The 109,367-nt window shown below is 43.4% G+C and overlaps 2 protein-coding genes across 2 annotated transcripts in view; one reads left to right on the forward strand and one right to left on the reverse strand.

Moving 5' to 3' along the window:
* Positions 1 to 13,844, forward strand: part of LOC119946726 (muellerian-inhibiting factor-like) — an 18,558-nt gene extending 4,714 nt beyond the window's left edge. Inside the window, exons 2-5 of the mRNA XM_038768144.1 lie at positions 8,994 to 9,169; positions 11,668 to 11,782; positions 12,016 to 12,187; positions 12,892 to 13,844. Coding sequence (XP_038624072.1) covers positions 8,994 to 9,169; positions 11,668 to 11,782; positions 12,016 to 12,187; positions 12,892 to 13,768 — 1,340 coding nt within the window. The 3' untranslated portion in view covers positions 13,769 to 13,844. The remainder of the gene's footprint in view (positions 1 to 8,993; positions 9,170 to 11,667; positions 11,783 to 12,015; positions 12,188 to 12,891) is intronic.
* Positions 13,845 to 18,121: 4,277 nt separating this feature from the next.
* LOC119946727 (E3 SUMO-protein ligase PIAS4-like) lies at positions 18,122 to 83,084 on the reverse strand. Its single transcript, XM_038768145.1, has 11 exons — positions 83,040 to 83,084; positions 66,092 to 66,506; positions 44,225 to 44,309; positions 38,107 to 38,148; positions 37,683 to 37,773; positions 37,315 to 37,443; positions 37,117 to 37,222; positions 26,180 to 26,253; positions 25,801 to 25,961; positions 20,854 to 20,984; positions 18,122 to 19,015 (listed from the first exon to the last, which is right to left on the reverse strand). Exons 1-11 carry the CDS (start codon positions 83,079 to 83,081, stop codon positions 18,873 to 18,875), a joined length of 1,419 nt encoding a protein of 472 aa, XP_038624073.1. The 5' UTR covers positions 83,082 to 83,084; the 3' UTR covers positions 18,122 to 18,872.
* Positions 83,085 to 109,367: the final 26,283 nt, after the last annotated feature.

Raw genomic sequence — 109,367 nt, forward strand, 5'->3', positions numbered from 1 at the left:
ATGGGGACTAAGACTGTGAGCCCCACGTGGGATAACCTGATCACCTTGTAACCTCCCCAGCGCTTAGAACAGTACTTTGCACATAGTAAGCGCTTAATAAATGCCATTATTATTATTATTATTGTTATTATTATCTACCCCAGCACTTAGTACAGTGCCTGGCATTTAGTAAACATTTTAACAAATACCTTTTTTTTTTAAAGAAGATGTATACTAGAGAGGGAAACACATTAAAATAAATTACAGATTTATATACACATAAATGTATAATCCTGGCTTTGCCACTTGTCTGCTGTAGGACCTTGGGCAAATCCCTGAACATCTCTCTCCCTCAGTTATCTCATCTGTAAAATGGGAAATAAGATTATGAGCCCCATTTGGGCCAGGAATTATATTTAACCTTATTATTGTGTAGCCCCAGCGCCTACTGCAGTTCTTACCACACTTTTGCACTTTTGCAAGTGCTTATGTCCTCCTTGACTAGACCAACCTTTTCATTGTACCTCAGTCTCATGTGCCTCACCTCTGACCTCTCACACACGCCCTTCCTCTGCCCTGGCATGTCCTCTGTCTTCATATCTGGCGGACAATTACTCTCCCTCACTTCAAAGCCTTATTGAAAGCACATCTCTTCCAGGAGGCCTTCCCTAACTAAGCCACCATTCCTCTTCTCCCCCTCCCTTCTGTGCTGCCTAGACTTGCTTCCTGTAGTCATCCCCCCTCCCATCCCCACAGCATTTCTGAACATATCTGTAATTTTATTTATTTATATTAATATCTGTGTCCCCCTCTAGATTGTAAGCTCACTATGATTAGGGAATGTGTCTATTATATTGTTGTTTTGTACCAAGTGCTTTTTACGGTGCTCTGTATACAGTAAGCACTGAATAAATATGATGGACTGACTGATTGACTGCTGTATTAACCTCCTCTCTGAATGACTTGCCTACAGTCTCCTCCCACTAATGATTGCCCACCCACCTCCACTTCATACAGAAATAAATGACTTTAAGACATTCAGTCAGCTCCCTCCTGTTACCTCGCTGATCTTTGAAACCCAACCTACACACTTTACACCACTAACACCAACCTACCTGATCAGTCAGTTATTTTTTGAGTGCTTACTGTGTGCAGAGCACTGAACGTAGGAGAGTTCAGTGTAACAGTAGAAAGACAAGTTCCCAACCCATAACAAGCTTTTAGTGTAGAGAAAGAGGCAGACATTAAAATAAATTGTGGATATGTGGACATTAAAAAGCCTCTGGGGCTGAGGGTAGGGTGAATAAAGGGGACCGATATAAGTGCAAGAGCAATGTAGAAGAGAGAGAGAGTAGGGTAAGTGAGAGTTTACTGGGGGAAGGCCTCTTGGAAATGTGCTTTTAATAAGACTTTGAAGGCGGGGAAGAGAGATCATCTGTCAGATATTTTAAGGAAGGGAGTTTCTGGCCAGAAGTAGGATATGGGCAAGGGGTTCGCAGAGAGATAGATGAGGTTGGGGTACAGTGAGTAGACTGGTGTTATATGAGTAAATTGAGCAAGCTGGATTGTAATAGGAAGTAGGAACTTCCCACTTTCCCATCCAAACTTAGTTCTCCTCCTTTCTATTTTCGTATCATAGACAACACCATTACACTCCCTGTCTCACAAATGGGCATTATCCTTGACTCATCTCTTATTTCATTCATTCATTCATTCAATTCAATTGTATTTATTGAGCACTTACTGTGTGCAGAGCACTGTACTAAGCACTTGGGAAGTACAAGTTGGCAACATATAGAGACGGTCCTTACCCAACAGTGGGCTCACAGTAAACGCAAACAGTGGGGATAGATTTTTTAGAACACGGGGCCTGCTACAATAGTGAACCTGCCTGAGCCCATAGATAACAGGATTTGCTAGAATAAGAAAAAACAAATAGAATCCCTTTAGTGGACCAGCTGTCTACTTAACAGTTCTGTGAATTATCTGGGTAAAGACATGATTAGCTGCAGCTGACTAAGTAACTTTACAAATTAAAAAGTGTCGATACAGATATGATTTATAGCTGCTAGACTTGTATAAAAGAGGCAGATTGTAGACCGACATTGCTGCAAATTTCCTTATGTTAATTTTTTTTAAAAAGACAATGCAGTAGAACCTGATTTTTCCCCCCCCCTCTAATCAACACAGAAATTATTCATTATGTGCTCAGTGCTGGGGTAGATAAAAGATAACCAGACTGTACCTCACCAAAACAGAAATAGAATTTCAAATTTATTTTTTAGAGCACGGTAGCTGGCCTGCTGCCAAGCATATATTTTCAAAGAAAATATGCAAAGACTGGAGTCAAAGAAGAAGCTGTATATATTTTGCTCAGGCAGTTTATCACCACTTTGCCGGAGGAGAACTAGAGTGGAGTTAAATCCCTTCATAATCTCTTATTTATTTATTATTTATTTATTTCCTTATTCTGCACATTTAATCTGTCAGTGAAATTCTACTGGTTGTACCTTCACACCTTCACACCTTCCCTAGAATCTGCCCTTTCCCCTCCATCCAAACTGCTTCCATATTGTTCCAAGTACCTATCTTTTTGCTCCTTAACTAATAATAATGGTGGTATTTGTTAAGCCCTTACTATGTGCCAAACAATGTTCTAAGCTCTGGGGTAGATGCAAGGTAGTCAGGTTGTCCCACATGGGGCTTACAGTCTTAATCCCCATTTTACAGATGAGATAACTGAAGCCCAGATAACAATAATAATGATGGTATTTGTTAAGTGAAGTGACTTGCTCAAAGTCACACAGTAGTCAAGTGTCAGAGTCGGAATTAGAACCCATGACCTTTTGACTCCCGGGCCCATGCTCTATCCACTACATCATGGTCCTCCAGCTTCCTCCCTGATCTCACCATTGATTTTAGAGTATTCAGTCACCTTGCCCCCTCCTACCTCACCTAGCTACTCTCCTACTACAACCCTGGCTGCAAGCTTGATTCCTCTAATGCTAGTCTTCTTATTTTAACTTGATTTTGTCTTTTTCTGTGACAACTTCTTGCCCACATCCTGACTGTGACCTGGAACTCCCTTTCTCCTAATATCAAACAGATAATTGCTCTCCCCAACTTCAACTTATTGAAGGCCCCAACTTATTGAAGGCCCATCTCCTCCAAGAAGCCTTCTTTGATGAAGCCCTCCTCTCCCATTCACTTCTGCATCACCTTGACTTGCTCCTTCATTCATCTTCTCAGTCCCACAGCACATACGTATATAGGTCCATCCCCCAATCTTACCTCCTTCCCTTCCCCACAGCACCTGTATATATGTATATATATTTGTACATATCTATTAGTCTATTTACTTATTTATTTATTTATTTTACTTGTACATATCTATTCTATTTATTTTATTTTGTTAATATGTTTGGTTTTGTTCTCTGCCTCCCCCTTTTAGACTGTGAGCCCACTGTTGGGTAGGGACTGTCTCTATGTTTTGCCAACTTGTACTTCCCAAGCACTTAGTACAGTGCCGTGCACACAGTAAGCGCTCAATAAATACAATTGATGATGATGATGATGATGATGATAGCTGTAATTTTTAAGTGTATGTATATGAGTGTATATATGTACATATGTATGTATGTACATATGTATGTATATTAATGTCTGTCTCACCCTCTATACTGTGAGCTTGTAGGCAAGGAATGTGCCTGTTTGTTGTTGCATTGTACTTTCCCAAGTGCTTAGTACAGTGCTTTGCACACAGTAAGTGCTCAATAAATACTATTGAATAAATGAATGACAGGCAGTGAGGTGAGGAGTGGGTAAGATTATTAAGTGCTTTAATTTACATCCTGTAGTATGGAGTTTCTCTTTATGGAGGTGGATGGGCACTCACTGGGGGTGACTGAGAAGTGGGGATATGTGGAGTGAACTTTTTTCAGAAATATGGTCTTGTCTGTTTTGTTGCCAGTCCCTTGCCCATGCCTTTCCTTTGGCCTGTAGCTCCCTTCCCGTTCTGTAGTTTTGTATCAGTCAGTCAATCATTCGTATATTTATAGAGCTCTGTGTGCAGAGCACTGTACTAAGGACTTTGGAGTGTACAGAATAACAGAGATGGTAGCCCTCAGTGAATTTATAGTCCAGAGGGGGATAATAATAAAAAGAAGGAGGAGAAGAAGTAGCAATAAATATCACTGTTGTATTTGTTAAGCACTTAGCCAACACTGTGCTATGTGCTGAGTAGATAAAGGATAATCAGATTGGATGCAGCTCCCATTTCATATGAGCCTTATAGCTTAAGTGGGCTGGTATGCAGGTATTTTTAATGCTAAAGTCATCAAAGTTAGCCCTTTGAGGTTAAGGACTGTAGTTAGGGCTTGACAGCTACAACGATGGGAGTCCCTCTGCAGCTGTATCTGTCTATATTAATGCCTGTCTTCCCTTGCAGACTTAAAGCTTGTGATGATCAGGGAACATGTCCAACAATTCTACTATACTACACTCTTCTAAAAGCCCATTACAGTACCCTGCACACAGATTAATTGATTGACTCAAAATGGAATTTATGGTATTCGTTAAGCGCTTAGTATGTGCACACAGTCCATTTACAGCATGGGGCTCACCGCCTTAAGTCCCAATTTACAGATGTGGTAACTGAGGCACAGAGAAGGTGTGACTTGATCAAGGTCATAGAGTAGACAAATGGCAGAGCCAGGTTTAGAACCCCAGGCCCTCTGACTCCCAGGCCTGGGCTCTTGTGAAAGTGAATGAGTGAGTGAGTGAGTGAGTGAGTGAGTGAGTGAGTGAGTGAGTGAGTGAGTGAGTGAGTGAGTGAGTGAGTGAGTGAGTGAGAGTGAGAGTGAGAGTGAGAGTGAGTGAGCATGCGAGCAAGTGGATTTTGGAAAGATCACACCTGATGGCTTCAATTTCGTTGATGAAGTGTGTGACCAGGCCCTTAAGGGACAATGATCCGTTGTCCTATGGGACAGGAGGCTTGAGGAAGGACTTAAATGTCTAGAACAACTTGTGGGCAGTGGGTATGGGAGTGAATTAAGAATAGGTATTATTGTTGGGTAGAAGAAAGGGCTGAATTGAAGCAGATAAGAATGAGTTTGTGGTGGGTAAGGTTAGAGAGATGTGTGCATTTCTGCCTGCAGTTCTCTGCATCTTGGGCACAGTTTATTGTTGTACTCTCCAAAGAGCTTAGTAAAGTGCTCTGCACACAGTAAGTGCTTAATAAGTAGTTTTGAATGAATGAATTGAGGAAGTGTTCTGTGAAGGTGATCCAGGGTTGTGGGTTAAGAGGTGTGAGATCGGCAAATGGATAGTAGTGCAAGAGAGATCAGTGGAGAGGGTGATGATGCTTTGTGCATTAAGAGAAAGTAATTCGGTTATGGTGACCAAATGGTCTATTTTGGTTGTAGAATATTGAAGGGTTAAAAAGAAGTTCTGCAGTCTTGGGCCTTTTCTTATCACACTTTCCAACTAAAGCCCTTGCTTTCCCTTTATCTGCTTTTCCCATTATCCTTTCTCTTTCCTAATTTTTCTTTATCTCAAATCTCCTTTTGTCCCTGCGGACCTCTACCTTTTCCTGAAAACAATATCAATCTTGGTTTCTCTCATGTTGACTCTTCTAAGTTCCTTGCACCTCTCTGGCTGCTCCTTCTCAGTATTTTTTTTTTGCCAGCCCTTACTCAATCTCTGCTGCTTAGTTGTGGGTGCCCCTAAAAGCTTTGTTTTGATTCTCCTTTATTTTCAGGTTCTACACACCCCCATAGGGAGCTCATTCACTCCCATTGCTTCAACTACTCCTTTATCTGCTGATGATTTCCAGATCTACCTCACTAAATCAAATCTATCTCATTTCTCTGCAAGCTCACATTTCCTTCTGCTTCCAGGATCTTCTCTAAAACGGGTGTACTGTCATCATTCCAAGTTGTACAGGCCCAAAATTGAACCCGTCATCTTCCCTTTCAAACCGTCCCCTCCACCTAGCTTTCCCATTCCAAATGACATCACCAATCAATCAGTCAATCAATCAATTGTATTTATTGAGCGTTTACTGTGTGCAGAGCACTGTACTAAGCGCTTGGGAACTACAAGTTGGCAACATATACAGTCCCTACCCAACAGTGGGCTCACAGTCTAAAAAGGGGGAGACAGAGAACAAAACCAAACATACTAACAAAATAAAATAAATAGAATAGATATGTACAGGTAAAATAAATAAATAAATAAATAGAGTAATAAATATGTACAAACATATATACATATATACAGGTGCTGTGGGGAAGGGAAGGTAAGATGGGGGGATGGAGAGGGGGACGAGGGGGAGAGGAAGGAAGGGGCTCAGTCTGGGAAGGCCTCCTGGAGGAGGTGAGCTCTCAGTAGGGCCTTGAAATGAGGAAGAGAGCTAGCTTGGCGGATGGGCAGAGGGAGGGCATTCCAGGCCAGGGGGATGACGTGGGCTGGGGGTCGATGGCAGGACAGGCGAGAACGAGGTACGGTGAGGAGATTAGCGGCAGAGGCACGGAGGGTGCTGGGTGGGCTGTAGAAGGAGAGAAAGGAGGTGAGGTAGGAGGGGGCGAGGTGATGGAGAGCCTTGAAGCCCAGGGTGAGGAGTTTCTGCCTGATGCGCAGATTGATTGGTAGCCATTGGAGATTTTTGAGGAGGGGAGTAACATGCCCAGAGCGTTTCTGGACAGAGACAGTCCGGGCAGCAGCATGAAGTATGGATTGAAGTGGGGAGAGACACGAGGATGGGAGATCAGAGAGAAGGCTGATGCCAGACGGGATAGGATGAGAGCTTGAACGAGCAGGGTAGCGGTATGGATGGAGAGGAAAGGGTGGATCTTGGCAATGTATGCCACCTCACCATCACCCTCCTCATCTCATCTCACCCTCCTCTCTACACTATCTTAAATTCTTCTGCTTCTCCCAACTCCCATAATTCAATCTGAAAACCACATTCTTTCGATTCTTTGTCCACAACATATCCAGACTCCACTCCTGCCTCTAAATCCAAACTGCCATCATGTTTGTCCAAGTGTATCCTGGTGCTTTTTTTTAAGATATCTGTTAAAGACTTACTATGTGTCAACACTGTTAGAAGTGCTGGAGTAGGTAAAAGTTATTAGGTCAGACACAGTCCTGTCCCTCAGTTTCTCAGTTTAAGAATGAAGGAGAACAGGTACAGAATCCCCATTTTAAAGTTTGAGGAGCTGTGGCTCAGAGAAGTTAAGTGACTTGTCCATCGCATAGTAGATAAGTGGCAGACCTGGAATTAGAACCCAAGGCTCTCTGATTCCCAGGCCTGTGCTTTTTCCACTAGATCACACTGCTCCACTATTGCATGACTTGACTATTGCATCATCCTCTTCACGGATCAATCAATCAATCGTATTTATTGAACACTTACTCAATCTCCCTGCCTCTACTCTTTCTCCTTTGCAATCCATATTTTGCTCCTCTTGTCTGGAGTATTTTTATAAAATATTGTTTTGCACAGCTTGTCCACTTTTCTAAAACCTCCAGGTAGCTCTTCACATCCCTCTCTATAACAAGCAAAAACTCCTATGTTTTTCAGTCACTCTCTTAGCCATCTCCAACCTACTTATCCTTGCCTCCTTGCATTACAACACAACTAGCAACTTCACTTCTCTTATGTTGGTGTCTCATTCTCATTTTTCTCTCCATTGACCTCTTGCTCATATCCTCCCTTCTTTATGGAACTCCATCAAATCCTGCATGCTGCTGCCCTGTTCTCAAAGCCCTTCCTGAAGCCACATTTCTAGGAGATATTCCCTGACTAGTCTCTCATTTTCTATACTATTTTTCCCTTTAATCCCACTTCAGCACTAACCTAAACACTTTGGGATTCGTTCCTCACCCAGCACTTGTTTATACACTTATATTTAAATTTAATTGCTGCTTCCTACCTGTGATTTATTTACAGTGTTTTTCTTCCTTTCTATATTGTAAATTCCTTGAAGGCAGGAATCGTGGCTGCTAACTCTTTAATGCTCTATCAACTGCTTAGTGCTTAGCAGAGAGTTAGCAGTCAATGCTATTAATTTATTAATTGATTTCTGCATTCCTCTGAGCAAGTGGCAAGCTATCACCTAGCCTAGGCTAGCTCTTTAACCTAGGTCCAAGGAAGGTGGTATTTCCCTTCTAAACAAGGTGTACAAAAAATCTTACAGCAGGTCTCTGTTTTACATTGTTAGGGTTTTCATATTAAGAGATCTTAATCCATTTTCCTCAGGTTTCACAAATTCTGTTCCAGCTGAACCCATCAGTTCTTTATTTTGAGTTTGAGACAACCAGGCTCTTGGTCTTCTGTCCTTGATAGTTTCAGTTCTATCACCTGTGCAGCTTAACTGGAGATGGGGAGGGCCACAGAGGTGGGATTTGCTTTCTTTTGGCTATTACAGCTCAGTATATTTTAGGGAAAGGGAATGTGAGAAGCTAAGACATTTGTACCCAGCATCTCAGGGATTTGTACCCAAAGGCGTCATTGCTCAGAAAAAGCAAAGTACTTGCTAGGTCTTTTCAGAGATTCATTAAACTTAGGATCACATGGAGTAGCATTAGCAAGCTTTGGCACAAGATATTCAAATTAAGTTGTAATTTTAAGTCGGGCAATGGTGATAAAAAGTTGGGAGCTATCAGAAGGAAAGGACTCGATTAACCCTAGGAAATGTTTTGGGTTTTACCTTATCCTTCTTCCTAGTTATGAAGACTTTTTAAGCCAAAGTAGTCATTTTGACTTCTGCTTTTATTGACTCAACCAATTACCCAGTGCAAAGTGGAACTCACAATAGGCAAGAAATAAATATTAAAATTGATGATATGGACAGTGATGAACATGATGATGGGGACGTTGAAGATGAAGACTGGAAACTTCTGTCTTTGGGGTTAAGAAGCTCCCTTTTTGCAGATGAAACTAATAAGGAATGGAATTGAGAGCATTTTGAGTGATATAAGAATAATTATATTCAATGGTATTTCAACAGCAATATGGAAGTTGGACCTGGAGTTAAGGTTCTGGGAGCCACAAGATGCAGGTGGTTCTGCACTGTTAGGTGACCTGAAGCTGGCATTGCTGGTATTTTATCCAGGACCGAGGAGTCAAAGGTTCAAATCTGGTCAAGAGTTCACAGTCACTGGAGATGGGCTGCAACAGGAGCAGGTATGGAAGCTGCCTGTGATCTGAATGTTCAGAGACTGTCTGGAAAAGTATCCAGGTCAATACAGACAGTCAAGATATTCAGTAAGACACCCTTATTTTCATATGCCCTAATAAATGCATAAAAACATTTCCTTTAGTACATACCTTTATGTGAGATTTCAGTTAAAACATTTATTTTCTAAAATTCACTTTAATTCTGTGGTCCAGTGGAAAGATTCAGTGGTACAGCATTTGTGTGTATGTAGTACATATTTATAATTCTATTTATTTTATTAATGATGTGCATATTTTATAGAACTATAATTCTGTTTATTTAAATTGATGTTATTGATGCATGTTTACTTGTTTTGATATCGGTGTCCCCGCTTCTAAACTGTGAGCCTGTTGTGGGCAGGGACTGTCTCTATTTGTTGCTGAATAGTACTATCTAAGCACTTAGTACAGTCCTCTGAACACAGTAAGTGCTCAATAAATATGATTGAATGAATGAGCGAAAGAAGGATCATGAGCCAGGGAGTCAGGAAACCTTAGTTTTCATTCCATACTTCACGCTGCTGCCCAGATCGTCTTTGTGCAGAAACGCTCCGGGCATGTTACTCCCCTCCTCAAAAATCTCCAGTGGCTACCAATCAACCTACGCCTCAGGCAAAAACTCCTCACCCTCGGCTTCAAGGCTCTCCATCACCTCGCCCCCTCCTAACTCTCCTCCCTTCTCTCCTTCTGCAGCCCAGCCCGCACCCTCCTCTCCTCTGCCACTAACCTCCTCACCGTGCCTCGTTCTTGCCTGTCCCTCTGTCGACCCCTGGCCCATGTCCTCCCCCTGGCCTGGAATGCCCTCCCTCTGCACATCCGCCAAGCTATCTCTCTTCCTCCCTTCAAAGCCCTACTGAGAGCTCACATCCTCCAGGAGGCCTTCCAAGACTGAGTATCCTACTTCCTCTCCCCCTCCTCCCCCTCCCTATCTGCCCCTTTACCTCCTTCCCCTCCCCACAGCACCTGTATATATGTATATATGTTTGTACGTATTTATTACTCTATTTATTTATTTTATTTGTACATATTTATTGTATTTACTTTATTTTGTTAATATGTTTTGTTCTCTGTCTCCCCCTTGTAGACTATGAGCCCACTGTTGGGTAGGGACCGTCTCTATATGTTGCCAACTTGTACTTCCCAAGCACTTAGTACAGTGCTCTGCACACAGCACTCAATAAATACGATTGAATGAATGAATGAATTCCAGGTTCACCACTTGCCTGCTGTGTGATATTGGGTAAGGAAGAGGAGGAGGAGGAAGACAAGGAAAAATTACATAGGTGGGAATTAGACATGGTCCATGTCTCTCAGGGGCTCACACTCTAAGAGTTTAGATTATTATTATTATTTTGTTGTTATTACTCTTATTAATTCTGTATTGTTAAATGATTACTCTGTCCCAAGCACTGTACTTAACGCTGGGATAGATACAAGTTAATGAGTTTGGATACAATCCTTATCCCACAGTCTTAATCCCCATTTTGCAAATGAGTTAACTGAGGCCCAGAGAAGTGAAGTGACCTCCCCAAGGTCACTCAGCAGAGTAGTGGCAGAGCAGGGATTAAAACCCATAGCCTTCTGACCCCAGGCCCATGCTGTATCCACTAAGCAACACTGCTTCTCTGGATGGGGAAAAAGGATTGAAGACCCACATGTCTGGAGTGAAACATAAACCAATATCCAAAATAGGCTCAAAGTCTTGGTAAGGATGGAGGAGTCCGAGAGAGTATGGGAGTAGCTTTTATCCTCTGCCTGGTGGTCGTGAAGCATGCTGGGAATGCATGCTTGGTGGTGGGAAGGAAGGTGGCAATTACCCTGGTGTTTTTCTGGATGTTGATGGAGGAGTTAACGTTCTTCTTCCCCGCTGAAGGACAGGGAGAATTGTATATAAATCCCATTTTAAAGATGAGAAAACAGGCGCAGAGAAATTCAGTGACTTATCCTGAGTGACAGATTTATCTAGCAGCAGATTTGGGACTAGAACTTAGATCCTCTGAGTAGTCCAGCCAGAAGTAGCAGCCTCACTATTGGCCAATGGAGCTAGAATGAGATCAGGCCAAAGGACAAATAGAGGGTGAAATAAGATTAGGCACTAGGAAGGGAATAGAAAAACACTGTGACCAGAATGACTTCAGGATTTTACTAGTTCCTGTCCATTTGTTCGTTCGTTCATTCATTCATTCATTCAGTTGTATTTATTGAGGGCTTACTGTGTGCAGAGCACTGTAGTAAGCATTGGAAGAGTATAGTACAACAATAAACAGACACATTCCCTGCCTACAACAAGCTTACAGTCCAGGAGAGTAATTTCCATTTGTCATCTGTCCTGGACACCCTTTCTGCTGTCCTAAAGAAATATAATTTTCTGAAGAGGGCATGGTATCTAATTGCTTGCAAATAATGTCCATAGTATGAGATTGCTTGCTTTGGACCTTTAATATATGCTTTATCCATTTTTGTAGAGCCTTTGCCTTTCCAGCAACACTCGCTTCCTAGTCCTTGGTGTGGAAGGGAAATTTGGGGGCTGGCAACTCCGATCCAGACTTTCTTTGACACTTTGGCCCCTCGGCAATGATGGTATGTATAGTGAAGGAGTTATGTAATCTGTTCTGTGCTTGCAACCCAATCAGCTTCTTACCTATTAGGAACTCTGGGTGGACATTGTGGAACCCTATGAAGGGAGGAGGACTTGGGGTCAGAATACCAGAGTTCAGAACACACTTCTGCCTTTTGACATCTTCACCCTGTTACACTCTGAAATTATTTTTGGGTTCAGTTTCCATCACCTCCCTGACTGCTTCTTTCTTCAGGGCTGCGTCTGTCTACTTTGGAGCTCCAACCTCTACTATTTGGTTCTGATGACAAATGCTTCACAAGGATGACTCCTGTGCTGTTTCTGCTTCAGCAGCAGAAGCCACTTAGAGAATTGCAGCCCACACCCACTAAGGAGTGGCTACAAATAACACCAAATCCTCCACCCAGGTATGCAGGGCTTCCTGGGGCTGGAGAGAAAGAGTAGAGAGTAGAGGTGGAACTTGAGGGAGAGGATTCTTATTGGGAGATTATCCTGAAGTTTGTTGAAAGGTTTGGCTACATCTGTCCAGCAAATCTAGAGTCTAAGAAAGGAATAGTTTCCAGATCCACTGCTTGGGAGTTCTGAGCGAAATCATTAATCAAAGTGCTGCAAGGAGGAAAATAAAATTGATAATGGGAGAAAAAGATTTGGGAGCAGCTATGATAGTTGGCAGTTGCTAGGTTTTGGTACCACAATTTCTAATTTCAGCTACTATAGGATCCTGGGAAGAAAGCAGAATAATGAAGGAAGAAGGAGTCTTTCTGAAAAGGAGGGAAAAACATTTTTATCTTACATAGATTTTCATTGGTGGGCCGGTTATACATGCTGTCCTAAGAACCTAATTACTTCCCTGAGAACCAGTCAGTTGATCCAGTCAGTTTATTGAGCAGTTACTATGCGCAGAGCATTGAATTAAAAACTTGGCAGAGTACAGCATAACAAAATAACAGAGTTGGTAAACACAGTCCCTTCCCACAGTGGGCTTCTCCATTTTCTCTATCTGATTGGAGAGGGTACTTGCAGAAAATATGAGAGATCTAAACTCTCTCTGCTAAGACAGAAACATCCAGGCCTTGAAAACCCCACTGAGCAACCTCCATTTCCTTCCCAGCAGGCCAACTCCAGACCCCAAAGAGGTATATGGTACAACTATGTCCCCTTCAAGCCTCTCAGACCATTTTCTGAACACCCTGATGTATTTGGTCCGCACTGTTCTGAACTCTCCATCTGTCCTGCATAGCCCAACCCACCTGCATCTAGATCTGGATCCCAAAGCCCTGAAGGGCTATCCTCAGCAATTCTTCAATTTCTCAGAGCCAGATGCTCTAGAACAACTGGTGAAATCAGAGGAACCACTCTTATTGCAGCTCCCAGCTGATAGTCAGGCTCTGCTGGAAAAACAAGCAGAGCAGTGGCAGCCTAAGCAGGAACTAGTTCAGCTTCTCTCATCCAGACTACAAGCAGTTGTAGCAGATCTTTTGGAACTGCCTGCCTTGCAGCCCCACATAATGCTTCTCCAGAGATTGTTAGACTTCTGTCAGATACCCAAAAGCAGCAGCAGGTCCCAGGATCCTCCCTCCCAACTATATGCACTGTTGCTTCTCAAAGTCCTGCAAAGCTTACGGGCTGAGTGGCAGGAGCGCTGGAAACTGTCTCGGGTACAACGCAGTGTTGAGAATGAGGATCGGTGTCAGCTGCAAGAACTGACTGTGGACTTAAGCTTAGAGCATTCAGTGCTAATCCCTGAAACGTATGTGGCCAATAACTGTCAAGGCCTCTGCAGTTGGCCTCAATCTGACCTCAACCCCAACTACAATAATCATGTGGTGTTATTGCTCAAGATGCAAGCACGAGGAGCAGAACTGACCCGGGGACCCTGTTGTGTACCCATCACCTATGCAGAGAAGACTCTCATCAGCCTCTCTGAAGAGGGACTTAGTGCTCGCCTCATGCCTAATATGGTGGCTATTCAATGTGGCTGCCGTTAGGCCCCCCATCTCCTAATTACCCATTTTATACTACCTTGATTTTTTTAGACTCATATCTCAACTAATGTCTCCTCAACTGGGGTTTCTTGTTTCCAGCAATCATGGGATTTACTCAAAAAGAAGTGGTAGATCTTTCATCAGCATAAGCAGAAATTTTTGTCAGCTGTCTGACTTCTTCATATTTGTCTTTAGATCTGGAAGTGTAAACCAAACCTGAAAAATTTTAAGGGCTCAGTCCCCAGAGCTATTTTTTTGAGTCTCATCAATTAGGAAGAGAACTTCAGGTTCTTGTTTTATTCGTCTAGAGCATCAAATAGAGGACCTGAACTGCCTTTGGTGAGCACTACTGCTGAGAAAGCAGTCAGTTATTGATTTTGTTTGTTTCTTGTCTTTCCCTCCCTCCTCCTTTCCTCCCTCGCTCCCTTCCCTCCATCCCTTTCCCTTCTTTCCTTTCTTGCCTTCTTCCATATTTATTGAGTACTTACTGTGTGCAGAACACTGAACGAAATGCTTGGGAGAGTACAGTACAACTATAAGCAGATACATTCCCTGCCCACAATGAGCTTACAGTTTGAGGGTGGGGGGATGGGACAGACATGAATACAAACAAATTACAGATATATACGTAAGTGCTTTGGGACTAGGATGTGGGGAAAGCAAGGAGTGTAAGTCAGGGTGACTCAGAAGGGAGTGAGAGATGAGGCAAGGTGGGACTTGGTCTGCGAATGCCTCATGGTTAGAGACATGCCTTCAATAAGGCTTTGAAAGGTGGGGGGAGTAATTGTAGGATTTGAAGAGGTAGGTTGTTCCTGGCCAGATGCAAGACATGGCTACGGGTCGGTGGCAAAATAGGTGAGATGGAGGCACAGAGAGAAGGTGAGCACTAGAAGAGCAAAGTGCAGTTTAAGGTGTAGAAGGAGAGCAGCGAGGTGAGGTAGGAGGGGGCAAGGTGATGGAGAGTTTTGAAGCCAATAGTGATAAGTTTTGTTTGATGTGAAGGTGGATGGGCAACCACTGGAGTTTCTTAGGAGTGGGATGACATGTTCTAAACATTTTTGTAGAAAAATGATCCAGGCAGTGAAGGGAAATATGGACTGGAGTGGGGAGAGATTCATTCATTCATTCAATCGTATTTACTGGGTGCTTACTGTGTGCAGAGCACTGTACTAAGCGCTTGGGAAGTACAAGTTGGCAACACATAGAGACAGTCCCTACCCAACAGTGGGCTCACTGTCAAATTTCAGGTAATCGATGTTAGAGAAACTCCAGGCTATTTCCCATTCCTAGAGGATTCTATGCAGCAGGCATCTTTCCCGAGTAATACCATTGCTCCATTCTCTCCCATACTTGCCAAGGCTATAGAAAGGGAGACCCTGAGGGAGCCAGAGGGGAATTAAAGAAGCAGAACTTTAATCACGTAATAAATGCAGATTGGAAAGCTTACTGTTATTTTTACAAATAGGCCAACTTTGCAAAGAATAATTATTTGACAGACGTCTGTGTTTGGGGATTTCAGACCTTACTATTGCTTAATTTGTGAAACTTCAGATTCTCTGAATTATACATTTTCACACAGAAAGCAAGGAAATCACAAGCCACCGTAAAAGAATCAAAATCAGCAAGTTATGCAGTTATTAAACTCTGCCATCTCATCTCCAAATGAAACTACTGTGATCTATTTTATGAATCATAGACCCTTAACAATTTCACTACCATGAGCTTTAATTGATTAGACCAATGGTAAAATGTTTACTGGTTGTACTGAACTGATTATGTGATTTATGAGAACTTGGCTTAATATGTTCTGTTTTCCAACTGTGATGATTGATTGGGAGAATCCCAATTAGAAATGCAAATACTTCAAAATCACTTCCCCAGGGAGCCTATGCTTTAAAGAAAGATGTGGTAAACCTTGGCAGGGTTCATCCAATTTGCTGAAATGGTCTAGTGAGGGTATGCTATGATCTCAATATTGGCAGTGTAGGTCATCATAATACAGTGGGAGGGCTTTTTGTTGGAGACAGACCATGTTAATCATGGAGAATACTTGGAAGATGACAACAAAAACGTTGAGACTACAAACTGTCTTTATTCAAATTACTGGGAAAATCAGCCAACAACCTAATTCCTGACATCTTCTGAAAAATGGGTCACTGATTCAGTAGCAGCACTGGAACATGGAAAAAAAAAAAAAGCACTCTAGCCTCAAACTAGCTCTAGGTGAAATTAAGATATTAGTGTAAATGAAGTGTATTGGAGGCAGGAAACAACAGGAAGATGACTCCCCTTTTAGGCATGTTGGGGTCCACACAAGGATTTAATGAATAGATGATATAATCATCCTGGGTCACTCACTGGAAGGATGGGGCATTCAGCCAAAATTGTTTACAAAATCACACAAGCTCAGAAACAAGAAAGACAAAAGTTTATTAACTGTACATTTTTCTTTTTTTTAGCAAACTTTTTAACTTTGAAGAATGGGTATTAAGGAAAAGAAATAATTTAACCAGTATATAACAAAATGTAAGAAAATTTAACCAAAAAATAAACTGAAAGAGAAGCTCAATGTCTATAAGCAATGGCTTGAACCAAACCATGTATATTTACCATCTTAAAAAGTAATTAAATAAAATATTTTTCAAATTATGAGTTACCAGTGCTGCTAAGGATGGCTTAAATGAGCACAATATTTTATGCAGTGAAACTGAGTTCTATCTGATTTTTCATTTTTACCTAAAACAATAAGGAATCCCTGCTGTGATATTTCAAATTCTAAAAATAAACCGAAAGACAAGCTCAATGTCTATAAACAATGGCTTGAGCCAAACCATTTATATTTAATATCTTAAAAAGTAATTCAGTATTTTTCAAATTATGAGTTACCAGTGCTAAGGATCGCTTAAATGAGCTCGATATTTTATGCAGTGAAACTGAATTCTGATTTTTCATTTTTACCTAAAACAATAAAGAACCCCTGTTGAGAGATTTCAAATTCTATAATGATAGATTATTTTAGTTTTTGAAAGGGAAACCAAACTAAAGAATAAAGATAAGGAATAAAAGACAATTTAAAAATACAGTCCAGATCCAATTTTCTCCTTCCTTTCTTCCAGACTTTAAAGGGCACTGTTTTCTTGGGTTTCAGGCTGCTGTTGCCAGTAAGATTCAGAGCCAGAAATTTTGACTCCAGTATGCAGCCTTCTTTGAAGATAGCTAGATTCCCCCTTCTTTCTTCCCAAGCCGGGGATTTCCTGAGTGTCATTTGGTGGAACTTCAGAAAAATTATCCCATTTAAAAATATTTAATGAAAGGAGGAGTGGATCAGATATTAATTTCCCTATTCCTCTCACCCCTATCTGGAATTCATCCCCTGAATAGGAAGGACAGCAGATCCATAAGACGAGATACTAGGAGTGATTAGCTCCAAATCAAAAATTCAAAGATTTTGCCCAAGCCAAGTAGCTTAAATATGGATTTTCCCTTTCCCCCCTCCCCACTCCAAATTGCAGATTTCTTCACAAAGACTAGAAATTGAATAGCTTTAACTTTCCTAAGACATTTTAAACACATTGCTTCAACATTTTAATGACATTCCAAGTTCTACCCTATGCATAGGGCCTTTGGTTCTGGGGATTCTGAAAGTCAGTTGGGACAGTGTCAAATTTGTCTCATTCAGCAACATCTGATAATCTCCTGTAGGAAAATATATGTTTTACACTGTCTCTGCCTGACTGGTTACTCTACCACACAGCAGATGAAGTTGCCTTAAGATGGAGTACGAACAGCCCAATGAAAGAGTAGGCATCATCAAAAAACTCTGGGTCTAGTACTAAGAGGTCCGCTGCCTCGAGTGTTTTCAGGGTCCTTCTTGGGTTCGTACCTATACCAGAAAAACAGGATGGTCATATAGTCCTGAACTAATTTTCAAATTTGCTCTTATGCAGGGCAGCCAGCACTCAGATAAAACTGAAGTCAGATTCTAGTAAGGTAAGTTGAAAAACAAAATCAGTGACAGATTTTCAGAGAAGACAACCAAAATCATGGTTAGGGAAAATGCAACCATTTGGAAACTCAAAAGCAATAATCCTCTGTTCTGGAAAGTGAATTGTAAGCTTTTGGTTTGTGGCAACATTCTGAACTGCAGTGAGACACATGGAAGAATCTAGAAGCCAGAAAAACACAGCAAGACTCCTGAAACCCATCTGATCACCAATATTATGCATTGGAGACTCTTTAGCATTTAAAATGAAGGGCAGCTGCCTTATTTATAATTTCTCTGTTCTGAGTAGTTTCTTTAGCCTAAAGGAGTTGCTTACCCCAAGGTATTACTATCAGCTTTCATATTCAAATTGCCAAGTAGTAGCACTGCCAGAAACAAACTGTTCAGTGGCTTTCCTCCTAACACTTTCCTCTTTTTGCAGTAATACTTCTCCCTTATCCCATCTCAGTGGTTCACTTCATTAACTGGAATCACTGAATTCACTGAATCCAGATTTACTTTAAAAGGAATTACAATGGGTACATCTCCATGATGTGCAGTGCTGTAGACCTTCCTATTTAAAATAGTAGGTTCCTAAAATTTAGATGTTGTTTGCTTCAACCTCACCTCCAACCCCATAAAGAATGTACCTACCTTGTGGGGTTAAATCTCCCTCATTGCCTACCCTAACCCCTTTCATTTCTAGATCCAGAAAGACTCGAACAAAGTCAGGAATGAAGATTTTTGGCAAGACAAAAATAAGCTTAGCTGAGAAGAGAGGAAACAGAGGATCAAAATATAGAGCTGGTCTGTATTTTGACTGAGCAAATGGCAAAAATCAACCCTTCTGGGAAAAGAATAGGTATTTCAAGAACCTGACTATCATTATTTGGTACCACCTGTCTTCTCCAGGCACTAGGATCTGGAAACAGATTTTTTTTGGTGACTTGTTTTGATTAGGCCAGCCCAGAGAAATGGAAGAGAAAGGATTATTCCTTCTAAATTCCCTTGTTCTCTCATATTTCCTCCAATACTACCTCCCTAAATTTAGTTAGCACCAGAATATTTAAGTCCGTGATGAATGAAGTAACACTGGACAAGTCAGCATGCTGTCATTAAACCTTTTTAGTACATGCGAGGGCGTTTTGTCTGGGGAGCATCCTCTTCATTATTATTATCCTCTTCTTCCTCATTCTCCTCTTCCAAGGATGAACTGTCCAGTGTAAGATCCACCACATCAGTACTGGGTTTTCCATTCTCACTATTCCCTTTGGGAATAAATAAGGAGCTGTTTACATAACAGAAGCCAGCAAAGGGCCCAAAGAGATGGTTACAATCCCTCACCAGAACTATAAACTTCCTCTAGTTTGCCAAGGCATATCTCCTCCAAAAAGGACTTCCCTGACTAAGCCCTCCTTTCTCTTCTCCTACTTCCTTCTGCATCACACTAATTTGCTCCCTTTATTCACTTCTACCTCTGCCCCACAGCACTTAGGTACATATCCGTAATTTACTTATTCATATTAATGTGTGTCTCCCCCTCTAGACTGTAAGCTCATTATGGGAAGGGAATGAGTCTACCATCTCTCCCAAAGGTTAGTACAGTGTTCTGCACAGTAAGCACTCAATAAATATGATTGTTTGACTAATAGGCTATCCAGCAATGGCATTTTTTCCCCTATTAAAAAAATGCAGTCTCTATCCCTTTTTCCCACTCTTCACCAGTGGCTATTGACCCAGAAAAGCCTGACATTTGAGAATTACTGGTCTAGATTAGCGTATGCATGCAAATACCAATGGACCAGTAACTTATTTCTGAGGAAGAGGGTACGAGAAAAGTGGGATGGTGTCCTATCTTTTCAGATCCCTGATTCAGTATTCACCTACATTTATATAACCTCTTTCATTCATTCAATTGGATTTACTGAATGCTTACTGTGTTCAGAGCATTCATTCATTCATTCACCTATTTATAGAGCGCTTACTGTGTGCAGAGCACTGTACTAAGCGCTTGGGAAGTACAAATCGGCAACTATATATAGAGACAGTCCCTACCCAATAATGGACTCACAGTCTAGAAGGGGGAGACATACAACAACATAAAACAAGTAGACAGGTGTCAATTCCATCAGAAAATAGAATTTTAGCTATATACACATCATTAATAAAATAGAGTAATAAATATGTATAAACATACACAAGTGCTATGGGGAGGGGAAAGGGATAGGGTAGAGGTAGGGAGGGAGGCAATGAGGAAGGGAGGAGAGAAAAAAAGTTGGGGGCTCAGTCTGGAAAGGCCTCCTGGAGGAGGTGAGAGTAAGCTTTGAAGGGAGGAAGAGAGCTAGTTTGGTGGATGTTTGGAAGGAGGGTATTCCAGGCCAGAGTTAGAACGTGGGCCAGGGATCGAAAGTGGGACAGGCAAGAATGAGAGCACTATACTAAGCACATGGGAGAGTTCAAGACAACAATAAGCAGACACATTCCCTGCCCACAACAATCTTAATTCTGACTGCTGGTTAAGATATTTCATAAATGATTCTGTTGATGAATATAAATGTATGTGTGTGTGTGTGTGTATATATGTATGTATGTATAAATGTATGTACATTTTTAGGAATATATATAATTTTTATTGCTAAAAAATGAATCTGAAGGATCTCTCAGCAGGTCCAGAAACTTTTCATAATTGGAATTTCTCTTTATTCACATACTGCCACTACCATATTGGCATATTAAGAAAACAGATACTGTAGCTTCAGGCCTATAAATCCTGTCACTTCCAGCTCTTAAATTCCTCAGGGTGTTTAAGGGACCTCTGAAGAAAGTTAAGGTCATGGCATACACCATATCCTCAACACTGGTAAGGGAGGTTGGGTCATTAAAGTTGACCCTTTGCTTCTTAACATTTGGCCTCATCTAAGCACTTTGTATAGTGTTTTGTACACAGTAAGCACTCAGTAAGTATGATTGAATGAATTATGCCTATTTATAGTACTAATAATATTTGTTAAATCTTACAATGTGTCAAGCACTGTTCTAAGTACTGGGTAGATATAAATTTACCATATTGGACCAAGTCATCTAATTTACGATGTACTTCACTCACCATGGGTCAGAATGGGGCACAGAGAGCTGCAACTTCTCTCTGTATCAGCTCTAATTGGACGCCAGGAGCCATCCACCATGTATTCTATTTCATTAGTGTCTTCACATTCTGACAGGATCTTTGATAGGAGCCTGGGAGAGAAATAGGAGGAAATATACTCCCACCCATTACCTCTTTTAAAGTAAGGTTACTGTACTAATCAAAAGTAACAAAAAAAGCATCATTTAAAATACTTAGGGTTAAGTGGCTTTCTCCAGTTGATCTTGCTGGGTCACTGCTCGATGAGAATGTGCCTGACAAAGTGTAGCTGAAATATTACTTTATAAAGATATTTTCCTCAACTCTTAGTCATGATTTTCTGTCACCAACAATTTGATCCATAGTCTAGACATTGAAGGAAGATAATCTTTTCCAGGATGACTTTAATTCAATTCTGACAAGTCTAAGGTACAGTACTACTCTAAGTTTAAAGTGACTTCCATTTAAAATTAGAGAATGACCAGTGATTTAGGAGTTAAGGAAAAAGAAGCTTCCTTTCTATTGTGTAAGGAAAGAATGAGGGCTAAGGAAGGCCACTTATATTCATCAATGTCTGAACACTGCTGTCTTGATTAAAGAGAGTAACTAGTCCAAGGAAACAGAAAAGCAATTAACTGTTTTGGGCCTTTTCACCTAAAATGAGGAAGCTAATGTAGTCACTTTTTATTGTCAGAAGGGTGAAGAATGCTCTGCTATTTGTTTGTGCACTCAGACTCAATGAGAGATTCTATAAAATTTATCCTGCTTTGTAGTCCATTTCAACTCTGGGTTTTCACCACCAAAAAGAAAGTTTGGAGACACAAGTTCCTTTTGTTCATTCACTCATTCAACTGTATTTATTGAGCACTTACTATGTGCAGAGTACTGTACTGAGTGCTTGGGAAGTACAATATACCAAATAAAGACAATCCCTGCCCAGTGGGCTCTCAGTCTACAGAGGAGATAGAGACATCAATACTAGTAAATAGGCATCAGTATAAGTAAATAGAATTATAAATATATACATATATATCCTGAGAAGGTAATAGTGAGAACCCTGGTCTTTCAAAACTTACTCTTTCCAAACATATTTGCACTCAGTTGAAATAGTTCACCTATTTGAACCTTTATAACTATTCTCCTGTTGTGGGACACAATTGTATTATTTGCTTCTAAATTCTCTGCTTTGGAATAAAGGTTACAAAATTTTCTTAAGTACCTTTCCTTCAATCAATGAGATATTTTGATCTGAGTAGAGTAATTAAAATCCTTTTCATTCAGTCATTCATAAAATTGTATTTACTGAGCACTTACTGTTTGTACAGCAGTGTACTAAACTCTTGGGAAAGTACGATACAACAATAAATAGTCATTTCCTGCCCACAATGAGCTCATAGTCTAGAGTGGGGGAGACATATCAATACAAATAAATAAAATTACAGATGTGGACATAAGTGTTTTGGGACTGGGGAAGAGCAAAGGGATTCATTCATCATTCAATTGTATTTATTGAGCACTTACTGTGTGCAGAGCACTGTACTAAGCGCTTGGGAAGTACAAGTTGGCAACATATAGAGACAGTCTCTACCCAACAGCAAGGGATAAATAAAATTACTGATGTACGTAAGTGCTTTGGGGGCTGGGATGAGGGAAAGAAAAAAGGGAGCAAGTCAAGGCAGTGCAGAAGAGAATGTAAGATAGGCAAAGTGGAGCTTAGTCTGGGAAGGCCCCTTAGAGGAAATGGGCCTTCAATAAGGCTTTGAAGCAGGGGAGTGGCTGTCTGTAGGATTAGAGGAGGGAGGATGTTGCAGGCCAGAGGCAGGACAAGGGCTAAGGGTCAGCAGCGATACAGGTGATGTCAAGGCACATGAAGTAATACAGTTAGCACTAGAGGAACCAAGTGTACAGACTGGGGTTAGTAGGAGGAGAGAAGCAAAGTGAGGCAGGAGGGGGCAAGGTGATGGAGTGCTTTAAAACCAATGGAGAGGAGTTTTTGTGTGATATTACTATGATGGTATTTGTTAAGCGCTTACTATGTGTCAAGCACTGTTCTAAGTTCTGGGGTAGATTCAGGGCAATTAGGACATGGGGCTCACAGTCTTAATCCCCACTCTTCATAGATGAGGTAACAGGGAAGTTAAGTAGCTTCCTGTGGTGACATAGTAGACAAGTGGTAGGGCTGGGATTAGAACCAATGTCTTCTGACTCCAAAGCCCATGCTCTTTCCATTGAGCCATGCTGCTTCTAACAGATTCTCTAATCTCTAATTAGAGCTTCTCTAATCTAACAGAGAAACAGATCAGCATGTTAGTAGTTTGGATGGAGAGAAAAGGGCAGTGTTTAGCAGTGTTGCGAAGGCTGAACCAAGATGATTTGGTGACAGACCAAATCTCATTCGACCTACAAATTCAGTGTATTACTAAATTCTGTCAGCTTTTCCTTCACAACATCATTAAAACCCATACTTTCCTATCCAAGATGGCACTACAATGATCCAGGCATTTATCCTGCCCTGCCTTGACTACTGCATCTGCCTCCTCACTTATGGCCCCACCTCCTGTCATCCTACTCAAATCCATACTTCATTCTGCTGCAAGGAATATTTTTTCTAAAAAGTGTTTAGTCCACATGTCCCCACCCCTAGAAGCTTGAGTTGTTACCCATCCACTTCAGCATCAAACAGAAATTCCTAACCATCTGTTTCCCTCTCTGAACTGTATTTGATGTGGGCAGGGAATTTATCTACCAACTCTGCTAAATTATCCTATCCCAAACACTTGTATAGTGGTCTAAACACTCTAAGCATTCAATAAATACCATCAATAATTCATTCACTCATTCAGTTGTATTTATGGAGTGCTTACTGTGTGCAGAATACTGTACTAAGCACTTGGAAAATGCAATTTAGCAATAAGGAAAGACAGTCCCTGCCCACAGTGGGCTTACAGTTTAGAATGGGGGGAGACACATCAAAACAAGTAAACAGGCATCAATATAAATACATAGAATTACAGAAATATATATATATATATATGCATAAGTGCTGTGGGGCAGAGAGGAGAAGTTGAGGAAAAGGGGACTTAGTCTGGGAAGGCCTTTTGGAGGAGGTGAGCCTTCAGTAGGGCTTTCTTTGAAGGGGGGAAAAGTGATTGGTGGATTGAAGAGGGAGGGCATTCCAGGCCAGAGGTAGGACGTGGGCCAGAGATCAACAGTGGGACAGGTGAAATCAAGGCACAGTGAGAAGGTTAGCACCAGAGGAGCGGAGTGTGTGCGATGTATTCTACATGTACATTCTCTTTCTATGTACATTCTCCTACATTCATTCATTCAGTTGTGAGTGGGCACCTGTCTACCTGTTTTGTTTTGTTTTCTGTTTCCCCCTTCTAGACTGTGAGACCGTAATTGGGTAGGGACCATCTCTATATGTTGCCAGCTTGTACTTCCCAAGAGCTTAGTACAGTACTCTGCACACAGTAAGTACTCAATAAATTCATTCATTCAGTTGTATTTATTGAGCGCTTACTGTGTAAGAGGAGAAATGTGGAAGGAGAAAAGAGAGGTGAGGTAGGAAGGGGCAAGGTGATGGAGAGCTCTGAAGCCAATAGTGATGAATTTTTGCTTGATGCAGGTATGAATATGGTTGACTGATGATGTATTAAAATGAAAACACATATGAAAGGCCAAATTAATAGCTAATTGTAGAATTAAGAGTCTGCAACTCTTGTGCATGGCTGTTCTTGCTATAGAGAGGATAGCTGCTTTAAGTTCCTGAAAGACCCTGATAGAGATCTAAATTCTTATCTTTTCCATTGATTTATAATGTTGATACAGTACCACGAATAAGACTATCAATATATAATTTCCCTGTTAGGAACCTATAAGAGACATCAGACTTGAAATTATTTGATGTAATGTGTTTTTTCACAACATTTTTGGGAAAGAACACTGTTGGGAAATTAGAGAAACTTTCTCCCAGAACCCTGTTCTGACTGACTAGAACAGGAAGCAGGTTTGGAAGAAAGAGTTTTTGTATGTGTTCATGGTATTGCTTCTTAATATGAACTACTTCAACACTACAAGTCTGGTAATTTAGGAGGAAAAATTACAGCACAAAATGGATTAAATGAAATAGGAGCTAATCCCACTTCCATATAAAAGGTAACAAAGGGCTGAGTAAGTAGACTATAGGAGCATAACACAGTCATGGCCTGGGAGTCAGAATGTCATGTGCTCTAATCCTAGTTCCACCATTTGTCAGCTGTGTGACTTTGAGCAAGTTACTTAACTCCTTTGTGTCTCAGTTACCTCATCTGTAAAATGGGAATTACCCACGTGGGACAACCTGATTACCCTGTATCCCCCTGCCCCCAGTGCTTAGAACAGTGCTTGGCACATAGTAAGTACTTAACAAATGCCATCATCATCATTATTATTATTATGTGTTCTAATCCCAGCTCCTCCACTTGTCTGTTATGTCACCTTGGGCAAGTAACTTCAATTCTCTGTGCCTCAGTTACCTCATGTGTAAAATGGGGATTGAAACTGTGAGTGCCATGTGGGACAGGGACTGTGTCCAACCTGATTTGCTTGTATCCTCTCCAGTGCTTAGTACAGTCCCTGGCATATATTAAGCGCTTAACAAATACCACAGTTATTATTATTAAAGTGCAAGAAGTCAACCTAAATATTCTAAAAACTGTCTCCATAGGTGGGCAAGAAATACACACAAAGGAACAGGTATGAAATGAATTTGATGATAAGCACTCCAAGGGAGTCTCTTTTGGAAACTAGTTTCTAGAGAATAGGAGGAATCACTAAAGGTTATGATGCGGCCATCAGAATGTACATGAAATCCTTAAAAATAGTCAAGAGAGAAGAAATTTCCACCACACTGGAGGTAATGCAAAAGGAAAAGTGCAGTGGATTTACCCATCTATTATAAGCTGATCAAAGGGTGCAGGCTTATCACACACAGGGCATGTCCAAGTTGGCTTCTTCTCATTCATCTGGATGTAAAATACAGCATCAAAGCACTGCAGATGGGCACAGGTCTGTGCACGACAAGGCATGGACAACCGCATCTTCACCAGCTGCAGGAACATCACAAAGTTAATGAACAGGAGAATAAGCAAGGAAATATATCCTGGTCCAAAGATCAGTGGACAACTTAACAGGAAACTTAACAGGAAAGAATCTAAAAGCAAGAGACATGGCTTGAGACTTTAGTTTGGTAACAGTTCAAGTATTCTGAAAATCATTCTTCATCCTTCTGTTCAATTGGAATCATGAGGGATTTCGAGAAACTCACGGGGCAGATGAGAGACACGCGTACGTGGATGGTAGCAATTTCACTGTCAGGATCCAAGCGCAGTTTCTCTTTTACTGAAGAAACAAAAAATAGCATTAAAAGAGGAAGTGTTTGCCTCTGGAAAAAAACGAAGTATAGACATCTCTCTATTTCATGAAACTCACTCATTCATTCATTTTTATTAAGTGCTTACTATGGGCAAAGCATTTAACTAGGCACTTGGAAAAGTAAAATACAAATATAAACAGTGAAATCCCTGTCCACTATGAGCTCACAATCTAGAGTGGGATTTGTTTTATTCCAAGAAACCAAGTGGTGTTAGTTCAATTTCTTGCCATTTTTACTTTTTCCAAGATTGGTCATGCCGTTGTTTCTTCCAAGAAGTGAAAAGTAATAGTAGTAGTAGGAAGAGGAGGAGTAATAGAATTGGTAGGAAGAGCAGAGGTAGGAATACTTGTGCCCAAATGGGGAGTAGTATACAACGACTTTCCAAGGTACAGGAAAAAAGAAGTGACACATCCCTGCCCAGAAGGACCTTACAAGCTAGCAGGGGAGACATACATCACAAGATGTATAACTGCAGTGGCCAAAATCAAAATATACATGGATTCATAGAAGACTAGAAATAAGTTCATAAACACCTGATTTTGTTTCTTTCCTTAATCGTACTTCTTAAGCACTTCCTGTGTGCCAGGAACTGTAATAAGGGCTGGGGTAGATATGAGATAATCAGGTTGGATATGGTTCCTGTTTGACAGGAGGCTCACAGTCTAAGAAGGAGGAAGTCAAGGAACCTGAGGCACAGCGGAGTTAAATGATTTACTCAAGGTCACACCAAGTGGCAGAGTCAGAATTAAAACCCAGGTCATCTGACTCCCGGGCCTGTGCTCTTTCCACTAGAATACAATGCTTTTCAGAGAAGATTCAAGGGACTACATGGCTCAGAATGATTTAAATTGGTTGCTGTAGAACTCCTTCAATTATAAAATATAACTTTTAGCCAAATCATTTATATCATTTTGATGCATTCCTTCTCAAGTTCCTTCTCTCATTCTCCATCCCTTCACTGATACTTGGATATTTCAATATCCATGTGGATGTCCCTGATGATCCTTCCACTGTCCACTTCATCTCACGCCTCTATTACAGTGACCCCACATAGACCCACTCACGAATCTGAGCACACACTTGATTTTATAATCTCTAGTCGCTGTTTAATCTCTATCCTCCCCAATTCTGAAATTCCTCTCGAGACCACAACCTCTTCACCTACTTTCCCACACTAATTGTCCATTTATCTATCCTGTTCCCCAACACAGACCTGTTTTCTTTTGAACCCCTCCATGATTCAAAAGCCTACTTCCTCCATTTGGTCTCCACACCCAAACTATCTTCTCTCGACACACAAAATGACACCCTCAACAGCACCCTCTCCACAGAACTCAACTACCTTGCTCCCCTATCCCTACCACTAACCCGCAACTCTGGAGAGATCAATCCAACAATCATATTGATTGAATGTTTCTGTTTAAACAGTACTGCACTACACATTTGAGAGAGGGCAGTAATAATAATGATAATGATGGGATTTGTTAAGCACTTACTGTGTGCCAAGGACTGTTCTAAGCGCTGGGGTAGATACAAGGTAATCAGGTACTCCCACCTAGGGCTTACATTCTTAATCCCCATTTTACAGATGAGGTAACTACAGCACAGAGAAGTGAAGTGACTTGCCCAAGGCCAGACAGCAGACGAATGGTAGAGCAAGGATTAGAGTCCACTTCCTCTGACTCCCAAGCCAGTGCTCTTTCCACTAGGCCACACTGCTTCTCCAGTAAAACTGAGTTGGTAGACATGTCTATTGCCCATAATGAGTTTATAGTCTAGAATGCAAGGCAGACATTATAAACAAATTATAGAAATGTATATAAGTGCTATTGGGGCTGAAGGAAAGTGTGTAAAGGGTACAAATCCTAGTGCAAGGGCAATGCAGAGTGTTGCTGGAAGAAATCCAGAAATCTCTCTGGGTTTGCCCACCTTAATATGTCCTTATCTGTTTTAACTTGGTCTCCTCCTTTGCCCAAAAATATTTCTCCTTCGTAATTCATTCCAATTCACATGGCCCCAGCAAGCTGTTCAAGACATTTAGCTACCTTCTCAAACCTCTTGTCCCCTGCCCCCAGCATCTTTCTCCTAATCATAATAATAATTATTATTATTATTTTACAGATGAGGTAACTGAAGCCCAGAGAAGTTAAGTGACTTGCCCAAAGTCACACAGCTGACAAATGGCAGAGTAGGGATTAGAACCCATGACCTTTGACTCCCAAGCCCGTGCTCTTTCCACTGAGCCACACTGCTTCTCCAGTCATCTGTCCACACAATCAATAAAATTGAAATTGTTTGGTATGAACTCCTTACAGTGTCCTCTGCTCCTCTCCAATCCCCAATTTCTCCTCCACCCTCTCTGACTTGCTCTATAATCCCTGCAGTACCTGAAGATATCTCTTGCTTCATCTCTAAATCTAGCCCCTTCACCTTTGCTTCTGACACATTTTCCTTCATACCTCATTCAAGTATTTTCCCCCTTCTTGACTGCCATCTTTAACTGTTTGCCTTCCAATGGCCTCTTCCCTACTGCTTTCATATATGCGTATGTATCCCTTATCCTAAAAAACTCCCTTGACCCCAGCTCCGTACAGTTATCAACCCATTTCCCTCCTACCATTCCTTTCCAAACTTCTTGGACATACACTCACTGTTTCCATTTCTCCAGTTCTCTCCTTGAACCCTCCAATCAGGCTTTCCCATTCATTCCACTCATTCCATTCACTCCTCTCCCTCCAAACTGCTAAAACATTAATGCAAGCACTTACCCTATCCCACCTTGATTATTGCGATGGCTCTCTCATTTACCCAAAAATACTTCTCCTTCCTAATTCATTCCCATTCTGGGAATAATAATGATTGATTATATAATTCTGTACAAAGATAATCGGGACAGCAGAGTGAAGAATAGACTGAGTGGGGAGAGACAGGAGGATGGGAGATCAGAAAGGAGGCCGATGCAGTAATTCAGTCGGGATAGGATGAGAGATCGAACCAACAAGGCAGCAGCTTGGATGGAGAGGAAAGGGTGGATCTTGGTGATGTGGCGAAGGTGATACTGGCACGCTTTCGTAATGGATTGGATGTGAGGGGTGAATAAGAGAGCGGAGTCAAGGAAAAAACCAAGGTTGTGGGCTTGTGAGACAGGAAGGAAGGTAGTGCCATCCACGGTGACAGGAAAGTCAGGGAGAGGGCAGGGTTTGGGAGGGAAGATAAGGAGCTTAGTCTTGGACATGTTGCTGATTAAGCCCTCTTTTCTCTAGCTCACTCTCCCTTCTGCATCCTCTATGCATTTGGATCAGTGACCTTTGGGCATCTGATGTTTGCCCCACCCTCAATCCCATAAGACTTATTTACATATCTTTAAATTATATCTTATAAATTATTAATCAATGGTATTTATTGAGGATTTACTCTTTGCAGTACAGTGTGGCCTCATGAATACAACATGGGCCTGGGAGTCAGAAGGACCAGGATTCTAACCCCAGCTGGGCCTCTAGTCCATTGTGTGGCTTTGAGCAAGTCACTTAATTTCTCTGTGCCTCAGTTACCACATCTTTAAAATGGGGATTAATTCTGTGAGCCCCATGAGGAACATGGACTATGTCCAACCTGATTAGCATGTATCTACTCCTGCACTTGGTACAGGGTCTGGCACATAGTAAGTGCTCAACACATTCCAAAAAAGAGATAAATTGAGATAATGCCAAGGTTATGGGTTTATCAGACAGGGATGACAGAAATGTCAACAGTGATGGGAAAGACAGGGTTTTCATGGGAAGATGAGGACTTATGATAATAATAATTATTATTATTATGGCATTTAAGCATTTACTATGTGTTAGGCAATTTTCTAAGTGCTGGGGTAGGTACCAGATAATCAGACTGTCCTATGTGGGACTCATAGTCTTAATCCCCATTTTACAGATGAGGTAACTGAGGCACAGAGAGGTTAAGTGACTTGCCCATGGTCACACAACATACAAGTGGCAGAGCAGGGATTAGAACCTACATCCTCGGACTCCCAAGCCAGTGCTCTAGCCATTAGGCCATGCTGCTTCTCTATTCTGGGAATGTGTTTAACTCTATTATATTGTATTCTCCCAAGCACTTAGTACAGTGCTGTTCATGTAGTAAATTTGCTCTGCATGCATTAAGCTCTCAATCAGTCAAACAATCAATCAATCAATGGAATTTATTAAACACTTACTGTGTACAAAGCACTGAACTAAGTGCTTAGGAAAGAACAATACAATAGAATCAATGGACACATTCCCTGCATATAAGAGAAGCAGCGTGGCTCAGTGGAAAGAGCACAGGCTTAGGAGTCAAAGGTCATGGGTTCAAATCCCAGCTCTGCCAGTTGTCAGCTGTGTGACTTTGGGCAAATCACTTAACTTCTCTGTGCCTCAGAGACCTCATCTGCAAAATGGGGATTAAGACTGTGAGCCCCACGTGGGACAAACTGATCACCTTGTTTCCTCCCCAGAGCTGAGAACAGTGCTTTGCACATAGTAAGCGCTTAACAAATGTCATTATTATTATTATTATTGTAATGAGCTTACAGTCTAGAGGAGAGACAACACTCTGGAGGGGAAGACATATGACTGATCAACTGAATATTTCAAGTTTAAGGTACTGGCAGACATCAAGTATAGAAGTCCTGAAAGCAGGGAAAATACGAGTCTGCAGAGAAGAATAGAGATCTGGACTGGAGATGTAGATTTGGAAGATTTGTAGATCTGGATTTTATAGAGATGGAAGTTGAAGCTATGGGAGTAAATGAATTCTCCAATGGAGACGAAGAAAATGGAGAATAGAGGGGACCCAGACCTGAGCCTTGAGGAACTCCCCAAGTTGGAAGTGCAAGACAGAGTCATCACCATCATCAATCGTATTTACTGAGCGCTTACTGTATGCAGAGCACTGTACTAAGCGCTTGGGAAGTACAAGTTGGCAAAACATAGAGACAGTCCCTATCCAACAGTGGGCTCACAGTCTAAAAGGGGGAGACAGAGAACAAAACCAAACATATTAACAAAATAAAATAAATAGAACAGATATGTACAAGTGAAACAAATAAACAGAGTAATAAATATGTACAAACATATACATATATACAGGTGATGTGGGGAAGGGAAGGAGGTAAGATGTGGGGATGGAGAGGGGGATGAAGGGGAGAGGAAGGAAGGGGCTCAGTCTGGGAAGGCCTCCTGGAGTAGGTGAGCTCTCAGTAGGGCCTTGAAGGGAGAAAAAGAGCTAGCCAGGCGGATGTGGGGAGGGAGGGCATTCCAGGCCCGGGGGATGACGTGGGCCGGGGGTCGATGGCGGGACAGGCAAGAACAAGGTACGGTGAGGAGATTAGCGGCAGAGGAGCAAAGGGTGCGGGGTGGGCTGTAGAAGGAGAGAAGGGAGGTGAGGTAGGAGGAGGCGAGGTGATGGAGAGCCTTGAAGCCCAGGGTGAGGAGTTTCTGCCTGATGCGCAGATTGATTGGTAGCCACTGGAGATTTTTGAGGAGGGGAGTAACATGCCCAGAGCATTTCTGGACAAAGACAATCTGGGCAGCAGCATGAAGTATGGATTGAAGTGGGGAGAGACACGAGGATGGGAGATCAGAGAGAAGGCTGATGCAGTAGTCCAGACGGGACTGGATGAGAGCTTGAATGAGCAGGGTAGCGGTATGGATGGAGAGGAAAGGGCGGATCTTGGCAATGCTGCGGAGCTGAGACCAGCAGGTTTTGGTGACGGCTTGGATGTTAGGGGTGAATGAGAGAGCGGAGTCGAGGATGACATCAAGGTTGTGGGCTTGTGAGATGGGAAGGATGGTAGTGCCGTCAACAGAGATGGGAAAGTCAGGGGGAGAGCAGGGTTTGGGAGGGAAGACAAGGAGTTCAGTCTTGGACATGTTGAGCTTTAGGTGGCGGGCAGACATCCAGATGGAGATGTCCTGAAGGCAAGAGGAGATGCGAGCCTGGAGAGAAGGGGAGAGAGCAGGGGCAGAGATGTAGATCTGGGTGTCATCAGCGTAGAGATGATAGTTGAAGCCGTGGGAGCGAATGAGGTCACCAAGGGAGTGCGTGTAGATCGAGAACAGAAGGGGACCAAGCACTGAACCTTGGGGAACCCCCACAGTAAGGGGATGGGAGGGGATGGGAGGGGGAGGAGGAGCCTGCAAAAGAGACTGAGAATGAACGACCGGAGAGATAAGAGGAGAACCAGGAGAGGACGGAGTCTGTAAAGCCAAGGTCAGATAGCGTGTTGAGGAGAAGGGGGTGGTCCACAGTGTTGAAGACAGCTAAGAGGTCAAGGAGGATTAGGACAGAGTATAAGCCTTTGGATTTGGCAAGCAGGAGGTCACTGGTGACCTTTGAGAAGGCAGTTTCCGTGGAATGTAGGGGACGGAAGCCAGACTGGAGGGGGTCGAAGAGAGAGTTGTTGTTGAGGAATGCTAGGCAGCACATGTAGACAACTCGTTCAAGGAGTTTGGAAAGGAATGGTACGAGGGATATGGGGTGAGGGTAACTAGAGGGTGAGGTGGGGTCAAGAGAGGGTTTTTTTAGGATGGGAGAGACATGGGCATGTTTGAAGGCAGAGGGGAAGGAACCAGTGGAGAGTGAGCGGTTGAAGATGGAAGTTAAGGAGGGGAGAAGGGATGGAGCGAGAGATTTCATGAGATGAGAGGGAATGGGGTCCGAAGCACAGGTGGCCGGAGTAGCACTTGAGAGGAAGGAGGAGAGCTCCTCTGAGGATACTGCTGGGAAGGATGGGAGAGTAGCAGAGAGTGTTGAGAGCTGGGGGGTTGAAGAAGGCGGGGAAGTGACTTTGGGGGGGTTGGAACTGATGGATTTAATTTTATTAATAAAGTAGGAGGCCAGATTGTTGGGGGTGAGGGAAGGAGGAGGGGGAGTAACCAGGGGCCTGAGAAGGGAGTTGAATGTACGGAAGAGCTGGCGGGGGTGATGGGCATGGGTGTCAATAAGGGAGGAGAAGTAGTTTTGTCTGGCAGAGGAGAGGGCAGGAAAGGATAAACTTGAAGTGAACAAGGTTGGCATGGTGTTTAGACTTCTGCCAGCAGCGTTTGGCAGCTCGAGCATAAGAGCGAAGGAGGCGGACAGTGGCAGTGATCCAGGGCTGTGGGTTACTGGTATGAAAGCGGTGAAGGGAAAGGGGAGCGAGTGAGTCTAGCTGAGTAGAAAGGGTAGAGTTGAGAGCAATAATCTGATCATCAAGACTGGGTAGAGTGGAGAGGGCAGCGAGGTGGGGTGTGAGGCGCTCTGAAAGATGGATGGGGTCAAGAGAGCGGAGATCTCTGTGAGGGAGTAATATGGATTTACAGGGGAAAGGAGTGTGAGTGAGGAGGCAGGTGAGACGATTATGATCAGAGAGAGGGATTTCAGAGTTGGTGAGGGTGGACACAGTGCAACGACAGGAGATGATGAGGTCGAGGGTATGACCAAGTTGCTGAGTGGGTGAGGTGGGGTGGAGGAAGAGGTTGGCAGCGTCGAGGAGAGATAGAAGGCGGGCGGCAGAGGAGTCATCAGGGATATCCATGTGGATGTTGACGTCTCTGAGGATCAGAGAGAGACTGAGAATGATTAGCCAGAGACATAGGAGAACCAGAAAAGGACAGTTTAAGTGAAACCAATGGTAAATTAAGTTTCCAGAAGAAGAGGACAGTCCACAGTGTCAAAGGTAGCTGAGAGTTCAAGGAGGATCAGGATGGAGTATATGCTGATGGGTATGACAAGGATGGTTGATGCCTGATTCATTAACTACAATACTTACCCTGTTTGGGTTTGCCCTGCATATAAAAGTGGCAGAAATATTACTTTTAAATGAAATTCCCCAAAATACATCTGCCCCAGTCTTCTAACATCAATGCAATGAAAATCATGTGGCATTTGCTTTATTTTTATTTTTTCAATTTGCTCTGTGGTCACTTTCCATAAATATTAAAGCCAGAATACACCAGAAAATATGCTTTTAGATTGTTTACCTCCCTGTAACTTTCATAAGGCATTTTCTCTGCCGTGTTGACAAAACCACTACTCTTCCCTATCAAGACCGCAAACCAGAAATTTATTTTGATGACTCTCTTATCAACCCCTATACTTGGATAGTGATCAAATCCTATGGTTGCTTTCTTTCCAACATCTTTGAGAATCATTCCTCTCTAACCAAACTGCCACCATAAAAGTTCAAACACTGTAATCTCAGTTCAGTTGTATTTTCAGCCTCCTCGCAGTCCATATTGCCTCCAGTTTCTCTGCTCTCCAACCCATACTACACTGTTGCCCAGTTCAATCCTTTAAAAAATGGTTTTGCACATATTATTACACTCCTCAAACTTCAACTGTTGCCCATCTATCGTCGTATTAATAATGGCTATTTGTTTTAAGGGATGTGTCAGCACTCTTCCTATTCATTCCTACTTATCCTCACTCTTCTCAAACTAGTCAGTATGCTGTTTCTGATTCTTGTCTTTCTCACTCTCCATCATTTTCATACTCCCTCCACTCTCTATAGATCTCCCTCTCCCTTCACATATAAGCCATTTCTCTCTTCATCTTCAAAGACTTCCTATAATAATAATAATAATTATGATATTTGTTAAGCACGTACTATGTGCCATGTACTGTTCTAAGTTAGAAGGTAATCAGGTTGTCCCACTTGGGGCTCACAGTCTTAATTCCCATTTTACAGATGAGATAGTGAGGCAAAGAGAAGTTAAGTGGCTGCCCCAAGGTCACAGAGCAGACAAGTGGTGGAGCTGGGATCAGAACACGAGTCCTCTGACTCCCAAGCCCGTGCTCTTTCCACTAAGCCATGCTGCTTCTCTAATAATAATAATAACTGTGGTATTTCACTCATTCAGTCATATTTATTGAGCACCTACTGTTTTCACATACCATTTGCAAACCATGTAGTAAGGGCTTACTATGGGCCAGACAGTGTACTGAACACTGGGTGGATACAAACAAATCGTGTTGAACTTAATCCCTGTCCCACATGAGGCATATAGTCTTAATCCCCATTTTACAAATAAGATTAACTAAGGCACAGAGAAATTAAGTAGGGTCACAGAGCAGAAAAATGGCAGAGCTGGGATTAGTTATGTAGTCATAACTCCTCCAGGAAGCCTTTTTTGATTAATCACTCATCTCCCTTGGGCAGGGAATGTGTCTGCTGATTCTGCTGAACTCTCCCAAATGCTTAGTATAGTGCTGGGCACATTGTAAGTGCTCAATAAATACAACTGATTGATTGATTGATCTCCCCATCTATTTCTCCCTTCCCTCCCTTCCTCAACTTCCACTTTAGCATTTGCTCATCACCTAAGCATGTGAGTATCCATGCCCCTGTGTTGCACATACAAACATATGTTTACACTCTATTAATTTGCCCATACTGTAATTTATTTTACTGTCTTCTCTGTTCTAAGTGCACAGGTCATATCTTCTAACCCTACTATACTCTCCATGGGTTTGATATAGTGTTCAGGTCAGGACAGGGTATTTGATATACTGTTGATTAATTTATCTGAACTTCTGAAAAATGTTTGTGGGTTTCTTTGTAATGACATTTCTTCAAAAGAACTGAACAGCGGGACAGCTGAATTACTTAAAGGACATTATAAGTCAAGGGATCAAGGAATATTAAAGTGGTAAACAAGATAAATTTGGAAACACGTTATCCTATTTAGAGGCATGAGAAATACTGATACTGGAAAGAGCATGGGTTGGGAGTCACGGGACTTGGGTTCTGAAGCTGGATCTGCCACTGCCACTTTACCTGCTATGTGAACTTAAGCAATTACTTAACTTTTTATTGCCTCAGAGTTCCCTCGTATGTGAAATGAAGATTCATTATCTGTCTTCCCTTCTGTGTGCCATAGGGACTGTGTTCAGGGACTGTGTTCAACCTAATTATCTTGTTTAAGCCAATGTTTAATAGACATCTTGTCACATATTAGGCAACTGACAAACACATTTACTATAATGATGATTCATTCATTCATTCAATCGTATTTATTGAGCGCTTACTGTGTGCAGAGCACTGTACTAAGCGCTTGGAAAGTACAAGTCAGCAAGAGATAGAGACAGTCCCTACCCGCAAACAGGCTCATAGTCTAGAAGCGGGAGACAGGTAACAAAGCAGAACAAGTAGACAGGTGTCAATATCATCAAAATAGATAAACAGAATTATAGATATATATACATCATTAATAAAATAGAGTAATAAATACGTACAAATATAGGGCAGAGGGAGGGAGTGGGGGGCAATGGGAAGGGGAGGAGGAGCAGAGGAATAAGGGGGAGCTCAGTCTAGGAAGGCCTCCTGGATGAGGAGAGCTCTCAGTAGGGCTTTGAAAGGAGGAAGAGAGCTAGCTTGGCAGATGTGTGGATGGAGGGCATTCCAGGCCAGAGGTAGGACATGGGCCAGGGGTCAACAGCAGGACAGGTGAGAACGAGGCACAGTGATGAGGTTAGCAGCAAAGGATTAGTGTGTGCAGGCTGGGCTGTACGAGGAGAGAAGGGAGGTGAAGCAGGAGGGGGCAAGGTGATGGACAGCTTTGAAGCCAATACACAGACAATCAATCAATCAATCGTATTTATTGAGCGCTTACTATGTGCACAGCACTGTACTAAGCGCTTGAGACGTTTTTGCTTCATGCAAAAGTTGATAGGCAACCACTGGAGACTTCTGACAAGGGGACTGATATGCCCAGAGGTGATGAGGATAATTATGATGAAACGCATCTCAAAGAAGACCTTCTATACCCAATGTCACCAAGTCATTTTTTCCAGAAAGAAACGTACTTCCTTACCAAATTCTGTACACAGCTCTGGGGGTTTGATTCCAATGTTTTTCAATCTTTGCAGCAAGTCTGCAGAAGTCAACTGCTGCACTAGGAATAATCCAAATGAGTAGCTCTGAAATCACAAAGAAGAAAATAAAAGGGGATAATTAAGAGCTAGTTCCACTAAATCACTGCTGGCCAAGTCTCTCAACTTTGGGCACTCACCTTTCCATAATTTCCCCAAGTGATAGTAATGTGGTTTGTTGCTGAAGACAGAAACATGAGGTCTGTGAGATTAATGGGACGACAAGGTCTTTTGGGCTCTGCTCCAGGTTTGTTTGATGGATAGTAGCCCTGGAATCAGATATTTTTGTTCATTAAATCAAGTGGGTGATTCTGCCTTTGCAATTTTAAAAGAAAAAGTTGATTTATTAGTAAATATCAAGTCAAATAGTTACCCACTAAAGAACAACCAGAACATTGCTTCCTTGCCCTGTTCTATTAGCAGTCCAGGGTTCTCAGTGAATATCTACGCTACACCACCTGCATCTCAGCCTAGGCTGAGATGATCTTTCAAAACAGAAATGACTTACCGGCACTGAACAGTAGTTTTGATTCACTTTCACTGTAATGTTGGGAGGGTACTGATCCTCTTGAGGGCAGCTAGTGTCTGTATAACAGATCCTGGAAGAGTAGAAGGGAATTATACTTTCAGTTCTTCTGAATATAACGTACCACCCTTACTGTCATTCATTTTCTTCTAGAGATCAACTCCAGGTCCCTTTCGGCTCTCCCAAAGTTTTTACGTTCCATTGAAATACCAAATGGAGCAAATTGGCCATTTCAACAATTTTAAAATGCACTCATCCACCAAACAGGGAAGTAGAGCACAGTGAGAACAGGATGTGAGACAAATGCATTTTCTAAGGGGTCATGTTCTATTCAACAGCCATGGAATGAGCTGGGAAAATTCCTATTTGTTTTGAATTTTATTGCTTCCGGGGAACTCAAATTTACCTTAGGACAACCTGAACTGATTTCACTCCTGGCTGCAATTCTCTGACAAGGTAAACCAAAAAGAAGAAAAAAGAAAAGAGGTTCAGTCCATTAAAAAGTTAACACCCATTATATCATCACTTCAGTTTTACAGTTGAGACTGGTTATGAAGGCATTTAAGGGGCCAAAAGTTAGCTAAATTAGGGACAAGCAGGAATAATGCTTGGAGTGTGCAACCATGGACAATCTTTGGTGTAAACCTAGTTGAAATTATATAACAGGATACTTTTGCTCATGCTCACCTTTACAGCTTTTCTTCTGAGAAGACCTTCCTAAGATTTTTTTCATTTTTTGTTTTGGTCTCTAAAGCACATTTTCCCTTTATGACTTAATCCAACTTTCACCAATGGGCAATTCTTGGAAATGAAGCAATGAAACTAAATGGAGTGGGAGGATACAAATGAAAAAGAGGAAGCAGCAGAAAATTTAACTAGGATATGATGGCCCTATCTGTTTAACTCTCTGCTCTGAGGAGGTCCATAACAGAATTTTCTGTTTGTCTAATCTGGAAACAAAAATACTAATAACACTGCAAAGGAGAGGCAAGGTTTATCATCAAATCACCAATATTTAATTGAGAGCATATAATACTTAATAATAATAATTAAGGTATTTGTTAAACATTGTTTAACAAATAGCCAGGCACTATATTTAGCCAGGCACTGTACTGAGCACTGGGGTGGATACAAGCAAATTAGGTTAGACACAGTCTCTGTGCTATGTAGGGGTTCGAGTCTAAATCCTCATTTTCCAAGGCCCAGAGAAGTGAAGTGACTTGCCCAAGGTCACACAGCAGACAAGTGGCAGATCCTGGATTAGAACCCATGGCCTCCTGATTCCCAGGCCCGTGCTCTATCCACTATGCCATGCTGCTTCCCATGCTATACATACTATATGCGAAATGCCAATTAGCCTCTTGAGGCATTCAGCACACAAAAAACATGATCCATACCTTTAAAAAGTTTAAAAATCTAAAGGGGAAGACAACAGGCATAAATTTTAGATATGCTACGAAAAGTATACATAGGCACCGAATATCCCTTCTCCCCTCCTTAACTTCCATCTTCAACCACTCACTCTCCACTGATTCCTTCCCCTCTGCCTTCAAACATGCCCATGTCTCTCCCATCCTAAAAAAACCCTCTCTTGGCCCCACCTCACCTTCTAGTTATCACCCCATATCCCTCCTACCATTCCTTTCCAAACTCCTTGAATGAGTTGTCTACACGCGCTGCCTAGAATTCCTCAGCAACAACTCTCTCCTCGACCCCCTCCAGTCTGGCTTCTGTCCCCTTCATTCCATGGAAACTGCCCTCTCAAAGGTCACCAATGACCTCCTGCTTGCAAAATCCAAAGGCTAATACTCTGTCCTAATCCTCCTCGACCTCTCAGCTGCCTTTGACACTGTGGACGACCCCCTTCTCCTCCTATCTGACCTTGGCTTCACAGACTCCGTCCTCTCCTGGTTCTCCTCTTATCTCTCTGGTCGTTCTTTCTCAGTCTCTTTTGCAGGCTCCTCCTCCCCCTCCCATCCTCTTACTGTGGGGGTTCCCCAAGGTTCAGTGCTTGGTCCCCTTCTGTTCTCAATCTACACGCACTCCCTCGGTGACCTCATTCACTCCCACAGCTTCAACTATCATCTCTACGCTGATGACACCCAGATCTACATCTCTGCCCCTGCTCTCTCCCCCTCTCTCCAGGCTCGCATCTCCCCCTGCCTTCAGGACATCTCCATCTGGATGTCTGCCCGCCACCTAAAGCTCAACATGTCGAAGACTGAACTCCTTGTCTTTCCTCCCAAACCTTGTCCTCTCCCTGACTTTCCCATATCTGTTGACGGCATTACCATCCTTCCCGTCTCACAAGCCCGCAACCTTGGTGTCATCCTCGACTCCACTCTCTCATTCACCCCTCACATCCAAGCCGTCACCAAAACCTGCAGGTCTCAGCTCCGCAACATTGCCAAGATCCGCCCTTTCCTCTCCATCCAAACCGCTACCCTGCTCATTCAAGCTCTCATCCTATCCCGTCTGGACTACTGCACCAGCCTTCTCTCTGATCTCCCATCCTCATGTCTCTCTCCACTTCAATCCATACTTCATGCTGCTGCCCGGATTATCTTTGTCCAGAAACGCTCTGGGCATATTACTCCCCTCCTCAAAAATCTCCAGTGGCTACCAATCAATCTGCGCATCAGGCAGAAACTCCTCACCCTGGGCTTCAAGGCTCTCCATCACCTCGCCCCCTCCTACCTCACCTCCCTTCTCTCCTTCTACAGCCCAGCCCGCACCCTCCGCTCCTCTGCCGTTAATCTCCTCACCGTACCTCATTCTCGCCTGTCCCGCCATCGACCCCCGGCCCACGTCATCCCCCAGGCCTGGAATGCCCTCCCTCTGCCCATCCGCCAAGCTAGCACTCTTCCTCCCTTCAAGGTCCTGCTGAGAGCTCACCTCCTCCAGGAGGCCTTCCCAGACTGAGCCCCTTCCTTCGTCTCCCCCTCGCCCCCCTCTTAATCCCCCCATCTTACCTCCTTCCCTTCCCCACAGCACCTGTATATATGTATATATATTTGTACATATTTATTACTCTATTTATTTATTTATTTATTTATTTTACTTGTACATATCTATCCTATTTATTTTATTTTGTCAGTATGTTTGGTTCTGTTCTCTGTCTCCCCCTTTTAGACTGTGAGCCCACTGTTGGGTAGGGATTGTCTCTGTATGTTGCCAATTTGTACTTCCCAAGCGCTTAGTACAGTGCTCTGCACATAGTAAGCGCTCAGTAAATACAATTGATTGATTGATTGATTGATATACAACTGATAAGAACAAAAGCCAAATAAAATTAAATAATTGCTAGAATGAAAAATTTTAAATTTAAAGGGCTGAATGGCTGATGGAGTGGCATGACGGTATTTCTTCCGATGTTTAGTAGAGTGCTTTGATCATAACAGGATCTTGAAAAGTTTTATTGTTACTAAGGTAATTAGTGGACATGCACCAGAAGACTAGAAGGTTTTTCTTTCCGAATTCACAGATGGAGAAATTGCGGCACAGCACATTTAACTAAATGACCAAGAAGCCATTTAAGTCAGAAAAGGACCTTCACTTAGTCTTATCATGAAATTAGTAATCACTAAACTTAATGCTTAAACTTAATGTCTGACTTTTGATAAGGAAGACCGTCAGCAACACTCTTGATGTAATTCACCTCTCATCTTATTGCACCACAATACAGAAAAGAAGCATGGCTCATTGGAAAGAGGCTTGGGAGTCAGAGGTCATGGGTTCTAATCATGCTCCACCACTTGTCAGCTGTGTAACTTTGGGAAAGTCACTTTACTTCTCTGTGCCACAGTTATCTCATCTGTATAATGGGGATGAAGACTGTGAGCCCCATGTGGGACAACCTGATTACCTTATATCCCCCCAGCACTTAGATCAGTGCTTGGCACACAGTAGGTACTTAACAAACATCATCATTATTATATATAAGTGGTAGGAGTTATAAAAGAAATCCTTGAGGCCATTAACTTTCCCAGGAGGTCATTTCAAAGATCAGGAAGTTGCTGTCATTTCCAATTAAGTAGAAAAGACTTAAAAACGTGAATAGGCAATAAAATTCTAACAAATATAACTCCACCACAGCAATTCTTCTTTCTGGGGGGTACACACATATGTAATATGCTTTCATTCAGTCATACTTACTAAGCACTAACTGTGTGCAGAGCACTGTATTAAGCTATACAAATGTTATTAATAACTAGCCAATTTAATCAATCATTCAATGGTCTTTACTGAGCACTTACTGTGTGCACAGCAAACTAAGCCCATGGGAAAGAATAATACAACAGAGTTGGTAGACATGATCCTGGACCACAAGGAGCTTACTGTCTTCAAATGGACACAGACATTAAAAATAATTACATATAGGAGAAAGAGCACAGTATAAGGCTAGGAGCACAACTGCTGTGGGGCTGGAGTTAGTATCAGAGTGTTAAGAGATTAACAGCCAAGTGCCTAGCTGAAGCACATGGGAGAGTGGAGAGGGAAAATTAAGGGCTCAGTTAGGGAAAGATTTTTTGAGGGGCTGTGATTTTAGGAGTGATTTAAAAGTGGGGAGAATGGTGGTCTGTCAGATAAGCATAGCTGAAGCACATGGGAGAGTAGAGAGGGAAATTAAGGGCTCAGTTAGGGAAAGATTTTTGGAGGGGCTGTGATTTTAGGAGTGATTTAAAAGTGGGGAGAATGGTGGTCTGTCAGATAAGTAGGTTGTATCAAATCCAGAGGGAAATGTGGGCCAGTGGTTTGTATCAGGATAGATGAGATCGAAGTACAGGGAGTTAGCCTACTGAAGTGTATGAGCAGAGATCTCCTATCTCCCTGATAGGATTTAAGGGAGGGGGAGAGCTGATTGAGGATTTTCAATTTGATGTGGAGGCAGATTAGCAACCACTGGAGGAGGTTTCTGGAGAGTAAGTGTAGATGGAGAATAGAAGAGGTCTCAGAACTGAGCATTAAGTCACCCCCAAAATTAGTGGGTTGGAGGTATGGGCCTGGGAGTCAGAAGACCTGAGGTCTAAACCCTGCTCTCCTACTTGTGCTGTATTACCTTAGGCAAGTCATTTTACATTCAGTTTCATCATCTGCCAAATGGGGATTAAATCCTCTCCCCCCAGTTTAGAAAGGAAGCCCAATGCAGGACAAAGATTTTGTCCAACCTGATTATCTTTTGTCAATCCCAATGCTTAAAACAGTGCTTGAGACATAATAAGTGCTTTAACAAATACCATAAAAAAATAAGCAGCCACAGAGATGAAAGGAGATCCAGGAGAGAGCAGCAAAAGTGAACCCAAGTTTCGATAATGTTTCCAGGAGAAGGGGCTGGACAACAGCGGATGAGAGGTCAAAGAAGATTTAGAGTACAGCAGAGGTTGTTACATTTGGCAAGGAGATAGCTGGTGACCTTATTCCCATTAGTGGCATTTATTATAACTGTTCTTCGCCCTCCCAGCCCCACAGCATCATGTACCTATCTGTAATTTATTTACTTGTTTTGATGTCTGTCTCCCCCAACTTGTCCGTAAACTTGCTGTGGGCAGGGAATGTGTTTATTGTTGTACTGAACTCTCTCAAGCACTTAGTACAGTGCTCTGCACACAGTAAAAGCCCAATAAATATGACTGTAATGAATGAATGTTTGACTCTTCTGCAAACTATAACTCTCTGTGAGAAGGGAGCATATCTTCAAACTCAATCATATTGAACTTTCTCAAGTGCTTAGAACAGTGTCCTTCATGGTAAGTGCACAATAATCACCACTGATCAATTGACTATTTTCCTAGACACTCAGCACATTGCTTTGTACATAAAATGTGCTCAATAAAAATTATTGGTTGATTGATATTATTATTATTGTGTTTCACTTAACATTATTTTTTCCAGAACTATTACATTAAAATGAACACTGCTGAATGAAACGATAATCAAATTTTTCTGTTCTTGCTAAAGTGTATTTCAGTTTGGATGCATTAATGTATAGTATTATTCAGTAATATCGATCTTAATCACTCATTCTGCTAATGGATTTGTAAACTTCAAATCAGAAAATAATGCAACAAATACCAAAACTGAAACTCTTAAATACAATTCAGATTATTATCTATAGTTTGCCCATGTATTTCTAACTGCTTCCCTTGATCCTTTCCATTCACTCATCTCCAAATATAGCAATGTCTATACAGCATTTCAATCTTTTACTATGCATAGAAGCCTTTTCTGATTTATGTTCTTATAATATGGAATGTTAATAGCTCTCCCGTTAGGTTTTAGGTTTCAGTTATAAAATTTGAAATGCAATGAGAAGGATACAGAATGGATGCTATCAAGAGCCTATGGAATTTTGGGAACTGAATAATATGAGGAAAATCATAGTTCATAAAAGCTAGAAAGCCCTATAAAGATAGACGAATTAAAATCAGTTACTGTTGGAATTACACAATCAGTAAATCCAAGACCCAAAAAGAAATCAGAAGGACCAACATGATTAGGAGACATTGTAAGAATTAAAAAAATACCTGGAGTTTCTGATTAGCTCTACTTGTCTTGGTGTCAGTACAAAAATGCAAGGATTCTCCTGAAGCTTCTCATTATTCTGTGGAACTGAGGAAGTAAAAGAGGAGCAGATTTTATATTTCAACAAACCTACAAACTGATTTCATGCATGTTTCCATTTTTTCCAGAGCACCTCAAAAATTTTAAAAAGTATACTAAAATTATCTGTCACATCAATCAATCAGTGGTATTTATTGGAGGGACCCAAGAAGAGAAGGGAGTGCAAGGGAGGTGTCAGGGCAGGGGCAGGAAATGGGGCGCCCTTGAAACCACCATTTCCGGCCCCCCAGATCCACTCCTCCAGCCAAAGAGTTCACGGGGGGCCGGGGTAAGGGGAGCAAGAGGAAGAGAACGACCTTAGTGGATGAAATCTGCCAGTTAAGAAAGTAGTCCGGCCCTAAGAGAAGGAACAGTAGGCGGCGCAGAAGTCGTGGGTGGACTGGGACTAGGCATGTTAGTAGTTGTAGTAGTAATGATAGTACTAGTAGTAATACTATTCTATTTATTTTATTTTGTTAAGATGTTTTGTTATGTTGTCTGTCTCCCCCTTGTAGACTGTAAGCCCACTGTTGGGTAGGGCCCGTCTCTATATATTGCTGACTTGTACTTCCCAAGCGCTTAGTACAGTGCTCTGCACACAGCAAGCGCTCAATAAATATGATGGAGTGAGTGAGTGAGTGAGCCCTTACTAAGCACTAGGCAGAATATAATAAAACAGACCAAACTGACAGCCTCAACACCACCCTCTCTACTGAACTCAACTCACTCATTCTCCTATCCATTGCCTGGATCAAGGCTGTAAATCAGAAGATGAGGGAGCCTCATCTTCTCCCAAACCCCCAGACTCACTGGGAAAGGGGGAGGAATGGGTTTCCTTTTTGCTCCCCACTGTCACTTTTGCACCATCCCTGCTCCCCCAACCCTCTCTCCCTTCCTTTGAAGCACCAAATCATCTGCTTCTAACAACTACACCAGATTCCAGTAAATCATCTACCACCTCCCCAGACCCTACCGCCATATTTCTAAACCATTTTGATCTGCTTTCTCATATTCCTTCTCTCTTTCTCCATTCCTACATTGATCCTTAGGGACTTCAATATATACACTGATGATCCTGAAAACCCTTCCACTTCCCATTTTCTATCACTCTTCAACTCTGCTGACTTTTTGTACCACCCTATCTCTCCCACTCACAACTTGATCGCATCATGCCTACTCACTGTACAATCTCTACCACAACTCTGAAATCTCTGTATCTGACCACAACCTCATCACCAGCCTTCACTCAACCTCGTCATCAGCCTTCGCTTCATTTCACTTCACAGCACCCCCTACAAATCTGTCCTGTTTCTTCCAGGACACTTCTGATCATTTGAGCCCATCCAATTTTCTCAGGTCAATTGGCCTCATTAGTTTTCATACCCAAACTAACAAACTTGACCACCAAATTGACACTCTTAGCACCACCCTTTGTACTGAGCTCCTCTATCTCTTCATCAGTCTCGTTCTACTATCCCACGGCTTTGGATCACCTTTGGAGCCCACTTCCTTCATTCCAGTGCAAGAGCTGCACAGTACTGCTAAAGGAAATCCATACGTCACGCTGACTTCGGCTACCACAACCTCATCCTTGCCTGCTTTAATTCTACCCTTCTCCTCTGTCCAGCAACATTATTTCTCCATCCTTACTGACTTCCAAGCATTCTGCCTTCACCAGTTGTTCCCGATGTTTTTTTTACTTGTTCCTCCAACCCCTTTCCTTTCACCCCCATCTCTTGCCCCTAATGACCTGGCCAGGAACTTTACTAAGAAAACTGAAACCATCAGACATGACCTCCCTAAAATCTCCCCTGCTCCCCTTCAATCCCTCCTTACTTCTGCCCCCTCTTCAACTCTCTCATCTTTCCCAGCAGTACCTCAAGAGGAGCTCTCCTACTGTGATGGGTCAGGCCTGATTGGACCAACTCCATTTTGTCAGCTGATTAGCCACTAGCCTAAGGCAAGGACATCATAACCTCTGGTGTGCACTAAGAGTGCACTGGGAGACACTAAGGAGGTTAGGGGAGACTTTAGGGGAGACCTCCAATGGCTACCGATCAATCTGCGCATCAAGCAGAAACTCCTCACCCTGGGCTTCAAGGCTCTCCATCACCTCGCCCCCTCCTACCTCACCTCCCTTCTCTCCTTCTACTGCCCAGCCCGCACCCTCCGCTCCTCCACCACTAATCTCCTCACTGTACCTCGCTCTCGCCTGTCCCGCCATCGACCCCCGGCCCACGTCATCCCCCGGGCCTGGAATGCCCTCCCTCTGCCCATCCGCCAAGCTAGCTCTCTTCCTCCCTTCAAGGCTCTGCTGAGAGCTCACCTCCTCCAGGAGGCCTTCCCAGACTGAGCCCCTTCTTTCCTCTCCCCCTCGTCCCCCTCTCCATCCCCCCGTCTTACCTCCTTCCCTTCCCCACAGCACCTGTATATATGTATATATGGTTGTACATATTTATTACTCTATTTATTTATTTATTTATTTATTTTACTTGTACATTTCTATCCTACTTATTTTATTTTGTTGGTATGTTTGGTTCTGTTCTCTGTCTCCCCCTTTTAGACTGTGAGCCCACTGTTGGGTAGGGACTGTCTCTATGTGATGCCAATTTGTACTTCCCAAGCGCTTAATACAGTGCTCTGCACATAGTAAGCGCTCAATAAATATGACTGATTGATTGATTGATTGATTGATTTAGGGAGCTCACACAGTGTCAATTTTCTCAACAGAGAAGGTATCCAGGTCATTAGGGGAAGGGATGGGGGAGGCAGGGGGTTGAGGATTAACCTGAACCTCAACCTCAGGGGGTTAATAGGTCTGCCAATTTTCTTGCACTGTACTCTTCCAAGTACTCAGTACTATGTTCTGCATATGGCAATGTCTCAGTAAATATCATTGATAATGGTGAAGAGTTAATACTGCCCTTGCATTTACAGAGCACTTACTGTGGGCAGAGCACTGTAGTGACAGCATGAAAAACAGCAATACAACAGAAAGCCTGGCAGTATATTAAGTTCAATGAATCTTAAGGAAACAAAATTGAAAAATACTGCAGTTAAAATATTTCCTATTACACTAGGGTTTTGGACAATGGTGGCGTTCCTCAAGAAAGGAACAGCCTCAAGCCAAAAACATAATCTGGCTAAAAGCTGCAGTTATTAAAAAAACCAATATTTCTTTAAACAGAACAGATAGCAGGGGATGAGGTGTGGAAAGGTCGAAAAAACAAAGTCTAGTTCACTGGTGGGGAAGGTAGAAAGTGGTGAAGAGCAGAGTCTCTGGGGAAAGGATTGGTGGCAAGCAGCGGAAGCGAGCACCAAAGAGTGAGTATATAACCACCCCTCCTCTGACCAACAATACTACTTCTCTTCCCTTACTGACTCCCAAGCCCACTGCCCATATCACCTGTTTCACTCTATTAATAAACTTCCTCAAGCCTATTGTCTCTCTGTCTCCCCACCCCTTGCCCCATACCGTCCATTTCATCTATAAAATTGAAATCATCAGGCAAGATCTCTCTGAAATCTTCCCTGCTCCTCTACAGGACCACCCTCCTCATGCCCCCTCCTTCAATTCTCCCACCTGTCTTAGCAATATCACAAAATTGGATCTCCTACTTTTATTTTTTTTAAGTGCCTACTATGTGCCAAACGCTGTTCTAAAAACTGGGGTAGATTCAAGTTAGTTAAGTTGGACACTATCCTTGTCCATACAGACATCACAGTATGAGTAGGAGGGAGACCAGGTCTAAATCTTCACTATACAGATGAGGAAACCGAGGCTCAGAGAAGTTAAGTGATTTGTCCAAGGTCACATAGCAGGCAATTGGCAGAGCTGGGATTAGTACCTCCATCCTTTGATTCCCAGGCCTGTGCACAAATTCTAAAATTTTCAAATTCCCTCCACCAATGAGTCTCAACCGATACTTCTGCACCATAACAAAACACTTGCCCACTCCCTTCTTCCCACTCTGACAATCATCTTCAACCAATCATTTTCCAATGGTCCCTTCCTCATGTTCTAAAATATACCCATGTAAACCCTATTAAAAAAAAACAAAAAAACTCTCCCTTGCCTCCATGACACTTTTGCCATTTAACGCCTCATGTCCTCCATACCATTCCTTTCCCAACTCAAGTGAGTTGTTTATACCAGCTGCCTCAACTTCCTGTCCTCCACTTCTCTCCCCAAATCCCTGCAATCTTGCTTCTACTCATCTACTTCATGGAAACTGCCCTATGGTTACCAGTGACTTCCTTCTACCCATATTCAATGGTATCAGCTGCCTTTTATACCGAAAACACTAACCTTGTCAATAACCTCTTGATCTCTTCTTATCTCTCCAGCCACTCCTCCATTTCCAGGAACCCTTCTGATTGTGGGAGTCCCTCAAAGCTAAGAACTGGTGCCCCTCTTTATTCCATCTATAAAGGTGCTTTGCACAAATTAAAGTGCTCAGTAAATATGACTGAATGAATAAATAACCACTCACTTGGAGAACTCATTCATTCTCAGGGCTTCAACTACCATTTCTACAAGGATGATTCCCAAATCTGCCATCTCCTGCCCCGACTTCTTCTCAGCAGTCACCCATTTCCTCTTGCTTTCAAAGCAGATCTAACTTGGAGCCCTGCCATTACCTCAAAACTCAACTGAGATGGAATTAATAAGACCTGGATAAAGTAATAATAACAATAATAATGATGATGATGATGATGATGGTATTTGTTAAGCGCTTCCTATATGCCAAGCACTGTTTTACGCATTGAGGCAGATAAAAAGTAATCAAGTTGTCCCACTTGAAGCTCACAGTTTAATTCCCTTTTTACATATGAGATAACTGAGGCACAGAGAACTTAAATGACCTCTCCAAAGTCACACAGCTCACACGTGACAGAGCTGAGATTAGGATCCAGGATGCCTGACTCCCAAACTCACGCTCTTGCCACTAAACCATGCTGCTTCTCTAATTCTTAGTTAGTGGTTTGGGTACTGGGTTGTAGTAGAAAATCATGGAGGTAAGGTAGGAGAGGGAGCAAACTGGGTGTTTTAAGCCAATTAAGAATGTTCGTGGAGGGGAAAACATTGGAGAATCTGGGGAAGTGTGGAGCCATGGATTTGCACTTTTTTTTTTAAGAAAAATGAAGTGGGCAACAGAATAAAGTTTGGATTGACGAATGGAGACAAAGGATGTAGAGAGATCACTCATTCATTCATTCACTCATTCATTCAACAGTATATACTGAGTACTTACTGTGTGCAAAGCACTGCACTAAACACTTGGAAGAGAATAATATAACAACAAACAGACACATTCCCTGCCCACAAGAAGTTCACAGTCTAGAGAAGCAGCTAGGCTTAGAGGGAGGAGCAAGAGCTTGGGAATCAGAGCTCATGGGTTCCAATCCCAGCTCTGCCACTTTTCTGCTGTGTGACCTTAGGCAACTTGCTTAATTTCTCTGTGCCTCAGTTACTTCATCTGTAAAATGGAGATGAATCAATCAATCAATCGTTATTTATTGTTTACTGTGTGCAGAGCACTGTACTAAGCGCTTAGGAAGTACAAGTTGGCAACATATAGAGACAGTCCCTACCCAACAGTGGGCTCACAGTCTAGAAGGGGGAGACAGAGAACAAAACCAAACATATTAACAAAATAAAATAAATAGAATAGATATGTACAAGTAAAATAAATAAATAGAGTAATAAATATGTACAAACATACATACATATATACACGTTCTGTGGGGAAGGGAAGGAGGTAAGACGGGGGATGGAGGAGGGGGCAAGGGGGAGAGGAAGGAGGGGGCTCAGTCTGGGAAGGCCTCCTGGAGGAGGTGAGCTCTCAGTAGGGCCTTGAAGGGAGGAAGACAGCTAGCTTGGCGGATGGGCAGAGGGAGGGCATTCCAGGCAGGGGGATGACGTGGGCCAGGGGTCGACAGCAGGACAGGCAAGAACGAGGCACAGTGAGGAGATTAGTGGCAGAGGAGCGGAGGGTGTGGACTGGGCTGTAGAAGGAGAGAAGGGAGGTGAGGTAGGAGGGGGCGAGGTGATGGAAAGCCTTGAAGCCCAGGGTGAGGAGTTTCTGCCTGATGCGCAGATTGATTGGTAGCCACTGGAGATTTTTGAAGAGGGGAGTAACATGCCCAGAGCATTTCTGGACAAAGACAATCTGGGCAGCAGCATGAAGTATGGATTGAAGTGGGGAGAGACACAAGGATGGGAGATCACAGAGAAGGCTGATGCAGTAGTCCAGATGGGATAGGATGAGAGCCTGAAAGAGCAGGGTAGCGGTTTGGATGGAGAGGAAAGAGCAGATCTTGGCAATGTTGCGGAGCTGAGACCAGCAGGTTTTGGTGATGGCTTGGATGTGAGGGGCGAATGAGAGAGCGGAATCGAGGATGACACCAAGGGCTTGTGAGACGGGAAGAATGGTAGTGCCGTCAACAGTGATGGGAAAGTCAGGGAGAGGGCAGGGCTTGGGAGGGAAGACAAGGAGTTCAGTCTTGGACATGTTGAGTTTTAGGTGGTGGGCAGACATCCAGATGGAGATGTCCTGAAGGCAGAAGGAGATGCGAGCCTGGAGGGAGGGGGAGAGAGCAGGGGCAGAGATGTAGATCTGGGTGTCATCAACAACAACAACAACAACAACAACAACAACAACAATCGTATTTATTGAGCACTTACTATGTGCAGAGCACCATACTAAGCGCTTGGGAAGTACAAATTGGCAACATATAGCGACAGTCCCTACCCAACAGTGGGCTCACAGTCTAAAAGGGGGAGACAGAGAACAGAACCAAACATACTGACAAAATAAAATAAATAGAATAGATAGGTAGAAGTAAAATAAATAAATAAATAGAGTAATAAATATGTACAAACATATATACATATATACACGTGCTGTGGGGAAGGGAAGGAGGTAAGATGGGGGATCGAGAGGGGGACGAGGGGGAGAGGAAGGAAGGGGCTCAGTCTGGGAAGGCCTCCTGGAGGAGGTGAGCTCTCAGCAGGGCCTTGAAGGGAGGAAGAGAGCTAGCTTGGCGGATGGGCAGAGGGAGGGCATTCCAGGCCCGGGGGATGACGTGGGCCGGGGGTCGATGGCGGGACAGGTGAGAGCGAGGTACGGTGAGGAGATTAGCGGCGGAGGAGCGGAGGGTGCGGGCTGGGCTGTAGGAGAGAAGGGAGGTGAGGTAGGAGGGGGCGAGGTGATGGAGAGCCTTGAAGCTGAGGGTGAGGAGTTTCTGCCTGATGCACAGATTGATTGGTAGCCACTGGAGATTTTTGAGGAGGGGAGTAATATGCCCAGAGCGTTTCTGGACAAAGATAATCCGGGCAGCAGCATGAAGTATGGATTGAAGTGGAGAGAGACACGAGGATGCTCCCATCAGAGAGAAGGCTGATGCAGTAGAGATTATAGTTGAAGCCATGGGAGCGAAGGAGTTCACGAAGGGAGTGAGTGTAGACTGTGATGTGATGAAGTATGTGATGAATGGGTATGGTTTTGGGCTAGGCTTGTGTCCTTCTTCCTGCTGCGTCCCTTTCCCATCTCAGTCGCTCCCTAATGAGCACAGCAAGCAGCGGGTTTTTGGGGTGGGGACACAAGTGAGTTCTGGCAGGGTACGAGCCAACATTCCTACAGACCCAGACCCAGAGAGAGAAATCCACCATGGAGGCCCAAGCCAAGCCAATGGTAGAATCCACCACACTGTAATCTCAAGCCCCAGATCTAACCACTTGTCACATCCCTGGGTGTCATCAATCAATTGATCATATTTATCCAGTGCTTACCATGGGCAGAGCACTGTACTAAGTGCTTGGGAGAGTACAATATAATAAACACATTACCTTCCCATGGCAGGCTTGTAGTCTAGAAGGGGAGACAGACATTAATATAAATAAATAAATTACAGATATGTACATAAGTGCTGTGGAACTGAGGGATTGGTGAATAAAGGGAGCACATCAGGGTGACATAGAAGGGAGTGGGAGAAAAGGAAATGAGGACTTCATCAGGAAAGTGCCTGGGCCTTAATCCACGGCACTTATGTACATATCCATCATTTATTTATATTAATGTCCATCTCCCCGCTGGACTGTAGGCTCATTGTGGGATGAGAATGTGTCTGTTAAATTGTTATAGTGTACTGTCCCAAGTGTGTGGTACAGTGCTCTGCACACAGTAAGCCCTGAATAAATACGACTGACTGGCTGACTGGCAGTCATCTCCATTCACGGTGTGATTGTGGCATTTGTGGATGTCTGTGTGCGTATGAGCTTGCCCCAAATACAGACATGCCTTTAGGCCAAGAGTAAAGTCACCCTGATTGAATTCTCTCAGCTTCCAGGCTGCAACCCCAAATTAAAAAGCCTTTAAGGATATGGGCCCCACCTCTGAGAGGTGCCCTCCTCTCCCCCTCCTCCCCCTCCTCCCCACCTTACCTCCTCCCCCTCCTCCCCACCTTACCTCCTTCCCCTCCCCACAGCACCTGTATATATGTCTATATGTCTGTACGTATTTAATACTCTATTTATTTATTTATTTAATTTGTACATATTTATTCTATTTATTTTATTTTGTTAATATGTTTTGTTTTGTTGTCTGTCTCCCCATTCTAGACTGTGAGCCCGATGTTGGGTAGGGACCGTCTCTATATGTTGCCAACTTGTAAATCCCAAGCGCTTAGTACACTGCTCTGCACACAGTAAGTGCTCAATAAATACGACTGAATGAATGAATGAATGAAGATTGTAAGCTCCATGTGAGAAAACCTGGTTACAGTGTATCTACCCCAGCACTTAGAATAGTGTTTGGCACATAGTAAGTGCTAAACAAATACAATTATTATTATTATTATATGACAAGGCAGATATTAATATGCACACATACATAAATAATTAAATTACAGATATATATGTATGTGCTGTGAGGATGGGAGGGAGAATGAATAAAGGGAGCAAGTCAGGGTGACATAGAAGGGAGTGGGAAAAGAGGTCAGGAGGGCTTAGTCAGGGAAGCCTTCTTGGAGGAGATGTGCCTTCAATAAAGCTTTGCAGTGTGGAGAGCAATTATCTGTCTCATATTAGGAGATAGGGCATTCCAGGCTAGATGCAGGATATGGGCAAGAGGTCAGTGGTGAGACAGAGGAGATTGAGGTACAGCGTGAAGGTTATTCATTCATTCAATCGTATTTATTGAGCGCTTACTGTGTGCAGAGCACTGTACTAAGCACTTGGAAAGTACAAGTCAGCAACATACAGAGACAGTCCCTACCCAACAACGTGCTCACAATCTAGAAGGGGGAGACAGACAACAAAACAAAACATGTAGATGGGTGTCAAAACCATCAGAAAAAATAGAATTATAGCTATATGAACATCATAGCATTAGCATTAGAAGAGCAAAGTGTGCGGACTGGGTTGTAGTAGGAGGGTAGCGAGGAGGGGTAGGAGGGGGTAAGGTGATTGAATGCTTTCAAGCCAATGGTGAGATCAGCGAGAAAGCTAGGGAAGTAGTCAAGGGGGCAAAGAAAAGTACTTGGAACAGTGTGGTAGCAGGTTGGATGGAGTGGAAAGAGCAGATTCTAAGGAAGATGTGAAGGAAAAACCAATAGGATTTCACTGAATCAATCAATCAATCATATTTATTGAGTGCTTACTGTGTGCAGAGCACTGTACTAAGCGCTTGGGAAGTACAAGTTGGCAACATGTAGAGACGGTCCCTACCCAACAGTGGGCTCACAGTCTAGAAGGGGGAGATAGAGAACAAAACCAAACAAATTAACAAAATAAAATAAACAGAATAGATAAGTACAAGTAAAATAAATAAATAAATGAATAGAGAAATAAATATGTACAAACATTTATACATGCATACAGGTGCTGTGGGGAAGGGAAGGAGGTAAGATGGGGGATGGAGAGGGGGATGAGGGGGAGGGGAATCAATCAATCAATCAATCGTATTTATTGAGCACTTACTGTGTGCAGAGCACTGTACTAAGCACTTGGGAAGTACAAGTTGGCAACATATAGAGACAGTCCCTACCCAACAGTGGGCTCACAGTCTAGAAGGGGGAGACAGAGAACAAAACCAAACATATTAACAAAATAAAATAAATAGAATAGATATGTACAAGTAAAATAAATAAATAAATAAATAGAGTAATAAATATGTACAAACATATACATATATACAGGTGCTGTGGGGAAGGGAAGGAGGTAAGACAGGGGCATGGAGAGGGGGACGAGGGGGAGAGGAAGGAAGGGGCTCAGTCTGGGAAGGCCTCCTGGAGGAGGTGAGCTCTCAGTAGGGTCTTGAAGGGAGGAAGAGAGCTAGCTTGGCGGATGGGCAGAGGGAGGGCATTCCAGGCCCGGGGGATGACGTGGGCCGGGGGTCGATGGCGGGACAGGCGAGAACGAGGTACGGTGAGGAGATTAGCGGCAGAGGAGCGGAGGGTGCGGGATGGGCTGTGAAGGAGAAAAGGGAGGTGAGGTAGGAGGGGGCAAGGTGATGGACAGCCTTGAAGCCCAAGGTGAGGAGTTTCTGCCTGATGCGTGATTGATTGGTAGCCACTGGAGATTTTTGAAGAGGGGAGTAACATGCCCAGAGCATTTCTGGACAAAGACAATCTGGGCAGCAGCATGAAGTATGGATTGAAGTGGGGAGAGACACAAGGATGGGAGATCACAGAGAAGGCTGATGCAGTAGTCCAGATGGGATAGGATGAGAGCCTGAAAGAGCAGGGTAGCGGTTTGGATGGAGAGGAAAGGGCAGATCTTGGCAATGTTGCGGAGCTGAGAGTGGCAGGTTTTGGTGATGGCTTGGATGTGAGGGGTGAATGAGAGAGCGGGGTCAAGGATGACACCAAGGTTGCAGGCTTGTGAGACGGGAAGGATGGTAATGCCGTCAACAGTGATGGGAAAGTCAGGGAGAGGGCAGGGTTTGGGAGGGAAGACAAGGAGTACAGTCTTGGACATGTTGAGTTTTAGGTGGTGGGCAGACATCCAGATGGAGATGTCCTGAAGGCAGGAGGAGATGTGAGCCTGGAGGGAGGGGGAGAGAGCAGGGGCAGAGATGTAGATTTGGGTGTCATCAGCGTAGAGATGATAGTTGAAGCCGTGGGAGCGAATGAGGTCACCAAGGGAGTGAGTGTAGATCGAGAACAGAAGGGGACCAAGAACTGAACCTTGGGGAACCCCCACAGTAAGGGGATGGGAGGGGGAGGAGAAGCCTGCAAAAGAGACTGGGAATAAACGACCGGAGAGATAAGAGGAGAACCAGGAGAGGACGGAGTCTGTGAAGCCAAGGTTGGATAGCGTGTTGAGGAGAAGGGGGTGGTCCACAGTGTTGAAGGCAGCTGAGAGGTCGAGGAGGATTAGGATAGAGTATGAGCCATTGGATTTGGCAAGCAGGAGGTCATTGGTGACCTCTGAGGAGACTGAAAGACTGAATGTGCAGAACGAATGAGAAATGAGTCAAGGATAATGCCCAGGTATGGATTTGCGAGACTGGGAGTATGATGGTGCTGTCCTCAATGAGAAGAAAGTCAGGGGGAAGACTAAATTTGGATGGAAAAGTGAGAAGCTCTGTTTGAGGTATGTAAAATATCCAAAAAGAGATGTTCCCAAGGCAGAACAAAATGTGAGACTGCAGAGAAGGAGAAATCAGGACTAGGGAGGTAGATTTTTTTCTGTTCATTGATACATTGTACTCTTGCAAGTGCATAGTACACTGTTTTGCACACAGTAATAACTGAACGAATTTGGGAATCATCTGCGTAGATATGGCAGTTGAAATAATGCAAGTTCTCCAAGGGAGTGGCATATTAGGAGAATAGAAGGGGACCCAGAACTGAAATTTTACCACACCCCTACAATTAGAAAGTAGTAGGCAGAGAAGGAGCCCATGAAAGACTGCGACACATATTCAACAGGTCACCAAATCCTGTCAGTTCAACCTTCATGACATTGCTAAACTCCATCCTTTCTTCTAACTACCACATTAATCCAAGCACTTACTCTATCCTGTCTTGTACTGTATTACCCTCCTTGGCGTTCTACCTGTCTCCTGTTCCTCACCACTGCAATCCACACTTTCCTCCGCTGCCAGGATCATTTTGTACAAAATGTTCAGTCCATGTTTCCTCACTCCTCAGTCAGTCAGTCAGTCAGTCAGTCAGTCAGTCATATTTACTGAGTGCTTTCTGTGTTCAAAACACTGTACTAAACTCTTGAGAGGGCAATATAAAAATACAACAGACAAATCCCCTGCCCACAGTGAGTTTACAGACTAGAGGGAGCTTACAGTCAAGAAACTCCACGGATTGCCCATTCATCTCAGCAACAAGACAAACTTCTCACCATCAACTTTAAAGCACCAATCACCACCCTGATTTCCCACTACAACCCAGCCGGCACACTTCGCTATTCTAATCCCATCTAATTCCACTGTACCGTAATCTTGTATATATCTTACTACTGACCTTATCCAGGACTTACTTCTGGCCTGGAACATCCTCCCTTTTCATGTTTCACACACTCTCCCCACCTTTATTAAAAGTACACCTCCTCCAAGAGGTCTTCCATGACTAACCAGTCACTTCCTCTTCTCCCACTCCTTCCTGTGTCACCCTGACACTTGGATTTGTATGCTTTATTCACTCCTCCCTCAGCCCCAAATTCATTCATTAATTCAATCATATTTATTGAGCGCTTACTATGTGCAGAGCACTGTACTAAGCACTTGGGAAGTACAAGTCAGCAATATATAGAGACAGTCCCTACCCAACAATGGGCTCACCGTCTAAAAGGGGGAGATACATAACAAAACAAAACATGTAGACAAGTGTCAAAACTGTCATAACAAATAGAATTAAAGCTATATGCACATCATTAACAAAATAATTAGAATAGTAAATATGTACAAGTAAAATAAATAGAGTAATAAATCTGTACAAATATATATATAAGTACTGTGGGGAGGAAAAGGAGGTAGGGCGGGGGGGATGGGGAAGAGGAGGGGAAAAGGGGGGCTCAATCTGGGAAGGCCTCCAGGGGGTGGTGAGCTCTCAGGGGCTTTGAAAGGAGGAAGAGAGCTAGCTTCGTGGATGTGTGGAGGGAGGGCATTCCAGGCCAGGGGAAGGAGATGGGCTCAGAATCGACAATGGGACAGGCAAGAATGAGGTACAGTGAAGACGTTACTGGCAGAGGAGCGGAGGGTGCAGGCTGGGCTGTAGAAGGTGAGAAGGGAGGTGAGGTAGGAGGGGATGAGGTGATGGAGAGCCTTGAAGCCAAGAGTGAGAAGTTTTTGCTTGATTTGTAGGTTGACAGGCAGCCACTGGAGATTTTTGAGGAGGGGAGTAACATGCCTAGAGCATTTCTGCACAAAGATGATCTGGGCAGCAGAGTAAACTATAAACTGAAGTGGGGAGAGACAGCAGAATGGGAGATCAGAGAGGAGGCTGATGCAGTAATCCAGTCAGGATAGGATGAGAGACTGAACCAGCAAGGTAGCGGTTTGGATGGAGAGGAAAGGGCGGATCTTCGCGATGTTGTGGAGGTGAGACTGGAAGGTTTTTTGGTGATGGATTGGATGTGTACAGTGAACGAGAGAGCAGAGTGGAGAATGACACCAAGGTTGCAGGCTTGTGAGGCAGGAAGGGTGGCTGTGTGACTACAGTGATGGAAAAGTCAGGGAGAGGGCAGGGGTTTGGAGAAGAATGTAAGAAGGGAGAAAGGCTGATAACTGAACGGTGCTGTGGGGTTAAGGGTGAGATTTTTAGGAGATGGGATGCATAAGCATGTTTGGAAGCAGAGGAGCCATTTGAAAGTGAGTAGCTGAAGATGGTCATCAGAGAAGGAAGAAGAGAGGGCCAAGAATTTTGATAAAGTGGATAGAGTTTGCCCCTACTAAACATTATTACTACTATGTGCTGGGGTAGCTACAAGGTAATCAGGTTGTTCCACATGGGGCTCACAGTCTTAATTCCCATTTTAAGGATGAGGTAGCAGGCACAGAGAAGTTATGTGACTTGTCCAAAGTCACACAGCTGATAAGTGGTGGAGCAGGAATTAGAACCCATGACCTCTGACTCCCAAGCCTGTGCTCTTTCCACTAAGCCATGCTGCTTCCCATAATAATGCTAATGCTAGATAATGCTAGTTTAAACCAGAATGGGAGTCATTTGAGTGGCGAAGGAAAAGATGAATCCCTCTAATGGAACTCACATCTTCCTCATATTTAGCAGGCCATATTTCTTCACATCCTCAAACTCCTTCTTAAGATCCTACCTATTTCAAGAAACATGGAGCACACACCCCTAGAATCACCCCTTGGAACTAATTTATACAGAATCAATTTTCCTATGAGTCTTCACTATGAATAGAATATGGCTGAGGATATATGGAACATTTTCAGTAATTCTTATCTTCCTAATTAAAGTGGCATGCAATGGTCTGAAAAAATGGAATGATCATGATTTGAGTACAATAAAGGAAACTTTCCTTAATACCAGGCCCTTCAAGAATGTAATCTTGGTGGTACCGAACTAACTGCTCAGACCTAAATTCAGGCTTACACTATTCTCTGTGCATACCGGGCCATGAGATAGTTAAATTGAAGGTATGCATCCTCCAGCCACTCTTCCTACCAGTGCTCAGAGTGAAACTATAGCTATCATCTGCCACCACCCCACTGCACTGTCCAGGATCCCAACTCCTGAAAACACTCAACCCATCTTCAAACTTTATTAAAAGCATCTCCTCCAAGAGGCCTCCCCTGATTAAGTCTAAACTTCCCTACTCCCTTTTCCTTCTGTGACCTCTTAATAGTAGGAGCTGTACACCTTAAGTCCTTGGTATTCACCCCATCTTCAGCTCCATAGCACTTATACACATATCTGTAATTCATTTACTTATATTAATGTCTGTCTCACTAGTTTGGAAGTTCCTTGTGGTCAGGTAATGTACCTACCAACTCTATTTATACCAAGATTTAATCTGAAGCAGCAGATGTTCTAAAGGCTATGGTTGTGAAAGGACTCTTGATTACCTGGGTGGCAGTACCATGAGGATTCTTTACCACTTGATTTTGCTAGACTCTTAATTTTTATGTTGTTTTTGTAATGATAATAATTGTGGTATACATTAACCACTTACTATGTACCAAGAACTGTACTACGCACTGGAGAAGATACAATATAGGCAGATCATTGGGCAAATGGGGCTCACAATACAAAGTCTATATATTTACATGATTTTACCTTTCCTTCTGTTTTAGTCTTTATTTTGAACCCATGAAGGACCACTTTCTGGGTCTAATTTTCACTTGTGTATTTGTTTACCAGGTACAGAGTTCGCAGCTAATAAACGCTATTACTACTATGACTACTACTAGTACTACTACTATGACTATGACTTCAACTACTACTTTGACTACTACTACTATATACTACTATTGACTACTATTTGTTGCTGAATTGTACTCTGCAAGCACTTAGTAGAGTGCAGTGCACACAGTAAGCGCTCAAAAAATACTACTGAATGAATGAATAGTATGACTACTACTTATTACCATTTACTACTTCCTCTTCTTCCTGCTCCTCCTTCCTCCTCCTCCTCCTACTGCTGCTACTACTAACATCACTATCCTCCTAACGGGCCCAAGTCTTATTCAATTCATTCTATGCATTCATGCTCTAAGATGTAACCAGGAGGCCTGTCAGCTATATAAAACAGCTCCTCTTAGAAGCTTTTTCATCTCATCTGACATGAAATAACATCAAAATTCTTACAGTTACTCAAGAATTAATGTATGATATCTATTAAATTCTTATTATTTGTCCAAGGCCTTTACATGCCTGCTTTTTAAACTGGAAACAAACCCCAGCTCACATGAAGCTCATAATCTACTTTATCCCCATTTAGATGACATAACTGAGGCTAAGTGATTTCAACAAGTTCTCACACAAAAGGCCAGTGGTGGAGGTGGGACCTCAAACCCAGGTCTTCTGACAGATGTATGAGTTTTCCTCTAGCCAAGCTCTGAGCTGACAACTGCATTCTAGAGATATATATAATTTTAAATCTCTTTGCCAAATTAACTAAATATTATAGGCTAAACATTAGTCTAGAAAACAAATTATAATTGTAGTAGTCATCATCAACACCATCATCACCATCAAGGTTATTTATTAAGCACTTAGTATTTGCAGAGCACTATACTAACTACTTGGGAGAGTACAATACAACAGAGTAGGAACACTCATTAGAGGCCCACAGTGAGCTTAGATAGGGAGACAGACATTAGTATTAATAATTTGGTATAAATAATATAGTTTATAGTTTTTCAGACTACAGTTAACAGTCTGCAAAAAAGAAGTCAAATACCCAACCAGATATATACCCTGGCAACTGAAGGACCACCGTGGCTCTGCTGTGATCCTACACACCGTAATTCAGCAGGAAGTTTCACAAATGAATAGAAGCAACATAACATTGGATAGAGCACAGGGCTGAGAGTCAGAAAAACCTGGATTCCAAACCCAGCTCCACAACTTGTCTATGTGTGACCCTGGAAAAGTCACTTCATTTCTCAATGTTTCAGTTCCCTCATCTGTAAATTGAGGATTAAGACTGTGAGTAACCATGAGGAACACAGACTGTGTCCTATGTTATTACCCTGTACCTACCTCAAGTGCTTAGTACAGTGACTGGCTCATAATAAACACTAAACAAATACAATTTAAAAACAAACTAACAAACAAACAAAAAAACCTAATAGACCTGGTGCTTTGGAAAGATGCAGACTTTATAGAGAAACAGGCAGCAAGTTCGAGGGATCACAAATACTCCAATCTTGCAGCCCCTCGTTAAGTAATACACACTAACTTCCTAATAACAAGAACAAGAATCAAAACAACAATTATGATATTTGCATATTATAAATGATCAGATACATAATATAATGATATTGTTATTTTTATAAAATAATAAAATAATAATAATGGCATTTATTAAGCACTATGTGCAAAGCACTGTTCTAAATGCTGGGGAGTTTACAAGGTGATCAGGTTGTCCCACGGGGGGCTCACAGTCTTAATCCCCATTTTACAGATGAGGTAACTGAGGCCCAGAGAAGTTAAGTGACTTGTCCAAAGTCACACAGCTGACAAGTGGTGGAGCCGGGATTTGAACCCATGATCTCTGACTCCAAAGCCCGTGCTCTTTCCACTGAGCTATGCTGCTTCCCTAGCATTTGTTTAGTGCTTACTACGTGCCAGGTACTGAACTAAGTGCTTGAGGTAGGCATACGCTAATCAGGTTGACATGGTGTCATTAATAGTGTCCTGGGCTCTGTTACAAGGCTGCCCATGCCGGAAGAATAACTACCTTTAACATCTGGCTTCCATCCCCTACACTCCACCAAAACTGCCAACTCAAAGGCCACCAATGGCCTCCTTCTTGCCAAATCCAATGGATCCTTCTCTATCCTAATCCTCCTTGACCTCTCAGCTGCCTTCGACACTGGACTACCCCCTTCTCCTCAACACACTATCCAACCTGGATTTCACAGACTCTGTCCTCTCCTGGTTCTCCTCTTATCTCTCTGGCCATTGATTCTCAGTCTCCTTCCTCCTCCCCCTCCTATCCCCTTACTGGAGGGGTTCCTCAGGAGTCAGTTCTTGTCCCCTTCTCAGTTCTTGTCCCCTTCTGTTCTCTATCTATACTACCTCCCTTGGTGAACTCATTCACTCCCATGAATTCAACTATCATCTCTACACTGATGACACCCAAATCTACAACTCCACCCCTCTCTCTCCCTCCCTCCAAGCTCATATCCGCTCCTGCCTTCAGGACATCTCCATTTGGATGTCTGCCGGCCATCTAAAATTCAACATGTCCAACACTGGGCTTTTTACCCTCCCTCCCAAACCCTGTCCTCTCCCTGACTTTCCCGTGACTGTAGGCAGCGCTACTACCCTTCCCATCTCACAAGCTTGCAACCTTGGTATCATCCTTGAATCCGCTCTCTCATTCACCCCACACATCCAATCCATCACCAAAACCTGCCAGTCTCAATTCCACAACAACGTCAAGATCCGCCCTTTCCTCTCCATCCAAACTGCTACCTTTCTGGTTCGATCCCTAATTCTATCCCAACTGGATTACCGCATCAGCCTCCTCTCTGATCCCCATCTTCCTGTCTCTCTCTGCTTCAGTCTATACTTCACTCTGCTACCCGGATTATCTCTGTACAGAAATGCTCTGGGCATGTCAATCCTCTCCTGAAAAATCTCCAGTGGTTGCCTATCAACCTATGATTCAAGCAAAAACTCTTTACTCTCGGATTCAAGGGTCTCCATCACCTCACCCCCTCTTACCTCACCTGCCTTTTCTCCTTCTACAGTCCAGCCTGCACCCTCCACTGCTCTGCCACTAACCTCCTCACTGTGCCTCATTCTCGCATGTCCCACTGTCGACCCCTGGCCCACATCCTTCCCCTGGCCTGGAATGCCCTCCCTCCACACAACCGCCAAACTAGCTCTCTTCCTCTCCTCAAAGCCCTACTTAGAGCTCACCTCCTCCAGGAGACCTTCCCAGACTGAGCCCCCTTTTTCCTCTCCTCCTCCCCAACCCCCCCGCCTTACCTTCTTCCCCTCCCCACTGCACTTGTATACATATTTGTACAGATTTATTACTCTATTTATTTTACATGTACATATTTACTATTCTATTTATTTTATTAATGATGTGCATATAGCTATAATTCTATTTATTCTAACGGTTTTGACACGTGTCTTCATGTTTTGTTTTGTTGTCTGTCTCCCCCTTCTAGACTGTGAGCCCGTTGGTGGGTAGGGACCGTCTCTATATGTTGCCAACTGTACTTCCCAAAAGCTTAGTACAGTGCTCTGCACACAGTAAGCGCTCAATAAATACAATTTAATGAATGAATAAATGAATGAATCATGGCAGTTGCATGGAATACTTCACACATGAGCTGTTTACTTGAAGTGGTGGGGAATCTGGAAATTCCCACTGGCCAAAATCCATTATTTTACTCATCTTCAAATTACTAGGGTTTGTAGACTCCATCAATTCTGGTCTGTTACTTCGTTTTGTTTTGTTTGGTTGTCTGTCTCCCCCTTCTAGACTGTGAGCCCATTGTTGGGTATCTCTCCGGTCGTTCTTTCTCAGTCTCTTTTGCAGGCTCCTCCTCCCCCTCCCATCCTCTTACTGTGGGAGTTCCCCAAGGTTCAGTGCTTGGTCCCCTTCTGTTCTCAATCTACACTCACTCCCTTGGTGACCTCATTCGCTCCCACGGCTTCAACTATCACCTCTACGCTGATGACACCCAGATCTACATCTCTGCCCCTGCTCTCTCCCCCTCCCTCCAGGCTCGCATCTCCTCCTGCCTTCAGGACATCTCCATCTGGATGTCCGCCCGCCACCTAAAGCTCAACATGTCGAAGACTGAGCTCCTTGTCTTCCCTCCCAAACCTTGTCCTCTCCCTGACTTTCCCATCTCTGTTGACGGCACTACCATCCTTCCCGTCTCACAAGCCCGCAACCTTGGTGTCATCCTCGACTCCGCTCTCTCATTCACCCCTCACATCCAAGCCGTCACCAAAACCTGCCGGTCTCAGCTCCGCAACATTGCCAAGATCCGCTCTTTCCTCTCCATCCAAACCGCTACCCTGCTAATTCAAGCTCTCATCCTATCCCGTCTGGACTACTGCACTAGCCTTCTCTCTGATCTCCCATCCTCGTGTCTCTCTCCACTTCAATCCATACTTCATGCTGCTGCCCGGATTATCTTTGTCCAGAAACGCTCTGGACATATCACTCCCCTCCTCAAAAACCTCCAATGGCTACCGATCAATCTGCGCATCAGGCAGAAACTCCTCACCCTGGGCTTCAAGGCTCTCCATCACCTCGCCCCCTCCTACCTCACCTCCCTTCTCTCCTTCTACTGCCCAGCCCGCACCCTCCGCTCCTCCACCACTAATCTCCTCACTGTACCTCGCTCTCGCCTGTCCCGCCATCGACCCCCGGCCCACGTCATCCCCCGGGCCTGGAATGCCCTCCCTCTGCCCATCCGCCAAGCTAGCTCTCTTCCTCCCTTCAAGGCCCTGCTGAGAGCTCACCTCCTCCAGGAGGCCTTCCCAGATTGAGCCCCTTCTTTCCTCTCCCCCTCGTCCCCCTCTCCATCCCCCCGCCTTACCGCCTTCCCCTCCCCACAGCACCTGTATATATGTATATATGGTTGTACATATTTATTACTCTGTTTATTTATTTATTTATTTATTTATTTTACTTGTACATTTCTATCCTACTTATTTTATTTTGTTGGTATGTTTGGTTCTGTTCTCTGTCTCCCCCTTTTGGACTGTGAGCCCACTATCGGGTAGGGACTGTCTCTATGTGATGCCAATTTGTACTTCCCAAGCGCTTAGTACAGTGCTCTGCACATAGTAAGCGCTCAATAAATACGATTGATTGATTGATTGATAGGGACTGTCTCTATATGTTGCCGACTTGTACTTCCCAAGTGCTTAGTACAGTGCTCTGCACACAGTAAGCGCTCAATAAATACGACTGAATGAATGAATGAATGAAGGGGCTGAGGGAGGAGTGAATCAAGGGTACAAATCCAATGAATGAATGTTACTATTATGTTTAGGCATAATTCCACCTAAATGATGAGCCAACAGTGACTATTTATTATTAACTTCTCCAAGTGTTAACATGGATTTTTCAAGGTATTTTTGTTCAATTTTCAGGTCTTCTCTAGCCTTTCTTTCCAGGCCTACCTATTATGCACATGGAAAATAGTTTACTACAATACCAATATCCACCAACCTGATGCAAAAGCCAAGAAAGTTTTAGTATGTCATGTGAGAGGCTATGAAAAAGTGTAACCATATATAAAAAATTGTGGTATTGCTCAGCCTTTTTATAGTTGTGCAACATGAATTTCCATAAATGCCACATCCAATTTACTGAACAGTTCTGCTAGCCCAACTACGTACTATACTTAACATCAAAGGACAACAGGACAACAAACAAGGAAGTCCTAAAATTAAGTCAGTCTCCTTGCTTCAAGGAATTGAAGCAGTTGCAACAGGTGGGGCGGCATTTGAAGAGAATGGATGACAGTGCCCACAGAACACAAACAGCTCATCAACAGTGAGCTGAAAACGGGAAAACCAACAGAAAAGAAGACAGAAGAAACTTTTAACGACAGAATAAATGGAGTCTCAGACAATGTTTCATCCCAGTTGAAACCTGGGAGCCAACTGTCAGAGAAAAAAACAATTGTGAATTGCAATCAAGAAAAGGAAAATGTGTTTTGTAAGAAGACAAGAGCAACCAGGCACCAGACAGTGCCAGCAACAAGTATTACACACCAGGAAGATGTCACTGTTATCATAGTGAAACCTGTAATACAGAACCCTAAGTCATCAGAATACTAGGAAAGACAGTGTTGCAAAATAAAATTAGTTTAATTAATTTTAAAAAGCAACAAAATACCCATGATGAGCATTAATAATCATTGAACATATTTAATTCAGGTTGATGAGGGTTGACAAATGCTAACCTGAAAACAAATAATTTACAGAATGGAGAAAAATATCTGACATGAAGTATCACTTCTAAATTCATGAAGTGAAATATCACTTCTAAATTCTTAGGTTCCTTCATCCGCAATGACCACATTACTTTAAACATCTATTAAGCACTGCCCTAATCACCCGGCAATTTGAAAGACAACACAGTGACTTACCTAACTCTGTTGGTTTCAGCAATTCATCCAAGGTACTGAAGAAGGGCAGTTCTACTAGCTGAACTTCTGGCTTTACTTCAGAGGGTAATTGTCCCAAGTCATTAAGGTATTTTCCATAGATCACAGGATTGCTGATGCTGGGAGCAGATACAACCATTCTAGAAATTCTGCTACTCTGGTCATATGTTGAATTTTTAGCAAAATTGTCCCGGGATTGGTGTGAGTGTGCTGAATTCGTCTTGATATAGCGTGCCTCATAGAGTTCCTTAATTTTCTTGAAGACTTCAGGACTGCATTCAAACTGAACTAGATGCAGAGCCCTGGTGATAAGCTCATGTTTAAGTCCACTCTTACTTCGTCCAACAAAACCCAGGAGCATCTGAAGATCTGAGACTCTAAAACTCATCACCATATTCTATAGAAAAGCAAGTCACATACAAAAAAAACACTTTTATTATTAGAGGAAACTCAATTCCCTAGACACTATATAAGTCAAGCATTTGGAGTGTTAAAGTGGAATGTTGGAAAATACCTACTATTCTTCAAGTTTTCTGAGAATCCTGCCCTTTAATAGTATTCAACAGCCTGGGATAGGTGTTGAGAACCTGTGGCTTACAAACTATATAGGACTAGAACCAAACATGGATCTTGGCATACGCTTCTACCTGTGAACTCAACACTCTGAGAGTGATGCCATTAGTCTACCTCCACAGCAAAATGCTAACGTATTCAACATGGAAGATGAGAAAGAAGTAGCTGGCTCCTGTGCCTTTCTTACCCTCTAAGGCTGACCATTATGAGGCATTATGACTCCCTCTGTCCTTTTCCTTCCCTTCTACCATTCTTCTCTTTCTTTTTACTTCCTCTCCCTATATTCTTATTTTTTCCCACTACTTCCTCTCACTGTTGATCCTCCCCTTCCCTCTCACTTTGTTTTTCTCTCCCATTTCCCATCCACTTCTCTTTGTTATTCCCGTGGTAGAAACAGCTTTTGCTAATAAAGCAAACATGTAACATGCCAGGGAGACTATACAGTTAAACTGATTCCAGTTTGTGAATCAACTTGCTCAAGAGTTTTGTTTGGTTTTACTCTTCTACTCCAAAAAGTTGCTGGTCCTGCCATAAAATAACAGCTCTAAAATGTTGTCAGAGGCCTCTCTGATTATTTTGACATGGTTTAAACTAAGTAAAATTTCTTCTTTTAGAAAACAAAACAGGATCGCTTTCTGGGCTGATGTAAATAGCAAACCAGCATGATTTTGTGAAAAGCGGACTAGCCTTCTAGAAAAAACACGGATCTTGGTGTAAAGAGAAACCAGTTCTAATCCTGGCTCATGCCGCCTGTCTGATGTGACCTTGGGCAAGTTAATTCACTCCTGTGGGCTTCTAAAATGGGATATCAATATCTGCTTTCCATCTCTTTTAGGCAATGAGCCCGATTTGGTACAGGGGCTGTGTCTGACCTTATCATCTTATAGCTACATTAACATTTAGTGCAATGCTTGAAATACAGTAAAAGCACTAACAAATACCACATTATTATTAGACTTGGCGATTCCAAAAAAGTAACTGGAGGGTCTATTCAACTGAATACCATAGGAAAGAGCTACAGTTACATTTGAATTTCGTTTTCCCAGACTATGCTGCTACTACTTCAACTCCAAACTCCCACCAGTTCAGGTGTTAGGGCTGTGTGTCCCATTTTAAGCCACTGAGAAACTCCACAGTCCAACAGAATCAGATAATAATAATGGTATTAATATTGGTAGATGGCAGGTAATAATGGTAGATAAGTACGTTTATAATATTTTTAGGCTGAGATTCCACTCTTTTTTATCAGGCTAAGTTTACAACAGCCTCCCCCTTATTTCCCACTTTCTAAGTTCCCCACATCCACTCTCTTTTATCTTTCCTAACCATGTCAAAAGTAATCACTCACCTGACTCAAAATTCACCCCTTCTACGTGGGCCTCTCCCCCTAACCCTGCTAGGCTTCAAAATAAATTTGTATCCTCACCCCTTTTATTCCACAATGCCATTTTCAGCCCAATATCTGACAGTTCCAAATCCTCTACCTTCCAACAAACCAACCTATGCCCTTTACTAAAAAAGACTCCCTGAATCCCACAGCACCTTCCATTTAGGGCACTGCCTCACTGTCTCTACTCTTATCCAAACTTCTCACACTGAGTTTGAGAATCCACTGACTCCACTTCCTTACCTCCATCTCATCAGTAACGTAATTATAAATAAAAAGAATTATAATATATACCCATTATTAATAGAAATAGAATTATAAATATGCATATACACAAGTGCTATGGGGAGGGGGACAGAGCAAATGGAGCAAGTTGGGGCAAGGGAGAGGGGAGAGAGAGAAGAGGAAAAGGGGGACAGTCTGGGAAGGCCTCCTGGATGAAGTTAGCTTTCAGTAGGGCTTTGAAGGGGGGAAGTGTGCTAGTTTAATATATGCTTGTTATATATGCAATGTATTTGCTAGTTTAATATATGTCTCCCTTTCTAGACTGTAAACTTCTGGTGGGCAGGGAATGTGTCTACCAACTGTACTTTCAAGCACTTAATACAGTGCTCTGCACATAGTTTGTTTTCAGTAAATACTACTGATATATTGATTGACTGGTCATAATAGTTTTGCACCAGGGGAGATAGTCTAATGACTCCTTCAGAGCCACAGATGATTCTTCTCATCCAGCAGACCACTATTCATCAAACCTCTACTAAAATCACAACTCCTCCAGGAAATTCTTCCTAATTTCTCATTTCCCTACCTTTGTCCTCTACAACTGCAATCACTTGAAAAACCACTATCTTCATTAAGTCTGTAATCCCTCTATCTGACCACAACCTCTTCACCTGCCTTCTCTCCCACACACCCCTCCCTGCAAATCTATCCTCTTCCCCTAAAGAGACCTCAGATCTTTTGACCCCATCCAATTTTCTCAACTCATTATGCCCATTTTGCCTCCATACTCCGTCCCTTGAAGACCAAATTGACAGCCTCAATACCATCCAATTAAACCCAACTCACTTGCTCCCTTATCTTGTCAGCATTCTCTTACCACTAACACACAGCCCCGGATCACTTCCACAGACCAATTTCTTCACTCCTGTGCACGAGCAGCAGAGTGCTATTGCGGAAATCTAGATGTCAGTCAAAACTCATCTTCCTCAAGTTCATCCTTGTGAGCTCTCTCTGACCAGCAAAATTATTTCTCCATCCTTACTGACATCAACACTCATTTAAGCTTACCAGATGCTCCAGCCATTTTAACTCCCTCCTCAAACTCTCTACATCCACACATTCCCCAACCCCTGCTTCCAGTGACCTGGAACCAAATTTATTGAGAAAATTGAAACCATCAGATATGAGCTCCCTCAAATCTCCCCTGCCCCTCTTCAGTAGCCTCCCCTTCCGGCCCCCTCTTCCATCTTTCCCAGCAGTACCTCTACAGAACTCCTTCCTTCTCTCAAAATCCACCCCCTCATCTGACCCCATTCCTTCACTTTATCAAAACACTTGACCTCTCCCTTCTTCCCTCCTTAATAGCATTCTTCAACAGTTCATTCTCCAGTGGCTTCTTTCCTGCTGCTTTCAAACACGCTCATGTCTTCCCATTCTAAAAAAACCCTCCATTGACTGCATGACTCCCTCAAGTTACTGCCCCATCTCCCTTCTACCATTCCTCTTCTAATTCCTTCAGCTAGTTGTCTAAGCTTGCTGTCTTAAGTTCCTCTTCTCCAATTCTCTCCTGACTCCCTCCAATCTGGCTTCCATCACCGTCTCAAAGATCACAAATGATCTCCATCTTCTCAAACCCAACAGCCTCTACTCCATCCTAGTCTTCTTTGACCCCTCAACTACCTTGGACACTGCTGACCTCACCCTTCTCCTGGAAACATTACCTAACCTTGGCTTCACTGTCACTGTCCTCTCCTGGTTAACCTCTTATTTCTCTGGCTGCTCAATCTGCCTCCACCCCCTAACTGTGGGTGACCCTCAAGGTTCAGTTCTGGGTCCGCTTCGATTCTCCATCTACACCCACTTCCTTGGAGAACTAATTTGCTCCCATGGCTTCAAATACCAGCTCTTTGTGGATGATTTCCAAATCTAAATCTCCTGCCCTGATCTCTCTGCCATCTCGCATTTCCTCCTGCCTTCAGTAGAGATGTCTACTTGGATGCCCTATTGTCACCTCAAACTTAACATGTCAAAAACAGAACACCCATCTTCCCACCAAACCCCATCCTTTCCCTGACTTTCTGTTCAATGTAGGCAGAACCATCTTCCTGCCTGTCTCACAAGCTTGTAACTTTGGCATTATCCTCGATTCCTTTCTCTCACTTAACCCATATATTCAATCTATTACTAAATCCTGTCAGTTCAACCTTCACAACATCACTAAAATCTGCCCTTTCCTCTTCATCCAAACTATCTCATTATTATTATTATTAGTAGTAGTAGTAGTAGTAGTAGTAATAATAATAATAATAGTCAGTCATCTGTATTTATTGAGCACTTTTTTGGGGTAGAGCACTGTACTAAGCACTGGGGAGAATACAATATAATAGTAAATGGCCACATTCCCTGCCCACAAGCCTACAGTCTATGACAACTATTAACTAATTGCAGTATTTGTTAAGCAGTATGTGCCAGGCACTGTAGTAACAGCTCGGGTGCAACAGCTTTGATAAGGTGTGAAGGAATGGAGTCTGAGCTCCAGGTAGAAGTGGTAGATTGTGAAAGGAAGAAGGAGATCTTCTCTTGAGATATTGATGGGAAATATGGGAGAGTTGAAGAAGGAGCAGGAGGAGAGATAGACTGGAGACAAGAAGGGGAGATTTGAGGGTGATCACACTTGACTGTTTCAATTCTCCTAAAACCATGGCCTGTTCATTATGAGCAATGGTTACAGAAGGTGAGACATGCGAAATTTAAGAAGAGAGTTAAATGTCTGGAATAACTAGTCAGGGAATTGCATATGGGTCAATGAGGATGAAGGAATAATGATGCCAGGCAGTGGAAAGGGCCAGAAGGTCCCGGGTTCTAATCTTGGCTCGACTACTTGTCTGCTTGTTTGCTGTGTGACCTTGGGCAAGTCACTTGACTTCTCTATGCCTCACTTATCTCATCACAGTACGAACTGTACTTTCCAAGTGCTTAGTACAGTGCTCCGCACAGTAAACACTAAATAAATACAACTGAATGAATGAATGAATATGTATATATTGGTATATGTCACTTGTTTATTTTGTGTTTGTTTATTTTTTGGTATATTGGTATATGGTATATGTATATGTATATTGGTATATGTATATATTTGGTATATTGGTATATGTCACTTGTTTATTTTTTGTTTATTTTTTTTTTTAATTTTAATGTCTGTCTCCCCTCTGATGAGTTTGCTGTGGGCAGGAAATGTGTTTGTTTGTGTTATACTGTACTCTCCCAAGTGCTGAATACACTGCTTTGCACACAGTAAGTGCCCAATAAGTACAAATGAATGAATTAATGAATCTCTAGAACAAGGATTAATACTGTTAGCCCTATGTAGGACATGGACTGGTTGTATCTACACCAGTGCTTAGTGCAATGCCTGAGATAATGAGCATTTAACAAATACTATTTAAAAAAAGGCAAGTTAATGCAGCCGTGGAGAAAGGCGGCCTGACATCTGGATTTCCAAAAACAGCATTCTGTGGCTCATGAACAGAAATGAAGAAAGCAGACTGTGGAGGTGATACAGGACTGTGGGTTGGTGTATGAGATCAAGGGACAGTTGAGAGTGTGAGTCGAGTTCAGTAGAAAGGGTGGTGTTGAGGGTGTCAATTTGGTCATCAAGGGAAGGTAGTTTGGGTATGAAGACTAAATGGGGCATGATAACTTCAGAAAACTGGATGGGGTCAAAAGATCAGAGGGCTATGTCGGGGGACTGGACATATCTGTGAGGAGCAGGTGTTAGGGGCAGATGGTAGGGAAGGAGGCTGGGGTAGGAGAGAGAGATTTCAGAGTTGTTGAGAATAAAGACTGCACAGTGACTAGTGATGATGAGTAGGTAAATTCCACTCACAGGAGTGGATGGCTTCTGGAGGGGAATATATGTAGTGGGAGAATAAAGGGGACCTAGAATTGAGCCTTGAGCGATTCCCAGGGTTAGAGTGTGTGAGATAGAATCCTGCAAAAGAGACTGAGAAGGAAAGCAGTTAGAGTCCTGCAAAAGAGAAAGAAAGCATTTATAGAGTTAGGAGAACCAGGAGAGGACAATTTTGGTGAAATAATAATAATAATCGTATTTGTTAAGTGCTTACTATGTTCCAGGCACTATTCTAAGTACAGGGGGAAATGCACGGTAATCAGGTTGTCCCACATGGGGCTCACAGTCTTAATCCCCATTTTACAGATGAGGTAACTGAGGCACAGAGAAGTTAAGTGACATGCCCAAAGTCACACAACTGACAAGTGGCAGAGCTGGGATTAGAACCCATGACCTCTGATTCCCAAGCCCGGCTCTTTCCATGAAACTATGCTGCTTCTTAACATCACCAGTACAAGTCAGCTGTAACTCTAAACTGTAAGCTTGTTGTTGGCAAGGAATGTGTCTACCAAATCTGTTCATTCATTCATTCAATTGTATTTATTGAGCGCTTACTGTGTGCCGAGCACTGTACTAAGCACTTGGGATAAACAAGTCGGCAACATACAGAGACAGTCTCTACCCAACAATGGGCTCACAGTCTAGAAGAGGGAGACACATTATGCACTTGGATCCACAGACCTTTGGATATTTGATATTCAACCCAGCCCTAACCCCACAGAATCATCATCATCATCATCATCAATCGTATTTATTAAGCGCTTACTATGTGCAGAGCACTGTACTAAGCGCTTGGGAAGTACAAATTGGCAACATATAGAGACAGTCCCTACCCAACAGTGGGCTCACAGTCTAAAAGGGGGAGACAGAGAACAAAACCAAACATACTAACAAAATAAAATAAATAGAATAGATAGGTAGAAGTAAAATAAATAAATAAATAGAGTAATAAATATGTACAAACATATATACATATATACAGGTGCTGTGGGGAAGGGAAGGAGGCAAGATGGGGGGATGGAGAGGGGGACGAGGAGGAGAGGAAGGAAGGGGCTTAGTCTGGGAAGGCCTCCTGGAGGAGGTGAGCTCTCAGCAGGGCCTTGAAGGGAGGAAGAGAGCTAGCTTGGCGGATGGGCAGAGGGAGGGCATTCCAGGCCCGGGGGATGAAGTGGACTTACCTACATATCTGTTTAATGTACTCCCCTAAGCACTTAGTTACAATGCTGTGAACATAGTAAGCCCAATAAATATGATTGATTGCTTGATTAAGAAGCAGTGTGGCTCAGTGGAAAGAGCCCGGGCTTCAGAGTCAGAGGTCTTGGGTTCAAATCCCAGCTCTGCCACTTGTCAGATGTGTGACTTTGGGCAAGTCATTTAACTTCTCTGTGCCTCAGTTACCTTATCTGTAAAATGAGGATTAAGACTGTGAGCCCCCTTTGGGACAATCTGATCACCTTGTAACTTCCCCAGTGCTTAGAACAGTGCTTTGCACATAGTAAGCACTTAATAAATGCCATCATGATTATTATTACTTGATGTTTCCAGGAGAAAGAGGTGGTCCACAGTGTCAAACGCAGCTGAGATGTCAGGAAGATTGGGATAGTAAAGAGGTCACTGGTGGATAGAGCACGGGCCTGGTAATCAGGACATGGATTCTAATCCCGGCTCCCCCACTTGTCTGCTGTTGACCTTGGGCAAGTCACTTCACTTCTCTGTGCCTCAGTTAACTCATCTGTAAAATGGGGATTGAGACTGTGAGACCCAGCTGAGGGACTCTGGCCATCTCAATTTGCTTCTAACCATTCATTCATTCATTCATTCAATTGTATTTATTGAGCACTTACTGTGTGCACAGCACTGTACTAAGCACTTGGGAAGTACAAATCGGCAACATACAGAGACAGTCCCTACCCAACAACGGTCTCAGTCTAGAAGGGGGAGAAAGATTAAAACAAACCAAAAAACAAGTAGACAGGCTGCTAACCAGCTCAATGCGTAGTACAGTGCCTGGCACATAGTGAGCACATAACAAATACCATCATTATTAATATTATGATTATTATTATTTTCATGGACTGAATTGGGTGGAAGCCGAATTGCGGGTATAAAATATAACAGAATTGGAGGAGAAGAAATGGAGGCAGCAAGTGTAGATACCTTACTTAAGAAGTTTGGAAATGAATGGTAGTAGGGAGATAGTGATAACTAGAAGGTGTGAAAGGGACAAGGGAGGGCTTTTTATAGAATAGGGAATATATGAGTATGTTTGAGGTGGGAAAGGGGTCACTGGAAAGTGAAAAGCTGAATATTACTTTCAGGGAAGGATCAAGAGGGCAATTTCTTTGATAAGGATTGAAGGGATGGGATTGGACGGGTATAATTTGAGAGGAGATTGGTGCTCTCCACTTGAGATAGTGCTGGGAAGGAAAGGAGAGTAAAAGAAGGAACAGGAAGGAGACACTGGAGAGAAGCAACGGAGACTTTGCAAAGACCTCCCTATATTGTTTCAATTTTATGAACTAAATTCATAGCCAAGTCACTAGAGTCAAGAGATGGGGCACTGGTGAGGCCAGAGGATTTGAGGAGGGAGTTAAAAATCTGAAACTGCTGCTGAGGGCAGCAGCATGGAGGTAAATTCACTCAATCACTTATTTGTATTTATTGAGTGCTTACTGGGTGCAAAGCAATGTACAAAGTGTTGGGGAGAGTATAATACAACAGTGAACAGATACACTCCTTCCAGGACGGAGAATTGTTGCTGGGTAAAGATAACAGCAGGTGAGAATGTTTAAGGCTGACAAGGTCAGTGGGGTGCCTGTATTTCCTCCAGCAATGCTCCACAGCTTCAAGCAGAAGAGTGAAGAAACTGTGGTGATGATCCAGGTTTTAGACTGAAGACACGAGGTTGGCAGAGGGATAGGGAAAGATAGAACTGAGTTCAGTTGAGAGAGCTGTGTTGAGGGTGTAGAATTGTGTGCAAGAGAAAGTAGATTATGTATGGAAACCACATGGGGCAAGACAACTTCAGAAAATTGGAAGGGGCAAACAGACCATAGGTCTCTGCAGAGGTACAAGACAGATTTGTGGGAAAAAGTTTATTGGGGAAGTGGCATGGCTTAACTGAAATAGCACAGTGCTGAGGGTCCCCACTTTTCCTCACCTCTACTCCCTTCCACCACACTAGGACTTGCTCCATTTACTCTTCTCCCCTCTCCCCACCTCACATAATTTATGCTTATACCTATAATTCTATTTATTTATGTTGATGCCTGTTTACTTGCATTGATGTCTGTCTCCCCACCTACAGACTGTGATTCCACTGTGACAAGGATTGTCTCTATTGTTCTACTTCCAAGCACGTGCTACATGGCTATGCACACAGTAAGTGCTCAATAAAAATGACTGAATGAATGAATAAATGAATGAATGAGTCAGAAGACCAGGGTTCAAATCCCAGCTCAACCACTTGCCCGTTTTGTGGCCATGGGCATGACATTTAACTTCTCTGTGTCTTAGTTTTCTCATCCATAAAATGGGGATTCAATACCAAATCTCTCTCCTCCTAAAACTGTGAGCAGTGTGTGGTCCAGGGACTGTGTCCAAACTGATTAAATTATATCTACCCCTCCCTTTAGAACTGTGCTTGACATACAGTAACAGCGTGACAAATATTACCATTATCTGTTTTAGAGAATGCAGGTCAGGAGTCTGTGGCTGAAGAATAGGATTTCAGAGTTGCTGAAGTCACAGACTGTACAATGAGTAGAGACGATGAGATCGAAAATGTGGCCTAGTTGGTGAATGGGTAAAATGGGGTAGAGCTGCAAGTTTGTGTTATTGAGCAATGTACTCTCCCAAACCTTAGTATAGTGCTTTGCATACAGTAAGAGCTCAATAAACACAATTGAATGAATGAATGAATGAATAAACAAGAGAGAAGTGGGCAGTGGAAAGGATGTTAGAAATACTCAAAGGGATATTGAAGTCCCTGAGGATCAATGCAGGGATGGACAGAAAAAGAAGAAAAGTGAAAATGATTCAGAAAGTTGAAGGTGGAACCTGGAGGGTGGTAAACAGCAGCAACAGGTACCTGAAATTAGGTGGACAGTGTGGGTGCAAAGGAAGGGAGAGGGATGCAATACAGGATTTCATGAAAGCAGCATTGTGGAACAAGAAGAAACCAACTACACCCAATTACTCAGGAAATTGCTTCCTGGAGAGGATGTGACTTTTGCAAGAATTTGAAGATGGTGACACTGTAGTCTTCTGGATTAGAAAGGGGATTTGTTTCAGAGACAGCTGGGCAGTGGTTGAAGGTTTTAAAGGAGAGTAGAGGCAGACACAGAATGATACTTAAGAAAAGTGATTTGAGTAGTCAAGTGAAGAATGGACTAGAGAGGAGAGAGGCTGGTGACAGGAAGGCCAATGAGATGGCTAATGAGATCACCTAGATGGCAATTATAAGTGCTTGGACTTAATACTGTGGATTAATCAACAGTATTTACTGAGTGCTTTTACTGTGTGCAAGCATGGCACTAAACCTTGGGAAAGTGTAATATAATAAAGTTAGTTGACACATTCTCTGCCCACTGGAAGTCAGCATGTAGCAGTTTGGATATAATGAATCAATCATATTTACTGAGCATAGTGTGCACAGTACTGTACTAAATGATAGGGAAAGTACAGAATAATACGTTTGCCAATTTGTACTTCCCAAGCGCTTAGTACAGTGCTTTGCACATAGTAAGCGCTCAATAAATACGATTGATGATGATGAGGTAGCGAGGTAACAGTCTAAACGGGGAGACAGACATTAATAGAGAAATGACAGAGTTTACAATTGTGAAGCTGGAAATGGGAAGTGTTGGTAATTGACAGAATGCTTTGTTGAAGGAGATGAGAAATAAGTTGACAGGTTCATGAAATAGGTAAGATGGTGATGCGTTAATGGTGACTGGAAGATCAGCAGGAGAAGAGGCTTCAGAAGGAAGATGAGTTCAGTTTTTGACAAGTGCTATCTGAGATGGCAACAGGGAATCCAAAGAGAAATGTTCTGAAGGCTGAAAGAAATAGAGAAGGAGGTTGGGTTTAGGGAAATCTGGATAGAGCTGGAATTGGAAATTTATAGGCTCCCCAAGGAAGAAGACATAAAGAAATGAAGAACTGAACTGAACTAAAGAACTATAAAGAACTACGAACTACAGAACTAAAGAACTGAAGAACATAAGAACTGAATCCTGACAGCCCCTCACAGGTATTATTTTTCAGTCCTTTTTCCGACTCCTTTCTGTTAACCTAGAAATCCCCAAAATGCAGGAAATTTTACCCATATTAAGACTATTTTATGACTTCATATCTATATATCCATGCAGTTCAATTATAATCTTTTTTTGAGACTGTTAAGGCAGAGATATGGAAACTCAGTCTATCAGTGACATTTATTGCGTACTTGCTTTATGTAGAACACTGTACTAAGTGTTTGGAAAAGTACCATTCAACCCAGTTGGTAGTCATAACCCCAGGCCACAAAGAGCTTATAACCTATATATTAATGTCCGTATTCCCCTTCTAGACTGCAAGCTCATTAAAAGCAGAGAACATGTCTGCTAATTCTGTTGGGTTGTCCTCTCTCACGTGCTTAATTAATACTAGGCTCTGCACATAGAAAGCACTTAATAAATACTAATGATTGATTGATACAAGGGGAAATAATTATTAAAATAGATTAGAAATTGGCTACTCAGTGATCCTCACCTTGATCCCATGGATACCCTAGACTAGGTGGGATGAGGCGGGGAGGTGTCTACTTTTCCTCAATCTTTTCTTTCCACAGTTCTCCTTCTCCCCCCACAACCCTTTTTTCCTAGCCCTCTTCCCTTTTCTTCCTACCCCTTCTACTCCCCACTTTTTCTCCTCATACCCATTTTTTCTTCCCCTCATCCCCATTTTTCCTTCCCCTCATCCCTCCATGCTGCACCTAAATATCCTTTCTTTAATGTCCCACCATCCACCACCCTGCCCCAAGTTTGTCCTCATACTCAAAATGGGAAGTTGATACACCAGGTCGCTAGTGTCATCATCACACAGCAGTTCTTAATATCTACTTGATGATGTTTTAAAAACATCAGAATCAACCTTAAAGGTCTTCTTTAACAAACAATAAAAATCCTACCTGGAATCCTTCCCTTTCTCAATTCCCTTCAGCCTGAACTTGAGAGATTTCATTAATGCTGTTTGGTCTTGATCCTTTTCTCTTGTACCTCTCTTCCTCCCTTCAAGGCCCTACTGAGAGCTCACCTCCTCCAGGAGGCCTTCCCAGACTGAGCCCCTTCCTTCCTCTCCCCCTCGTCCCCCTCTCCATCCCCCCATCTTACCTCCTTCCCTTCCCCACAGCACCTGTATATATGTATATATGTTTGTACATATTTATTACTCTATTTATTTATTTATTTTACTTCTACCTATCTATTCTATTTATTTTATTTTGTTAGTATGTTTGGTTTTGTTCTCTGTCACCCCCTTCTAGACTGTGAGCCCACTGTTGGGTAGGGACTGTCTCTATATGTTGCCAGCTTGTACTTCCCAAGCACTTAGTACAGTGCTCTGCACACAGTAAGCGCTCAATAAATACGATTGATTGATTGATTGATTGTACCTGAATGACCTGGATTTGTTCACAGAGACAGTCCCCAAAAGACCCCTTTATCCAAATAACCCTCTGGCTTAGAACTCCCTCCCACTCCTGGTATCACAGTTCACAACTTTCCCCCACTTTCAAAACCTTATTAAAAATCAATCAGTCATATTGCATGTTATGGGTAGGGAACATGAATGTTAATCCTGTTGTACTGTACTCTCCCAAGCACTTAATACAGTTCTCTGCACATAATACAGATTCATTAAATAAGATTGTTTGATTTATTGAGTTCTTACTGGGTGCAGAGTACTGTGTAAAGTGCTTGGTAGAGTACAATATAATATAAAAGACATATTCTCTACCCACAAAGAGCCTGAATCTCCTCTAAAAGAGTGCTTCCCTGATTAAGCCTCCTTTTTCTCTGCTCCCTCTTCCTTCATCCTACCCATGGCCCCACAGCACCTATGTACACATCCATAATTTATTTATTTATATGAATGTCTGTCTCCCCTTTAAACTGTAAGCTCCTTGTGGACAGGGAACAGGTCTACCAACCCTGTACTGTACTCTCCCAAGGCCTAAGAACAGTGCTTTTTACACAGGAAGTGATCAAAAGATACCAGGACTGACTGAAGCACATGGGAGTTGAAAGAAAGAACTTAGTACAGTGCCTGGCATATAATAAGTGAGTGAGAGACAGAGACACAGACAGAGCAGAATGTGAGCCATGAGAAGAAAAAAACTTTGCAATTGGGGACAGCAGGAAGGGAGGATGATACGAGGGGGCTGGGAAGGTATTGTCTTACTTGAAGTGACTGGGTGTAATGATATGGGAATGGCCGCAAATCTGAGTATGTAAACAAATACATACAAATAGAGAAGCAGTGTGGCTCAGTGGAAAGATCACGAACTTGGAAGTCAGGGGCCGTGGGTTTTAATCCCTGCTCCGCCACTAGCCTGCTGTGTGACTTTGGGCAAGTCAGTTCACTTCTCTGGGCCTCAGTGACCTCATCTGGAAAACGGGGATTAAGATTGTGAGCCCCATGCGGGACCACCTGATTACCTTGTAACCCCCCCAACACTTAGAACAGCGCTTGGCACATAGTAAGCACTTAACAAATGCCATCATTATCATTATTAAATACTATGGAAAATATCACCAGTAACACATTATGAAATACGCATAACCCCTTGGCCCTGCAAACTCCCAATCCCTGGGTTTTCAAATGCACATGAACATTTCTGCTAATTCTGTGTACCGTGCTCTCCCAAGGACTTTGTTCAATGTTCTGCACATATGAAGCTCTCAATAAATATGACTGATTATTCATTCATTTCATTCATTCAATCATATTTACTGAGCACTTACTGTGTACAAAGCTGGAGAGTACAATATAATTACAGACACATTTCTGCCCACAACAAGCTAACAGTTTAGAGGGTAGACAGACATTAATATAAATAAAACATACATGCAGATATATTAGTAACATATTATTATTATATTGATAAATGGAAAAGCCTTATTTAGAAAGGTTGTAAAGTTCTACTGGAGAGCAGTATTTGTTACTAGTAACTAACTCTTGAGCATCTGCCCAAGGAATACCTAAAGTAGTGTTTGTGGACAATACCGTAACTGAGAGCAGTATTTGTTACTAGTAACTAACTCTTGAGCATCTGCCCAAGGAATACCTAAAGTAGTGTTTGTGGACAATACCGTAACTGAGGCTCAGAGAAGTTAAGTGACTTGCCCAAAGTCACAGAGCTGACAATTGGTGGAGCTGGGATTTGAACACAAGACCTCTGACTCCAAAGCCAGGGCTCTTTCCACTGAGCCACACTGCTTAATCAGGGAAGGCCTCTTGGCCATACATGCCTTTGAGGAATGAAATAAATTTTACAGTAATTAACACATTGGTGTTGATAGTCAAAAAGATTACAAAACTAATTACTCCCATGGTATGTCTCCTGAGAACAATTCACATTTCTAAAAAAGACTGTTATGTTTCTAATTGATATTGTATGGTTCCAACTACTCTCCTAAGCTCTTAGTACAGTGCCCTGCATGTAGTAAATGCTCAATAAATATGATTAATTAACTGACATACAAAACTGGGCCAACTGCAAGGCCTTGTCTTAATCTTACAATTCTCCTTAAAGTTTTGAACGAGTCTACTCACAAAATTTTGCTATTTAACAAAAGTACTGATATTTTTTAAAGTATCCAGATTTTATTTGATAATTCCATACTTTCAACTCAGATTTTAACTGAATTCATATTTCTCTCAAATTTTCTAAATCAGGGAATCATTTTTAAACTGATATTTAACATTCTGTGTTTAATCCAATTTTTTTCCCCAAATTACGATTAGTGACCCTAATATAAGACTCTCTAATATCACAAATAATAATCTAAAAGAGCCTAACAATTTGAGCCAAGTTAAAGAGATTAAAATTTCCCCAGGATAAACCCAGCATGTATATTTTTAATCCTCCATATATCATTATAATAATAGTAATAATAATAATGGTATTTCTTAAGCACTTACTATGTGTGAAGCACTGTTCTAAGCACTGGTGGGGATACAAGATGATCAGGTTGTCCCACGTGGGGCTCACAGTCTTCATCCCCAATTTACAGATGAGGTAACTCAGTCACAGAGAAGTGACTTGCCCACAGTCAAACTGACAAGTGGCGTGCCTAGGGTTAGAACCCATGACCTCTGACTCCCAAACCTAGGCTCTCCACTAGTAATATTGGTAATAACGAATTTCCCTAAAAAGTAACTTTATTTTATTATCCCCAACCAATCAACAATATGTGTTGTGCACCACAGGGCACCACAGTATGTGTTGTGTTCTGATGGCATTGACACCTGTCTACTTATTTTGTTTTGTTGTCTGTCTCCCCCTTCTAGACTGTGAGCCCATTTGTTACCTATTTGTACTTCCCAAGCGCTTAGTACAAATGTTCTGCACACAGTAAGCACTCAATAAATACGATTGAAGAATTAATGCACCAATTGGGTTCTAACATTAAGAAAATCACACCAGAGATAATAACCAAAAAATTTCAATAAAGATTACGGTTTTATGATACAACGTACTAATTCTCTAAAGTGTGTTCAAAATAATCAAGTAATCAATAATCAAAACATTACGTTTTGTGTTTAACCTGATATTTGACGCATATCTGCACCACTAAAGATTTAAATAATTCAGTTATTCCTAACAAGGTTTGAAGAAAATGCTCTGAAGAGGTTTGAAACGAAGGGAAGAGAGAAAACTATGAAAAAATGAAGAAAGGAAATGGGGAAAGTCGGGAAAGTCAAGTTTCGACACTAATTAAATTTCACTTGTTTCTCCCTTGCATTTTGGGTGGGCTGGTAGAGGTAATGGAAAAATGGTGCTTGACTCTACAATTCATCAACAAAATTTGAAAAACTTTAACAGTGGGGAAAGCCAAATAAAAATTAACATGCAACTTCCTATATAATCTCTATATGTTTATGTTCTGTACCGTCTTCTTGGGAGTCTTGTTTGTACATATTTATTACTCTATTTATTTATTTATTTATTTATTTTACTTGTACATATCTATTCTATTTATTTTATTTTGTTAGTATGTTTGGTTTTGTTCTCTGTCTTCCCCTTTTAGACTGTGAGCCCACTGTTGGGTAGGGACTGTCTCTATATGTTGCCAATTTGTACTTCCCAAGCGCTTAGTACAGTGCTCTGCACATAGTAAGCGCTCAATAAATACGATTGATGATGATGATGATGAGTCGTTAACATACATGGAAGAAATCAGCAAGTACTGCCAAAAGCCTATGGCTGGGCCCTACGGCAGTGGAGAAAGGAGAAAATCTACAAGAAAATCTTTCTAGGTGAAGAGGCAAGAAAGAGATGAAGAGAAAAAACTAGGGCAGGCCAGAAAAAAAAATACGACTTTGGGGGAGGTAGCTTCTCTTGCGGGCAGGTACAGAGGCTGTTGGCTCACACCGGAGAGGGTAGAGGAAAATCATGGTAAGGTAACGAGGAATGGGGTCCCGGGTCTCAGTGAGTCCTGTCCCAACAACAGAACGGAGAATAATATCTAATCGAGCCAAAGATGTTGTTGCCATTACCCCTTGTTTCCGCTTTTCTTCCTTTTTCCCCTGGAGCCTACACGCGTACCCCCCACCTCCCACTCACTCACTTTAGCCTCCACAAGCTCCGCCGCCATCTTGACCACCACCATCCCCGTCCGTGGGGCAGCCAACGGTTGCTCCACGTGACTCTCTCGGGATGCAGCCACGAGCCAATTAGAAGCTCTGACCCATCCCCCCATGTTTTCCTTCGCCTCCCTACCCCCAGCCCTCCTTCATCCTGCGTGTCTGCCATTAGTCTCCGCATTTTCTTTAATCGCAATGTCACGAGTTCTAAGTTTACCTTGTAAAGTTACCTTGATCCAGCTATTGGATCAATACTTGGAACAGTGTTCAGTGCTTAGAACAGTGCTTGGCAAATAGTAAGCACTTAACAAATACCATCATATTATTATTATTACTTGAGAATTGGTGTAGATGGAATAACTTTCCACATAGAAATGTCCTCCAAACCGTGCAGGATTTTCCCTCCATAACATTTTATTTTATTATGGTATTTGTTAAAAGCTTACTATGTTTCAAACACTGTTCTAAGCACTGGGGTAGATACAAATTACTCAGGTGGGACACAGTCTCCACAGTCCTACATGGGGCTCTCAGTCTAAGTAAAAGAAGGAAAAGGTTTTGAATACTTGAATCCCCATTTTGCAGTTGAGGAAACTGAGGCAAAGAGAAGTTAAGTGACTTACCCAAGATCATACAAGCAGGCAAATGGCAGACCTATTTTTAGAACTCAGGTCCTCTGGCTCCTAGGCCCATAATTTTACTCATCAGGCCACACTACTTCCCACTTCTTGGATGGTGCCCACCAAAGCAAAAAAGCCATAGAATTTTTAGAATTTGACATAGTTATTTAAGTGGTCATTATGATTACTGACCTCTGAACAATCAATCAGTCAATTAAAGGTATATATAGAATGCCCACTGTGTACAGCACACAAACTTAAGCAAAAGATCAGAGTTTTGTAGGCATGTCCCTTAGCCATAACAGGCTTACAGTCTAAAAGGGGACACAAAGATTAATATTCATTCATTCACTCAATTTTATTTATTGAGCACTTATTGTGAACAGAGCACTTTTCTAAGTGCTTGGGAGAGTACAGTACAATAAGAAATAGAAACATTCCCTGCCCACAAGAAACTTACATTCTAGAAAGGAAGACAGACATTAATATTAATAAATTACAGGTACCTACATAAGGGCTATGGGGCTGGGAGGGAGGGATGAATAAAGGAAGCAAGTCAGGGTGTTGCAGAAGGAAATGGGAGAAGAGGCAAGAAAGGTTCAGTCAGGACAGACCTATGGGAAGAAATATGCCTTCAATAAGACTTTGAACCGGAGAATAGTAATTGTCTGTCAGATATGAGGAGGGAGGGGGTTCCAGGACAGAAGCAGGACATGGGTGAAAGGTCAGCAGTGAGATAGACAAGATCAAACAAGGTATAGTGGGAAAATTACCATTATTGGAGTGAAATGTGAGGGCTAGGATGTAATAGGAAAGTAGCGAGGTAAGGTATTCATTCAATATGAATATTCAATCGTATTTACTGAGTTCTTAATGTGTGCAGAGGATTGTACTAAGTGCTTGGAAAGTACAATTTGGCAACAAATAAAGACAATCTCTACCCAACAGGTTTACAGTCTAGAAGCGGGGAGACAAACAACAAAACAAAACAAGTGGACAGGCATCAATAGCGTGAAAGTAAATAAGTAGAATTATAGATATGTACACATCATTAATAAAATAGAATAATAAATATGTATGCATATGCACAAGTGCTGTGGGGCAGGGAGCAGGGTAGAGCAGAGGGAGGGAGTAAGGGTGATGGGGAGGAGAGAAGGAGCTGGGCAAAAGTGGGGCTCAGTCTGGGAAGGCCTCCTGCAGGAGGTGATCTTTCAGTAGTTCTTTGAAGGGGGGAAATGTGCTTGTTCGGCAGATGTGAGAAGGGAGGGCATTCCAGGCCAGAGGTAGGACGTGGTCCAGGGGCCGAAGGCTGGCCCAGGTGAGAATGAGGCACAATAAGGAGGTTAGTGGCACAGAAGTGGAGTGTGCGGGCTGGGCTGTAGAAGGACAGAAGAGAGGTGAGGTAGAAGGGGACAAGGTGATGAAGAGGTTTGAAACCAATAGTGAGGAGTTTTTGCTTGATTCGATGGTTGATAGGCAACCACTGGAGATTTTTGAGGAGGCAGGGTGATATGCCCAGAGCATTTCTGTAGAAAGATAATCCAGGCAGCAGAGTGAAGTATAGACTGAAGTGGGTAGAGACAGGAGGCTAGGAGAGCAGAAAGGATGCTGATGCAGTAATTCAGTTGGGATATGATGAATGATGGTTCTAACAAGGTAGTGGTTTGGATAGAGAGGAAAGAGCGGATTTTGGTTATATTATGAAGGTGAGAAATGTTATGAAGGTGAGAATGGCAGGTTTTGGTGACAGATCGGATATGTGGGGTGAATGAGAGAGCAGAGTCAAGGATAACACGAAGGTTGTGGGTTGGTGAGAAGGGAAGGATGGTAGTGTCGTCCACAGTGATGGGAAAGTCAGGGAGAGGACAGGGTTTTGGAGGGAAGATAAGGAGCTCAGTCTTGGATTGAGTCTTGCTGAGTTTTAGGGGGTGGGAGGACATCCAGATGGAGTTGCCCTGAAGGCAGGAGATGTGGGCCTGGATGGAGGGAGAGAGAACGGGGAGGAGATGAAGATTTAGATGTAGAGGTAAGAAGGGACAAAGTGATCGAGGGCTTTAAATGGTAAGGAGTTTTTGACTGATGCAGAGCTCAATGGGAAGCCACTGGAGATTCCTGAGAAATGGAAAAACATGTCCTGAACGATTTTATAAAATCAATCAATCAATCAATCAATCAATCAATCGTATTTATTGAGTGCTTACTGTGTGCAGAGCACTGTACTAAGCGCTTGGGAAGTACAAGTTGGCAACATATAGAGACAGTCCCTACCCAACAGTGGGCTCACAATCTAGAAGGGGGAGACAGAGAACAAAAACCAAACATATTAACAAAATAAAATAAATAGAATAGATATATACAAGTAAAATAAATAAATAAATAGAGTAATAAATATGTATAAACATATATACATATATACAGGTGCTGTGGGGAAGGGAAGGAGATGAGACAGGGAGAAAGGAGAGGGGAGTGAGGGGGGGACGAAGGAGGGGGCTCAGTCTGGTAAGGCCTCCTGGGGGAGGTGAGCACTCAGTAGGGCCTTGAAGGGAGGAAGAGAGCTAGCTTGGCGGATGTGCGGAGGGAGGGTGTTCTGGCCTGGGGGTCGACGGTGGGACAGGCGAGAACGAGGCACGGTGAGGAGATTAGCGGCAGAGGAGCGGAGGGTGCGGGCTGGGCTGTAGAAGGAGAGAAGGGAGGTGAGGTAGGAGGGGGCGAGGTATGGAGAGCCTTGAAGCTGAGGGTGAGGAGTTTCTGCCTGATGCGCAGATTGATTGGTAGCCACTGCAGATTTTTGAGGAGGGGAGTAAAATGCCCAGAGCATTTCCGGACAAAGACAATCCAGGCAGCAGCATGAAGTATGGATTGAAGTGGGGAGAGACACGAGGATGGGAGATCAGAGAGGAGGCTGATGCAGTAGTCCAGAAGGGATAGGATGAGAGCTTGAACAAGCAGGGGGGTAGTGGTTTGGATGGAGAGGAAAGGGCAGATCTTGGCAATGTTGCTCAGCTGAGACCGGCAGGTTTTGGTGATGGCTTCGATGTGAGGGGTGAATGAGAGAGGGGAGTCAAGCATGACACCAAGGTTGCAGGCTTGTGAGACGGGAAGGATGGTAGTGCCATCAATAGTGATGGGAAAGTCAGGGAGAGGGCAGGGTTTGGGAGGGAAGACAAGGAGTTCAGTCTTGGACATGTTGAGTTTTAGGTGGCAGGCAGACATCCAGATGGAGATGTCCTGAAGGCAGGAGGAGATGCAAGCCTGGAGGGAGGGGGAGAGAGCAAGGGCAGAGATGTAGATTTGGGTGTCATCAGCGTAGAGATGATAGTTGAAGCCGTGGGAGCGAATGTGGTCACCAAGGGAGTGAGTGTAGATCGAGAACAGAAGGGGACCAAGAACTGAACCTTGGGGAACCCCCACAGTAAGGGGATGGGAGGGGGAGGAGAAGCCTGCAAAAGAGACTGGGAATGAACGACAGGAGAGATAAGAGGAGAACCAGGAGAGGATGGAGTCTGTGAAGCCAAGGTTGGACCGTACCTCGTTCTCGCCTGTCCCACCATCGACCCCCGGCCCACGTCATTCCCCGGGCCTGGAATGCCCTCCCTCTGCCCATCCGCCAAGCTAGCTCTCTTCCTCCCTTCAAGGCCCTACTGAGAGCTCAGCTCCTCCAGGAGGCCTTCCCAGACTGAGCCTCTTCCTTCCTCTCTCCCTCGTCCCCCTCTCCAACCCACCATCTTACCTCCTTCCCTTACCCACGGCACCTGTATATATGTATATATGTACATATTTATTACTCTATTTATTTATTTATTTATTTTACTTGTACATATCTATTCTATTTATTTTATTTTGTTAGTATGTTTGGTTTTGTCTCCCCCTTTTAGACTGTGAGCCCACTGTTGGGTAGGGACTGTCTCTATATGTTGCCAATTTGTACTTCCCAAGCCCTTAGTACAGTGCTCTGCACACAGTAAGCGCTCAATAAATATGATTGATGATGATGATGATGATGATAGTGTGTTGAGGAGAAGGGGTGGTCCACAGTGTCGAAGGCAGCAGGTCGAGGAGGATTAGGATAGCGTATGAGCCATTGGATTTGGCAAGCAGGAGGTCATTGGTGACCTTTGAGAGGGCAGTTTCCATGGAATGTAGGGGACAGAAGCCAGACTGGAGGGGGTCGAGGAGAGAGTTGGTGTTGAGGAATTCGAGGCAGCGCATGTAGACGACTCGTTCAAGGAGTCTGGAAAGGAATGGTAGGAGGGAGATGGGGTGATAACTAGAAGGTGAGGTGGGGTCAAGAGAGGGTTTTTTTAGGATGGGAGAGACATGGGCATGTTTGAAGGCAGAGGGGAAGGAACCACTGGAGAGTGAGCGGTTGAAGATGGAAGTTAAGGAGGGGAGAAGGGACGGAGCGAGAGATTTCATGAGATGAGAGGGAATGGGGTCAGAAGCACAGATGGCCGGAGTAGCACTTGAGAGGAGGGAGGAGAGCTCCTCTGAGGATACTGCTGGGAAGGATGGGAGAGTAGCAGAGTGTGTTGAGAGCCGGGGGGTTGGAGAAGGGTGGGGAGTGACTTTCGGGAGGTCGGACCTGATGGATTTAATTTTATTAATGAATTAGGAGGCCAGATCGTTGAGGGTGAGGGAAGGAGGAGGGGGTAGAACCGGGGGCCTGATAAGGGAGTTGAATGTACGGAAGAGCTGGCGGGGATGATGGGGATGGGTGTCAATAAGGGAGGAGAAATAGTTCTGTCTGGCAGAGGAGAGGGCTGAGTTAAGGCAGGAAAGGATAAACTTGAAGTGAACGAGGTTGGCATGGTGTTTAGACTTTCGCCAGCAGCGTTCGGCAGTTCGAGCATAAGAGCGAAGGAGGCAGACAGTGGCAGTGATCCAGGGCTGTGGGTTAGTGGTACGAGAGCGGCGAAGGGAAAGGGGAGCAAGTGAGTCTAGCTGAGTAGAAAGGGTAGATTGGGAGTAGTAATCTGATCATCAAGACTGGGTAGAGAGGAGATGGAGGCAAGGTGGGGTATGAGGCACTCAGAAAGATGGATGGGGTCAATAGAGCGGAGATCTCTTGATAAAAAAAAAAATCTGGGCAGCAAGGTGAAGTATAAACTGGAATAGGGAAAGGCAGAAGGCAGGGAGACCAATAAGTAGTCTATTACAGTAATCAAGATAAGATAGAATAATAATAACAATAATAATGATGGCACCCCGGGAAAAAGGCCCTTGTTATCACCAAGTTACATTAACGACAACCTCATTCGCACCTACTCAGCCTTCCTATCCCGCCATCGACTCCCGGCCCACGTCCTCCCCCGGGCCTGGAATGCCCTCCCTCTGCCCATCCGCCAAGCTAGCTCTCTTCCTCCCTTCAAGGCCCTACTGAGAGCTCATCTCCTCCAGAAGGCCTTCCCAGACTGAGCCCCTTCTTTCCCCTCCCCCTTGTCCTCCTCTCCATCCCCCGCATCTTACCTCCTTCCCTTCCCCACAGCACCTGTATATATGTATATATGTTTGTACATATTTATTACTCTATTTATTTATTTATTTTACTTGTACCTATCTATTCTATTTTGTTAGTATGTTTGCTTTTGTTCTCTGTATCCCCTTTCTAAACTGTGAGCCCACTGTTGGGTAGGGACTGTCTCTATATGTTGCCAGCTTGTACTTCCCAAGCACTTAGTACAGTGCTCTGCACACAGTAAGTACTCAATAAATATGATTGATTGATTGATTGTTTGATTTGTTAAGCACTTACTATGTGCTAAGCACTGTTCTAAGCGCTGGGTAAGTGATTGGATTTACATGTAGCTTTTTGGATAGAGGTAATGGGTGGATTTTAGTGGTTTTGTGAAGGAGGAACCAACAGAATTAAAAGATGGATTCAATATGTGGATTTAATATGTGGGTTCTCCCCCTCTCCATTCATTCATTCAATTGTATTTATTGAGTGCTTACTGTGTGCAGAGCACTGTACTAAGCACTTGGGAAGTACAAGCTCTTGAGAAGCAGCGTGGCTCAGTGGAAAGAGCCTGGGCTTAGGAGTCAGAGGTCATGGGTTCTAATCCCAGCTATGCCACTTGTCAGCTGAGTGACTTTGGGCAAGTTACTTAACTTCTCTGTGCCTCAGTTACCTTATCTGTAAAATGGGGATTAAGATTGTGAGCCTCACGTGGGACAACCTGATTACCTTGTATCCCCCCAGTGCTTAGAACAGTGCTTGGCACATAGTAAGTGCTCAACAAATCCAATCATTATTATTATTATTATTATTATTACAAAATGGCAACATATAGAGACGGTCCCTACCAGCAACAGGCTAACAGTCTAGAAGGGGGAGACAGACAAAAAAAAAAACCCAAAATCAAGTAGACAGGTGTCAATAGCAGCAAAATAAATAGAATTATAGCTATATACACATCATTAATAAAATAGAGAAATAAATATTTACAAATATACACAAGTGCTGCAGAGAAGGGAAGGGGGAAGGGCAAAGGAAGAGAGGGAGGATGGGGAGGGAAAGAGGAGGATGAGAAGAAAAAGGGGGGGCTCAGTCTGGGAAGGCCTCCTGGAAGAGGTGAGCTCTCAGTAGGGCTTTGAAGGGAGGAAGAGAACTAGTTTGGTGGATGTGTCTCTCCTCGACCCCCTCCACTCTGGCTTCCGTCTCCTACATTCCACGGAAACTGCCTTCTCAAAGGTCACCAATGACCTCCTGCTTGCCAAATCCAAAGGCTCATACTCTGTCCTAATCCTCCTCGACCTCTCAGCTGCCTTTGACACTGTGGACCACCCCATTCTCCTCAACACGCTATCTGACCTTGGCTTCACAGACTCCGTCCTCTCCTGGTTCTCCTCTTATCTCTCCGGTCGTTCTTTCTCAGTCTCTTTTGCAGGCTCCTCCTCCCCGTCCCATCCTCTTACTGTGGGGGTTCCCCATGGTTCAGTGCTTGGTCCCCTTCTGTTCTCAATCTACACTCACTCCCTTGATGACCTCATTCACTCCCACGGCTTCAACTATCATCTCTGCGCTGATGACACCCAGATCTACATCTCTGCCCCTGCTCTCTCCCCATCCCTCCAGGCTCGCATCTCCTCCTGTCTTCAGGACATCTCCATCTGGATGTCTGCCCGCCACCTAAAGCTCAACATGTCGAAGACTGAACTCCTTGTCTTCCCTCCCAAACCTTGTCCTCTCCCTGACTTTCCCATCTCTGTTGACGGCACTACCATCCTTCCCATCTCACAAGCCCGCAACCTTGGTGTCATCCTCGACTCCGCTCTCTCATTCACACCTCACATCCAAGCCGTCACCAAAACCTGCCGGTCTCAGCTCTGCAACAATGCCAAGATCCGCCCTTTCCTCTCCATCCAAACTGCTACCCTGCTCATTCAAGCTCTCATCCTATCCCGTTTGGACTACTGCACCAGCCTTCTCTCTGATCTCCCATCCTCGTGTCTCTCTCCACTTCAATCCATACTTCATGCTGCTGCCCGGATTATCTTTGTCCAGAAACGCTCTGGGCATGTTACTCCCCTCCTCAAAAACCTCCAATGGCTACCAATCAATCTGCGCATCAGGCAGAAACTCCTCACCCTGGGCTTCAAGGCTCTCCATCACCTCGCCCCCTCCTACCTCACCTCCCTTCTCTCCTTCTACTGCCCAGCCCGCACCCTCCGCTCCTCCACCGCTAATCTCCTCACCGCACCTCGTTCTCGCCTGTCCCGCCATCGACACCCGGCCCACGTCATCCCCCCGGGCCTGGAATGCCCTCCCTCTGTCCCTCCGCCAAGCTAGCTCTCTTCCTCCCTTCAAGGCCCTGCTGAGAGCTCACCTCCTCCAGGAGGCCTTCCCAGACTGAGCCCCTTCCTTCCTCGCCCCCTTGTCCCCCCTCCATCCCCCCATCTTACCTCCTTCCCTTCCCCACAGCACCTGTATATATGTATATATGGTTGTACATATTTATTACTCTATTTATTTATTTATTTTACTTGTACATTTCTATCCTATTTATTTTATTTTGTTGGTATGTTTGGTTTTGTTCTCTTTGTTCCCTTTTAGACTGTGAGCCCACTGTTGGGTAGGGACTGTCTCTATGTGTTGCCAATTTGTACTTCCCAAACGCTTAGTACAGTGCTCTGCACATAGTAAGCGCTCAATAAATACGATTGATTGATTGATGTGTGGAGGGAGGGCATTCCAGGCCAGAGGCCAGAGGTAAAGGAGGTAGAAGAAGAGACAAGTAGAGAAGCAGCATGGCTCAGTAGAAAGAGCCTGGGCTTTGGAGCCAGAGGTCATGGGTTCAAATCCTGCCTCCGCCAATTGTCAGCTGTGTGTCTTTGGGTAAGTCACTTAACTTCTCTGGGCCTCAGTTCCCTCATCTGTAAAATGGGGATGAAGACTGTGAGCCCCCTATGGGACAATCTGATCACTTTGTAACCTCCCCAGTGCTTAGAACAGTGCTCTGCACACAGTAAGCACTTACTAAATGCCATTATTATTATTATTAAGTAGAAGGAGAAGGAGAGGAGGTAGAAGGAGAGAAGGGAGGTGTGGTAGGAAAGGGAGAGGTAATGGAGAGCTTTGAAGCTAAGAGTGAGGAGTTTTTCCTTGATTCGAAGGTTAATAGGCAACCAGTGGAGATTTTTTGAGGAGGTAAGTGACATGCCCAGAGTATTTCTGTACAAAGATAATCCAGGTAGCAGAGTGAAGTACAGACTGAAGCAGGGAGAAACAGGAGGATGGGAGATCAGAACGGAGGCTGATGCAGTAATCCAGGGAGGATAAGATAAGAGATCTAACCAACAAGGTAGCAGTTTGGATAGAGAGGAAAGGGCAGATCTTGGCAATGTTGCAAAGAGAACAGCACATTTTTGTAATGGATTGGATGTGAGGGATGAATGAAAGAGCGGAGTCAAGGAAGAAACCAAGGTTGCTGGCTGGCTTGTGAGACAGGAAGAAAGGTAGTGCCGTCCACAGGGATGGGAAAGTCAGGGAGAGGGCAGGGTTTGGGAGGGAAGATAAGGAGCTTAGTCTTGGACATGTTGTTGATTAAGCCCTCTTTTCTCCAGCTCACTCTCCCTTCTGCATCCTCTATGCATTTGGATCAGTGACCTTTGGGCATTTAATGTTTTCCCCACCCTCACTCCCATAAGACTTATGTGCATATCTTTAAATTATATCATAAATTATTAATCAATTAATCAATGGTATTTATTGAGGATTTACTCTTTGCGCTACAGTGTGGCCTTGAGGATAGAACATGGGCCTGGGAGTCAGAAGGACGGGATTAGAAACCATGACCTCTGACTCCAAAGCCCATTCTCTTTCCACAGAGCCACACTGCTTCTCTAGTGCCGTCTACAGGGATGAGAAAGTCAGGGAGAGGACAGAGTTTGGGAGGGACGATAAGGAGCTCAGTCTTGGACATGTTGAATTTTAGATGGTGGGCAGACATCCAGATGGAGATGTCCTGCAGGCAGGAGGAGATATGAAGCCCCGGCCCTGTTCCAGAGCCACGCCGGTAAGCGTCTCGATCGGCTGGGCGCTGGCCCACGTAGAAACTCAGGAAAAGGCAGGACGGCCGGTGGGTCGGGCTGAGCAGACAACTCCAAGGTTTCCAGGCTACTTCTCAGTGGGATTTATTTTATTTTGTTAGTATGTTTGGTTTTGTTCTCTGTCTTCCCCTTTTAGACTGTGAGCCCACTGTTGGGTAGGGATTGTCTCTATATGTTGCCAACTTGTACTTCCCAAGTGCTTAGTACAGTGCTCTGCACACAGTAAGCGCTCAATAAATACAATTGATGATGATGATGATATGAACCTGGAGGGAGGGATAGAGAACAGGGGTGGAGATGTAGATTTGGGTGTCATCAGCATAGAGTTGATAGTTGAAACCATGGGAGTGAATGAGTTCACAAAAGGAGTGAGTACAGATGGATAACAGAAGGGGACCAAGAACTGACCCTTGAGGAACCCCTACATTAAGGGGTGGGAGGGATAGGAGGAGCCCGTGAAGGAGACTGAGAATGAACAGCCAGAGAGATGAGGAGAATGAGGAGAGGATAGAGTCTGTGAAGCCAAGGTTGTATAGCGTGTTGAGCCCACAGAATCAAAGTCAGCTGAGAGGTCAGGGAGGATTAGGATAGAGTTGGAGCCATTGTATTTGGCAAGATGGATTTGGAAGATGCCCTTTGAGAGGGCAGTTTCTGTGGGTGAAGGGTACGGTAGCCAGATTGGAGGGGGTCTAGGAGAGAGTTGGAGTTGAATTTGAGGCAGCATGTGTACACGACTCATTCTAGGAGTTTGGAAAGGAAGAGTAGGAGGGAGATAGGGAGATAACTGTTCTAGATTGTAAACCCACTGTGGGCAGGGATTGTCTCTCTTTACTTCTATATTGTACTTTCCAAGCACTTAGTACAATGCCTGCACACAATAAGTGCTCCATAAATAAGATTGAAGGAGTAAATGAATTGAATTAGAGAAAGAAGTCACGGTTAACGCCAAGGTAGGATGGTGGTGCCAAGCACTTAGTACAGTGCTCTGCACACAGTAAGTGCTTAATAAATACGATTGAAATACAATTCAGTGGACTACAGTGATGGGAAAGTCATGGGTATTACAGGGAAGGTGGGAAGGTGGGAAAGTAAGATGTTCCATTCAGATGTATTGTTTCAGGTGACAGTAGAACATCTAAGTAAAGATGCAGGGAGGAGGAAACATGAGACTGCAGAGACGGAGAGAGATCAAGGCTGGAGATGTAGATTTGGATATCATCTGTACTGAGGTGGTAGTTGCAAGCATGTGAGTGAGGAGCAGGAGAGGTCATTGTCAGTGAAGCTGAAGTTGGATAATGTTTCCAAGAAAAGGGAGTGGTCAGCACTGTCAAAGGCAACGGAGAGGTTGAGGAAGAATATGATGGAGTAGTAGCCATTGGATTTGGCATGAAGGCTATTTTGGTGAACTTTGAGAGGGCAATTTCTGTGAAGCGAAGGGGACGGAAGCCAGATTGGAGAGGGTCAAGTAGAGCCTTACTGAAGGTACATCTCCACCAAGAGACTCCCCTAAGCCCTCCTTTCCTCTTCTCCCACTCCCTTCTGTGTCACCCAGACTTGCTCCCTTCATTCATGCCAACTCCTAGCTCCATATATATCATGTATGTACATATTGGTAATTTATTTATTTATATTAATGTCTGCCTCCCCCTTGTGGAATACAAAAAAAAATCTAGTCGGGGCAACACAGACAAGTGGTTTTTAATAATAATAATAATGCTAGTATTTGTTAAGCTCTTACAATGTGTCAACCTCTGATATAAGCATTGGGGTAGATACAAGGAAATTAGGTTGTCCTCATTTAACTGATGAGGTAACCGAGGCACAGAAAAGTTAAGTGACTTGCCCAAAGTCACACAACTGACAAGTGGCAGAGTTGAGATTATAACTCATGACTTTTGACTCCCAAGCCATGATCTCTGACTCCCAAGCCCATGCTCTTTCTTCTAAGCCATGCTACTTCTCTTATTGTTCTTTTTATTGCAATATTAATACTGATCTGTATGGGTAAGGGACAGACAGCTTATGTTGCCCTAAATGCAGGTTCAACCTCATCACCAAAGGGTGGGAAAAGTAGCAGGTTACAGTCATTGGTGGGATTGGTGTTCCTTCATACACATAACATAATTCTATCAAGTGGCTCCGGTTTTCTTAACTGAAAACAAGATGTGGCTGACAGTGGCAGAGGAAAGTATGGATGAAATTGACGAAAGCAGAAGGTGTGGTTAAAACACCATCTCTATATGTTGCCGATTTGTACTTCGCAAGCTCCTAGTACAGTGCTCAGCACACCATAAGACTCAAAAAATAAGATTGAATGAATGATTTAGGAAAACAAGGTAGATTAATGCAAAGTAGAAACTGAAAACAAAATGGAGTAAGGGTGGTTAAGGGTTGTTTCCAAATGCTCTAGACTGTAATGTCATTTTGGGCAGGGAATGTGTCCGTTTATTGTTATACTGCTCTTTCCTAAGTGCTTAGTACAGTACTCTGAACACAGTCAGAACTCAATAAATACAAATGAATAAATGAATGAATGAATTGGAAGAGAGTGAGGGTAGGCAGCTTACTCAAGGAGTTGGCAAAGAATGGTAAGAGGAAGACGGGGCGCAGTGGGGTCAAGGGAGGGTTTTTCTAGGATAGGGGACACATGGGCAGTGGGGAAGAAGCCATTGGAGAGCAAGCAGTTGAAGATGGCTGTTATGAAGTGAGGAAAGAAGAGAGGAAGTGATAAGACAAGTGTTTTGATAAGGTGCGAAGGGATGGAGTCAGCTAGATGCGCAGGAGGAAGGGGTGGATTTTGAGAAAAAGCAGGAAATCTGATATTAACACTATCAGACATGATCTCCCTAAAATATCCCCTGCGCCCTCCAGTCACTCCCCTGTCCTGCCCTTCTTCAACTCTCCTATCTTTCCCAGCAGTATTTATAAAGGAAATATCCTGCCCCCTCTCAAAATCCACCCCCTCCTTCTGCACATCCGACTAGATTCCATTGCACCTTATCAAAACACACGCCCCCTCCTTTCTCCCCTCATTAACTTCCATCTTCCACTGTTCACTCTCCAGTGGCTCCTTCCCCAGTGCTTTCAAACATGCCCATGTTGCCCTTATCCTAAAAAACCCTCCTTGATACCTCGGCTCCCTCCAGTTATCATTCCATCTCCCTCCTAAAGTTCCCCTCCAAACTCTCTGTGCTAGTCATCTTCACCCACGGTCTCAAATTCCTGTCCTTAAATTCTCTCTTTAACCAAACCCTCCCCTCAAATCTGGCTTCTGTCCCTTTCACTCCACAGAAACCACCATCTTAAAGATCAATCAATCAATCAATCAATCAATCAATCGTATTTATTGAGCACTTACTGTGTGCAGAGCACTGTACTAAGTGCTTGGGAAGTACAAGTTGGCAACATATACAGTCCCTACCCAACAGCGGGCTCACAGTCTAGAAGGGGGAGACAGAGAGCATAACAAGATATATCAACAAAATAAAATTAATAGAATAGATGTGTACAAGTAAAATAAATAAATAAGTAAATAGAGTAATAAATATGTACAAACGTATATACATATATACAGGTGCTGTGGGGAAGGGAAGGAGGTAAGACGTGGGGGATGGAGAGAGGGACGAGGGGGAGAGGACGGAGGGTGCTCAGTCTGGGAAGACCTCCTGGAGGAGGTGAGCTTGGTAGGGCCGTGAAGGGAGGAAGAGGGCTAGCTTGGCGGGTATTGGGAGGGAGGGCATTCCAGGCCAGGGGGATGACGTGGGCCAGGGGTCGATGGCGGGACAGGCAAGAACAAGGCAGGTTGAGGGTGCAGGCTGGGCTGTAGAAGGAGAGAAGGGAGGTGAGGTAGGAGTGAGTGAGGTGATGGAGACTGTGACTGTAATGGAGACTGAGACTGTGGAGACTTCTAGACAGTGAGCCCGCTGTTGGGTAGGGACTGTCTCTATGTGTTGCCGACTTGTACTTCCCAAGCGCTTAGTACAGTGCTCTGCACACAGTAAGCGCTCAATAAATATGATACTGATTGATTGATTGATTGATTGATTGATTGATTGATTGATTGATTGATTGATTGGCGAGCCTTGAAGCCGAGGGTGAGGAGTTTCTGCCTGATGTGCAGATTGATTGGTAGCCACCGGGGATTTTTGAGGAGGGGAGTAACATGCCCAGAGCGTTCCTGGACAAAGACTATCCGGGCAGCGGCGTGAAGTATGGATTGAAGTGGGGAGAGACATGAGGATGGGAGATCAGAGAGAAGGCTGAAGAAGTAGTCCAGACGGGATAGGATGAGAGCTTGAACAAGCAGGGTAGCGGTTTGGAATGGAGAGGAAAGGGCAGATCTTGGCAATGTTGTGGAGCTGAGACCGGCAGGTTTTGGTGACAGCTTGGATGTGAGGGGTGAATGAGAGAGCGGAGTCCAGGATGACACCAAGGTTGTGGGCTTGTGAGACGGGAAGGATGGTAGTGCTGTCAACAGTGATGGGAAAGTCAGGGAGAGGGCAGGGTTTGGGAGGGAAGACAAGGAGTTCAGTCTTGGACATGTTGAGTTTTAGGTGGTGGGCAGACATACAGATGGAGATGTCCTGAAGGCAGGAGGAGATGCGAGCCTGGAGGGAGAGGGAGCGAGCAGGGGCAGAGATGTAGATCTGGCTGTCATCAGCGTAGAGATGATAGTTGAAGCCGTGGGAGCGAATGAGGTCACCAAGGGAGTAAGTGTAGATCAAGAACAGAAGGGGACCGAGAACTGAACCTTGGGGAACCCCCACAGTAAGGGGATGGGAGAGGGAGGAGGAGCCTGCAAAAGAGACTGAGAATGAACGACTGGAGAGATGAGAGGAGAACCAGGAGAGGACAGAGTCTGTGATGCTAAACTTGGATAGTGTGTTGAGGAGAAGGGGGTGGTCCACAGTGTCAAAGGCAGCTGAGAGGTTGAGGAGGATTAGGATAGAGTATGAGCCGTTGGATTTGGCTAGCAGGAGGTCATTGGTGACCTTTGAGAGGGCAGTTTCCGTGGAATGTAGGGGACGGAAGCCAGACTGGAGAGGGTCGAGGAGAGAATTGGTGTTGAGGAATTCGAGGTAGCGCGTGTAGACGACTCATTCAAGGAGTTTGGAAAGGAATGGTAGGAGGGAGATGGGGCAATAACTAGAAGGTGAGGTGGGGTCAAGAGATGGTTTTTTTAGGATGGGAGAGACATTGGCATGTTTGAAGGCAGAGGGGAAGGAACCAGTGGAGAGTGAGTGGTTGAAGATGGAAGTTAAGGAGGGGAGAAGGGACGGAGCGAGAGATTTCGTGAGATGAGAGGGAATGGGGTCAGAAGCACAGGTGGCCAGAGCAGCACTTGAGAGGAGGGAGGAGAGCTCCTCTGAGGATACTGCTGGAAAGGATGGGAGAATAGCAGAGAGTGCTGAGAGCTGGGGGTTTGGAGAAGGGTGGGGAGTGACTTTGGGGAGTTCAGACCTGATGGATTTAATTTTATTAATGAAGTAGGAGGCCAGATCGTTGAGGTTGAGGGAAGGAGGAGGAAAGATCACCAATGATCTCCTTCTTCCTAAATCCAACAGCCTCAACTCTATCCTAATCCTCCTCAACCTCTCAACTGCCCTTGACACTATTGAGCACTCCCTTCTCCTGGAAACATTAACCAATCTCAGCTTGACACTGTCCTCTTCTGGTTCTTCCCCTAACTCTCTGGCCACATTCTCAGTCTCTTTTGTGGGTTTCTCCTCTGCCTCCCATCCCCTAACCCTGTGTGTCCCTCAAGGTTCAGTTCTGGGTCCCCTTCTATTTTCCATCTACACCAACTCCCTTTGGAAAACTCATTCTCTCTGATTACTTCAACTACCAGCTCTTTGCTGATGACACCAAAATCTACATCTCCAGCCCTGATCTCTTTCCCTCTCTTCAGTCTCTCATTTCCTCCTGCCTTCAAAACATCTCCTCTTGGAAGTCCTCCTGTCACCTCAACTTAGTATGACTAAAACTGAACTTCTTCTCTTCCCATCCAAACCCTGTCCTCCCACTTACTTTCCCATCACTGTTGATGGCAACACATCCATCCTGTCTCACAAACCTGTAACCTTGGCATTATCCTTAACTCCTCTGTCATTTAACCTACATATTCAAGCTACCACTAAATCCTGTCAGTTCTACCTTCACAACATTACTAAAATCTGCCCCTTCCTCTCCATTAAAACTGCTGCCACATTAATCCACATTAATGAGTGAATGAATGAATGAATAATCCAAGCACTCATCCTATCCTGTCTTGATTATGGTATCGGCCTCATTGCTGACCTTCCTGCCTCCTGTCTCTCCCCACTCCAGTCCATACTTCCTTCTGCTGCCCAGATCATTTTCATTCAAAATATTCAGACCATGTTTCCTTGCTCCTCAAGAAACTCCACCTGTTGCCTGTCCACCCCTGCATCAAAGGAAAACTCCTCACCCTTGGTTTTAAAGCACTTAGTCACCTTGCCCCCTCCTACCTCACCTCACTATTCTCCTATTACAACTCAGCCTGCATACTTTGTTCCTCTAATGCTAACCTTCTCACCTGCTAACCTCGATCTCACCCATCTTGCCACCAACCACTTGCCCACATCCTACCTTTGGCCTGGATCACCCTCTTTCCTCATATCAAACAAATAATTGCTCTCCACAACTTCAAAGCCTTATTGAAGGCGCATCTCCTCCAAGAAGACTTCCCTGACTAAGTGCACTTCTCCTCTTGTCCCACTCCCATCTGCATCACCCTCACCTGCTCTGTTCATTCATTCTCCCTCCCATCCTCACAGCACATATGCATATGTCTGTAATTAATTTATTTATGTATGTTAATGTCTATTTCCGACTTTAGACTGTTAGTTTGTTGTGGGCAGGGAGCCTGTTTGTTCTGGTATTGTACACTTCCAAGCACTTAGTACAGTGCTTTACACACTGTAAGTGTTCAATAAATGTGACTGAAAGAATGAATGGACTCTCCATTAGAGATACTGCTGGGAAAGGTGGGAGAGTTGAAGAAGGGGCAGGAGTGGAGAGAGACTGGGAAGGGGCAGGGAAGGTTTTAGGGAGATCACACCCGTTGGTGTCAATTTTCTTAATAAGGTGGAGGAGGCAGGAGGCAAAGGGTTTGAGGAGAGAATAAAAGTTGAGAAGAGAGCAAATGGAGAGGGTGATGGGCATGGGTGCTTTCAATAAGGGTGGAGAAATAATTTTGCTGGGAAAAGGAGAGGGCCGAGTGAAAGCACGCAAGGATAAACTTGAAGTGGACCTGATATCTAGATTTCCACTAGCAGCACTCTGTGGCTCATGCAGAGGAACAAAGGAAACAGATTGTAGAGGTGATCTAGGGCTGTTAGTGTTACAAGATCAACAAAGGGATAGGAGAGAAAATGAGTTGAGTTCAGTAGAAAGGGTGGTTTTGAGAGTGTCAATTTGTTTATCAAGGGGAGGTAGTTTGGGTATGGGGTCTCGTTGGTGAGATAGAGGAGATTGTGACACAGTGAGCAAACTGGCACTAGAGAAGTGAAGTGTGTGAACAGTGCTGTAGTAGATCAGTGAGGTAAGGAAGGAGCAGGAGGGCTCACTAAGTGTATTAAAGGAGCTAGTAAAGAGTGTCTGATACAGAGGTGGATGTCCGCTCCCATCTTTCCCGTCACTGTAGGCTGCACTACCATCCTTCCCATCTCATAAACCCGTAACCTTGGTGTCATCCTTGACTCTGCTCTCTCATTCACCCCACATATCCAATCCATCACCAATCCTGCCAGTCTCACCTTCACAACATCACCAAGATCCACCCTTTCCTCTACATCCAAACTGCTATGTTAGTACAATCACTCATCCTGACCTGACTGGATTACTGCAACAGTCTCCTTTCTAACTTCCAAACCTCCTGCCTCAGCCCACTAGAGTCCATCCATCACTCCACTGCCCAGATTATATTTCTGCAGAAACGTTCAGAGCATATCACCCCGCTTCTCAGAAATCTCCGGTGACTGCCTATCCACCTTTATAACAAACAAAAGCTCCTCACTAGTGGCTTTAAAGCTCTCCATCACCTAGCCCCCTCCTACCTCATCTCCCTGTTCTCCTTCTACAAGCCAGACTGTACACTCCACTCCTGTGGGGCTAACCTTCTCACTGTGCCTCAAACTCGCCTTGTCTCACCGCTGACCCCTGGCCATGTCCTGCCTCTGGCTTGGAATGCCCTCCCTCCCCTAATCTGACAATCACCCTTCCCTGCTTCAAAGCCCTACTGAAGGCGCACCTCTTCCAAGAGACCTTCACAGACTAAGCCCCACTTTTCCTCAGCTTCTACTCCCTTGTGCATCAACATGATGATCTCCCTTTGCTCAATGCCAGCACTTATTTACATATGTATATATTTTTAATTCTATTTATTTATATTGATGCATGTTTACTTGTATTGTCTGTCTCTCCCCATCCACCCTGAGACTATTAGCCAACTGACGGCAGGGATGGTCTCTCCTATTGCTGTATTGTACTTTCCAAGAGCTTAATATAGCACTTTGCACACAGCAAGCACTCAATAAATGTGACTGAATGAATGAATGAATGGAGGTTCTCCAGGAGTGCAGAGACGTGAACTGGATTTTTTCTCTTTTAATAAACAGGCCTGTCTGGGCAATAAGGAGCTGAAAACTGTCCCTTTAACCATGGTGTTCTGCAGCTTTTATATTCTCTTATTTCCTTTCTGTGCTTTTTAGTGTCATTTAATACGTTAGTGTTCAGAGCCCTTTACCCAGGTTCCCTCTGTGCATCGTCTATGTACTTAGATCTGTCCCCTTTGGGTACTTGATATTCATCCCTCCCTCAGCCCCTTTGAAATTATGTACATATCCATAATTTATTTATGTATAAATCAACCAATCATTTTATTAAACACTTACTGTGTGCAGAACACTGTTTTAAATACTTAGGAGAGTACAATATAAGGATATTACAGTGTTGGTAGCCATGTTCCCAGCCCACAGTGAGCTTAAAGTCTTGTATTACTGACAGACATTCATAAAAATAAATAAATTTCAGATACACATGTGGTGCTGTTGGCTTATGGAAGAGTATAAACACAAATGTGGGGTTGAGGCAGGGGTGAATAAAGGGAAAAATCAGGTAGGGGTGAATAAAGGGAACAAATCAGTGCAATGCAGAATGCTTCGAAGGTGGGAAGAGTAACTGTCTGTTGGACAGGAGGGTGTTGCAGATCAGCACTTGGAATGGGTGAAAGGTCTGCAGTGATTAATGCACTGCAGTGCAGGCCTTATATTAAACTTATATTTAAAATATATTAAACTTATATTAAAGTCTTATATTAAAGTCTGCCTCCCTGGCTAGGCTGTATGCAGAGAACATGCCTACCCAATTTGTTAAATTGCATACTCTCAATCACTTGATATAGTGCTCTGGACACAGTAAACGTTCAATGAACATGACTCATTGATTGACTGACGGATTACCAGCTTCCTAACCTCACATACTTTCAGACCATAAGTGGGAGCAAGGGCACTGTTTAATTCTCAAACTTGTATTTTTGCTCTATACATGATACAGTGCTTTGTCTACAGTAGGGTCTCACTAAATACTATCCAATGAACAATTGAATTAATTCACCTTTTCTTTCCATGGATGCTTAACTCTCAAACAGAAAATTGAAATTTATACCAAGCATGTAAAGTAAATGTATTATGATAGAACTAACTACATATATGTGTATGTCTCCCCCTGTAGACTGTAAGTTCATTATTGGCTGGGAGCATGACTACGAACTCTGTGTCTGCCCCTCTAAACTTTAAGGTTGTTGTGGGTAGCGAATGTGCACATTATACTGTTGTGTTGTACTCTCCCAAGAACTTAGTACTGAGTTTCACTGCACACAGTGTGTGCTCAATAAATATGATTAACTGACTAACTTGTATTGTGCTCTCTGTTGTGCTTAGTACAGTTTCCTGCACACAGTAAATTCTCAATAAATATGATTGATGATGATGATACATATACACATGTGAATATGAACAGAGAGGTCTACAATATAGAGGTTGTGTCCTTGAAAAGTCTCATTTACTGGAATGATCTTCCATTGTAACTGCAAAGGAATTATGTGGTAAATGGAGGACATTAATGAATAATGTGGTGTTCAAAGATATCATCATCAATTGTATTTATTGAGCGCTTACTATGTGCAGAGCATCATAAATGTCATTTTTCAACACATGTCTCTTCTTCGGCATTAATCTCTCTACACCTTAGAAATCTTCCTCTGACTTCCGATAAAGTACTAGTGGCAGAAGTAGCATTTATTGAGCAGCCATTTGGTGTGTTTTATTGAACTAGATGCTTGGAAAGTACAGAAAGCACAAATGACATGCCTGCCCAAAAGGATCTTACATTTTAACAGGATAGACAAATAAAAACACTTACAAATAGTTGTTCACATATATTTAGGAGTGCTAAGGAGGGCATAGGTAAGGTAATGAATCAATCAATCATATTTACTGAACATTTACTGTTTGCAGAGCACTACATTAAGTGCTTGGGAGACTACAGTCACCAGACTTGGTAGACATGTTCCCTGATGTACTGAAAAAGAGGTTCATTTCAGATACCAGTGCCACAGTAATAAAGTTCCCAACAAGTTAATGTTATATAAGATTATAATTTGAGCTGGTAAAAATATTCATGCCCAGAATATGCAGGGGACCCAAGCAAAGCTGTAAGGGGGAGCATTGGGTAGGACAAAGGACCGTTCATCAAGCCGACCATGATAGGTCTCCAATTCCTCATTTGCAAGCCCCTCAAATAATGTAGTATGAAATAAACAAGCCTATCCATCATTCTGGGACATTGGTATGAGGGGAGTGCACAGGAGTACATAAACTATACATAACTCAAGGCTGACAACTACACTGGAGTTGTCCAGTGCTACACTCCAGCACCTGTCTCTGCCACTCCTTGTACCTGATACATCACACCTTAATCATTGGAAGGGCCACTCAGTAACCAGTAGAGGGCCCAAACTCTAGCTCCTCGCCATTCTTCTGTGACTGACTCCAAAACATCTGCCCACCACAAGTTTACAGTCTAGAGAGCACTTTGACTAAAGCCCTCAGTCACCTTGCTCCTTCCTACCTCATCTTGCTAAGCTCCAACTGCAACCCATGCCACCCACTACTCTAATGCCAACATTCTCATTCATTCATTTATTCATTCATTCATTTGATCAGATTTATTCAATCTTATTTGTTGAACACTTACTATGTCCAGAGCACTGCACTAAGCACTTGGAAGAGTACAGTGTAACAATAAACAGACATATTCCCTGACCACAAGCAGCCTATAGTCTAGAGGGAGAGACAGACATTAATATAAATAAATTACAGATATGTACATAAATGCTGTGAGGATAGGATTGGGGAATGAACAATAGGAGCAAGTCAGGACAAAGTAGAAGGGAGTGGGAGAAGAAATAGGGCTTAGTCAAGGAAGGGCTCTTGTAGGTGATGTACCTTCAGGAAGGCTTTGATGCAGTGTAGAGTAATTATCTGTCAAATTTGAAGAGGGAGGGGATTCCAGGACAGAGGTAGGACATGGGTGACAGGTCGGCAGTGAGACAGGTGAAATCCAAGCACAGTGAGGACGTTGGTACTAGAGGAGCAAAATGTGGTGTGTTGTTGAAGGAGGGAAATGAGGTGAGGTAGGAGGGGGCAAGGTGATTGAGTGCTTTAAAGCCAACGGTGAGAAATTTTTGTTTGTTGCAAAGGTAGATGGGCAACCACTGTAGTTTCTTGAGGAGTGGGGAAACACATCCTGAGAATTTTTGTAGAAAAATGATTGGGGCAGCAGAGTGAAGTGTGGACTGGAAAGGAGAAAGACAGGAACTGGGAGGTCAGCAAGGAGGCTGATGCAGTAATCTAGTGGGATAGGATGAATGATTGTCTTAAAGTGGTAGCAGTTTGGATGGAGAGGAAAGGACAGATTTTAATGATGTTGTGAAGGGTGGACTGAAAGGATTTAGTGATGGATTGAGTATGTGTGTTGAAAGAGAACAAAGTCAAGGATAATGCAAAGGTTATGGGCTTGTAAGACAGGAAGGATGGTGATGCTGTCTACTGTGATGGGGAAGACAGAGGGCAAACAAGCTTTGAGTGGAAGATAAGGAGTTCTGTTTTGGACATGTTAAACTTAAGATGATGGGAGGACATCCAAGTAGGGATGTCTTGAAGGCAGAAGAAATGAAAAACTGCAGAGAGGTAGAGGAATCAGAGCTGGAGATATAGATTTGAAGCAGCGTGGCTTAGTGGAAAGAGCATGGGCTTGGGAGTCGGAAGTTTTAGGTTCTAATCCCAGCTCCGCCACTTGCCAGCTGTGTGACCTTGGGCAAGTCACTTAACTTCTCTGTGCTTCAGTTACCTCATCTGTAAAATGGGGATTAAGACTGTAAGTCCTCGTGGGACAACCAATAATCTATCCCAGTGCTTAGAACAGTGCTTGGCACATCACAGCAAATGAATTCTCCAAGGGAATGGGTGCAGATGGGGAATAAAAGAGGACCCAGAACTGAACTTTAAGAGACCCCCACAGTTAGGGGGTGGGAGGCAGAGGAGGAGCCCACAAAAGAGACAGAATGAATGGCCAGAGAGATTGAGGAGAACTAGGAGAGGACAGATTCAGTGACCCCAAAGTTGGAAAATGTTTCCAGAAGGGGGAAGTGTCAAAGGCAGCTGAGAGGTCGAGGAGGATTTGGATGGAATAGAGGCTGTTGGATTTTGCAATAAGGAGATCATCTGTAACCTTTGAAAGGGTGATTTCTGTGGAGTGAAGGGGATGGAAGCCAGATTGGAGGGGGTCAAGGAGAGAATTGGAGGAGAGGAATTTGAGACAGCAGCTGTAGACAACTTGTTCAAGGAGTTTAGAGATGAATGATAGGGAGGAGATGGGACAATACATAGAGGGAGCTGAGGAGTCAAGGGAAGGTTTTTTAGGATGGGGAGACATGAGCATGACTGAAGGTTGTGAAGAAGAATCCACTGGAGAGTGAACAATTGAAGATGGCTATTAGGGAGGGAAAAAAGGAGGGGACAAGTGTTTTGGTAAAGTGTGAAGGAATAGGATCAGATGGGCAGGTGGAAAGGGTGGATTTTGAAAGGAAGAAGGAGAGTTCCTTTAGAGATACTGCTAGGAAAGATGGGAGAGTTGAAGAGGGTGCAGGAGTGGGGAGGGATTGAGGGGCAGGGAAGATTTTAGGGAGATCATGTCTATTAATATCAATTTGCTCAAAAAAGTAGCTGGCCAGATCATTAGGGGCAAGCATTGGGGAAGGTGGGGGGAAAAAAGGTTTGAAGTGGAAGTAAAATGTCTGGAACAACTGGAACAGGCAATGGGCATGAGTGTCAATAAGGGTGGAGAAATAATATTTCCAGACAAAGGAGAAGGCAGAGTTAAGGCAGGCAAGGATAAACTTGAAGTGTATGAAGTCAGCCAGATATTTAAGTTTCTGCCAGCAGTGCAGATGGGGCTAAAAAGTCAGAAGTCTCTGGTGGGGAATAGTACAGGTTTATGAGGAGGAGGTGAGTGGGAGAGGAGGAAAGGGAGGAGGTTGTGGTCAGATGAGGGATTTCAGAGTTGATGATTGTGCAGTGGTAAGAGATGATGAGCTCAAGTGTTTGTCCAAATTGGTGAATGGGTGAGGTGGTGTGGAGCAGAAAGCTGAAGAGTTGAAGAAGGATAGAAGGTGTGCAGCAGAAGGGTCATCAGGAACATCAGGAACATCAGGAACATCTATATGGATATTGAAGTCCCCAAGAATCAATGTAGGTGTGGAGAAAGAGAGAAGGAATGTGAGATAGGAATCAAAATGGTTAAAGAGTTCGAGGTGGGACCTGGGAGGAGGCAGATGACAATACTAGAATCTGGAGTGGGTGATAGAGGTAGATGATATGGCCTTAGAAGGAAAAGAAAGAAAGGGTTGGGGCCGGTGGAATGGTGCAAAAGAAGCATTGAGGTTCAAGCAGGAAGCTGACAGTCAACACCTCCTCCTTTTCCAGTGTGACCGAGGGATTGGAAGAAGATGAGTCCCCTTTGGAAGACAGCATCAGGGAAGACCCTATTTGGGGAGGGCCAGGTTTCAGTGATGGCAAAGAGGAAGAGTGACTGAGTCAGGAACAGGTCAAGGATGAAGGGAATTTCCTCAAGGTGGAGCGGGAGTTCTACAGACCATACTTGGCTGAAGCTGTGAGGGGAAGCAGCATGAGGGGTGGGATGGGTTTGGATGGGAATGAGTTGATGGGAGATTTCAATTTTTTCATAAAGTACATAACCAGGTTATTAGGAGCAAGGGAATGGGAGAGATGATGAGACAGGGGAGGGTATTAAATATCTGAAATAAGTAGTTAAGGCAAAAATAGCAATAATAATAATAATAATAATAATGTATTTGTTAAGCACTTACTATGAGCCAAGCACTGTTCTAAGCATTGAGGTAGGTACAAAGTACTCAGGTTAGACATAGTCCGTGTTCCACAAGGGGCTAACAATATTAATCCTCATTTTACAGATGAGGTAATCGAGGCACAGAGAAGTGAAGTGACTTACCCAAGGTCACACAGCAGACAAATGGCAGAGCCAGGATTAGGAGTAGCGCGGGTTAGTGGAAAGAACACAGGCTTGGGAGTAAAAGGCTGGGGTTCTAATCCCAGCTCTGCCATTTTTCTGCTGTGTGACCTAGGGCAAGTCACTTCTCTTCTCTGTGCCTCAGTTACCTCATCTGTAAAATGGGGATTGGAATTGTGAATCCCACATGGGGCAGGGACTGTGTCCAAGACAATTTGCTTGTTGCATCCCCAGGGCTTATTACAGTGCCTCGCAAATGGTAAACTTTTAATAAACACCATAAAAAAAACCCAACACAAGTTCTCTGATTCCCAAGCCAGTGCTTTTGCTGCTAGAGAAATAAGGTTTCTGGGAGGAGGAAAGATCAGAAATAATAATAATAATAATAATGGTGGCATTTGTTAAGTGCTTATTATGTACCAGGCATGTACTAAGCCCTGGGATTGATACAGGAAAGGGGAACTTTGAGGTGGATGAGATAGACAAGGTTGGTATAATAATAATAATGATTGCATTTGTTGAGAGCTAACTATCTGCAAAGCACTGTTCTCAGCGCTGAGGTAGATACAAGGTAATCAAGGTGTTCCATGTAGGGCGCACAGGCTTCATCCCCATTTTACAGAAGAGGTAACTGAGGCCCAGAGAAGTGAAGTGGCTTGTCCAAAATCACATAGCTGACTAATGGTGGAGCTGGGATTAGAACCCCAAGGGATTAGAACCTCTGACTCCCAAGCCTGGGCTCTTTCCACTAAGCCACGCTGCTTCTCAGTATGATGTCTGCATTTTGAGCTGGAGACCTGGGAAGCTTAAGCACAGGAGTGGAGGAAGGTGAACTATGGTGGTGAAGCAGGATTGTTGTTAGTGCTATGAGATCAGCAGAATAAAAGGGGAGCAAGAATAGTAAAGCAGGAAAACTAGAAAACTGGAAGGGGTCAAAAATTTGGAGGTTTCTATGGGTGAACAGGTCTGATGTGCATAGAGAGAGCATGCCGATGTCCTACAATGCAGCCCACACACTCCACTCCTCTAATTCCAACCAATTTACTGTTATGATCTACCTTGATATGTAACTGACTGCCAATACCATACATAATTCGATTATTTTGTTCTAGCCCAAGTGCAGGAACAAAAGTGCAGCTCAAAGAAAGTACTCAGTAAATGGTATTCATTCATTCAATCATATTTATTGAGCGCTTACTGTGTGCAGAGCACTGTACTAAGTGCTTGGGAAGTACAAGTTGGCAGCAATTATTATTAGAAAGGCTTTGAAAATGGAAGAGTGGAGTTTTATCATAAATGGCATTTACTGAGTGCTTCCTATATGCAGAGCACTGTAGTAAGCACTTGGGAGAGTACAATACAACAGAGTTGGTAGGTGTCCCTGCCCAGAAGAGGCTTACAGTCTAGAGAGGGAGACAAGCATTAATATAAATAAATAATTTATAAAATGTAATTTAAAGATAGGTACATAAGTGTCGTGGTTTTGATGGTGGGGTGAATAGCAAATGCTTA

The sequence above is a fragment of the Tachyglossus aculeatus genome, chromosome Y3, assembly GCF_015852505.1.
Source record: "Tachyglossus aculeatus isolate mTacAcu1 chromosome Y3, mTacAcu1.pri, whole genome shotgun sequence".
NCBI classification, from domain to species: Eukaryota; Metazoa; Chordata; class Mammalia; order Monotremata; family Tachyglossidae; genus Tachyglossus; species Tachyglossus aculeatus.

Bases quoted from the DNA above. Each gene is read 5' to 3' on its own strand.
- LOC119946727 (XM_038768145.1), bottom strand. From the start codon at position 83,081: ATGGTGGTGGTCAAGATGGCGGCGGAGCTTGTGGAGGCTAAA. The intron at 38,149-44,224 runs GTATTTTTTTAA...TTACCTTGTCAG, and splicing joins GAGCTAATCAGAAACTCCAG to AGAATTGCAGCCAGGAGTGA. The intron at 20,985-25,800 runs GTAAATCCACTG...TTTCTCTCCCAG, and splicing joins GATCAGCTTATAATAGATGG to GCTCCTATCAAAGATCCTGT.